The sequence below is a fragment of the Rhinoderma darwinii genome, chromosome 2 (assembly GCF_050947455.1).
Source record: "Rhinoderma darwinii isolate aRhiDar2 chromosome 2, aRhiDar2.hap1, whole genome shotgun sequence".
Classification (NCBI taxonomy): Eukaryota; Metazoa; Chordata; class Amphibia; order Anura; family Rhinodermatidae; genus Rhinoderma; species Rhinoderma darwinii.
The window spans coordinates 217328343-217472521 of NC_134688.1; the positions used below are offsets into that span (position 1 = coordinate 217328343).

Genomic DNA, 144179 nt, shown 5'->3' on the forward strand with positions numbered 1-144179 from the left:
CTTCCCCTTGCTGAATTTTCCTTGAATAACCGGGTCAGTAACTCGTCAGGGGTCTCCCCGTTTTTCTGTAATTTCGGGTTTAACCCAAGATTCTCCTCCGTCTCCCCTGGTTGTTCCAATAATCCTGAGGTAGAGGATGTTCAACGGGAACTGTGCACTGTCTGGGCCCAGGTTCAGAAGAACCTAGAGGCGTCCCAGAGCGCACAAAAGATTCAGGCGGATAGTAGACGTTCTGCTAACCCCCGGTTTGTCGTCGGGGATTTGGTCTGGTTGTCGTCCAGGAACTTGCGCCTTAAGGTCCCGTCCAGGAAGTTTGCTCCCCGATTTATTGGACCTTATAAGATCATTGAAGTCCTCAACCCTGCATCCTTCCGTCTGGAGCTCCCCCCATCATTTCGCATACATGACGTCTTCCATGCCTCCCTCCTTAAACGCTGCTCCCCGTCCTGGTCCCCCTCGAGGATACCTCCTGTTCCCGTTCTCACCCCTGAGGGGGTGGAATTCGAGGTGGCCAAGATTATGGACAGTAGGATGGTCCAGGGCTCCCTCCAGTACCTGGTCCATTGGAGAGGATACGGGCCGGAGGAGAGGACTTGGGTACCTGCCCGTGATGTTCACGCTGGGGTATTGATCAGGAGGTTCCACCTTCTCTTCCCCACTAAACCGGGTCCCCTTAGTAAGGGTCCGGTGGCCCCTCATAAAAGGGGGAGTACGGTTAGGGATCTGCCAGGTACTTCATCTAGGTATACTCCTGGGATTAATCAATCCACACCTGAGGCCAGACCTGTTCGACTGACACCATCTCCCACCAACCAGGGTGGCAGGCTCAGGAGTGGGAGAGCCTATCGCGGCCTGGTCTGTCGGAGTTAGCTCCGCCCCCTGTCCTTTATTACCTGCCCTGTTCTCTCCCTCAGTGCTTGTAATTCTTTTGGATTCCTGGCCCACTGCTGCTTGCTCCAGCCTGCTTCTGCCGTGCTTCTGCCTTGCTGCAGTTCTGCTTGACCTGCTTTGCTTTGCCCCTGGCTTGCTTCTGTCTCCTTGTCCGCTTGGGTGTACTCACTTCGTCCTGGTCCTGACTGTCCGTTCGCCGCTCCGTTTCCTCGTGGCGTTCCGTGGCTACTGCCCCTTCCCTTGCATGTTCCCTGTTTGTTTTCCTGTGCACTTAGACAGCGTAGGGACCGCCGCCCAGTTGTACCTCGTCGCCTAGGGCGGGTCGTTGCAAGTAGGCAGGGACAGGGCGGTGGGTAGATTAGGGCTCACTTCCCCTTCACCTCCTTCCGGCCATTACATTAGGGCTCACTTTCCCTTCACCTCCTTCCTGCCATTACATAATTACAAGCCCTTACCTAGTCTACCATTTCTCCTACGCTGACGCTATCATGGACCCCCTTGAGACCCTGACCCAGCAGATGCAGGGCCTCTCCCTACAGGTCCAGGCCCTGGCCCAAAGGGTCAATCAGGGTGACGCTGCTTTAGTAGTACCCCTCACCTCACCTCTAGAACCCGACCTCAAGTTATCTGACCGGTTCTCAGGGGACCGTAAGACGTTTCTCTCCTTCCGGGAGACTTGCAGACTGTATTTCCGCCTAAAGCCCCACTCCTCAGGTTCCGAGAACCAGCGGGTGGGTATCATCATATCCCGACTCCAGGAAGGGCCCCAAGAGTGGGCCTTCTCCTTGGCTCCTGACGCCCCTGAACTTTCCTCTGTTGATCGTTTTTTCTCTGCCCTCGGACTCATTTACGACGAGACTGACAGGACTGCTTTAGCCGAGAGTCAGCTGGTGACCTTACGTCAGGGTAGGAGACCGGTTGAGGAATACTGTTCTGATTTTAGGAAGTGGTGCGTAGCTTCTCAGTGGAACGATCCGGCCCTAAGGTGCCAGTTTAGGTTAGGATTATCTGACGCCCTGAAGGATCTGCTGGTTAGCTACCCCTCGTCTGACTCCCTTGACCAGGTTATGGCCCTAGCAGTACGACTTGACCGACGTCTCAGGGAACGTCAGCTAGAACGCTTCAGTGTGCTCCCCTCTGACTTTTCTGCGATCCCCCCCGAGGTCCCGTCTCCTCGCCCCTCCACGGAGGACTCGGAGGTACCTATGCAACTCGGGGCCTCCATGTCCTCTCGACAACGTAGGGAGTTTCGCAGAATGAATGGTCTCTGCTTCTACTGTGGGGACGACAAGCATCTACTGAACACCTGTCCCAGGCGCAAGAATAAGAAGCCGGAAAACTTCCGCGCCTAAGTGATCATCGGGGAGGTCACTTGGGCGCACAGGTATTTCCCGTTAATGTGAAACGCAATAAAATTTTGCTTCCCTTTCAGGTCTCGTTTGCTGGCCGGTCTGCTACCGGCAGTGCCTTCGTGGATTCTGGCTCATCTGCTAATATCATGTCTGTGGAATTTGCTATGTCTCTAAAGATGCCTTGTATTGATTTACCTTATCCTATCCCTGTAGTAGGAATCGACTCAACTCCCCTTGCTAATGGTTATTTTACTCAGCATACTCCTGTTTTTGAACTCCGTGTTGGCTCCATGCATTTGGAGCAGTGCTCTGTACTGGTGATGCAGGGATTATCCTCTGATCTGGTTTTAGGCCTTCCCTGGTTGCAGTTGCATAATCCCACGTTTGATTGGAATACTGGGGATCTCACCAAATGGGGTAATGAATGTCTTATGTCATGTCTTTCGGTTAACTCTATTTCTCCCCGGGAGGAGGTAAACACGCTTCCTGAGTTTGTTCAGGACTTCGCTGATGTGTTTTCTAAGGAGGCCTCCGAGGTGTTGCCCCCCCATAGAGATTACGATTGCGCTATCGATTTGGTGCCTGGTGCCAAGCTTCCTAAGTGTAGGATATTTAATCTTTCATGTCCTGAACGTGAAGCTATGAGGGTGTATATCCAAGAATGCCTGGCCAAGGGTTTCATTCGCCCCTCGACTTCTCCTGTAGGTGCTGGCTTCTTCTTCGTGGGGAGAAGGATGGTGGTCTTAGGCCGTGCATTGATTATCGTAACCTGAATAAGGTCACCGTAAGGAACCAGTACCCACTTCCTTTGATTCCGGATCTTTTTAATCAGGTTCAGGGAGCCCAATGGTTTTCTAAGTTCGATCTACGGGGGGCATATAACCTTATCCGCATCAAAGAGGGGGATGAGTGGAAAACTGCGTTCAACACACCCGAGGGTCATTTCGAATACCTGGTCATGCCCTTTGGGTTGTGTAATGCCCCTGCTGTCTTCCAGAATTTTATTAATGAAATCCTGAGAGAGTACCTGGGTAATTTTCTTGTTGTGTACCTTGATGACATACTGGTGTTTTCCAAGGACTAGTCCTCCCACGTGGAGCATGTCAGGAAGGTGCTCCAGGTCCTTCGGGAGAACAATCTGTTTGCTAAGACTGAAAAATGTGTCTTTGGGGTACAGGAGATACCATTTTTAGGGCAAATCCTCACTCCTCATGAATTCCGCATGGACCCTGCCAAGGTTCAGGCTGTGGCGGAATGGGTCCAACCTGCCTCCCTTAAGGCGTTACAGTGTTTTTTAGGGTTCGCCAACTATTACAGGAGATTTATTGCCAACTTCTCGGTCGTCGCTAAGCCTCTTACGGACCTTACCCGCAAGGGTGCTGATGTCCTCCATTGGCCCCCAGAGGCCGTCCAGGCCTTTGAGACCCTCAAGAAGTGCTTTATCTCGGCCCCCGTGCTGATTCAGCCCAACCAAGAGGAGCCATTTATTGTGGAGGTTGACGCTTCCGAGGTGGGAGTGGGGGCCGTCTTGTCCCAGGGTACCAGCTCCCTCACCCATCTCCGCCCCTGTGCTTACTTCTCTAGGAAGTTTTCGCCCACGGAGAGTAACTATGATATTGGCAACCGCGAACTTCTAGCCATTAAATGGGCTTTTGAGGAGTGGCGGCACTTCCTGGAGGGGGCCAGACACCAGGTAATGGTGGTCACAAGAATCTGGTTTTCCTAGAATCGGCCCGGAGGCTTAATCCTAGACAAGCTCGGTGGGCACTATTCTTTACCAGATTTAATTTCTTGGTTACCTATAGGGCTGGGTCCAAGAATATTAAGGCTGATGCTCTGTCACGTAGCGGGAACGTCCCTGGGGACAAACTGTTTGTTCCCCTGCAATACCGGATGAGGGTACTCAGGGAAAACTATGACTCCGCTCTATCTGGTCATCCTGGCATCTTGGGCACCAAACACCTCATTACCAGAAACTATTGGTGGCCTGGGTTGCCTAAAGACGTTAGGGCTTACGTCGCCGCTTGTGAGGTTTGCGCTAGGTCCAAAACCCCTAGGTCCCGACCTGCGGGCCTACTACGTTCCTTGCCCATTCCCCAGAGACCTTGGACCCATATCTCCATGGATTTTATCACCGATTTGCCTCCATCTCAGGGCAAGTCGGTGGTGTGGGTGGTAGTCGACCGCTTCAGCAAGATGTGCCACTTTGTGCCCCTTAAGAAGCTACCTAACGCCAAGACGTTAGCTTCTTTGTTTGTGAAACACATCCTGCGTCTCCATGGGGCCCCAGTCAATATCGTTTCTGACAGAGGGGTACAATTTGTTTCCTTATTTTGGAGAGCTTTTTGTAAAAAGTTGGAGATTGATCTGTCCTTCTCCTCCGCCTTCCATCCCGAAACTAATGGCCAAACGGAAAGGACCAACCAATCCCTGGAACAATATTTAAGGTGTTTCATCTCTGACTGTCAATTCGATTGGGTCTCATTCCTTCCCCTTGCTGAATTTTCCTTGAATAACCGGGTCAGTAACTCGTCAGGGGTCTCCCCGTTTTTCTGTAATTTCGGGTTTAACCCAAGATTCTCCTCCGTCTCCCCTGGTTGTTCCAATAATCCTGAGGTAGAGGATGTTCATCGGGAACTGTGCTCTGTCTGGGCCCAGGTTCAGAAGAACCTAGAGGCGTCCCAGAGCGCACAAAAGATTCAGGCGGATAGTAGACGTTCTGCTAACCCCCGGTTTGTCGTCGGGGATTTGGTCTGGTTGTCGTCCAGGAACTTGCGCCTTAAGGTCCCGTCCAGGAAGTTTGCTCCCCGATTTATTGGACCTTATAAGATCATTGAAGTCCTCAACCCTGTATCCTTCCGTCTGGAGCTCCCCCCATCATTTCGCATACATGACGTCTTCCATGCCTCCCTCCTTAAACGCTGCTCCCCGTCCTGGTCCCCCTCGAGGATACCTCCTGTTCCCGTTCTCACCCCTGAGGGGGTGGAATTCGAGGTGGCCAAGATTATGGACAGTAGGATGGTCCAGGGCTCCCTCCAGTACCTGGTCCATTGGAGAGGATACGGGCCGGAGGAGAGGACTTGGGTACCTGCCCGTGATGTTCACGCTGGGGTATTGATCAGGAGGTTCCACCTTCTCTTCCCCACTAAACCGGGTCCCCTTAGTAAGGGTCCGGTGGCCCCTCATAAAAGGGGGAGTACTGTTAGGGATCTGCCAGGTACTTCATCTAGGTATACTCCTGGGATTAATCAATCCACACCTGAGGCCAGACCTGTTCGACTGACACCATCTCCCACCAACCAGGGTGGCAGGCTCAGGAGTGGGAGAGCCTATCGCGGCCTGGTCTGTCGGAGTTAGCTCTGCCCCCTGTCCTTTATTACCCACCCTGTTCTCTCCCTCAGTGCTTGTAATTCTTTTGGATTCCTGGCCCCACTGCTGCTTGCTCCAGCCTGCTTCTGCCGTGCTTCTGCCTTGCTGCAGTTCTGCTTGACCTGCTTTGCTTTGCCCCTGGCTTGCTTCTGTCTCCTTGCCCGCTTGGGTGTACTCACTTCGTCCAGGTCCTGACTGTCCGTTCGCCGCTGCGTTTCCTCGTGGCGTTCCGTGGCTACTGCCCCTTCCCTTGCATGTTCCCTGTTTGTTTTCCTGTGCACTTAGACAGCGTAGGGACCGCCGCCCAGTTGTACCTCGTCGCCTAGGGCGGGTCGTTGCAAGTAGGCAGGGACAGGGCGGTGGGTAGATTAGGGCTCACTTTCCCTTCACCTCCTTCCTGCCATTACAGTATGATTTTTTTTGTGAAACAGCAACTCCCAGCATATCCTTACCATTGTTCGGGCCATGCTGGGAGCTGTAGTTTTACGCCGTACAAACCTATATGGCAGGGGTTGCACTAAATTGAGCTGTATTTGTGCTGAGCTTGGTTCTGGTGTTGTATACAGTATATGTACTGAGCTTGGTTCTGGGTCTGTATATATTGACTGAGCTTGGTTCTGGTGCTGTATATATGTGCAAAGCTTAGTTCTGGTGCTGTATATATATGTAATGAGCTTGGTTCTGGAGCTGTATATATGTACTGAGCTTTGTTCTGGTGCTGTGTGTATATATATATATATATATATATTATTGACTTTCACCAGCACCCCCAGTGGTGCAAAGTGAAAAATGAAATCTTCAGAGAAGCGACCGGAATCGTTTCTGACTCCGGAAATTTACCACTAAAGGTCTGACCTTGAAATTTGTACAGTTTCGTAATGGTGGTGTGCGCGGTTTACGGCCAACCATAATGCTCCAACGGCCAACTTTGACAGTCGAAAACTAAACCGTGACCCGAATTACCTTAGCTAGGTGTCCATTTGTTCGCCTTGCAAAGCCGAACAATACGACACCTGACTCGGTCGTCTTTTCTAAAAGGTGACACCTCTTTTGCCCCACAAACATGGCGGAATTCCCTTATTTAGAGCTCAATTTTGACAGTTTTACCAAACTATTTCCGTAACCGCTCAATGTGGAGTTACAAGCCCTGAAATTATTATACGTCACCATCTTCTGAGTATATACGCCAAGACTCGTGACGATACGTTGCGCGGTTAGCGAGGAAACTCCTCGTTAGCAACGCTTGTTTCTACACACGGCTTCAATTTATTTTTATTAAAAAATTTATATCTTAAAAACTAACTCTTGAATATACCTAATATTTGTTACACTGGTAGCAGTTGACACTCTGACCTACCCTAAAAAATGTCAAGGGTCTGCGTCGCATTCTTAGCCCCCAAAAGCCTCTTTAGCTGCTCCTGTTTTACGCACAGAGTGCGTAATGTACGATTTAATTCTAAGAAATAAATGATATCATAAACACTAGTAGTGAAAAAGCCCTAATTTTTTATACTCATCTAGCCTTTGACGCTCTGACTTACCATATAAAAACTCAGGCCAGCAGGACAGATGTAGCCCGCTGAGCGGGCGAAAAAAATTATACCTATTTCACTAAAATGGGTATAAATAATCATTTTTCAAAATGCTGTCCCAGAGCATTGTACAACCAGCAACGAACCGCGGGTCTGATGGAAATGACCTAGGCATCCATACGTTCGACTTACACAGATGAATAATAAGATACGTGACTCGATCATTTGCTGTAAATGGGAAACCCTCTCTTGCCCCCGAAACACGGTGCAGTTCCTTCATTTATTGCTAAATTTGAGTGTTTTTAGCAAAATATTTCCGTAACTGTTTATTGTGAAGTTCCGAGACCTGAAACATTCATACATCACCATGTCCTGAGTATGTCTACCACAACTCATGAACCTGCGTTGTGCGGTTCGCCCAGAAAAACCTCGTCACGACGGCTGTATTTTACGCTCGTTTACAATAAAGAAACAATATCTAATAAAGAAATAATGTCTGAGAAACGAATCGTCCAAAACCCATAACATTTGATATAATCGTAGCCTTTGACACTCTTAGCTACACCCTAAAAAATCAGGACACCCAAACAAACGTAACCCGTGCAGCAGGCCAAAAAAACATGCCCTTTTCATGAAAATAGTTACAAATAATCATCCCTAACGTCTGGGTTCCTTTAGGGTTCTTGCACACCACTATGACGCATCCGACATCCTATACCTGACCCCTGGTCTCCTTTACAAGCCTGTTGATTGTTTTGCATATATCTAATTGCTAATAATTCCATCCAAATTTTGCATGTTCCCCGTTAAACAAAATTTACAATAACAGCAGCAACGAGCAGAAATACAGTGAGCTTCTAGTAGATAGACTGTGTAACTTCTGAATTTTTTTTTTAATAACTCAGGCTCTGTGCTGCCCCATTTAAAAATAAAATGTCTAGCAAAAGAAAGAGTGGCAATGGACAGGTTAATGTAAAAGGAAACACCCGTGCCAAGTCATCTGCCAGTAAAGAATGGGGGTGGTCACTGGCGTAGCTATAGGGGTCGCAGCGGTCGCAATTGCGACAGGGCCCCGAAGCCAGGGGGCCCACAGCCCCCCGCACCACATCAATAAAAAGTTACTATAGTAACTCGGGCCGCGGGCCCCTGTTACTATAGTAACAGACTGTACTTACCTTCCTGGTTCCGGATCGCAGCGGAGGTTCTGACGTCAAGCGCTGTGCGCAGCGCATGACGTCACAGCGCTATGCGCCGCGCACAGCATCGAGACGACAGAACTACCGCCGCGGCTGAAGAGGAAGGTAAGATTAGCCCTGACTGGCGGGGTCCGACTCCCGGGACCTGCCAATCAGCTGTTTTGAAGGGGCCGCAGCACTCGAACGAGAGCTGCTCCCCTTAATTCCGGTCACACTGTGAATCGGTGTCGGCGATTCACAGTGTGAGCGAGTAGTGAAATGAAGGGGAAGCAGCTCTAGTACGAGTGCTGCGGCCCCTTCAAAACAGCTGATTGGCAGGTCCCGGGAGACGAACCCTGGACACATCAGCTATTGGTGGCCTATCCTGTGGATAGGCCATCAATGTTTAGGGACTGCACAACCCCTAAGCCTACGATGTAGCAGGCTTAGGGGGCCCATGAGACAGGATCACAGATTGTGTGATCCTGTCTGTTGCGCCCTGTATCTAAGCCAATCACATGGTAGGCTTAGATACATGGCCCATGTGTGATACTGTCTGTGGGACCCTGTATCTAAGTCTACCACACTGTAGGTCTAGATACAGGGCCCCAGCAGACAGTAATCTTATACTGTATAAGATTACTGTCTGCTGGACCCTATATCTAAGCCTACCTTGTGGTAGGCTTAGATACAGGGTCCCACAGACCGTATCACACATGGGCCCTGTACCTAAGCCTAACACATGTGTTACTAATCGTTTTTTGTGTGTTTTCTTACAGGTTCGGTCGTTGGACTACGTCAGATTCCAGGACTACTTCGATGACGGCTTTTTTTTATTATCAATAAAATGGTTAATGAAGGTTATGTGGGGTTCTTTTTTATTTCAATAAAATATTTTTTCTATGTCTTTGTTTTTTTTTTAACTTTATTACTACCGCCTTAGTAATAGCCGCCGGCTGATTGACAGCATCCATTGCTAAGGCGGGGCTTAGTGTTAGCCGATGCAGAGGCTAACACTAACCCCCTTTATTACCCCGGTACCCACCGCCACCAGGGGTGCTGGGAAGAGCCGGGTACGATCCAGTACCTGACCATCTGTAGTGATGGTTGGCCACTGGGGTGGCCGCAGGCTGGTAGTTTCAGGAGGGGAAAGGCCAAAAACAGTGGCCCTTCCCACCCTGGTAATGCTAGGCTGTTGCTGCTTTATTGTATCTGGCTGGTTATGAAAAATGGGGGGGACCCCACGTCATTTAAAAAATAAAAATAAAAAATAATAATTGGAAAGAACGATGTGGGGTCCCCCCCCCCAGTTTTCATAACCAGCCAGATACAACACAGCAGCAGCAGGCAGCATTACCAGGGTGGGAAGGGCCACTGTTTTTGGCCTTCCCCAGCCAGATACTACCAGCCTGCGGCCGCCCCGGTGCCTGACCGTCACTGCAGATGGTCGGGTACTGGTTCGTACTCGGCTCTTCCCAGTACCCCTGGTGGCGGTGGGTACCGGGGTAATAATGGGGGTTAGTGTTAGCCTCTGCACCTGCTAACATTAAGCCCCGCCTTAGTAATGGACTTTGTCAATCAGCCAGCGGCCATTACTAAGGCGGGGATAATAAAGTTTAAAAAGATACAAGCACATAGAAAAAATATTTTATTGAAATAAAAAAACACAACCCTCATTAACCATTTTATTGAGAATAAAAAAAACGCCGTCATTTAAGTCCTCGTATCCGAAGTCCAACAACCGAGCCTGTAAAAAAACACAAACACACAAAAATAATCAGTAACACATAAAGAAGCAAAATTATTATTCTTACCTTTCCTGGGTCCAGCGCTGGAGCCGCAATGTCAGCGAGCTGAGTCCTGTATCTAATCCAATCATGTGTGATACAGTCTGCTAAGCCCTGTATCTAATCCTATCATGTGTGATACCGTCTGCTGGGCCCTATATCTAATCCTATCATGTGTGATACTGCCTTCTGAGCCACTGTATCTAATCCTATCATGTGTGATACTGTCTGCTGAGCCACTGTATCTAATCCTATCATGTGTGATACTGTCTGCTGAGCCACTGTATCTAATCCTATCATGTGTGATACTGTCTGCTGGGCCGCTGTATCTAATCCTATCATGTGTGATACTGTCTGCTCAGCCACTGTATCTAATCCTATCATGTGTGATACTGTCTGCTGAGCCACTGTATCTAATCCTATCATGTGTGATACTGTCTGCTCAGCCACTGTATCTAATCCTATCATGTGTGATACTGTCTGCTGAGCTGTGTATCTAATCCTATCATGTGTGATACTGTCTGCTGAGCCACTATGTCTAATCCTATCATGTGTGATACTGTCTGCTCAGCCAGTGTATCTAATCCTATCATGTGTGATACTGTCTGCTGAGCCACTGTATCTAATCCTATCATGTGTGATACTGTCTGCTGAGCCACTGTATCTAATCCTATCATGTGTGATACTGCCTTCTGATCCACTGTATCTAATCCTATCATGTGTGATACTGTCTGCTGAGCCACTGTATCTAATCCTATCATGTGTGATACTGCCTTCTGATCCACTGTATCTAATCCTATCATGTGTGATACTGTCTGCTGAGTCATTGTATCTAATCCTATCATGTGTGATACTGTCTCCTGGGCCACTGCATCTAATCCTATCATGTGTGATACTGTCTGCTGAACTGCTGTATCTAATCCTATCATGTGTGATACTGTCTGCTGAGCCACTGTATCAAATCCTATCATGTGTGATACTGTCTACTGAGCCAATGTATCTAATCCTATCATGTGTGATACTGTCTGCTGAACTTCTGTATCTAATCCTATCATGTGTGATACTGTCTGCTGAGCCACTGTATCTAATCCTATCATGTCTGATACTGTCTGCTGAGCCAATGTATCTAATACTAGCCATAGCTTATAGGGTCGTAGTGCTATAGATATGCTATGCTGTCTCCTATACACACATTTTTTTTTGGGCGGACACATATGTATTGGGGCTATTTCCCCTGACTTTTTAAGCCCTGAGGGTATGTTCACACGGCAGCGTCCGTTACGACTGAAATTACGGTGCTGTTTTCAGGAGAAAACAGCACCGTAATTTCAGCCGTAAATACATGTGCAGGCGTCATTCGCTGCGTCCATTACGGACGTTATTGGAGCTGTTTTTCCATGGAGTCCATGGAAAACGGCTCCATTTACGTCTGAAGAAGTGACAGACAATTCTTTGACGCGGGCGTCTTTTTTACGCGCCGCCTTTTGACAGCGGCGTGTAAAAAAAATGACCGTCGGCACAGAACATCGTAAGACCCATTCAAATGAATGGGCAGATGTTTGCCAACTCTTTTGAGCCGCATTTTCGGACGTAAATCAATGCTAAAACGCCCGAATTACGTCCGTAAATAGGGTGTCTGAACCCAGCCTTAGTGACGCCCCAGCTGCTAGTGCTGCATTGTTGGGTCACTTAGGAGACCCAGTGATGAAGCTGAAAGCTGCGGACCGCCGGCGATGAGGAGTTTGCGGGGGGGCCCAATAAGAACTTTTGCATCGGGGCCCATGAGCCTTTAGCTACGCCCCTGGGGGTGGTCATAGCGCACGTAGCAGCAGCATTGTCGGCACCAGCCATCCAGTTAGTAGTAGCAGGCCACAGTTGTCCGTCACCTCCGGTAGATGCATTATTGCAGAGGAAGCAGATGGCATTGTGGACTGGATGGCTTACTCATCATTTCAGTCACATCAGAATGATACTACCTCTGATACCGTGACTTTAAGCCAGCATTCAGCGCATTCCTTCTCTTCCTTTCCAGTTAGTTTGCGGCTCAATGGAATAATTTCTATTTAAGCATCTCTGTCTTTACTGACCCTTAGTGTGTCTACCTTCTAAGGAAGATATTTAAGATAATGTTCCTGTTGATGAGCTCTATGAGAACAGTCAAGGTTTGGACTGCGATGAAGGGGAGGATCAGGCGGAGGTAAGGGACATGACTGAAATACATAGCTAAGTTGGAGGTGGGCTTACTGGCAATTGTAGTTATGTTGGTGGTGGTGGTAGGAGCACTATTAGCCATGGTGGTAGTGGCACTCTGGCTAAAAAGAGAAGTGGGAATCATAAGGAGGAGAAAGGAGCCCATGACATATCACAGTCTAAGAAAGTGGCGTGGATAATTATGATGATGATGGTGATGGTTGTGTGTTGGAAAGGACCAGGGAACTGGATAAGGGTGGTGAGAAGGTGATGACATCAGAGGATGAGGGTGTAGGCGGCGATAATGATTTGGCTGTACGGCCAAAAAATCAAAACCTGCCAGGGGTAGATCTGCTTCTACTGTGGTCAGCTCAGGAGCAGGTGATGCTGCTGCTGTTGGTGTAGACTCAAAAGCTGTCAAACCTAGGACAAGCTCGGGTGGTGGTAATGGCATAAATGTTGCGAGCTTTGCTGGTGCTGGCTTTTTTGTAGATATCTACCATGTGGTAATTTTTCTGGACACACCTGCTGACAATACCATCGCAGTGTGCAAGATCTGCAGGCAGATAGTAAACTGTGGCCATTCAGGCCCAAATGTGGAAACTACTGCTTTTTTTCAGAACATAAATAACATCATCTGTTCATGTGGAAGAACCGTACTGGCCAGCAAAGCCAGCCAGACCGTCCTCCTCGCCACCTTCATTCTAGTAGCACGGCCACATCCTCAGAAGGTGCATGGTTGTCGTTGTCATCATTATCGTCAACATCATAAACTCCTGCTCTGCCTGCTCCTTCTCCTTTTCCACTACTCCTACTCCACCATTCCATTGACAGTCATCAATAACTGAATGTCTGGGCAGGAAACAACAATATGTGCCCAGTAATTTGCTTGTCTGCCGACTGAACTCCCACCTGGCGAAGTTGAAGGCAGAGACAGTCGCTTCTGTACTACTGAGTGGATTCCACTGCCTTTAGGCAACTGATCGCATGCACTCAGACACGATGGAGGGTACCTAGATTCCATTTTTCCATCCTCAAAAAAAGTGACCGCTCATTGGTATTTTCGGTGTGTGGTACGGTGCATGCCACAACTGACAACACCGACACTGACATGTGGAGCAACAATTATGACCATTGAAATTATTTGGCTTTCACGGCCCACTGGATAATTATTTTCCGTGGCAGTGGCGACTATGCACCACCGCAACGAGGACAAGTGCTAGTGACATCTCCACGGTTCTGCAGGTCTTGTTCTGCCACCAAGCTTTTATACATCTCCATGTCCTCTTCAATGGACATCTTCCCGTCCTCATCAGAAACTGGGCAGAGCATTACTTTCATTCCCCCTCCCTCCTGCTTACCCCTAATGAAGCCATACAGCGGTCAGTTGCTATAGTGCCATGAGCAGCAAATGTCCTGCTGGATGTCACCCCGCTAACTACAACTGGTCAACACAGTCAGTGACAATGGCAGGAACATTGTGGTTGCACTACATTTCGGGAATATAACACATGCTCCCTTCATCTTGCACATTATAAATCTGATGGTGCAAGCTTTTTTATTTTAATTTTTACTATTATTATCTGCTAGACCTGCCCTGTTCACCTGTAAGTGCTATTATTACCTGCTAGATCTGCTCCGGTCACCTGTAAGTGTTATTATTATGTGTTAGTTCTGCCCCGGTCGCCTATAAGTGTTATTGTTATCTTCTAAATCTGCCCTGGTCACTTGTAAGTGTTATTATTATCTGTTAATTCTGCCCCGGTCACCTGTAAATGCTATTATTATCATCTCCTAGATCTGCTCCGGTCAGCTGCAAGTGTTAATATTATTTGATAGATCTGCCCCGGTCACCTATAAGTGTTATTATTATCTGCTAGTCCTGCATCTGTCACCTGTAAGTGTTATTATTATCTGGTAGTTCTACCCAAGTCACCTGTAAGTATTATTATTATCTGCTAGATCTGCCCCAATCACCTGTAAGTGCTATTATTACCTGTTAGATCTGCTGCGGTCACCTGTAAGTGTTATTATTGTCTGTTAGATCTGCCCTGGTCCTTTGTAAGTGTTGTTATTATCTGCTAGATCTGCCTCGGTCACCTGTAAATGTTAGCATCTGCTAGATCTGCCCCGATCACCTGTAAGTGTTATTATTATCTGCTAAATCTGCCCTGGTCACCTGTAAGTGTTGTTATTATCTGATAGATCTGCCCCGGTCACCTGTAAGTGTTATTATTGTCTGTTAGATCTGCCCTGGTCATCTGTAAGTGTTATTATTATCCGCTAGATCTGCCCCGGTCACCTATAAATGTTATCATCTGCTAGAACTGCCCCGATCACCTGTAAGTGTTATTATTATCTGCTAAATCTGCCCTGGTCACCTGTAAGTGCTATTATTGTGAAGTGACAGTGTCTAGGAGTAACAACAGCTTATTTACAAATAGCCTCTCCTTTGTGTCATCACTCGCCACAGAGAGTCAAAATGTCTCTGGAAGTGACATCAGCACAAGAACTGTGCGTTCAGTGCTTTATGAAACGAGTTTCTATGGTCAAGCAAAAATACACGAGCCTAAGATCACCATGCACAATGCAGAGCTTTGGCTAGAGGGATGTAAAGCATGCCACCACTGGACACTGGGGCAGTGTGTTCTCTGTAGGTATGAATCACGTCTCATTATCTGACACTCTGATTGATAAATCTGGGTTTGGAGAAAGACAGAAGAACGCTACTGAAAAGCAAAGTGCCTTCTCTAACAATTGGTGGCTAAGGGATAATGGACACTTTCAGACATTTGGCCCCTTATTTTTAGTGCAGGATAATCTTAGACAATTGTAGACATTTTATACAATTGTAGTCTTTATGGCAACAGTTCCTTTCCGGTTCCAGCATGACTGTGCCCCTGTGCCCAAAGCGTAGTCCATAAATACCTGGTATAATGAGTTTTGTGTAGAGGAACGTGAGTGTTCTACACATTGCCCTGACCATAACCCCATCCTAACCTTTGGGATGAAGTTATATGGTGATTGTGAGCCAGACCTTCTCATCCCACATCAGTGGATGACCTTACAAATGCCTTTTGGCTCATTGGTAACAAATTCCCACTGACACACTCCAAATTCTAGTGGAAAGCTTTTGTAGCCGCAAAAGTTGAGACCAACTCCATATTATTATTCATGGTTTTTCCAACAATATAGGTGAGGTGTTCCAGTGTCCATTTACCTTTGACCAAAAGGGTATATATATTTATATACTGTATATTATGACATATGTCTGGGTTTATTAAATGTTTTGTGTTTATTGTACTGCCTAGTTCTTCTTAGCAGAAATCATAGATCAAGAAACATGTCCGAGAAGCAGCAGAGCAGCAGGAGACTAAATCCTGAATGAGAAAGAAAACACTTTTGGCACAATGAAACTGAATGGCTTCTGACTCTACCCTGACCCGACGCTGACTTCGACAAACATCCAAAATCTTAAGCCTGAATAAACATTTATTTAATTTCTAATCATAGCGTTAACATATCTGATCTTACTACCATTATTTCTAGTGATTTCAATATTATATTAGGCAATGGAAAATCAACTGTTCATAGCCCTTCTATTCTTCTAGCTAATATGTTTGTTCCCTCATGTTTTCACAGAGGGTAAAGAGACTTAATAGATTCCTAATACTGTGTGTGTGTGTGTGTGTGTGTGTGTGTGTGTGTGTGTGTGTGTGTGTGTGTGTGTGTGTGTGCGTGTGTGTTGTGTGTTGTGTATTGTGTTACTATCCTTCCTTATCTAGGCCTTTAGCAGTACAATAGAACTGTGATTAAATCCTCTGCTGTGCTGCCCCAATCTACACAGTTAAACTGTATAGCTGACGGCCAAATTCCCCATTATGAAATCATATTTAGTATATATAATACAAAGGACGCTAAAATACTATAACTATAGATCCCTATTTCAGTCTCCATTGCAAAAAGTGAGGAAATTATGTCTCCTTAGTAGGAAATGTGTCATTGGGTAGATAACAGTAACAATCATTTATACCATCTCTTTTTGGGATTCTTATTTAGCTTTCTTTTTCAGAAAAATACAGAAAATGTGAATCTTCTTCATTTTGAAACTATAAAATGTTCTGAATATTTACACCACAATCAAGAGGTCACTATTTTAAAATTATTCCCCTTACCTTTCTACATTGACCATATTTATACTGTATGACTTATTATTAGATTCATATATAACATACAGAACATCAAAAAAATACCTTCCTGAAGGCTTCCTTGATGTCTTTATTTCTCAAGCAGTATATCACAGGGTTAGTTAGTGGAGTCACAATAGTGTACATGAGAGACAGAATCTTATATAAAGAAATAGATTTTCCCTTTCTTGGGGTCAGATAAACTGAAAATAGGGCCCCATAAAATATTGACACCACAGTTAAGTGGGAGCTGCAGGTAGAGAAGGCTTTTTGTCTACCGGTAATGGACTGTATCTTGAGGACTGTATGGACTATATATGCATAAGAAATGGAAATGATCAAGAATGGACAAACAATTACAAAGAATCCAATGACTAGAGCATATATCTGAAATGTCATTATATTAGAACAAGATAGAGCTAATATAGGATCAAAGTCACAAAAGAAGTGATCAATGACGTTTGACTTGCAGAAGTGAAGCTTGGAGATATTGATTGTTTCAATTATTGTTAGAGAAAAACCAATGAGCCAAGATAAAAGAACAGACATGAGGCAAACCAGAGGAGTCATCAAAGAATTATAATGTAGTGGGCGACATATGGCCAAATATCTGTCATAAGACATGACAGTCAGTAGAAGACATTCTGAGCAATCACAAGAAGAAAAGAAAAGAAACTGTGTAATACATCCAGATAGAGACATAGAAGATCCATTGTTCAGGACACCATGAAGCATGTTCGGGACAATATTTGAGGACAGGATGATATCTGACATGGTGAGTTGCGTCAGGAAGAAATACATGGGGCAGTGGAGGTTCTTGCTGTAGGACACCAGGGTGATGACCAAGAGGTTCCCGCAGATTGTAACACAGTAAATCATAAGAATTAGAAGAAAAAACAAAATTGTGAAGCTATGTAGTCCTGGAAACCCAAGGAGAAGAACTGAGGTTATGTTGCTCTCTTCCATTCCCTATAAAAATGAGACACGGATATAAATGAAGAACATTAATTCATGCAAATATTTACATATATTTATCTATATTTATTATGGGGGAATGTAGAAAAAAATCAAGAACATGTTACAGTAATAAGGTCATCAAGTTCTTAAAGGGATCCTGTCATCAACATCTTACCTGTTAAACTCGCCTGACCCCTCAATGGCCGCAGCTGTCCAGAGTTCGTTCCTGTTCTCTTCTTTCCTGAAGTCCTCCTCTGTCGGTAAATGTAGTCGTTTAAACTCTTCCCGCCTTTTATGGTAATTATTTTTCCCTCTGGGACCCAGCTTCTTAACCCCGCCCACCACCGCCACCTGTCCGGCCCTGACTGGCTAAGGAGCTGTCAATCAAAAAGAAGGAGGTGGAGTCCACTCTGAGACGCTGGAGGAATGAAAATCTGACTCTTTTCAGATGAAGATTTGACTCTTTTCTGCTCATTTGCATACGGTTTGGGACCACTGAAAAACGGAATACTAAAAGGTACAGAGCTTACTTAGAACATATTTATAGCTTAGATGACAATGATTTTTCACCCACTTTCACTAAGTATTGCTGGCTTTATAGCTAAAATGCTGGTGACAGGTTCCCTTTAAGGCACCTTTTCTTGGGCCAATGAACGGGCAAACAAGCAATCATATGAACGCTCGTTCCCGATCATTGCCCTATGTAAACAGGGCAACGATCAACTGATGAACGAAGAAATGTTCATCGGCTGCTCATATCGTCTACACAGCACAAAATATTATCGTTGTTGGCAGCACATCTCAATATGTAAATGGGGAGACATGCATGGGGACGAGTGATCAGAGTAACGGGTGCTCATCCCCATACATTACTGATCATAGCTCCTTGTGAGAGCTGTCTCGTTGATCGGAGCTCGTTTTTACGACCGATATTGACCGATGTAAATAGACCCTTACTGTAAAACCATCACTATGAATCTATTATCAGATTTTTCTAGTAGATTGACATAGACAGAATTATCACAACACAGATTAGATTTATTTGCTGCAGTAAGATCTGCTACTGATTTTTTTTATTCTAGTCCATTAGCTGCATTTGTTATTGCCTCATTGTAATAAATACCAAATACCAACACATTCACTGTTTCGGCATTAAAAAATAAAATAATTATTTTTGTGTCCTAGTTCTGGACAAATCCTTTAAAATTTTAATTAATAAGAAATGCAACACAACAAATGTTAGGAAGTCTGAAAATAATTTTGAGAATGTTTATGTGAAATAAACCAGATTACAAAACAATTATGGAATAAACTAAGAAGAAAGGACAAATTACCAAGATGAATTGTAAGAAATTGTATTTTCTAAATGACTGTATTTTTTTTGTATATGAGAGAAGATTAGGTAGACATGTGAGAGTATGTCCATAAGTAGAGTTTTTGCATCATTTTGCGTTTTTTGGGGAGTGCATTTCTATGAGTATTTCTATGTATTTGAGATCACCCACGGAACGACTGTAGACACCCACAGAACCTGAGAGATCGCCTAGTTAATGCAGCTATTGGGTCACCAGTAACAACACAACAGACATTTTTGGGGTCTCGTAAGTTGGGCTATTTCCATTGTCTGAATGATGAGAATTTGATAAAGGCTGAGTACTTTACACACCCACAATTTCCCACCCGATCTTTACCAACAATGCAATTCCTCTGGAAAGGGTAATTCTGCACAGTATCATGAAGTGTAAGAACAACTAGGACTTGGTCTCCCTCTCTCCACGGGCTCCAGAGCTGCATGGTCGGCCTCTATTGTATGTACACCCTTCATTAGATCCTATAGTTTTATTAAGAATACTTACGGCATGTGACGCGTTTCACTGGTTACACGTCTGCTCCTCTGTAAGTCTGATATTAAGTGTTAATGAAATGTATGAGGAGAATCCACTGCTTTTATATGTCAGTGAACTGGTGAATATCGAGATCAGACGAGTCCACAGAGAATCCCATGTAAGGTAAAGCACAAGAGAATGTAACGATGGTTTATTAATTAGGTGATTATTTCTTGGGCTCTGGGGTCATTTCTTTTCTGAGGTATTCTTCTACATTGTAAAAGATGTACAATGGTAAACAGACGGTACATCATATGTATTACAATCCCATGTATATGTAATGTTAAATACTTTTGTGTCAAAAAAGACAAAAGTATAGTAGGTATGATACCTTTATTGACTACCCAGAAAAGTTATATATGCAGCTACATGGACACACGTCACATCCCCATCAGACTGACTCCAGATGCCTTAACTCATCAGCCCTTTAACCTCCGTTTTATTGCCCCGGCTTATCTTAATGATGTATCACCTCATGTACTAATTATCTTTGTGTAACATCTTTAATGTTGTGCTTTTTCTATGTCATTCATTTCTAAACTTGCCTGAAGAAGGGGCCTTTGTGCTCTGAAAGATTATTTTTAAGCATATAGAACTTTTATGGTTAGACAATAAAGGTATCATACTATAACGAATCGGGGTAGGGAGACGGACAGGTGAGCCCTAATCTACCCGCAACTCAGTCCATGCCTACTTGCACGGCCCGTCCTAAGTGACGGCGTACAACTTGGCGACAGTCCCTACGCTCAATAAGTGAAAGACAGACAACACAAGACAAGGGCACATAGAAGCAAAGGGGGAAGTAGGGGCAGTTGCCCACGGAACACCGTGAGCAACAGGAGTGGTGAACGAGCCGAGTCAATCCAGGAGAGTACGTAGTGACAAAATCAGAGCAGGAGAAGAGTCAGTCAAGCCAGGGTCAAAAAGTAACAGCGGTCAATAATGTGAATAGCAGGAATCGCAGAGCCAGGAAACAAGACAATCACAGGCAAGGAACAACTGCTAGTGAGGGTATAAATAGACCAAGGGCGGGAGCAGAACCGTCAGGCCAGGATGTGATAGGTTCTCCCTCTCCTCAGCCTGCGAGCCTGAGTGGTAACAGATCGCGTCACTCTAGCAGACCTTGGAGCTAATGAAGGCTGATTAACCCCGGGCGTCGACACAGAACCTGTGTCTGGCAAATCCATTACAGTACCCCCCCTTTTATGAGGGGCCACTGGACCCCTCCTAGTTTGGCCTGGCTTGTTGGGGAACCGAAGATGGAACTTCTTGAGCAATATACCAACGTGAACATCCCGGGCAGGTACCCAAGTCCTCTCCTCAGGCCCATATCCTCTCCAAAGGACCAGGTACTGGAGGGAGCCTTGGACCATCCTGTTGTCCACAATCTTGGATACCTCGAATTCTACCCCATCAGGAGTGAGAACAGGGACCGGAGGTTTCCTCGATGTAGCCAAGGACGGGGAGCAGCTTTTCAAGAGGGAGGCATGGAACACATTGTGTATCTGAAAAGACGGGGGTAACTCCAGCCGGAAAGAGACAGGGTTGAGGACCTCAATGATCTTGTACGGCCCTATATACCGGGGAGCAAATATATTGGACGGAACTTTAAGGTGCAAATATTTAGAAGACAGCCACACCAGATCCTCGACCACAAACAGGGGGTTAGTTGAACGTCTTTTATCTGCCTGAGTCTTTTGGATGCTCTGGGACGTCTCAAGGTTCTTCTGAACCTGGGCCCAGACTGTGCACAGTTCCCGATGAACGACATCTACCTCGGGATTGTTGGAACCACCAGGTGAAACGGAGGAGAACCGTGGATTAAACCCAAAATTACAGAGGAAGGGAGAGACCCCCGACGAGTTACTGACCCGGTTATTAAGAAAATTCGGCGATGGAAATGAAGGAGACACAATCATTTTGACAGTCTGAAATAAAACACCTTAAGTATTGTTCTAGAGACTGATTAGTCCTCTCAGTTTGGCCATTAGTTTCAGGATGGAAGGCCCGAGGAAAAGGACAGATCAATCTCCAGTTTCTTACAGAAAGCTCTCCAAAACAATGAAACAAATTGTACCCCTCTGTCAGAAACAATATTGACCGGAACCCCATGGAGACGCAGGATGTGTTTGACAAACAAGGTAGCTAACGTCTTGGTATTGGGTAGTTTTTTGAGGGGTACAAAGTGGCACATCTTACTGAAGCGGTTTACTACAACCCACACCACCGACTTGCCTTGGGATGGAGGCAGATCGGTGATAAAATCCATGGAGATATGGGTCCAAGTAAGCTCGCAGGTCGGGACCTGGGAGTCTTGGACCTAGCACAAATTTCACAAGCGGCGACATAGGCCTTAATGTCTTAAAGCAACCCAGGCCACCAATAGGTTCTAGAAATGAGGTGCTTGGTACCCAGGATGCCTGGATGGCCAGATAGTGCGGAGTCATGATTCTCCCTGAGCAACCTTAGCCGGAATTGTAGGGGAACAAACAGCTTGTTCTCAGGTTCTTGATCTGCCGCAATTTCGGAGACTAAGTCTGAATCAACAGGGGATATGATTATACCTGGGGGCAAAATACAAGCGGGATCCTCCTCAGGAGGAGGGCTGGCCATGAAGCAATGCGACAGAGCATCAGCTTTAATATTTTTCGACCCAGCCCTATAGGTAACCACAAAGTTGAATCTCGTAAAAAACAACGCCCATCGAGCTTGTCTCGGGTTTAGCCTCCGGGCAGGTTCTAGGAAAACCAGATTCATGTGGTCAGTAAGTACCGTTACCTGGTGCCTAGCCCCCTCCAGGAAGTGGCGCCACTCTTCAAATGCCAATTTAATGGCTAAGAGTTCGCGGTTGCCAACGTCATAGTTTCTCTCAGTGGAGGAGAACTTCCTGGAGAAGTAGGGACCGGGACGGAGATGGGTGAGAGACCTAGTACCCTGGGACAAGACAGAACCCACTCCCACCTCGGAGGCGTCAACCTCCACGATGAATGGCTCTATTTGGTTAGGCTGAATCAGCACTGGGGCAGATACAAAGCACCTCATAAGGATCTCAAAAGCCTGGACCGCTTACGGAGGCCAGTGGAGGAGATCAGCACCTTTACGAATGAGGTCCGTAAGAGGCTTAGCGATGACCGAGAAATTAGCAATAAATCTCCTGTAATAATTAGAAAACCCCAGGAAACACTGTATGGCCTTCAGGGAGGCAGGGCGGACCCATTCTGTTACAGCCTGAACCTTGGCAGGGTCCATGTGGAATTCGTTAGGAGTGAGGATTTGACCCAAAAATGGCATCTGCTGCACCCCAAACACACATTTTTCGGTTTTTGCAAAGAGTTTGTTTTTCCGAAGGGCCTGGAGCATCTTCCTGACATGCTCAATGTGGGAGGACCAGTCCTTGGAAAACACAAGTATATCATCAAGGTGCACTACAAGAAATACCCCCAAATAGTCTCTTAAAATCTCATTTATGAAATTCTGGAAGACCGCGGGAGCATTACACAACCCACCTCTCTGATCCGGATAAGGTTATAAGCCCCCCGAAGACCGAACTTCGAGAACCATTGGGCCCCCTGAACCTGATTGAAGAGATCAGGAATCAAAGGAAGGGAATATTGGTTCCTAAGGCTGGGTTCACAGGACCATGTTACGTCCGTAATGTACGGAACGTATTTCGGCCGGAAGACCCGGACCGAACACAGTGCAGGGAGCCGGGCTCCTAGCATCATAGTGATGTACGATGCTAGGAGTCCCTGCCTCGCTGCAGGACAACTGTCCCGTACTGTAATCATGTTTTCAGTACGGGACAGTAGTTCCACGCAGAGGCAGGGACTCCTAGCATCGTACATCACTATGATGCTAGGAGCCCGGCTCCCTGCACTGTGTTCGGTCCGGGTCTTCCGGCCGAAATACGTTCCGTACATTACGGACGTAACATGGTCATGTGAACCCAGCCTTACAGTGATCTTATTTAAATTTCGGTAGTCGATGCACGGCCTAAGACCACCATCCTTCCCCACGAAGAAGAAGCCAGCACCTACCGGAGAAGTAGAGGGGCGAATGTAACCCTTGGCCAGACTTTCCTGGATATATTCTCTCATGGCTTCACGTTCAGGACAAGAGAGATTAAATATCCTACCTTTTGGGAGCTTAGCTCCTGGTACCAAATCGATTGCGCAATCGTACTCTCTATGAGGAGGTAACTAACGGAGAAGTAGAGGAGCGAATGTAACCCTTGGCCAGGCATTCCTGGATATACTCTCTCATGGCTTCACGTTCGGGACAGGAGAGATTAAATATCCTACCCTTAGGGAGCTTAGCTCCTGGTACCAAATTGATAGCGCAATCGTATTCTCTATGAGGAAGTAACACTTCGGAGGCCTTTTTAGAAAAAACATCAGCGAAGTCCTGAATAAACTCAGGTAGAGTGTTCACCTCCTCAACGAGAGAAACCAAATTAATAGAAAAACATGACGTCATGCATACATTACCCTATTTAGTAAGATCACCAGTATTCCAGTTAAAAGTGGGATTATGCGTCTGCAACCAAGGAAGGCCTAAAATGAAATCGGACGATAACCCCTGCATCACTAACACAGAACGCTGCTCCAAATGAATGGAGCCAACAATGAGTTCAAAAACAGGGGTATGCTGCATAAAATAAACATTAGCAAGTGGAGTGGAGTCTATACCCACTACCGGGACAGGTTTAGGCAAATCAATTAATGGCATAGCTAGAGAGATAGCAAATTCCACAGACATAATATTAGCAGCAGACCCTGAGTCCACGAAGGCACTGCCGGTGGCAGACCTACCATCAAAAGAGACCTGAAAGGGGAACAAGATTTTATTAGGCTTTATGTTTATGGGAAATACCTGTGCGCCCATGCGACCTCCTCGATGGTCACTTAGGCGCGGAAGTCTTTCCGGTTGCTTATTCTTGCGCTTGGGACAGGAGTTCAGTAGATGCTTTTCATCCCCACAGTAGAAGCAGAGACCATTCTTCCTGCGGAAATCTCTACGTTGTTTGGGAGACACGGAGGCCCCGAGTTGCATCTGTTCATCCGAGTTCTCCGTGGAAGAACGAAGCAACGGAACCTCGGGAGCCATCATAGGGGAGCCAGAGGTGAAGGCACCAGAACGTTCAAGTCGTCGTTCCCTGAGACATCGATCAAGACGTACCACTAAAGCCATAACTTGATCTAGAGAGTCTGAAGTGGGATAGCTAACTAACAGGTCTTTCAGGGCGTTCGACAGACCCAATCTAAACTGGCACCTCAAGGCAGGGTCATTCCACCGAGAAGCTACACACCACTTCCTAAAGTCAGAACAGTACTCCTCAACGGGTCTCTTACCCTGACGTAAGGTCACCAGCTGACTCTCGGCAAAGGCAGTTTTGTCAGTCTCGTCATAGATGAGCCCGAGAGCAGAAAAAAAAGGTCTACAGAAGAAAGTTCAGGGGTGTCAGGAGCCAAGGAGAAGGCCCATTCCTGGAGGCCGTCCTGGAGCCAGGACCTAATCATACCCACTCGCTATCTCCAGGACGGCCTCCATCTGGATCCGGACCACTTATTGGTCACGTGTGATGTTGAGTCCCTCTACACCAGCATTCAACACAGGGACGGTTTGCATGCAGTGGCAAATTTTTTATTGATGAGCAATATTGAAAAGGAGACCTCTCAGCTCATTTTGTCTCTTTTAGATTTCATCCTTAAACATAATTTTTTCACCTTTAATGGTTCCTTTTTCCTACAGCTCCAGGGGACGGCTATGGGGGCAGCTTGCGCACCCTCTTATGCCAATCTGTTCCTGGGGCTGTGGGAGAGGGACCTTTTTCTGTCAGATCGTGAGCCATTGATGAGCCGTGTCCTGTTTTGGGCACGGTTCATCGATGACATTTTCATGATCTGGCAGGGTACTCCAGATGATCTCATTTACTTTATTAATGTTCTGAACGGCAATTCTCTAAATATTAAACTTACATACAAATGGAGTTATTTCAGCATTGATTTTTTGGATATTTTGATTAAGAAAGATGTCAACGGTCTTTTACAGACAGATCTTCATCGGAAGGAGACATCTACTAATTCGCTACTGCATGCCACCTCCTCACACCCTCAACATACCATCGACGCGATTCCAGTGGGCCAATTCTTACGCGTCAAAAAGATTTGTTCTACTGAAGAAGATCTTAAACTTCGTTCTGACGAATTGGGAGATAGGTTCACTCAGAGGGGTTACAGCCAACGTAGCATACGCAAAGCTCCACATCGAGCATCAGAGGTGAATCGACAACAATTACTTCAGGTCACCCCAAAAGATTGTAAACAACCAAAGGTGAGATTTGTTACCACCTTTAACTCACGTTGGGCAGAAATGTGTGATGTCTTGAATAAATTTTGGCCTATCCTGCTGACTGACCCCATTTTGCAGAGGTTGCTTCCAAATTACCCTGCCATGGCACCGCGCAGAGCTCGCAATCTGTGCGATGCCATGGTACATAGTTATCTCTTGTCAATCAAACCCGGCAAGGTTTTTGGCACAAAGGAGCCCAAATGGGGCTGCAAACCATGTGGCGATTGTATAAGCTGTCCCAACATTGAACGCTCTAACAATTTTGTGGACTCCAGTGGAAATGGCAGTTTCAAGATTTGTTGGCCCATATCTTGCAACACTAAAGGGGTTATTTACCATGCTACCTGCCCATGTACAAAGATATACATAGGCATGACTACCCGTGAGTTGCGTTTGAGAGTAAGGGAGCATGTCAGGGATATTGAAAATGCGAAAATCGAAGATGATGTTGAACAACTTAAAACAATCCCTAGACATTTCCGACTCTACCATGCTTGCAACTCCAAAATGTTGAAGGTAAGGGGCATTGACCATATCATCCTTGATATGCATGGAGGTGATCTCAAAAAACTTTTATTACAAAGAGAGTGCAAATGGATTTGGAGGCTCCAAACTTTACACCCCAAGGGTCTCAATGAGACCGCGGGGTTTTCATCATTTCTCTGACTGCCAGCAGATTTTAGTGGTGTTGGATTCTTTTATTGTTGTAGTATTATATGTTTTTGTGATTTTAATATTTTCATATTTGTTTTCTACAGATTAGACTTCTAATATGAGTTCTTTCATTACATCTGTAATTTTTTGCTTTTCCACTTTTCTCGGGGTGCCTCCGTGAATCATTATTCGTCTTGGCCTTTCGTCGCGTTTATTTATCAACTACTATTGAGATTGTCTACATTTTGGATTTCATGGTCCCTTCTCTTCAACATATTTATTAGTGATTTGTTCTTCTTCACTATATCCTTTTATGGGCATATGTATGTTTCAATAAATATTTTATTTCATTCCACTTGTCCTTCACATATTAATATCATATTTTGCTCTGTATCACATTACATTCACTCACATGTCCTCATGTTGTATTCTACTGTATGGAGGGCTCGTTTTTTCACATATTTTTCATTCATTTTTTCACTTTTTCTTTTCATCACATCATCATTTGTCTATTCCCCCATTTTTCACTCTTTTCATTTGCAACCCTTTATTTCCTCATTATCACATCACTACTTACTTTGCTTCATGCATCATCTTTTTCACTCACATATGTACTTTGTCACTTACACATGTTTTATACTTTATTTGCTACAGTAAGCCCAGTAATTTATAATCATTGTGTTCGTTTTTTTCTGATATTCCAATTTGTTGTGAAACATCCATTTATTTTTTCCTCATGTTTCTTTATGTATATTACTACGTCTATTATTGTGCCTTTCCCAGTCTCATTTTCGACTATGGCCAAGCTATTAAATACCATTTTATTTTTGCATGAGCCAACCCATTCACACTGTTGTTGTATCCAGGGTTACCTGTTCCTCGCTGTGTCGCTCCCCTGATTGGTGGACGAGTGACCGGCCACCGTTCCGCCACTTGTGACGTGCTGGACTCCGGACTCACGTGACCGTGTCAGCTGACGCGGTGACGTGTATCCGGCTCCTGCCCCTCATGACCGGTGTTTGCGGCGGCGCGGCGATCTTGGATCACCTTGAGGCAGCGACCTGTAAGTATGCAGCGAGGTATATATATATATATTCTTTACATATAGGATACCTCCTTTTGGATACCTCATAACAATTGGCTGGCTCTTCCTTAAAAGTGGCACTTGCATTGTCCAACGCTACCCCCAGACGAAGGCATTTGCGCCGAAACGCGCGTTGGGGCAGACATCTTGCTGTGCACTCAGTCCTGGACCTATCATGGGTATGCTTTATTGCTGCAATTTGTTTTGAGATTGCTTCATTTGTCAATATTATCTACTCTCTGGTGTTATTTTCACATGCATTTTGCTATTTACCCTTCTACCTTTTCACATGGCACATGCTCATTTAACTCTGTCTAATTATTGTGGACAGGATATAATTTATAGATGCATACAGTGATAGGTTTTGCCACTAGGCATTTAATATTATCCTTTGCCTATATGGCTTGCTCATTGCAGTGAGTTGCATGACTTGTATGTCTTTTTTAACCTGTTGGTTGTGGATTCTTTTTAATTATTGTACATCTATTTGTCATTTTCAATAAAGTATTTTTCTATTTTCTTATATTTCTAGTTCATTGGCGTCTTTTTCTTTAGGTTATAACTCGTCATAGATGAGCCCGAGAGCAGGAAAAAAAGGTCAACAGAAGAAAGTTCAGGGGCGTCAGGAGCCAAGGAAAAGGCCCATTCCTGGAGGCCGTCCTGGAGCCAGGACCTAATCATATCCACTCGCTGGCTCTCAGAACCAGAGGAGTGGGGTCTTAATCGGAAATAGACTCTTCAACTCTCCCGGAAAGAGAAAAAAGTCTTCCGGTCCCCTGAGAACCGGTCAGGCAACTTGAGGTGGGGTTCAACAGGTGAGGTGAAGGGCACTACTTGGGTAGCATCACGCTGGTTGAACCTCTGAGCCAGTCTTGGACCTGTAGGGAGAGACCCTGCATTTGCTGAGCCAGGAGCTCAAGGGGGTCCATAGTAGAGTCAGGGACCAGGGTAAGAAAAGGTATATGGGCTTGTGATTATGTAACGAATCGGGGTAGGGAGACGGGCAGGTGAGCCCTAATCCACCCGCAACTCAGTCACTGCCTACATGCAAGGCCCATCCTAAGTGACGGCGTACAACTGGGCGACGGTCCCTACGCTGAATAAGTGAAAGACAGACAACACAAGACAATGGCACACAGAAGCAAAGGGGGAAGAAGGGTCAGTTGCCCACGGAACACCGTGAGCAACAGGAGTGGTGAACGAGCCGAGTCAATACAGGAGAGTACGTAGTGACAAAATCAGAGCAGGAGAAGAGTCAGTCAAGCCAGGGTCAAAAAGTAACAGCGGTCAATAATGTAAATAGCAGGAATTGCAGAGCCAGGAAACAAGACAATCACAGTCAAGGAACAACTGCAAGTCAGGGTATAAATAGACCAAGGGCGGGAGCAGAACCGTAAGGCCAGGCTGTGATAGTTTCTCCCTCTCCTCAGCCTGCGAGCCTGAGTGGTAACAGATCGCGTCACTCTAGCAGACCTTGGAGCTGATGAAGGCTGATTAACCCCGGGTGTCGACACAGAACCTGTGTCTGGCAAATCCATTACACATACCTACTATACTTTTGTTTTTTTTGACACAAAAATATTTTAACATTACATAATGTTTCTGGCTAACACGGTACTACACTATTTTTCTACTGTAATCCCATGTATAGAATCAAATCTTGAGTAAACAGCCAAATGTTCAGACCTCTAAAAGGGATTGTCCACTGTGGACAATTTCTACTTGTTAGAAAAGGCACTTGACAATACGACGATGAGAAGGTGTCCTCCTACTGGGACCCCCAACGATCAGTGGCGTAACTACCGCAGTAGCAGCTGTAGCGGCTGCTACGGGGCCCGCAGCAGGGATACATGTGGGATCTCTGGCAACGATAAGGAGAACGGGGGACCGAAAGTCCCCCGAAGTTCTCCATGACAAACCTCGGACTTCCAGGGTCTTTCTGCAGCTCCATAGAAATGACTCGCGCTTGTGTGCATGTGTGACCAGCGCACCTTTCATTTTTTTGAACTGCGCAGACTCCGGAAGTCCAAGGTTTGTCATGGAGAACATCGGGGGACTTTCGGTCCCCCGTTCTCCTTATCGCTGCCAGCGATCACACATGTATCCCCTATCCTGTGGATAAGGGATGCATGTCTTTTGTAGGACAAACTATAGGCCGTTTTTTGTTGGGGGCTGCATGGTGTTACCTACAAAGGGCGGGGGGGTTTAGGGCTGTATGGCGTTATCTACAGTGGTGGCTGTCTGGCGTTATCTACAGGGGGGCTTATGCCGTTATCTACAGGGGGGCTGTCTGGCTGTAAAGGATCTGCCAGACACAGCTTATGTGTCGACGCCCATGGTTAATCAGTCTGCACCTGCTCCTAAGTCTGATAGAGTGACTTGATCATCTACCACTCGGGTTGGGAGGCTGAGAAGTGGGAGAGCCTATCACAGCCTGGCCATATGGAGCTAGCTCCCGCCCTCTGTCTATTTATACCTTCATTTCCTGCTCCTCCTTTGCCTGTGATTCTGCCTGTTTCCTGGCTCTGCTGCTGCTTGTACTATTGACCTCTGCTTCATATTGACTCTGGCTTTACTGACTACTCTCCTGCTCTGCATTTGGTACCTCGTACACTCCTGGTTTGACTCGGCTTGTTCACTACTCTTGTTGCTCACGGTGTTGCCGTGGGCAACTGCCCCATTTCCCTTAGCTTCTGTGTACCCTTGTCTGTTGTGCACATATTGAGCGTAGGGACCGTCGCCCAGTTGTACGCCGTCGCCTAGGACGGGCCGTGCAAGTAGGCAGGGACTGAGTGGCGGGTAGATTAGGGCTCACCTGTCTGTCTCCCTACCCCGTCATTACACTGGCGTTATCTATGCGGGGGCTGTCTGGCGTTATCTACAGGGGGCTGTCTGGCGTTATCTACAGGGGGGTGTATGGCGTTATCTATACGGGGAGGGCTGTATGGCGTTATCTGCAGGGGGAGGGCTGTATGGCGTTATCTACAGGGGGAGGGCTGTATGGCGTTATCTGCAGGGGGAGGGCTGTATGGCGATATCTACAGGGCGAGGACTGTATGGCGTTATCTACAGGGGGAGGGCTGTATAGCGTTATCTACAGGGGGAGAGTGTATGATGTTATCTACAGGGGGGTGCTGTATGACGTTATCTACAGGGGGGCTGTATGATGTTATCTACAGGGGGCTGTATGGTGCTATCTATAGGGGGTGCTGTGTGGCGGAATCTATAGGAAGGCACTATCTACAAGTGGGGGTTGAGTGATACCCAGGGGAGGGGGGGCCCAGGTCAAAAGTTTGCTATGGGGCCCAGTCTTTCCTAGTTACGTCCCTGCCAGCGATCAGTTGTAATCTGGCAGTAAGTATTACATTTTCCTGTGGCACCAGCAGAGGAGAAATTAAGCGTTACACAGTGCCCAATTATATCAATGGGTTATCTGTGTGTAAGGTGCAGGATGATGGGTGACAAAATGGCTGAGATCGTGGTTACAGTTAACTAGTTCTTTACTTGGGAGAATGCTGGAAACTCGGCATGTACTGTATGTGATAAACTTCAAAATGCGTTCTTAATCAGTCTTCATATTACATGTAACTATGACAGCACCAGGTTATAACTCGGTTTACTGGTATAGTCCAACTGTATGGAAACATTTTGAGAAAGATTCCGTCATAGCTGATGTCTGTATTTCCCTCCATGTTAGTTGTTCTATACACCAGTGTCACGAAGGGTCTGTGGTCCCACTGGGCCATACCGCCTTGGCGGTAGGGCAGCTGGCCAACAGAGCGCAGGTCACAGTCTATGGTATAAAGGGTACCTGTGGCAGCACGGACAGTAGCTTGGCAGGAACTAGGCAGCAGGTGGACGACAGGTGTGGGTAGGCAGTCAAGCGTGGTATCCAGCACGTCACAACAATAGCAAGCATGGCACTAGATCGGGATATAGGAACAGGAGCAGGAACGGGAAACACTGGGAGCAGGAAACACTAGGTGACAAATTTGCATAGACGGACTAAGGAAACAACAACACTCAGGCATCGAACTAGGTGGCTGGACCCCTCTTATAGTCCAGGGTACTCACGGGTCAAAGGTTCACGCGCTGCTCCCTTAACAGCGGGGACGAGCGTGCGCGCGCACCCTACGGGATCCGGCAGAGGTGAGTGGATGCAAGCGCTGGCGTCTCTTGAGGAGGAGGCTGGGGCTAGCGCTTGCCGACTCATGGCTGCGGCTGTCAGCAGGAGGTTGGAGCTGACAGCCCACAGCCACGGACATTACAGTATCCCCCCTCTTACGCCCCCTCTTCTTGCGGCCAGAGCGAGAGAGAAACTTCTTCAGAAAAGTAGGGGCATTGAGGTTCTCCTCTGGCTCCCAGGACCTCTCTTCGGGACCAAACCCCCTCCAATCCACCAAATAAAAGGTCTTTCCTCTCACTCTCTTGGTGTCCAAGATCTCCTTGACCTCAAAGATGTCCGAGGGGCCGCTGGGGGCAACCGCGGGGCTGGGAGTGTTGGAATAGCGGTTTAGGATCACAGGCTTCAAGAGGGAGACGTGGAAGGAATTGGGAATACTGAGGTTAGGAGGCAGCCAAAGCTTGTAGGCGACAGGGTTGATCTGCTGCAGGACCTCGAATGGTCCGAGGAACCTGGGGGCAAATTTACATGATGGCACCCTCAGTCGGATATTCCTGGATGACAGCCAGACCTTAGTGCCAGGAAGAAACCGAGGAGGCTCTCTTTTCCTTGTGTCAGCCTTCCGTTTTATCCGGTCCACTGCCATTAGGATGGAGGATCGAGTCTGCTGCCAGATCTGCAAAAAGTCTCTAAACGTGGAGTCAGCTGCAGGTACCTCGGAAGCATCAGGCACCGGAAGAGGAATTTGTGGATGCTGGCCATAGATAATGCGGAACGGAGTATTCCTAGTAGACTCACTGGTGTGATTGTTATAGGAGAACTCCACCCATGGGAGCAGCTGCACCCAGTCATCATGCTGCTTGGAGATGAAGTGGCGAAGGTAGTTCTCCAAATTCTGGTTGATCCTCTCGACCTGACCATTAGACTGAGGGTGGTAGGCAGAAGAAAAGTCCAACTTCACGCCAAGAAGTCCGCAGAGGGCTCTCCAGAACCTCAAGGTAAACTGAACCCCCCGATCGGACACAATATGCTGTGCAGGCGGAAGATGTGTTGAATAAATAATTTGGCATACTGAGGAGTGGAAGGAAGGCCGGTCAGAGGAACTCAGCAGGCCATCTTCGAAAATCTGTCCACCACTACCCAGACAGTACTGCATCCAGCAGAGAGAGCCAGGTCCGTGATAAAGTCCATCGCTATATGCTGCCAGGGAGCATTGGGCACAGACAATGGCTGGAGCAGACCAGCAGGTATGGAGTGGGTCGCCTTGTTGGCTGCACATACCGCACAGGAAGAAACGAAGTCCACAATATATTTGGGCAGAGTAGGCCACCAGAAATGACGAGCAATCAAATCCCGGGTCTTACGTAACCCCGCGTGACCTGCCAGTCTAGAGAAGTGACCCCAGCGGAGGATTCTTCCATGATCAGCCAGGCGCACAAAAGTTGGAAGATGGACCGATAATATTCTGTGGATTCTCAATGGTGTCTTCTGTCTCGAAAAACCTGGACAAGGCATCGGCCCTCACATTCTTGTCGGCCGGGCGATAATGAAGCTCAAACAGAAACCTTGCAAAGAACAGTGACCACCTGGCCTGACGAGGGTTCAGCCGTTGGGCCGTCTGGAGGTAGGTCATATTCTTGTGTTCCGTAAAAATCAAGAACGGGTGAGCTGCGGCCTCTAGTAGATGTGTAAAGGATTTGCCTGACACAGCTTCTGTGTCGACGCCCGTGGTTAATCAGCCTGCATTTGTTCCTAGGTCTGCTAGAGTGACTCGATCTGCTACCACTCCGGCTGGTAGGCTGAGGAGTGGGAGAGCCTATCGCAGCCTGGCCAGATGTTTCTAGCTCCCGCCCTTGGTCTACTTATACCTTCATTTGCTGCTTGTCCTTTGCCTGTGATTCTCTTGCTTCCTGTCTCTGCTATTTCTGCTGTTACCATTGACCTCTGCTTCATATTGACCCTGGCTTGACTGACTATTCTCCTGCTCTGCATTTGTTACCACGTACACTCCGGGTTTGACTCGGCTCGTCCACTACTCTGTTGCTCACGGTGTTGCCGTGGGCAACTGACCTACTTCCCTTTGCTTCTGTGTTCCCTTGTCTTGTTTTGTCTGTCGTGCACATATTGAGCGTAGGGACCATCGCCAAGTTGTACGCCGTCGCCTAGGACGGGCTGTGCAAATAGGCAGGGACTGAGTGGTGGGTAGATTAGGGCTCACCTGTCTGTCTCCCTATCCTGACATTACAAGATGTCTCCACTCCTCCAGAGCCAATTTGATGGCAAGTAACTCCCGATCCCCAATCGAATAGTTGCGTTCTGCGGAAGAGAAGAGCTTAGAGAAGTATCCACATACCCTTGACTTGCCCTTGGGGCCTCTCTGGAACAGGAGTGCACCAGCACCGACAGAGGATGCGTCCACCTCCAACGAGAACTGTAGAGAGACATCCAGATGATGGAGGATAGAAGCTCTTCAGGCTATTGAATGCAGACTCTGCCTCGGGAGTCCACATCTTGGCATTCATACCCTTCTTAGTAAGTTTAGAGATGGGAGAAGTCAGTGAAGAGAAGTTCGGAATAAACTGCCTGTAAAAGTTAGCAAATCCCAAAAAGCGCTGTATGGCCCTCAAGCCTTGAGGGCGTGGCAACTACAGGATAGACTTTACCTTCTCAGGGTCCATCTCGAGACCTCGATTCGAGACGATGTAGCCCAGGAAGGGTAGAGCATCCTTATCAAATACGCACTTCTCTAACTTGGCGTACAGACGATTCTCCCTTAACCGTAGCAGAACCTGACGGACATGTCTCTGGTGCGTCACCGGATCAGGGTTCGCCCATGCAAGGGCCTTTCCGGTGAGGAGAGAAATGATGAACGTGACCCTGGCGCCATCAGACGAAAAAGTCCTAGCGTACAAGCTGAAGTGGATCTGGCATTGATTAAGGAAACCGCGACAGGCACTTGCTTCTCCATGGTAGCGGTCAGGAAGGGGCAAAGAAACACGTAGGTCAAGACTGCCAAGCGGTGTAGACGGAGGATCCACATTTCCAGGAGGCGTAGTATGAGGAACAACAGCTTGTGCCTCCTGCCGACGTGCAAGAATGTTCAACGCCTGGAGGAGTTGGTCCTGTCGGGACCGGAGGTCCAGCATATCCGCTCGCATCTCTTGCGTCGTTGTCATAGTTTTGAACCGGCCAGCGGGGGCCTGAGCGTACTCTCACGAAGGGTCTGTGGACCCACTGGGCCGTACCACCTTTGCGGTAGGGCAGCTGGCCAACAGGGCACAGGTCACAGTCTATAATATATAGCGTACATGTGGCAGCGCGGACAGTAGCTTGGCAGGAACTAGGCAGAAGGTGGACGACAGGCGTGGGTAGGCAGTCAAACATGGTATCCAGCATGGCACGACAATAGCAAGCACGGCACTAGATCGGGATATAGGAACAGGAGCAGGAACGGGAAACACTGGGAGCAGGAAACACTAGGGGACCAATTTGCATAGACAGACTAAGGAAACACAACAACGCTCAGGCATCGAACTAGGGGGCTGGACCCCTCTTATAGTCCAGGGTACTCACGGGTCAAAGATCGTCCATGATGTCCGGTGCGCACCCTACAGGATCTGGCAGAGGTTGGTGGATGCAAGAGCTGGCGTCTCCTGAGGAGGAGGCTGGTGCCAGCGCTTGCCGACTCGTGGCTGCGGCTGTCAGTGGGAGGTTGGAGCTGACAGCCCGCAGCCACGGACATTACAACCAGTACCCTTTCTCTTTGGTCTGGTCGACGTAGATTAACTCGGCTCCACCTCCGCTTTCCCCAGTACTCACACTGACTGTGATCTCTACTGAGGCCTACTGGATCAGGCCGTCTCTCCCTCTGGGATGCAGCTTCTGTGGCAGGCCAGTTCTCTCCTAGCAAAGCAACACCAAAGTCGGACATGCTCTACTTTTATCGGAATGGAACAACGGGACCGTCAAAAAAACTGAAGTGTGCATGGCCCCATTTAAATGAATTGGTCAGGGTGCTAGCCGTCAGAAAAACTGCTAGCACCCTGAAGAAAAAGACTGAAGTGGGCATGAAGCCTTATAATGATGGTGTTTCTCAAAGATGTTTTTGATGCAGTTTATATTGGCAGGAAATATTTGTGTGTGAAGGACTCCGGACAGGCAGTGGCATCAGTCATTATATGTTTTTGTATTCTCTTAAGGCCTTATTCACATGACAGGTTCCAAGTGTCGGCTGATAAAATCTGCCTTTTTGGGACGTTTTTCTCGGCTGGTTTGCATCTGTTTTGCATCCGTTCCATGTTGCCGTTTTTAACAGCCGATTTTGACACATTTTGCATCAGTTTTTTTCCCTGTCTGTTTTAAAATCGGATGAATTTCATTTGTAAGTTTTTGCCACACACTTCCCTCTGTAGATAGTGCCACACAGCCCCCTGTAGGTAGTGCCACACAGCTCCCTGTAGGTAATGCCACACAGCCACCTGTAGGTAGTGCCACACTGCTCCTTGTAGGTTATGCCACACAGCCTCCTGTAATGCCACATAGCCCAGTGTAATGCCACACAGCCCCCTGTAGGTAGTGCCACACAGCCCCCTCTTGGTAGTAGCACACAGCCCCCTGTAGGTAGTGGCACACAGCCCCCTGTAGGTAGTAGCACACAGCCCCGTGTAGGTAGTGGCAGGGGCATAGTTAAAGGCTCATGGGCCTGGGTGCAAGAATTCAGCTTGGGCCCCCCTACCCCTCCCCAATACCACCATCATCAGACACCTGCGCGCACCTATGCCCAGACGTCTTGCCCAACAGCCCCCATAGAATAATGCCCCCACACAGTATAATGCTCGCATAGCTGCCCCCACATAATATAATGCCTCATAACGTATAATATCCCCCCATAACAGCCCATACCGTATAATGCTCCCCATATCAGCCCCCACAGTATAATGCCCCACATAGCTGCCCCCATACATTATAGTGCCCCCCATATCAGCCCCCATACATTATAATGCCCCCCATATCAGCTCCCCATACAGTATAATGCCCCACATATCAGCTCTGCATACAGTAAAGTGCCCCATATATCAGCTCTCCATACAGTACATTGCCCCCCATATGAGCTTCCCATACAGTATAATGCCCCCATATTAGGTCCTCATAGAGTAAAATGCCCCCCATATGAGCTCCCCATACAGTATAATGCCCCCATATGAGCTTCCCGTACAGTATAATGCCCCCCATATGAGCTCCCCATACAGTATAATGCCCCCCATATGAGCTACCCATACAGTATAATTCCCCCATATCAGCCCCCATGTAGTATAATGCTCCCCCCATATCAGCCCCCATCAGCTAATTTATCAGCGTTTCTGACTTGTCTGTGTCCATTTGTAAGTATGGCCTTTTTCTGTGTTTTTGTGTTATATGTCCCCTTGTTTTTATCTGATTGTCTCCCCTCAGCTGTTACTCTAGGAAGAGGACAGGGAACATAAAGCGTGAATCCTGCAGGCGAGGCCACGTCTTGGTGCCAGACAGGTATAAACTTGTCAGATGAATGACTCCTCTGATGGTTCTACTTCTATGAGAGGTCTCGTTACATGCATGAAAGAAAGACATGGGAGATTAAAGCTGCCCAAACACTTGAGACGCTTGTCTGCCGAGCACTCGTTCAGATGACCGTTGCTTTCTCGACTGCTCCATACAAATGCAACTTGGCTCAGTCAAGTGTATATGTGTTGTCAATGAGGAGAGAGCAATAAGCCCCTGCCAACCTCCTCTAGCAGGAATAAAGGGATCTAACATGCAAATCCTTCTTACCCCCAACATCTGCTGTCAGGGGAGTGTCGGGAGACCCACATACAGTACGCATTAGCCGGTCAATAGGTGCGTTCAGCCCCTTCCCGCTCCAGGACTTACTATTATGTCATGGGAACTGCATACCTCCCAACTTTTGAATTCGGAAAAGAGGGACATTATAAGCCACGCCCCTAACCACGCCGAATATCCGGCATAAACACATCAAATCACGACCAAATCCTTCTGCAAATAACGCGTGCACATTCTCACTACGGATTTCTAGACTGTCTGGATATCACAGATATTATGGATCAGGTTATGTCGTCTTTATGTTACTTTTCCTAACTTGGGTATAACATTTGCTTATCACGGCGGCAGCAGCTGCAGGACAAACCAAAAGGCTGAGAACAATGAAAGTCAAGAGGGAGACCCTGTGGTTGATGACTTTTCAATTGACAGGTAGCAAAGTTACATGATGGGGATTTATTTTTCCAGTTGTGTAACTCTGCTACTGGTCAATGGAAAAATCATCCACCAGAGCCCCCCTGTAGATTGCTCCACACACAGTCCCCCTGTACATAGCACCACACACAGAGCCCACCTGTAGATAGCTCCACACACAGCCCCCTGTAGATAGCTCCACACACAGCCCCCTGTAGATAGCGTCAGATACAGCCCCCTGTAGATAGCGCCACACACAGCCCCCTGTAGATAGCGCCCCACACAGCCCCCCTGTACATAGCTGCACACACAGCCCCCCCCCGCACATAGCGTCAGATACAGCCCCTGTAGATAGTGCCACACACAGCCCCCCTGTAGATAGCGCCAGACACAGCCCCCTGTAGATATCTCCACACATAGCCCCCTGTAGATAGCTCCACACATAGCCCCCCTGTAGATAGCTACACACACAGCCCCCCTGTAGATAGCGTCAGATACAGCCTCCTGTAGATAGCGCCACACACAGCCCCCTGTAGATAGCGCCACACACAGCCCCCTGTACATAGCTGTACACACAGCCCCCTGTAGATGTACATAGCGTCAGATACAGCCCCCTGTAGATAGTGCCACACACAGCCCCCTGTAGATAGCGCCAGACACAGGCCCCTGTAGATAGCGCCAGACACAGCCCCCCTGTACATAGCGCCAGATACAGCCCCCCTGTACATAGCGTCAGATACAGCCCCCTGTAGATAGTGCCACACACAGCCCCCTGTAGATAGCTCCACACACAGCACCCTGTACATAGCGCCAGACACAGCCCCCCTGTAGATAGCTCCACACACAGCCCCCCTGTAGATAGCTCCACACACAGCCCCATGTACATAGCGCCACACACAGCACCCCTCTAGATAGCGCCACACACAGCACCCCTGTAGATAGAGCCACACACAGCACCCCTGTAGATAGCTCCACACACAGTCCCCCTGTAGGTGCCACATTGCCGCCGTAGCGGAGAGCTGTAGAGGTAGGCTTTATTCACACGACAGGGTCCGAGTGTCGGCCGATAAAAACGGCCGTTTTGGGTCGTTTTTCATCCATTCCAATTCTGGGCCGTGTTGCCGTTTTTAATGGCCGATTTTGACCCGTTTTGCATCCGTTTTTTCCCTGTCCGTTTTAAAATCGGATGAATTTCATTTAAATTTGTTGCCACATACAGCCCTCTGTAGATAATGCCACAGCCCCCCTGATAGGTAATGCCACACAGCCCCCCTGGTAGGTAATGCCACACAGTCCCCTGGTAGGTAATGCCACCCAGCCCCCTGTAGGTAATGCCACACAGCACCCCTGGTAGGTAATGCCACCCAGCCCCCTGTAGGTAATGCCACCCAGCCCCCTGTAGGTAATGCCACCCAGCCCCCTGTATAATGCCACCCAGCCCCCTGTAGGTAATGCCATCCAGCCCCCTGCAGGCAATGCCACCCAGCCCCCTGCAGGTAATGCCACATAGCCCCCTGTAGGTAATGCCACACAGCCCCTTGTAGGTTGCACCAACCCCCCCCCCCTTCCAGGAGAAGTCACTGACTTCAATGTCCATATATGGACAGTGTAGTCACTAACTTCTCCTGGAGAGGAATTCCCGGCCACAGGGTCGGGGATTCTGCTTCAGAAGTGAGTGACGTCACTGTTTCCATATATGGACAGTGTGGTCACTCACTTCTTCTGTAGCGGAATCCCCAGCCACAGGGTCGGGGATTCCGCTTCACAAGTGAGTGACATCACTGTGTCCATATATGGACAGTGTAGTCACTCACTTCTCCTGTAGGGGATTTGGGATTCCGACTCCTACAGGGAGCATAAAAAGACCCTCCTCCTCCTCACATGAACTCTGCACTGTGAGGAGGAGGAGAAAGAGCGCGAGCGACCGAAGACACGGCCGTCACTCGGGTCACATCCGGTGATGGCCGTGTATTACCCGGCCCCATAGACTTCTATGGGAGCCGGGCGGCCGGGTAAACGGCCGAAAATAGGGCATGTCCCATTTTTTGACGGCCAGGTTTACCGGGCTGTCAAAAAATCGGTCGTGTGAATAGCCCCATCACTTACAGTCAGAAGAAGTCAGGAGTCTTGCAGCGGCGTTCTCACTGGTGTCGATGCCGGCCCGGGAGTGAACCAGTCCAGTCACCTGACCGGTGAGGTCAGATGACAGGTCAGGTGACTGGACTGGTCCACTCACGGGCCGGCATCGATCCCAGTGAGAACACCGCCGCAAGACTCCTGCCTTCTTCTGATCGCTGCTGCAGTCAGCAGTGATCAGCTGTTCCGATACAGCGCCCAGCGGGACATTTACAGACCGCCTGGGACGGCGGGACAGCGGTGAAAAAACCGGGACTGTCCTGCCGGATCCGGGACGGCTGGGAGGTATGGGAACTGCGTAGTTCGCGCTCCATGACATAATAGTACGTCATGGATAAAGCACGGCGCCGTTCACGCGGGGCGCATTCATGAGCTGTGATAGCTGTTGTTTCCGACAGCAGGCTATCACAGCTCAGTGTGCAGGGACCGATCGCGGTGGTCCCGCAGATTAACCCCTTAGAAGCCGCGTTCAACAGCGATCGCGGCTTCTTAGGGGTTAAACCGCTATCGACGGTCCCGCTACATGATAGCGGGCAGCGATGGCTACTATGGCAACCAGAGTCCTAGCAATGGACTACTGCTACGCCATCGACGGAAGCCTAGTGGGTCCTGATAGAGTCAGGACCTACTATGCTTGCTGTCAGTGAGTAGCTGACAGCTCTAATACACTGCACTACGCATGTAGTGCAGTGTATTCGAATTGCGATCAGGGCCTCCTGCCCTCAAGTCCAATAGTGGGACAAAGAAAAAAAGTAAAAAAAAAAGTTGTGTCAAAATAAGAAATAAAAGTTTTAAAAGTGATAAAAGTAAAAATCCCCGTTTTTTCCCTTATCGGTCTTTATTATTAATAAAAATAGATAAATAAACAAATAAACGATACAAAATTGGTATCGCCGCGTCCGTAACGGCCTGAACTACAAAATTATGTTATTATTTATCCCGCATGGTGAACGCCATAAAAGAAAATAATAATAAACCATACCAGAATCACAATTTTTTGGTCACTTCACCTCCCAAAAAATGGAATAAAAAGAGATCAAAAAGTCGGATGTACCTAAAAATGGTGCTGCAGTTCGTTACGCAAAAAACAAGTCCTCATACGGCTTTTCTGATGGAAAAATGAAAATGTTCTGGCTCTTAGAATAAGGAAACACAAAAAGAAAATGATTTTTTTTAAAAAGTATTTTATTGTGCAAACGCCATAAGACATAAAAAATAAATAAACATATGGTATCGCCGTAATCGTATCGCCCCATTGAATAAAGTGAATATGTCATTTATAGCGCACGGTGAACACTGTAAAAAAAAATAGAATAAAAAACAATAGTAGAATTGCTGTTTTTTAGTCACCACGCCACTTAAAAATAGAATAAAAACTGATCAAAAAGTCGCATGCACCCCATGAAAACTACAATGAATTCCTCAAGGGGTTTAGTTTCCAAAATAGGGTCACTTTTGGGGGGTTTCCACTGTTTTGGCACCACAAGACCTCTTCAAACCAGACATGGTGCCTAATAAAAAAGAGGCCTCAAAATCCACAAGGTGCGCCTTTGCTTCGGAGGCCGGTGCTTCAGTCCATTACCACAGTAGGGCCACATGTGGGATATTTCTCAAAACTGTAGAATCCGGGCAATAAGTATTGAGTTGTGTTTCTCTGGTAAAACCTTCTGTTTTACAGGAAAAAATTGAATAAAAAAGAATTTCTGACTAAAAAAAAGAAATATGTCAATTTCACCTCTACTTTGCTCTAAATTCCTGTGAAACACCTAAAGGGTTAATCAACTTTCTATATGCTGTTGTGAATAAACAATGACATCATATTGGAAAAAAAAATTCATTTTTTTAATTTCACTGCCCAATTCAAATATGCGCTGTGAAAAACTGTGGGGTCAAAATGGTAACAACAACCATAAATGAATTCCTGAAGGGGTGCAGTTTCCAAAATGGAGTCACTTTTGGGGGATTCCTACTTTTTTGGCACCTCAACACCTCTTCAAATTTGGCATGTTGTGTTTTAGTCCACGAGCTCACTAGAGCCACATGTGGGACATTTCTAAAAACTGCAGAATGTGGACAATACATATTTAGTAGTGTTTCTCTGGTAAAACCTTCTGTGTTACAGAAAAAAATGGAATAAAATTGAAATTCACCAAGAAAAATGAAATTTGCAAATTTCACCTCCACTTGGTTTAATTCCAGAGAAATGCCTAAAGGGTTAAAAAAAACTTTCCAAATGCTGTTTTGAATACTTTGAGGGGTCTAGTTTTTAAAATGGCGTGTTTTATGGGGGTTTATAATACATAGGCCCCTCAAAGCCACTTCAGAACTGAACAGGAACCTTAAAAAAAGGCTTTTGACATTTTCTTAAAAATATGAGAAATTGCTGTTTATGTTCTAAGCCTTGTAACGTCCAAGAAAAATAAAAGAATGTTCAAAAAACTATGCCGATCTAAAGTAGACTTAGGGCATGGCCAGACGAGGCGGAATTGCTCAGGAATTCCGCTGTGGCCAGTCCTCTGCGGAAATCCGCAGTGGACATTTTCTCCATTGGTTTCCACACCTTTTTAGTTAGGTTCGTGCACACGTGGCGGAAAACTCCGCTGCGGACCATAGGCTGCGGTGCGGAATTTGGTGTCCACAGCATACACTGGCTGTTGCGGACATGTAGCGGACTTGTTGCGGACTCATTGCGGAATTTCTCCATTGACTTCAATGGAGATTCAAAATTTCGCAATGATATCCGCAGATGTTATGTGTATTGCGTTGCATATTGGTTTTAAGAAAAGGATATTTCTTCATTCTGGCCGGAGCTATGTATTTCTAGGGTCTATAGTCGGAGTGAGATGAAATGTTTTAAAAGACAGCAGGAAGTACTCTTCACCTGAATACGCAATGGCTAATCCGCATCAATTTCCTGCACATTTTAGGCAAAGCCGCAACAGAATCTGCAACGCAGATTATGTGCGGCATTGATGCGGACAGTGTCGGCAGAAATACGCCACGTCTGGCCATGCCCTTATGGGAAATGTGAACTAGTAATAATCTCAGAATCGCTTGGATAGGTTTAAGCATTCCGAAGTTATTACCATATAAAGTGAAATATGTCAGATTTGAAAAATGGGCTTTGAGCCTTAAGGCCCAAACTAGGCTGCGTTCTTAAGGAGTTAATGACCGAGCAATTTTTAAAGTTTTTCCATCGTCGCATTCAAAGATCTATCACTTTTTTATTTTTGCGTCGACATAGCTGTATAAGGACTTATTTTTTTGTGGGACAAGTTGTATTTTATAATAGTACCGATTTGGGGAACATATAATTTTATTGATTAACTTTTTAATAACTTTTTTAGTGGGGTACTGGAAAAAGAACAGAAATTTCGCCATTTTTTTGCGTCTTAATTTTACGCCATTTACCGTGTGGTATAAATAACATAATGACTTTATTCAGCAAGTTGTTACGATTGCGGCGATACCAAATTTATGTGGATTTTTTAATGTTTTTCTACTTTTACACAGTCAAAATTATTTGCTTTTGTGTCGCCATATTTTAATAGCCATACCTTTTTTGATTTTTGACCGATGCAGCTGTATGAGGGCTTTTTTTTGCGGGTCGACTTGTAGTTTTATTGGACCATTTTGGAGTAGATGCAACGGTTTGATCACTTTTTATCAAATTCTTTTGAAGGCAGGATGAACAGAAAACAGCAATTCTGGCGTTGTTTTTTATTATATTTTTTACGGCGTTCACCGTACGGGTCAAATAATGTAATCATTTTATAGTTGGGTTCGTTACGGATGCGGCGATACCAAATATGAGTCACTTTTTTTCATAATAAAGTATTTTGTCAGGGGAAAAAGTGTTTTTTTTGTTTTTTTTTACTTAGGACATTTATTTATTTCAAACTCTATTTAACTTTTTTTACTTTATTTTTAGCCCCACTTGGGAACTTTACTGTGCAAACTTTTGATCGCTATTAGGGCATGTTCAGACGTTGCGGAATTCTGCAGACACTGTCCCCATCAATGCCGCACATAACCGCGTTGCAGATTCCGTTGCGTATTTGGCTAAAATGCTAAGTAAAATGCTGCGGATTTGTCGTTGTGGATTCAGGTGCAGATCACACCCTGCTGTCTTTCAAACATTTCATCTCAGTCTGGCTATAGACCGCGACACACATAGGTCCAGCCAGAATGATGAAATATACTGTTCCTGGAAGCAATCCGCAACGCAACACACATTACATCTGCGGATTTCATTGCATAATTTTGAAACTCCATTGAAGTCAATGGAGAAATTCTGCAACAAATACGCATCAAGTCCGCAACAGACAGTGTATGCTGCGGACAGAAAATTCAGCACCGCAGCCTATGGTACGCAGCGGAGTTGTCCGCAATGTCTGCACGAAGATAACGAAAAAGGTGTAGAAACCAATGGACAGACTGTCTGCTGCGGATTTCCACTGTGGACTGTCCGCAGCGGAATTCCACAGCAATTCCGCCACGTCTGAAAGTGCCCTTATAATACACTGCAATACTTCTGTATTGCATTGTATTATTGCCAGTCAGTGTAAAACTGTTAGGCACCTGTTAGGTCATGCCTCTGGCATGGCCTAACAGGCAATTACTTAGGGCAGACCTGGGGGCATTTGTTAGGACCCCAGGCTGCCAAAGAACCCATCGGCACCCCGCGATGCACGTGGGGATTGCAGTGGGATGAGAGAGGGAGCCCCCTCCCTCTAAAATCACTCAGATGCGGTGCTCGCAATTGAGCGCCGCATCTGAGGGGTTAAATATAATCAGAGAACGCTGCTAGTGGTCTCTGATCGTTGCCCTGAAGCCCGAGGCTGTTACTAACAGCCCGGGCTTCAGCAGCACCCCGCACGATGCGGGGGAAAGTTCTTCTGAAGTGCCGACGTGAAAAGGCGGCGCTTCAGAAGAACTACCCTGAGCGGCCGACGTAAAAACACTATACGCCGGACGTTAAGGGGTTAAGGAAACTCCTGTTTGTTGCTAACTGCAAATTGTAAGAAAGTGGCTCTCAAATAATCCCTTAGAAATTAAAATATGGAAAAATAATGTTGAAAGTATAATAATATAACTTTTCATATTTCATCAAAAAAAAGTATGGGGAATCAGAATAATAACACATTGTGGGGAAAATGGGATTGAAGGAGGTGAAACTAGGCCGGTGTTAGAGGGTGGGATTAAAAAATTATTTATTTGATGCTTGTTGATTATGTATACAACAGGAAATTGTGATAAATAAAATTTAAAAAAAAGGAAAATAAAAATATATATGTATGTGTGTGTGTATATGATATATTAGTACACAAGAAAATAGTGACAGAACTCTGGGAATACCAGTGGCACCTAAACACTAAATATAAATAAATATGCATTACTGCTGAATCTACTTGCAATAGTAAGGTTTTGATCAAATTGTGTGAGGCCACCTGCCACTTGAGGGCGGGTGGCAGCGCTGAGGATAGAGAGATGTTGTTTTGTTCACCGCGGGGTGGGCGACGTTTCGCTTCGCATCCAAGCCTTTCTCAAGCTCAGAGAAAGGTTCAGATCTGCTTGGGGGGGGGTTTGGATGTGGGGCGGGGCGTTGCTTGTTCTGTTCACTTTGTGGTGGGTGGGTGGGCCGGCATCTCTCCGTCTTTGAGGTCTTGGTGCTGTTGCTTGTTCTCTGTCTTTGCCGTCTGTTTTATACAAAGGAGTTGATTCATCCTTTCACTGGTAACGTGCACATGCCTGATATTCAGCTTGCTTTCAGTGCTGTTTTTTTTTTTCTATCTATCTATCTATCTATCTATCTATCTATCTATCTATCTATCTATCTATCTATCTATCTATCTATAACGAAGAAAAACAGCAGCACTCACTTCAGGAAGGAAATGTATATGTATCTGGGTACCCAGCAAGTACTCTTGATCCTTGGACTAAGTACAGATATGAATAAAGAAAGTCTTGCAGCACTCCAATAAGAAAAATCTTCTTATTGGAGTGCTGCAAGACTTTCTTTATTCATATCTATCTATCTATCTATCTATCTATCTATCTATCTATCTATCTATCTATCTATCTATCTATCTATCTATCTATCTATCTATCTATCGACACACAGTGCAACCTTTATTTTTCCAGAGCAGTTTAAGAAATTAAAGTTGAGCACTGTTTGGTTGCTGTGGGTAATGAGTCCAGTTGCTAATAGCAACCAATGTACTGTAAGCAGGTACCAATGTATTGTATTGACCTGTGTGCCTGCCTATTCCCTCCATCCCACTTTTATACAGTGTTATTTCCTTATAAATTGCTTCTGTATTGAGACATATACCTACAGATCTATATATTTGTATATATATCTATATATATATATCTATATATATATATATATATATATATATATATATTAGTTATAAATTATTTGTGTTTTACGTCTCATCTGTAACATCACATTATATACAGACAATGATGTTGTTGCCTTTTGTATATAGCAGAGGAGAGCTTCCTGACTAGTTTCCCTACAGTGAATTGGATTGGCTGCATAGCCCTTTAAATAACTGCCGCAGCTGCTGAAGATGTTACGGAATGTTGTGAAAGTCGGCTCCGCCCTCGCACGTTGTGACATCACTCACATTATATAAGGAGCTGCAGAGGTGACACTTATTTGACGGTTTTAGTTGTCAGTGGAGATATTTAGTGTTGGCGAGATATTTGGACTTTGTGAGGATTGGTAGTGTTGGAAAGAGATTTGGACATTCTGAACAGGATGAAGAAAGGCGACGAGGAGGAGCTCCCAGATGAAATGTGGAGAAAGATGGTGGAGGAGGCTGAGCCGGCATACTGGCCATCAAAGTTTGCCAAAGTCTCTATTCGGCCAATTCTGGAGACCATTCTAGAGGAGGATGAGGAGGAAGCGGATGTAGTGGAGGAGGTTGTATATATTAAGGAGAACATCAGTAGGCCCTTCGGTTGTCAGGTGAAGGAGGCCTGGCCAAGCGCGGAGTCATTCTTGACTTTAGAAAGTCATGGGAAGGAGGCCTGGCCAAGCATGGAGTCATTCATAAGTAGAAGATGTTGGATTCCAAGATGTCTAAGGAGAAAGATCAGAAGCAACAAAAGCAGAGATGCAGAGAGCCATCGTCCATCACGGTTCCTTAGAGCCATCTTCTGCTGTAACGTCAAGACATTAGAATAAGCGACCTATAATATCATTAAGATTATGTTATCGGAGACCTTATAACATCAAAGGAAACAATTTTAACATCAACATTTCCAACATAAGATCTATTATTTCCATCAGAAATATTACCACCAGATTGAATATCCTGATGTAACATCTGTCGGGCTGGAGATTATAGTCAGAATTTTCCAGGATTAAATGATTTAATGATTAATAATTATTCAGCTTAACAAAAACATTTTAAATAAAATAAAAATATTTTTTTTTTTAAAGAAATCGTTTTTTCGCTCAATATTATAATTTATTTTTTTTAGGCAGCACTCATGGACTGTACCCACCTCCCTATCTACTTTTTTCAAATGCTGCCAGTCTGCGTGGTTAGGGAAGAAAGATATTACCAATAGAATACAAACCTGTTATAAAGAGTATAGAAAAATTAGTTTAGAACTTCTTGCTGTCTGGCATACATGTATTTTTGCTTTTAAACTTTATGGCTCTGTATACATTCTTTGCATTTCTCTGAAGTGGAAGAGCCCCCTTTATTACACTTCATAAGGCCCCATACACATGACCGTATTTTTTCCCTCCTGTAAATACTGGCCATAAATACGGGTCCTTTGTCAGGCCCCATGCACAAGACCGTGCACTCTGTGCATAAAACCGGAGCAGCTAAAGAGGCTTTTGGGGGCTAAGAATGAGACGCAGACCCTTGACATTTTTTGGGCTAGGTCAGAGTGTCAACTGCTACAGGTGTCAGAAGTTTGATGGCTTTGAGGCGATTAGCTTTTAAGACATTTTTTCATTAGAACTAAATTGTAAACGTGCGTAAAAATAGCCGTTGCTCACAAGGCTTTTGTGGGCCAAGCGCGCGTCACAGAACCTTTAAATTTTTTAGGATAGGTCAGAGTGTCAAGGGCTACATGTGTAACAAATATTAAATATATTCAACTGATAGTTTCTAAGATATTATTTTTTTAATAAAACTAAATTGAAGCCGTGTGTAGAAACAGGCGTCGCTAACGAGGAGTTTCCTCGCTAACCGCGCGACGTATCGTCACGAGTCTTGGCGTACATACTCAGGAGATGGTGACGTATAATAGTTTTGTGGCTCGTTACTCCACATTGAGTGGTTACGAAACCTCCTACACCCCCTAAGTACCGGACTTTACTGCGGCTGCAGGTGTCCAACTCCAGACAGCAGGGCTGTCCAAAATTGAGTTTTTTATCAAGCTCTTTTTTTCGGACAGCATTGTGGACAAAATTGTTGAGCATACAAATCTCTGTGCTCAATAATTTATTGCTGTCAACCCCGGTAGTTTATATGCCAGGCCATACAGGTGCGATGATCCCTTCTACCCAGGTCTCTGAATGCCCCATAGGCCCAACCAGCGTAGGAGAGGTTGGTCAGACCGGGCCAACCGATGGAGGTTGCCACCCGTTTGTAAATCTCTGTATTTTTTTGTTTCTTTTTAGTCAACTTTTGATTGGTTTTAACGGCATCTTTGTAGATGACAGGTTGATCTTTTCGCATCTACGGTGATGCCGGCTTCATCTTTTTGCATCACCAGAGATGCTAGATCCTGTTTTGTGGATCACCACAGATGCGTTGATGGCCCAGATGGCACTTTACACACACTGTGTGATTAAAAATAAAAACACTGATGCATTACTGATGTGGCACACTCACAGCAGTGTTCTGAGCCTTCACATGGAATTTTGGGGGGCATACTCACATTTTGGGGTGACCGCCCGCAAATTGTCAAAATTGCACTCTGGGTGCTATGTAAGCACTATGGCTTTACAGTGAGGGGGTAGAGAAAGTACATTGATGTTTGATGGTTACAGGATGAACTATTATTAACTACCAGCTTCACTCATGAGATGCTTGCATCGGACACAGATACTGCGAGTGATGCTGGGTCCGCTTTCGTTCTGTCCTCCTCAAGCGACGCCGAGGAACCTCCTCCTATTCTCAGGAGGGTTAGTGTTCAGGTTACACCTGCACCTGAACCGAATTGGTTGCCCCCAACCTCCTACCCCCCCCCCCCCCAAGTACCGGACTTTACTGCTGTCGGAGGGGTCCAAGTCCACACAGCAGGGCTGTCCGAAATTGAGTTTTTTTAAGCTCTTTTTTTTGGACGGCCTTGTGGACAAAGTAGTTGAACAAACAAATCTCTGTGCTCAACAGTTTAGTGCTATCAACCCCGGTAGTTTTTGTGCCAGGCCATACAGGTGGCATCCCACCGACAAAGCAGAAATGCTGCAGTACTGGGTTTGGTCCTAAAAATGTGCCTAACGAAGAAGCCATCAGTGAGGGTCTATTGGTCCACAGATATTTTGTACCACTGCCCCTTATAACGTGTGGATGTTTGTTCACATCTCATCCACACTGCTGCTTATTTTACGCAATGAAATCCGTTGTGGAAAATCCGCTATATTTTCGCTACATGTGGACATACCCAAAGTAACGGCAGATGTCACAGACAATGTCAGATTTGAAAAATGTGGCTCTGTTAGAAAGGTAAATACAATACTGGCTGCAGAGACGAGGGGTTAAGAGAAAATAACAACAGATTACACATATTTCTGAATATTTTCCTGGACGGCTTTGTTAATGTCTTTATTTCTCAGACTGTATATAATGGGATTGAACAGAGGAGTAAATTCAGTGCACAGCAGGGATCTGATTTTATTCATGTCCGATGATTGTCCACTTGTTGAAAGAGCATAAATACTGAAGAGAGTCAAGAAATAGATAAAGACCACAGTGAGGTGGGAGCTACAGGTGGAGAAGGCTTTCTACTGATATTAGACGAGATCCGTAAGATAGCACGGACAATGTTAACATAAGAAATAACAATTATTATACTGGGAATTATCACTAAAGGAACGGCCATTAAAAATAGTTGTAGATTAAGGCTGGGTTCACACGACGTATTTTCAGGCGTAAACGAGGCGTATTATGCCTCGATTTACGCCTGAAAATAGGGCTACAATACGTCGGCAAACATCTGCCCATTCATTTGAATGGGTTTGCCGACGTACTGTGCAGATGACCTGTTATTTACGCGTCGCCGTTTGACAGCTGTCAAACGACGACGCGTAAATTGACTGCCTTGGCAAAGATGTGTAGGACACTTCTTTGCTACGTAATTTGAGCCGTTCTTCATTGAAGTCAATGAAGAGCAGCTCAAGATTTACGAGCGTCACAGACGCCTCACATATTACGAGGAGGAGCTTTTACGTCTGTCTGTCTTTTCAGACGTAAAAGCCTCTCATCGTGTGCACATACCCTTAAACTAAATGTATCAGTAAAGGAAGAAGATCACAGAACAAATGGTAGATGATATTAAATCCACAGAACTTTAGCCTTGATATTGTTAGGGTTTCACTGAATGCACAGGAAAAACCAACCAACCAGGAGATGGCGGCCAATCTCACACAATACCCGCTTGTCATGATAGAGGTGTAACGGAGGGGATTACAGATGGCCATATATCTGTCATAATACATCACTGTGAGGAGAAAACATTCAAATGCTTCAGAGGAGACAAAAAATAAAAACTGAGTCATGCAGCCAATATATGTGATGGTCCCCCCATTATTCATGAGAATGTAAAACAAATTGGGGACAATATTCAATGGCAGTAAAATATCATTAATGGACAGTTGTGAGATGAAGAAATACATTGGAGTGTGGAGGTTCTTGCTGGTGGACACCAGGGTGATGATCAGAAGGTTTCCACATACCAAAATAACACAAAAAGAAGACAGAAGAGGGAAATTCTTAGTTGTGGGTCACCTTGAAAACCCAAGAGGACAAATTCTACGATATCAGTCAAATTGTTCTCCTGCATTTAGAAAAAACAAATTAGACATTAAAGTAATATTAGGTCTCAAGAAACCAAAATGAATCACTTCTAATATAAGAATTTACAGGAACTGGATTCCACACATTTCATATTTTCATTTTCATAGCTGTGTGATATTTAAGATTTCTCAACAAATTGGATTCCTCTATTTTTATTTAAAGGGGTTGTATGAAATTAGAAAAACATCTGAAACAGCGCCTCCCTTGTCTATGGACTGTGTCTGCCATTGCATTTCAATAGTCACTTGAATGGCGCTGTGCTGCAATACCAGATACAGCCCCTATACAAAAATAGCGCTGTTTTTCTAGTCTCGAACAACCCTTTTAAAGATATTTTTATGATTTGGGAATTTTTGGGGGAAAATAGATGTTTGTGCTAAAATAAATCCAGCAATGACAACAAATACTGGTGTAGATAAGATTAAGAAGTTTGGTAGATTTAGGGGATTTTGTTATGATTTAAAAAAAAATAAAAAATAATGAAGAATATTTCCTGTTGTACTTCAAACATTTCATTTAAATTGACCGGAAATTTCACAGGAAATATAAAAGACTCATTGTAGGATAAAATTTTCCAATGGGGAAAATTATACAATACTGAGTGAATTGAGAAATGACGGTCAGCATGGGTGTAAGATTATGATTGGAAATGGGACCAGCAATCCTCAATAAACAGATCACACAATGGCTGAAAGAAAAAGTTGAGGTTGGTGCGTTGGATGATTTGTAATAAAAATCCCATGGGTAATTATAGAGGGGACCGACCATTATCTCTTATAATACAATAAGATTATTCCAGAAATAATGGATTTGCCCAAAATGTAACTGGAATTAGCAAAATCGTTTCTACTGTTTTGGGGGGCACAAAAAAGTTAACAAAATATGTAACGTTTGAATTATGAGTGTATACAGTCAAGAGTAGAAGATAGGAACATGGATGTTAATCATCTAATATTGTTAATAGCCATAAAAGCGATTGTAACCCTTTCCCACGAGGCAGTGTAAAAGCATGTCACGGCTCACGAGTCGTTCTCACAAACCAATGTACCGATATGACACAGTGAGAGTGCGACAACACTTGAGGGTGTCACATGTATTGTACAGCTGACTCCAATGGACAGCTGATATCCCACTCTAACAGCCGGGTTCAAAAATAACTCTGACTGTTAAGTTAAGAAACCGGCAAATTAAAACCCTTACATGTCGTAACTATGGCACCTAAGGAATTTTAAAAACCCATCAGAGCCCCTAAGACATGATTGCGAGGTGAAAAGACCTGTAGAATAAAGATAGCATAGTATTTATACTGCAAGGCGAATGTTGCAAACAAGAATTGCAAAAAACTACAGCAGATTCACTTTTTTTTTCCATTCCCCACTTAATTAATAAATCCATGAAATAGATTCTATGCAAAGCAAAACAGTGCAAATAAAAACTAGAACTTATCCCTAAAAACAAGCCCACCAATGGAATGTGAAGATAAAAAACAAAACAAAATATGAAAGCCCAAAAAAAGGGCACGACCTTAAGGGCTTAAACAACAAACATCCCCATTAAAGAGGCAATTCTAAAATGTTCTCAAAAAACAAATTGATCTTAAACAATATCTTGAGTAAATGAGAGAACTAGAATGGTTAATAAATTATATTTTTATATATATTCTAGAATAGATTCTTCTGTGTAAAAAATGCTAAATACAAATGCCCTAATCAAGGTGTGGAAAAGGAAATGGAAAATGAAGGCCACTAGAACAGAAACAAATTATGAAACAACCGCCCAATAAAACAAATGGAATCAGATGGTGAATATTTACACGTAACATTCAAGTGTCACCATTGTGTGATGTACGGGACAATCATCATAAGAAACTGTGTCTGCCTCCTCAACCTTCTTCTCTCTTTAGACTCACCAACAACATATTTTTATCTAACTTTTGCCAAAATAATGGTCAACGACCAGCTGAATGTAAGTTTCATATTGAAATAAAAAAGTAAAAACAAGTAAAATATGTTTAGAAAATTAAATTTTTGCTTAAATATTATAGAGAATAATCTTATTCCCGGTGTCCTACCTCAAGTATTACTGCCGATACTTAAATGAGATATTTCCATGTTCTTGTTTTTCCTTAGAATTACTCCCAGTCCTGATCTTAGAAGAGGAAAATTATTACCCGGAAGAGAAAATCTTCATCAGTTTGATCAGTTCCTGTAAGATGATGAGACAGAATCAGATACACGAACATTTACTCAGAACAAAAAAAAAAAAAATATATATATATATATATATATATATATATATATACATACATACATACATATATACATACACTCTGCTGTTACCTCTATGGAGATGTTGTTGTCTTTGTTTCCGATGTCTCCTGAGTTCCAGTCCAAAGAGAACAATAAGAATAAAATGATTAATAATTACTGGCTTATTCGAGAGATGATTCACTAAGAAAAAAATATACAATAAACTGAAAGAAAAGTTTAGTATTTTAGGCCTGTACTAGTAAAGTTTCATGAGATATATTAGCTTCCTGGACCGGAATCACAGGGCCGCTTTACCCATAAGACAAACAGTACAGCGGCGGCATCAATTTCAACTATGTCCACATCCGCAGTGTCAATATTACCGTGGTCGGGGGCAAAAAAGGGAGCATTATTTTTGTAGGGAAAATACAAAGGGGGCACTATCACTGTATAGGACACTAAGAGGAGAACTATTGCAGTGTAGGGCCTAAAGGGGGCTAGTTACTGTGTAGGGCAACAAAAAGGGTCACAGGTACTGCCTGGGGGATTTTTAGTGTCTGGATAACTATCTTTTTACCACCTTAGTTTTTGAAGGCACTATCTTAGGTACAGTGTTTAGGGACACTGTATGATGCAGCAGATCCAGAAATGCGGGTACGGATGTAGACATCTTTATCTTGATTCTGATAACTTGCTGCAGCATGATATCATACAACAAAAGTCATTGAAAAAGTCAAGATAAGAGATCTAGACATTGTTTATTTAATGCGTTAAAAGTCAAGATAAAGATGGCTGCATCTGTAGCAGCAGTATGGGGAGTTTAGGTTTAAGGTAATGAAAAGGTGGGGGGGCTGGAAACCAAGGAACCAAGAAGTCTGAGCCGCAAACTGCAGAGAAGAGTCGTGGCTGGAAGGGAACCTGCCTGTACACACATGAGCATATCCTCTCCTGATGCACAGAAGATCTGACTTACAAGATAGAAGAACTTCACTCGGCTGTGACCCACCACACAAACCTTTCCCTTTACTGGCTTGATAATAAAGCACATACAATGCATTCGTAAAGTCTTCAGAACTTTTCAATTTTTTCACCAAAATATTTTTGTTATGTTGGGGACTTGTGCTAACAAAAAAAAAATCCAGTTTTTCCCCATCATTCTGCACTCAATACCCCATAATGACAAAGTGAAAACAGAATGTTAGTTCTTTGCTAATTTACTGACAAGACAAACATAAAATATTGCATTGACATTCGTATTAAGACCCTTTTACTCAGGACTTATTTGAAGCATGTTTGCCAGTGATAACAGCTTCCAATCTTCTTGGGTCTGATGCCACACGGTGCACACCTGGATTTGGGGATTTTCTGCCATTCTTCTCTGCAGATCCCCTCAAGCTCTGTCAGGTTGGATGGGGACATCGGTGGACAGCCATTTTCAAGTCTCTCCAGAGATGTTTGATTGTGTTCAAGTCAGGGCACTGGCTGGGCAACTTAAGGACATTCGAAAAAGTTATACCTAAGTCACTCCTGTGTTGTCTTGGCTGTGTGCTTAGGGTCATTGTCTTGTTGGAAGGTGAACTTTCCACCCAGTTTAAGTCCAGAGCATTCTGGATCAGGTATTTATTAAGAATATTTCTGTACTTTGCTCCATTCATCTTTTCCTCAACCCTGACCAGTCTCCCTGTCCCAGCCACTGAAAAACACCCCCACCCCCAGCATGATGCTGCCACCACCATGCTTCACTGTAGGGATGGTATTGGGCAGGTGATGAGCAGTGCCTGGTTTCCTCCAGACATGACGCTTAGAATTGAGGCCAAAAAGTTCAATCTTGGTTTCATCAGACCATAGAATCTTGTTTCTCACACCGTCTGAGAGTCCTTTAGGTGCTTTTTTGCAAACTCCAGGTGGGCCTTCATGTGTCTGTTACTGAGGAGAGGCTTCTTTCTGGCCACTCTGCCATGAAGCCCAGATTGGTGTACCGCTGCAGTGATTGTTGACCTTTGGAGCACAGCCAGAGTGAGCATTGGGTTATTCGTCACCTCTCTTACCAAGACCCTTCTCCTCCGATTACATAAGTTGGTGGGACGGCCAGCCCTAGGAAGAGTCCTGGTTGTTCTAAACTTTTTCCATTTAAGAATTATGGAGGCCACTGTGCTCTTGGGAACTTTCAGTGCAGCAGAAAAATTTTTGCACCCTTCTCCACATTTTTACCTCCACACAATCCCATCCCTACTTCTACAGACAATTCTTTCCTCCCATGGCTTCGTTTTTGCTCTGATATTCATTGTCAGCTGTAAGACCTTATCTAGACAGGGGTGTGTCTTTCCAAATCATGTCCGATCAATTAAATTTACCGCAGATGGACACCAATCAAGGTGTAAAAAAATTTTTTAAAGATGATTTAGAAAAATGGAAGACCCTTAGAGCTAAATTTCAAGTGTCATAGCAAAGTGTCTGAATTCTTCTGTCCATACGAAATTTGAGTTTTTCATTTTTGCAAAAAATAAATAAATTCTGTTTTGAGTGCAGAATGATGAGGAAAAAAATTGATTTCAGCACAAGTCCGCAACATAACATGGGTTGTTCTGAAGAGCTCAGTGACTTTACACAATTGTATCTTCCAACTATGTGGCAACAGTTTGGTAAGGCCCTTACCTGTTGCAACATGACTGTGCAATTGTGCACAAAGAGAGCTCCATAATGACATAATGTGAAGAGTTTGGTGTGGACGCACTCGAGTGGCTGCATAGAGCCCTGACCTCAACCATATCACACACCTATGAAATGAATTAGAATGGCGATTGTGAGCCAGACCTTCTCTTCCAACATCCCACAGTACCACTCCAAAATCTTGTAAAAGGCCTTCCCAAAAGTGTGGGAACTCCATATTAACTCCAGTGATTTCTGAATGTGGTGTCCAACAAGCCCATGTAGGTATAATGGTCATGTGCCCTTGTACTTTTTGCCGGAGAGTATATAGGAAGTGGGAGACACATTCCTAGTCGGAGGCTGCAGAAGTTATTCAGCCCACACAGTATGGAGATATTTAGGAGAGATAAGAGGAGAGATAATGTCCATCTTCCACATGCAAACTCGGTAGGTCAATAGCAAATCCAGCAACCTACTACTTAGAGATACATACAGTATAAGAATTGTATGAAGCTGGCACTTTGTTAGTAAGTCATAATATCGAGGAGCATGCATGGAAAAATTCTAAAGGTGGAATGAACAGAAAAAATTTAGAAAAAATGGACAATCAAAAAGAAGAGACATATGAAGCGTGTGCTGGCAGATTTCAGAAGACTAAAGGCACTTTTACATGGGTAAATGATCAGGAAAACAAGCGTTCATACGAAAGCTGGTACCCGATTATTGCCCTGTGTAAACAGGGAAACGATCAGCCCATAAATGAGCAAACGCTCGTTCATCGGCTGGTTGTATCGTTTATGCAGCATAAAATATTATCGTTGTTGGCAGCACATCTTAGTACAGTATGTAAACAGAGAGATGTGCTGACGACATGTTGAAAATGCATGGGGACGAGTGAGCGTAGTAACAATCTCTTTTCCCCATACATTACTGATCATAGCTCCTTGAGAAAAGAGCAAATGAGAGCCGATCATCGAATTGTCTCATTGATCGGTGCTCATTTTTACGAACAATATTGGCCGATGTAAAAGGACCCTTATTCCAACCTTTGGAAGGTTTTCACACCTCCACTATTAGTCACTTGATTAGTCATATGTGCAGATTAAACATTTTCTAATATAAAACCAGTTCACACCAGTTAAGTCTATTAATGTTGGATTAATGGGCTTTTTTTCTTAGAGCAAATGATAAATTGAATGGAATTTCTCATGAAATAAATTTTTGACATTCGCCAGCACCTCCGGTGGTGAAAAGTAAAAAATATATAATCTTCAGGGAAACGAGCGGCATAATTTCTGACTCCAGAAGTTTACCACTAAAGGTCTCAACTTAAAAAATGTACAGTTTCGTGGCGGTGGCATGCTCGATTTACGGCCAACCAAAACGCTCGAAACGCTTAGTTGAAAACTTTGACAGAGTCGAAAACTGAACCTTGACCCGATGGACCCGAGCTAGGTGTCCATTTGTTTGCCTTGCAAAGCCTAAGGGTATGTGCACACGATAACGTCAATTACGGCTGAAATTACGGAGCTGTTTTCAGGAGAAAAACGGCTCCAATTCCGTCCCAAGAAGTCTCCTGTACTCCTTTGACGAGGCTGTCATTTTACAAGCCGTCTTTTGACAGCAACGCGTAAAATTACAGGTCGTCGGCACAGTGCATCGGCAAACCCATTGAAATGAATGGGCAGATGTTTGCCGACGTATTGGAGCCGTGTTTTCAGGTGTAATTCGAGGCGTAAAACGCCTCGTTTACGCCTGAAAATAGGTCGTGTGAACCCAGCCTAACAGTTCGACACCTAACTCGGTCGTCTTTTCTAAAAAGGGACTCCTATTTTGCCCCATAAACATGGCGGAATTCCCTTATTTAGAGCTTAATATTGACAGTTTTACCAAACTATTTCCGTAACCGCTCAATGTGGAGTTACGAGCCCTGAAACTATTATACGTCACAATCTCCTGAGTATGTACGCCAAGACTCGTGACGATACGTCACGCGGTTAGTGGGGAAACTCCTCGTTAGCAATGCCTGTTTCTACACACGGCTTCAATTTATTTTTATTAAAAAATGTAAATCTTAAAAACTAAGCGTTGAATATACCTAATATTTGTTACACATGTAGCCCTTGACACTCTGACCAATCCTACAAAATGTCAAGGTTCTGTGACGCGCGCTTGGACCACAAAAGCCTTGTGAGCAACGGCTATTTTTACGCACGTTTACAATTTAGTTCTAATGAAAAAATAATGTCTTAAAAGCGAACCGCCATAGAACTCGCCAGATTGAAAAGCGTCACTCCACAGAACACGTCAGATAGAGAAGTGTCACTCCACAGAACACGTCAGATAGAGAAGTGTCACTCTACAGAACACGCCAGATAGAGAAACGTCACTCCACAGAACACGTCATGGAGTTCATTGACTAGGACAACCTATGACACAGTGGCCATTGTAAATTTCTTCACTGTTTCCTATCGGTACTGAAAAAAATGAAAAAGAGAAGCCTCATGATGGGAAAAATCATAAGATCAATAACGAAATTTATTCCTCACATCCAGGGAGAGGATGATGAATTGATAAGAAAATAAGAATATTGATACTACCCTTAAATAAACCTGTAGAAGATACCTTTTAGAAGATTGTCAGTCCCTGTGTTTAAGGATACCTATTAGACGAAAGTTTGCCAAACACTGCTCATTTTGACCGGCTACCCATCTAATGTGTATGGGGGTGTTCCAACTCTCCCCTGATGCCAGGTGTTAAGAAATAGAAGGATACTGGATTTCAACATGCGCAATTCTTTGTTCTTATGGAGTTAAGTCTCCACCAAAGGTCACTGGCAGCGGCTTATTCCCCTCTTCCAATTGAGTACACATCCATGCTTGGCCGAGAAGAGCATGTATGTGTATAAGGGAAGGGGGCAGTAGAAATATCTGCTGGCCGAACAAGCTATCCAAGGTACATGGCCACCTCTAGACATTATGGTGTATTGTGTCAAGTCTTATCTACCAGGACTTGTGCCATGTGTTACCATCTCCTGCATCATTGTCCTCCTGAATAAAATGATTTTGCTTTTCATTATTTTCATAAGAACTAATCTCAATCCCATTCTCACGCAGATGTCTGGTGAACAAATACATAAGAATTTCATGAACTTATTGGCTGTATTTATACTCAAAATGAACTCATGGTGTTTGTATAACGCATCTATGGAGACTTTTATGGCATCCTCTCCTTTGTCTTCAGTCAATTAAAGAACTGAATGTAATTAATGGTTTTCATTCAAGAATAGACAAATCAATTTATTGGAACAAATCAGTGGCATATTGTGCATCAACAGAAAAAGTGTCAAATAGCGGAGGAAAATTTGGATTAATTAAAAAAATTACTTTTCATTATAGGGAAGTCTCATGAAGACAACCTATGTTCTAATGTCATGTTAGGTCAGAAACCTGCTCTATGAACATAGACAGAGCTGGGCACTAGTTTTGCGGCTCAACAGTTCTCAGTGAAGCCGCTATTCTGCCGTTCCATGATTTTAAGGCACTTCAGAATAAAGCCCCTTTAACGGCCACCTTAAAAACAAGTGTATGTAACAATGCTATCAGGCCACAAGTTGGCAGAATTAGACTTCATGTATAGCAGTCCCATTTCCCGGAAACAAATAGTATCCCTCAGTACAAGGACTTGCAGTAGGACCGAATTGTGAGCCAACCAGACAGTCGAAGTGAAGGGAAATATTGAGTAAGTATCATAATTCTAGCAGGCAACAGGAATACATGAAAACAGGAAAATACAGATTAAAAATAGGTTTAGTAACAAGATGATATCATACAGATGATGGACAGTTGGATGATGTGTGATTAAAACAGTTGTATTATGGTAACAAATGGATGATGGTTGATGACAACAAGCTGACCCTAACTAACCCTGCATCTATCGCTGGATCTATTCAAGAACACTGACACTAACACCAGAGACCACTATCTCTCACTGTCCCAAACACTGTCCCTAAAGTAGTCCCTAATCTGCAGACACTGGTTTTAACACAATCTTAGATAAAATCCTAGGAACCAGAAGCAAAGTACACAAAACGAAACAGATCCAAAACCCAGTGAAACAAGGCAAGCAGAACAGAAAACAATAGACACAGGATAAGACTAAACACCTAAACAAGACCAAAAATGTAAGCAAACAATTACTGAGGAAATACAAGAAATCCCCTAATGCCAAGGCCAGGGATTCTTAAGGAGAGGAAGACCAATCAGGTCACTCTCTACAAATGAGCCTCAGTGGCTCAAACTAATGTAGTCATCTGACCTTTATAATCAGCTGTACAGCAATTGTCTCTAGCAACTGCCTGAGCTGCTGATTAATAGCTAGGAAAAGACAAGCGTGCATAAATATACACTACCGTTCAAAAGTTTGGCGTCACCCAGACAATTTTGTGTTTTCCATGAAAACTCACACTTATATTTATGAGTTGCAGAATGACTAGAAAATATAGTCAAGACATTAACAAGGTTAGAAATAATGATTTTTATTTTAAATAATAATTTTCTCCTTCAAATGTTGCTTTCGTCAAAGAATGCTCCATTTGCAGCAATTACAGCATTGCAGACCTTTGGCATTCTAGCTGTTAATTTGCTGAGGTAATCGGGAGAAATTTCACCCCATGCTTCCAGAAACCCCTCCCACAAGTTGGATTGGCTGGATGGGCACTTCTTGCGTACCATACGGTCAAGCTGCTCTCACAACAGCTCTATGGGGTTGAGATCTGGTGACTGCGCTGGCCACTCCATTACAGATAGAATACCAGCTGCCTGCTTCTTCCCTAAATAGTTCTTGCATAATTTGGAGGTGTGCTTTGGGTCATTGTCCTGTTGTAGGATGAAATTGGCTCCAATCAAGCGCTGTCCACAGGGTATGGCATGGCGTTGCAAAATGGAGTGATAGCCTTCCTTATTCAAAATCCCTTTTACCTTGTACAAATCTCCCACTCTACCAGCACCAAAGCAACCCCAGATCATCACATTACCTCCACCATGCTTGACAGATGGCGTCCAGCATCTTTTCAGTTGTTCTGCATCTCACAAATGTTCTTCTGTGTGATACAAACACCTCAAACTTCGATTCGTCTGTCCATAACACTTTTTTCCAATCTTCCTCTGTCCAATGTCTGTGTGCTTTTGCCCATATTAATCTTTTCCTTTTATTAGCCAGTCTCAGATATGGCTTTTTCTTTGCCACTCTGCCATGAAGGCCAGCATCCCGGAGTCGCCTCTTCACTGTAGACGATGACACTGGCGTTTTGCGGGTACTATTTAATGAAGCTGCCAGTTGAGGACCTGTGAGGCGTCTATTTCTCAAACTAGAGACTCTAATGTACTTGTCTTGTTGCTCAGTTGTGCAGCGGGGCCTCCCACTTCTCTTTCTACTCTGTTTAGAGCCTGTGTGTGCTGTCATCTGAAGGGAGTAGTACACACCGTTGTAGGAAATCTTCAGTTTCTTGGCAATTTCTCGCATGGAATAGCCTTCACTTCTAAGAACAAGAATAGACTGTCGAGTTTCACATGAAAGCTCTCTTTTTCTAGCCATTTTGAGAGTTTAATCAAACCCACAAATGTAATGCTCCAGATTCTCAACTAGCTCAAAGGAAGGTCAGTTTTATAGTTCCTCTAAACAGCAAAACTGTTTACAGCGGTGCTAACATAATTGCACAAGGATTTTCAAGTGTTTTCTAATCATCCATTAGCCTTCTAACACAGTTAGCATGTATAGGGTGTATTTCTGATTAATTTAATGTTATCTTCATTGAAAAAAACTGTGCTTTTCTTTCGAAAATAAGGAAATTTCTAAGTGACCCTAAACTTTTGAACGGTAGTGTACCTGCTACTCGTAAAAGTATTTATTTTGGTCATTAAGAGGTTTAGATGACAGAGGTATATGTCATAAGGTTTATTCGCATGTCTCCTTTAATTCATATCATTTGAAATACTAAAAATTATTATAATTATTATTATTATTATTGTTGTTGTTTTTTTTTTTCGTTTTTTTACAAGGAGGTGGTGGATTAAAATAACACCAGATTTTAAAAAATTATATTTTAAACAGAAGTATTGGGAGTATGTATTCACATCAAAATTCACATTGAGAGGTACGATTGTTGGAGAAAATGTTGACCATATGCAAATATTAGAATCGTTTTTTATGTTCAGGTGTTTCAGATGCATCCATTACAAATAGGTTCATAAAATCACACACACAGCCATGCAATCTCCATAGGCAATCATTGTTGCAAGTATGGGTTGTAATGAAGAGCTGAGGGACTTTAAATATGGCACTGTCGTAGAATCCAACCTTTGCCACAAGTCAGCTCAGAAAATGTTTGATCTGCTAGATTTGACAATGTCAAATTTAAGTGCTTTTATTGTGAAGTGGAACTTTCTGGAAGTGACATTAGTATAAAAACTGGGAGCCTAAAGCTTCATAAAAGCTGCAGCAGCACACAAGGCTAAGATCACCATGTACAATGCCAAGCGTCGACTGGAGTGATGTAAAGCACGCCGCCACTGGAGTTTGGAACAGCGTGTTCTCTTGAGTGATAAATCACATCTCACCATTTGGCAGACTGATGGAGAAATGTGGCTTTGGCAGGTGCAAGGGGAAAGCTACTTACTTGAATGCATAGTTTCTACTGTAACATTTGGTAGAGGAAGGGGTGATTCTCTAGGGCTGTTTTTAGGGTTTAACTCCTTACTTCCAGTGAAGGGTTATGTTTATACTTTAGCATACAAAGACATTTTTCTCAATTGTAGCGTCCAACATTGTATGACTGTGGCCATGTGCACATAGCGAGCTCCATAAAGACATGGTGTGAGGAGTTTGAAGTGGAGGAAATTGAGTGGCTGCACAAAACCCTGACCTTAACCATGATTGTGAGCCAGAACTTATAGTCTAAAATCAGGGTCTGACCTCACAAATGCTCTTTGGGCAGAATGGGCACAAGTTCTTACATACACACTCCAGAATCTTTTAGAAAGTCTTCCCAGAAAAGTAGAGTCTGTTATAGCCATTAAATCCATATTAATACCCTTGCTTTTCAAGCTCATATAGATGTGATGGTCAGGTGTCCACATATCTTTGGCCATATAGTGTATATAATATCATGAAAAATTTACCAGATCACACACTTATGTATGGTTACCTGTACGGCTTTCCTAATGTCTTTATTCCGTAGATTGTATATAATGGGGTTTATGAAAGGAGTAATCACAGTGTAGAGCAGGGATAGGATTTTACTGATGGTGACTGTTTGTCCTTTTGTTGGGAAAATATAGACACTGAACAAAGTCGAGTAAAATATGGAGATGGTAGGTGGGAGCTACAGGTGGAGAAGGCTTTCTGTCTACCAATACTGGACGGAATCCTTAATATTGCTAAAATAATGTAAGTATAAGACATTACAATGATTGTGGTTGGAATGAAAATAACTGGAATGCTCTCTAAATAAATTACCAGTTGAACAATGAAGGTATCAGAACAGGCAAGCTCTAATAAAGGAACACGATCAGAGAAGAAACGGTCAATGATATTTGGTCCACAGAAACATAGCTCTGATGTTGTAATGATGTTTATTAAACTAATGGAAAATCCGAGAAACCAAGAGATGGCGACCAATATCACACAATGTCCACCTGTCATGATAGTGGTGTAACGGAGGGGATTACAGATGGCCACATATCTGTTATAAGACATCACTGTGAGGAGAAAACATTCAAATGCTTCTGAGATACCGAAAAAATAAAACTGCGTCAAACAGTTAACAAAAGTACGACTCGGATGCGGTGAATCTCTCTCCTGTAGATTGTCAGCTCTTATGGTCAGCAGTGTCCTCTCTCCTGTAGAGTGTAAGCTCTTATGGTCAACAGGGTTATCTCTCCTGTAGAGTGTAAGCTCTTCGGGTCAGCAGGGTCTTCTCTCCTGTAGAGTGTAAGCTCTTATGGGCATGGACCTCCCTTCTATAGAGTGTAAGTTCTTATGGGTAAATTCCTCTCCTCTGTACTCTTATGTGCAGTAGTGTCCTCTCTCCTGGAGAGTGTAAGCTCTTATGGGCATGGACCTCTCTTCTATTGAGTGTAAGTTCTTATGGATAAAGTCCTCTCCTCTGTACTCTTATGGTCAGTAGTGTCCTCTCTCCTGTAGAGTGTAAGCTCTTATGGGCATGGACCTCTCTTCTATAGAGTGTAAGTTCTTATGGGTAAAGTTCTCTCCTCTGTACTCTTATGGGCAGTAGAGTCCTTTCTCCTGTAGAGTGTAAGCTCTTATGGGCATGGACCTCTCTTCTATAGTGTGTAAGTTCTTATGGGTAAAGTCCTCTCCTCTGTACTCTTATGGGCAGTAGTGTCCTCTCTCCTGGAGAGTGTAAGCTCTTATGGGCATGGACCTCTCTTCTATAGAGTGTAAGTTCTTATGGATAAAGTCCTCTCCTCTGTACTCTTATGGTCAGTAGTGTCCTCTATCCTGTAGAGTGTAAGCTCTTATGGGCATGGACCTCTCTTCTATAGAGTGTAAGTTCTTATGGGTAAAGTCCTCTCCTCTGTACTCTTATGGGCAGTAGAGTCCTTTCTCCTGTAGAGTGTAAGCTCTTATGGGCATGGACCTCTCTTCTATAGAGTGTAATTTCTTATGGGTAAAGTCCTCTCCTCTGTACTCTTATGGGCAGTAGAGTCCTTTCTCCTGTAGAGTGTAAGCTCTTATGGGCATGGACCTCCCTTCTATAGAGTCTAAGTTCTTATGGGTAAAGTCCTCTCCTCTGTACTCTTATGAACAGTAGAGTCCTCTCTCCAGTAGAGTGTAAGCTCTTATGGGCATGGACCTCTCTTTTATAGAGTGTAAGTTCATATGGGTAAATTCCTCTCTTCTGCACTCGTATGGGGCAGGATTTGACCACAGTTGATTCCTTTTTCCCTTTGATTCATATTTCCACATTACAAGTTATCACTATTATTTTTCTTTATACATTGTAATAACCATAAATAATAGATCCCAAGAGCTGCTCATTGCTCCACATAAATTCCCAATTGTCCCCGAGGTGTCTATAAATGTATAAATAAGCAGTCGCGCATTACAATGTTTCATAGAATATCAACCAGGCCGGAGATTCTTCACAATTCACAAAAATGATTAAAAAACATTCACAGAAACATTTAATTTCAAACAACCAAACTGTTCATTTCATAAAAAGGTGAGTTATCGGTTTTCCCCCTGAATCTATTTTTCATTTATTTTCATGTTATTATTCAGGAGACATTTTTAATGTCCTTTCTAAAACAGAAAGTTACGTCTTTTTATCAGGTTTTTTTTGGTCCTGAATAAATACTTAAACTTTTTTAAATTAAGTCAATTTCCAGTTTAGAATATTTTAATGGACAATGATTTTTTAAGTTGTTAAAAATAATCCATTTGGAATAACTATAAAGAGCATGGGGGGAATGAGGGAAGAAGTGAAGAATTGTTTTATTTTTTGTTTATAAATATTTTTTTCTCTTTCTTTTCCCTTTTCTTTTTGTATCACTTGACAAAGTAAATTGTGATTTTAAAGCGTATATAAGGGCAGCATGTTACAGGGACAAGGCTGCTCTTCTATTAGTCCAAACCGCACAAAAAAATTACTGTAAGGAGGTCGGGAGAGGCGGCGAGTGCTCTCCTCATCAATAAACCGGACTCCCAACTATAAGGCCTGTGTATTATTTGATTGTTCCTATGAGCCGAATGGCACAATATGTGTTTGTGCCGTCTAAACTTATAGGAGAGTGACCGGTTCCTATACTTTGCTGCCCTTACATAGGGCAGCATATTCAGATAAGAGATCCCTTTTAAGAGAAGGTTGGATGCTCCAACTTTTTCCTTATAATTGGGACTGGTAGAGAGAAGGGAAGAGGGGAAAACATAGTGTTTGAAATGAAGATTTGGATATTTCTTCACTTTGTCCATCAGTAGCCGTATTATGAAGGTATCTCCTTACCATGGTGCCATACCCTATCTTTTTTTTTATTTTTTTATTTTGTTTTTAGATAATGCAATGGAAAATCTGACCACCATTACTGTCATCCATCTCTTGGGGTTTCAGGACATCCAAAGAGTAAAACTTTTAGTCTTCTTCGTTTTCTCTATGGTTTACTGTGTGACAATAGGTGGGAATCTTCTGATCATTGTAGTGGTGTCCTACAGCAAGAACCTCCATTCTCCCATGTTCTTCTTCCTGACACAACTCTCTGTGTCCGACATCATACTGGCAACTGACATTCTTCCTAATATTCTCCATGCGGTTGTGGTTAAGGACAACATAATATCTTTTACGGACTGCATGACTCAGTTCTACTTCTTCGATGTCTCAGAGACCGCCGACTGTCTTCTTCTAACTGTGATGTGTTACGATCGATATCTGGCCATCTGCCGACCTCTACACTACATGTATATCATGAATCACCAATTCTGCCTGAGAATGGTTATGGCATCTTGGACGATGAGCGCTTCTGTGGTATTAATTCACACTCTAACAATAACCAAGCTCAACTTTTGTGGCCCAAATACAATCGATCACTTTTTTTGCGATCTTGATCCTATACTTCAGCTTTCGTGCTCGGATATTACTGTAGTTGAGATAGAAGTTACAATGCTGAGTGCTCTGTTGGTGGTCATCCCTTTCTTCATCATCATTATTTCATATGTTTATATTATATTCACCATTTTACAGATCCCTTCTATTACCGGAAGGCAGAAGGCTTTCTCTACCTGTAGCTCTCATCTGCTTGTAGTGTCTATGTACTATGGGACTCTACTTTGTGTTTATTTGGTTCCAAACAAAAAAACAGTCTCGGAATATCACCAAATTCCTGTCCTTGTTGTACACTGTGGTGACTCCTTTAATGAATCCCATTGTATATAGTCTAAGAAACAAAGATTTACAGAATGTGCTCAAAAAAGTCATTAGTGGCTTATATAATGTTCTGGGATTTATATGACATCACATTCATAGTGGAAGCCTACACCACTGTCTATGGGGTTGTGAAGGATGGTTTATTTGCTTATATTCTCTGTATGAAATTACATTGTGAATTATCAACAGGATGCCGAATTACTAAGATATGTATTATGTGAAAGTGATGATAATGTTTAAATGATTTAGTTAAAAAGTAATTGTTCCTTTAATACAAGTAATGTTGATTTCGTATGTTTTATCTTTGCCCTTGGTTCCGATGCGAAGTTTGTAGAGAATGGACAGGGAGTAAGAAGGGAGGGTGGCAAGTATGCGTGAAGGAAGGTCTCCCCCCCCATCTCCACGAGAACATTCTGTCCAAAAGAGATAAGGCCACCTGCAAACCTAATGTGTGAAGAATTATAATGATGTATCTGGGATGTATTTTATTGTATGTTTTTTACTGAATAACAAATATTGTCACATTGTCTCTAAATGGTTAACCTCAAGCCTACACCCCTTCTGAATTTCAGTTTAACAGTTTGAGTCTGGTAATAAATCCTTCAGGAGTATTTTTGAGCATATCAGCAGCGTCTGTGTGTTTTCTTCTCCTCTCTCGATATTTATCGGTGAAATATCCTAATTAGGATACTGACTAATGGGGTCTGGCCTTGAGAGTCTGTTTGGACTTGTCTAAATTTCAGTCTAATATATTTTGAGCCATTGATTTCCACGACAGTAATGGTGCCGTTAAACCTGGGAGATTGCACGTCTGATAAAATGTCACTGGAGAGGTCTGGCTTTGCATCTGTGAATTACAAAAAACCGCGGTAGGTAAGGAGCTTATTCTTACACCATTCACACATGTATTGCGTAAGCCTTTGAATCTAGCTGTCATGACGTCACATCTTCTAGACGAGGCCCCCTTAATCAGCAGTGGGTTGAAAGATGGATCCAAAAAGGTATGTTGAAGCTTTTTGTGTGATGAAGGATTGCAGGTGTGTACGTGATTTTAAACTGTTGATATGAAAGACATGAGAGAATTTTTGCCAGCAATTACATTGTTAACCAGAAAAATTGTGAGAAGTGTAAGACCTCCGCCTTTGGAATGCAGTGACGTAGCGCATGGCGGAGAGAAGTCGTAACTCACATGTGAAGTATTTGAAATGAAAAGATTGTAGTCTGGACTGTGAGGAAAAACAAAACTTGTGCTTGCTGCTCTGTTGTAGCGTAATTTGTTATTTAGTTGTGTAAAAATTGTTGAGGATTAATAGTTGTTCTGTTACCCATTTGTCTGGGATTATAGTTGGGAGGTATTGACTGTTTGTAGGTGAGAGGAAAGTTGGATAGTTGTGAGTAATATCCTGTAGTTCCACAGGGGCTTCAATGGTTAAGTCCTGATAATGGAGAATCCAGTGCAACAGGGAAAACTTTGAATACTGTATTAGAAATCATTTATATTTTCCTAATTTATTGCCAGACAGTGATATTGTGTGTAAGGGTCCATAAACCAGTTGTATGCATTGCCAGACTGGCATAAGGTGGGAATCAGTACAGACTGATTTCTAGCACATGTGATAATCCGGCATATACACTTTGATGTAAAATAACATCCAAGTAATTAAGTCTGTAGTAGTATAACATCAGACCGCTGGATTGAATACCGTTGTAATATAACATCCTGTATTCAATGAATGACCCTGACACTTATCCCAGGTGCCACCTGTGTCGTAGTAGTATAACTACCCACACTAATTACAGTGAAAGACATTGGTATTGGCCCAGACCCAGAGCCCCTAAAGAAATCATCACCAACAAACATAACAGGCCCCTAAACTACAACCCACAGAGTGAATGGCTGAGCAGGGAGGATAACATATATGTTACCAAATATAATTTGCATGTGAAACCATTGCAAAGTGCTAGAGGAAAGAGTTTGGGATATATGCTACATCACAGGCTGTATGAACCAAAAGACACCCCCAGCAGCAAGTGTTACCAACTCCTGCTTGAATCAATGGAGGTTCATGAATGTCGAATGAATGTTGTGTTGAAGAATTTGCTCTTGTAATTGTTGATTGGCAGCATTTTGTCTGTTCTTGATGTTCAATACAGTGAGGGATCAGAGGATCCTACTGCTAGAATGTCTGGAGGAACGACTTTTGATATCGTATTGGTAAGACAGTCTAGGAGATAGACTGGTCTGAGATATCTATCGGCAAATGTGGCCTGTTTGCCTGGGGTTGGGGGATTTACCGGAAATCACCCTACTGCTCTTCGACCATGGGGTCAGGAGGAAGTTGGAGAAAGATGCTTTGGGGCACTGGTCCCGGCCAACATTAGAATGAGCAAAAGGAGCTGGGGCTTTAATTGTAAAGTATGTGAAGGCAAAATAACACACTGTAAAAAAATTGTTGAAGAGGCTGGCAAGCTGTAAGAAGGATGTTTGCATGTGATAAAGAGAATGGTTTGTGGAATGTTGAGAAAGGGAGTGGAGTGGCCAGGACAAGGCAGAAGTTAAAACGACAAAGCAGGTGATTACAGGTGGTTACAAGTAAGATGATGTGAGAAAGAACAATTTAAATACAGGTGTAAATTTTCATTGGAAGAGTGAAGAAAACGGAGCAGCCGGGTACATTGCAGTTAATGTGGGTCAGAACGGGGGGAGTGTAATGTGAACGGGTGTGATCTGACATCTGTGTGATGTGTGTAATGCAACATGTGTGATGTGATGAGACATCTGTGTGATGTGTGATGTGTGTAATGTAACATGTCTGAAGTTTGAAACTAATGGCCACAATAAAAGCAGAACTATATTGTATGTTTCCAATTTTTAACAGCAGTAATGTCTAAAATTTTTAGTGTTTTGTGTATGGGGTTAAAATCAGTTCCACTTTTTTTTTTTTTTATTATGGAATGTGTCTTATCTTTGCGCACGCGCAGTCATCTGTAACTATACCAAGCGAGAAAAATATTACAGCCGGCTGGATCTGTTTGTAAAAAGATAAAAGCTATACTGCATATTAATGTGTTATAATGTGATAAGATTTAATGTTGGAATGTTTTGATGTCGATTCAAATGAATTAAAATACAGATATTGTGAGACACGGGGTCTTGAAAATGTATGTGCCCCCACTGTTCCCTATTTTTATGTATAGTTTATTGGTTTGCAGTAATTAATATTACCAGATATATTATTTTCTGTGTTATTGAATAACTAATTACATTTGTTTTGTTTTTTGTTTGCACACATGAGGCACGTGCAATGGGGCTGCCTAAATGTTATTTTTGAAAATGTGAGATGTTTTACAGGTAAATGGTTGCAGGTCATTTTAAAGATAAAATTTATTTTTGTCAGGAGAAAGTCTTTTTTTTTTTGTTCCAGGCTGTTGTGTATTACAGGGGGTTAAACTAGTGCACGCCCCCCCCCCCCCCCCGATAGAGCGCCTGTCCTTATTATGTTGACCTGTAGTTTTGAACCCTGCTACATTACTTTCGCAGAGTCCAAATAGGAGGGAATGGTGAAGTGACTGATCAGGTAGTTTTGTTTTGTGTTTTATTTTGAATTAATGAATTTGGTTCTAGGAGATCTACAAAATGTGTATGAGCTTCAATGAGTAATCCAGATTAAATGTGTATGACAGTAACCCACATTTTGAGGTTTTTTTGTGTAGATGGTTCCAGATCCTTCCAGAACGGTGAATATGACACTGGGTAAGCTGTGCTGTAGTCTCCACCCAATATGAGGTATTATGTAAAAGACCATCCCCCTCCAGCAAATTTACACAGGAGGTCGAGGTGACGTCACCCACAGATGAATCTTTACAGATTTAGATGGGGAGAAAGCAAAACCAAAAAATTTTTTGAATATTGTTTATTTTATGCCAGATTTCAGTAACATATTTTGTTTGTTTTTGTATTAATCAGATATTTACAGGACCTGGTGGGTGGGATTTACAAGTGTTCTGGATTATCAGATGATTGTGGAACAATAAAACTCCACCCTTTTGAAATGTTCTATCTATATGTGACATGGGTTTCCAATGTCAATTTGTAATGTAGAAATACTTGATCAAGTACAGTATGTGTAGAACAGGATACGAGGCACAAGGTAAATTACCAGAAACCACTCTCACCTTCTTGTTCATCTCAAGGAGCGGAGCTGGAGGTGCTCGCTGAGGCTGTAACCTGGCAGAAGGTAAGACGGCCGACATTTACACTGACTCTAGGTACGCTTTTGGCATCGCCCACAATTATGGGCCCATTGGTAGTAGGAATTTTATTGGATCATCGGGTAAGCCAATTGAGAGAGCAAGAGAAGACAGAACTGACAACAAGGGTATATGCAGCCAGGTGTCAGTAAATTGGCTTGTCCCTGGATACAATAATGCCACCACTAAGTTTGTAGCAGCCGGCATGATGTGCGCACGGCATGACATAGGTAAAACAGCAAAGGTACCTGTGAAAAGTGCAGCCCGGCCAGATTACCCGTCCCAGCGACTGCAGAACATACAACTACCCGAGGTAGAAGTGTATGACAATGTGCTCGTGTGTGTAGACCTGTTCTCAGGGGGGCCTGAAGCCCGGCCTGTATTTTCCCCACTGCAGACGTTGGGTGTAAGTGACAGGGGAACAGTGTTATCCCAAGTATTGAACTGATGTTTGTACAATAAGATATCAGCAGTTCTCCAGATGTTATTCCAAAGTTAGTTTGTTTAATAACTGTATTTAAGAAGTGTTGTGGGAATATTAAACATTGAGGTTAAGGTTTATGTAAAGTTCTGGATCAGCATTGAACTATTAGAGTCATGCGTCAGATAAAAGGTACAGAAGTGGAATATTCCCAATTGAAAACATTTTTAGTTATTTGTTTTTTTGTTGTTATTATTGTGAAAGGAAAATTCTGTGCAGCGTGTATATATATATATACATATATATATATATATATATATATATATATATATATATATAAAGAAGAAAAATGAGTATGCATGTATCACTTCTAGTTATTGCTCAATGTGAACGTTTGATGTAAAGATGTTATTTGTTAATGTTTTTCTTCAAATTAATTATTTGATTAAGATCAATTAATGTTTATACAATGAAAAAGCTTGTTCTCCACAGGAAGAGTCCAACTGGGAGCGGAAGGCGTGAGAACCAGATTCTGACAGAATGTGGACGGATAGGGGAAGGTGAACCGGTAACACCCAAGGCACTCTTGATGGTACTTGTATTGATGGTGTATGACCTCACATATGCCCCAAGACTGCAAGGATCGACGTGGTAAGATCTAATTGGTATGTCCCAGGTTTTACAGCTGTTGCTGCTAAATTCTGTTAGAGCTGTTTGATTTGCCTACAGAACAGTCCTGGCAGACCGGTGCCAACCTTATCATACCCGCCTCCCACAAAGAGAACAGACCTTGAGAGGCCTTCCCAGGCAATACAAATTAGGGTAAGACAAATTGGTTTGCGACATTTGTCAGATAAACATGTGGAATCTGTGTATATTTTTGTGAGCTGGAGATTTTCCAGGTAATCAGCTCAGATCAAGGTACAAATCCTGCTGTAAAGTGTGACACCAAGTGCAAATGAAATGTACCCAATAATTACACATCTACTAGGTGCCATGTCCATTGGAACAGAGAAGTTTTTCTTATATAAAGGTGTTTGTTTGATTTAGTTTAAGGCTTGACATTGTTATTGTATGTACTTAGAACAACTTTTATAGTACGTAGATGTTATCACCAGATTAGTATTTATTTTAACAATTGACAAGGGTTGGGGGTCCCCAGCAAGTGCCAGTAAATATGAACTAAAAGATTTTTAATATGATGAACTCCATCACTGAGATGCGGCAGGCGCAGCCGGAGCCAATACAACGCGTTTGTCATGAACTGACGGCAGTGTCACAATTCCAAGCAGCCGCCCAGACAAGTAACTTACCGGAGGAAGAAGACAGATGAGCGGAGGGTTAGTGGTAGTCACAATAAAACTCCACTAATCCGCCTACGTGGGATCTCACACCAGGCTCACAGCATGAGGTGCTATGTACAGCCTGGTGATGTAAACTAAAAGAGACGGTGTCGGACAGATGAGAAGGACCAAACCAAGTCCTGATGACATCAGCAAAGATCAAAGTAAAGACCAAAGACCTGAGTGAGTCCGTCAGCAGTATCAAGTGTTTTAATCAGAAGACAGGAGAAGAAGAGGACGATGATGTACAGGACCTGTCAATACACTGGTGGGACCCCATACCCAAACCGGATATTGGTGATGGCATCATATTAGTTGTGGCCCTATTGATATATTGTTTGAGTTTCATAATCATAATATATAATTTCTGTAATTTAATATGAGAAAAAGGGGGGTTTGTGAAGGATGGTTTATTTGCTTATAATCTCTGTATATCATTATTTCATATGTTTATATTATATTCACCATTTTACAGATCCCTTCTATTACCGGAAGGCAGAAGGCTTTCTCTACCTGAAGCTCTCATCTGCTTGTAGTGTCTATGTACTATGGGACTCTACTTTGTGTTTACTTGGTTCCAAACAAAAAACAGTCTCGGAATATAACCAAATTCCTGTCCTTGTTGTACACTGTGGTGACTCCTTTAATGAATCCCATTGTATATAGTCTAAGAAACAAAGATTTACAGAACGTGCTCAAAAAAGTAATTAGTGGCTTATATAATGTTCTGGGATTTATATGACATCACATTCATAGTGAAAGCCTACACCACTGTCTATGGGGTTGTGAAGGATGGTTTATTTGCTTATATTCTCTGTATGAAATTACATTGTGAATTATCAAGCAGGATGCCGAATTACTAAGATATGTATTATGTGAAAGTGATGATAATGTTTAAATGATTTCGTTTTGTGCAGCAGCCATCTTGTCTGGAGTTCCCATCTTGGTTTTATTGTAGTGAATAGAAAAGTAATTGTTCCTTTAATACAAGTAATGTTGATTTCGTATGTTTTATCTTTGCCCTTGGTTCCCATGCGAAGTTTGTAGAGAATGGACAGGGAGTAAGAAGGGAGGGTGGCAAGTATGCGTGAAGGAAGGTCTCCCCCCCATCTCCACGAGAACATTCTGTCCAAAAGAGATAAGGCCACCTGCAAACCTAATGTGTGAAGAATTATAATGATGTATCTGGGATGTATTTTATTGTATGTTTTTTACTGAATAACAAATATTGTCACATTGTCTCTGATTGGTTAACCTCAAGCCTACACCCCTTCTGAATTTCAGTTTAACAGTTTGAGTCTGGTAATAAATCCTTCAGAGGAGTATTTTTGAGCATATCAGCAGCATCTGTGTGTTTTCTTCTCCTCTCTCGATATATATCGGTGAAATATCCTAATTAGGATACTGACTAATGGGGTCTGGCCTTGAGAGTCTGTTTGGACTTGTCTAACTTTCAGTCTAATATATTTTGAGCCATTGATTTCCATGACAGGGTCCACAATGAGGGCCTGGCACTATACCCCTGTTTCCTAACACACAGCCATTGCATTTTCCAGCAGCCACCACTAGGGGAGCTAAGTGTATAGAGATTTTTACTGCTTCCATTGAGTTTAATACTAGCTGTATAAATCCATATGCACTAAGCCCACCCAGACAGCCAGAGTTTTATCATGTACTGTGGGAACAGTAAACTTATCAATGCTTTTGTAAAAGTTGCCTGGTGTAAATATACTGAAAGTATAGTGCTCAGACTTGGCACCCTATTTTTAAAGCAAGTGTTCCACTTTTTTTACTTTGAGTTGGGTAAAGTTTGCGAGGCTTCAGAGCCGTACTTAGCGCAACTTTTTTATTACAAAAATTGTTTCCCTTTTCTACTTTGAAAAGTATTGAGACCGGACCTGATGTTTTTAGCCTGGCACAAATTAATGAACAGGGCAGGCACTCTTTGGATAAATCTGCTGTTACACGCTTCACAGTGGAGGGATACTGGCACGCTGTTCACATGGTGCATAAGTATTAACAGAGCTCCCACTATAAAGATCTCTTATATAATTACATTAAAGGGTAACTAAATGTTCAACAAACATCTGACATGTCATAGTCACATGTCAGAAGTTTTGATTGGTGGAGGTCCGAGCACTGAGACCCCCACCAATCTCTAAAACAAAGCAGCAGAAGTGCTCGTGGGAGCGATCAGCCGCTTTGTTTCTGTTCGCCTTTTTCCGGAAGCCGATGTAGCGGTGTACGGGCTCTTAGACTTTCTATTGAGCCCGTACTCTGATACCCTGATTTCCGGAAAAAGCCGAACAGATACAAAGTGGCTAATCGCTCACACGAGGACTTCTGCCTCGTTAGTGATGGTGGTGGTCTCAGTGCTCGGACCCCTAGCAATCAAAATTTCTGACATGTCACTATGAACGTTTAGTTACCCTTTAACAAGTAACTTTTGAAATGTCATAGAGAAATATCAGAAGTTTTGATTGATGAGGGCCACGATGTTCCACGACTCAATTACACAGTGGAGTTGTGTTAGACATGCGCGGAACTTTTGAGTCCGTGCATGCGCTTTAAAGAATAAGAGACGTTGAGGACTGACATAACGTGTAAAGTTTGTGAGGCTATCCGGAATTGGTGAGTCTATTTTGTCATAAATGTAATTACGATTGTAATTTTAAACATCTGCACTTTATTTATTTTTATTATTTATTATTATTATTATTATTACTAATTATTATTTTTACTATTTATTATTATTATTATTATTATGTATTATTATTATTATTATTATTACTACTAATTATTATTGTTATTATTTATTATTATTATTATTATTATTGCTACTAACTATTATTATTATTATTATTATTATTATTATTAAATGTCTTAACAAGTGATAAAAATAATGGCAATAATAATAACAACAATAATAATAGTAATAATAATAAATAGTAAAAATAATAATTACTAGGGTACGCATTATCTAGCCCATTGAAATCCAAACAAGCATGAAGTAGAATTTATTAAATTAAAAGGATATAAATCTGCAGGGCCACTCCAATATAGCAAAATATTATTATTATTATTATTATTATTATTATTATTATTATTATTGTTATTAATATTATTATCATTATTACATTATAAATTACATGTTATAACATATTAAACAATTTACAATAAACATGACGTGTTTATATTATATTACATTACAATAATAATCATATTTATTAGTATTATTGGTGTTTTTGTCCTCACTGAAATAAAAAGACATTGGAAACATAAACTTCTCCAAATACAAAACACAGTTACTTTATCTGTACAATATTAGAACAAACCCCCAGAGAGTAAATCATCAGCGGCGGGACGGGTAATTGATTGTAGGATTTTCCATGTATAATAGAGTCGCCGTGTCTTGTTTTGCCTCATGGGGAATAATGAGATACAGGTTAGAGAAGTCAGAAATAAGAAATGTGATGCTGGAAAATCCCCAGAAGATTAATTACACAACAGAGACTGAAATAGATGGAAATAATGTCACGTATAATGTAATAAAGGGAAATATTTACACCAGATCAAAGTTTACGATTACGTTATGTCAGATAGAATTTTACTATTACATTGTATTGTTTTCTAAAATCAGTGATGATATATGATTATTATTATAATTATTATTATCATATATTTACATGATGTATCATCGTTCAGTACCAAAATAACAATTCCATCAGGCCGTCTCAGGCTGAATTTCCAGACATCTCCAATTATTTTTTTGTTTCCATTTACAGTTTATCACTAATTACAGATGAAGTTATTTATTTATTGTAACTTTTGTATGATTGTGTGTGATTAACTGTTGACTGTCCTTGGGATAACATAATAATCAAGCATTGTAACATTAACAATAATCTATAGTATCAGAACTGTAATAGTAATAATTAATAAGAATATATAGCAATGAACATACATAAAATATAATAATAATAAGACTATGTTCACATGTAGCGTAATTGAAAAATTAGCAGGCGGAAAATCTGCAGCATATTACAGTTGCAGCAATGTGGATGCAATTTAACAAATCTCGTCCACACACTGTAGAACAGACCCCCCTGTAGATAACGCCATACAGACACACCCTGTAGATAACGTCATACAGACCCCCCCTGTAGATAATGCCACACAGACCCCCCCCAGTAGATAACGCCATACAGAACCCCCCCTGTGGATAACGCCAAACAGAGTCCCCCCTGTTGATAATGCCATACAGAGTCCCCCTGTAGATAATGCCATTCAGACCCCCCTGTAGATAACGCCATACAGACATCCCCCTGTAGATAACACCATACAGACCCCCCTGTTGATAACGCCATACAGAACCCCCCCTGTAGATAACGCCATACAGACCCCCCTGTAGATAACGCCATACAGACCCCCTCTGTAGATAACGCCATACAGAGTCCCCCCTGTAGATAATGCCATACAGACCCCCTGTAGATAATGCCATACAGACACCCCCCTGTAGATAACACCATACAGACCCCCCTGTAGATAACACCATACAGAACCCCCCCCCCGTAGTTAACGCCATACAGACCACCCCCTGCAGATAACGCCATACAGACCCCCCTTGTAGATAAAGCCATATAGCCCCCCCCCCCAAAAAAAACGGCCTATAGTTTGTCCTCCAAAAGAGATGTATCCCCTATCCAAAATAACGCCCTGTCGGAACAGAACGCCGTTTTCCCAATGGGCAGATGTTTGGAGGCGTTCTGCTTCCGATTTCTCCGCTCCTGGCGCATACATTAAATGGACTAAAAAAAAATGCAGTATAATTTTTTTTACTGGACGCCTCTGCATAAAAGAGCGCAGTCCCACACAAACTGAGGCTTTTTTAACCTTCATCAGGTCTATGTTTACCATTCGTTCTGGGAGCTTTCCCGGTGCATACATTACACTGATGGGCAGGATGTAATGTGAAATTACCTTTAGGCTGAGTTCACACGTGGCGGATACGCTACGTAAAAGAACGCAGCATATCTGCCCTGTGCGCCGCAGGGAATTTGGGGCGAAAAACCGCAGCAAACTGTGGGGCAATTTCTCGCCTGGAATGTCTGCTGTGAAATGGCTATGGTTCTTGTTTTCTCAAACTGATTGGACTTCTATCTCCCTATCTTCTGCCACCAAATTCTCTATAGTTCAGTTCGAGGGGGCAACTTGAAACATGCTCTACTTGACAGGGAGGCCTTTTGGATTTATGGTCTCAAAACCAGGTATCCAACGGGCCTCAATCTTAGGGTTTGTTCACACGGCTTATTTTCGGCCGTTTTTCAAGCCGTAAATCGCCGAAAAACGACCAAAAAATCTGAATAAGAACGCCTCCAAACATCTGCCCATTGATTTCAATGGGAAAACGGTGTTCTGTTCCAACGGGGCGTTTTTTTACACGGCTGTTTTGAAAAATGGTTGCGTAAATAAACGCCCGCGAAAAAGAAGTGCATGTCACTTCTTGAGCCATTTTTGGAGCCGTTTTTCATTGACTCTATAGAAAAACAGCTAAAAAAACTGCCGTAAAAAACGCAGCGAAAAACGCAAGTTGCTAAAAAAACGGCTGAAAATCAGGAGCTGTTTTCCCTTAAAAAAAGCTCCGTATTTTCAGAAGTTTTTTGTTAAGCGTGTGAACATACTCTTAGGAAATAACTAATGTTTCATTACTGATTAAATATATGATCTTCTAAACATAATTATCAGAGGAAAGACAGCGTGAGCTCAGGGAGGTAAATGCATGGCTTAAAGGGGTTTGTCCGAGATACCATCATATTTTCAAAAAGCCCTTTAATGCATATAATTTATAAATGTAAATACATTTGTATTATACTTACATTTTCCAAAGTGGCCCCGTTTCCAGATCCTGTTGTGGGGAACTTGACTGGTGACGTCACTCTCTGCTCTGGCTCTTCCGCTTTGTTGATCTTGAATTCTTTGCCGGGTATACGACACGTCACTTGTGACATGGTGTATATCGGCTTGTTCTGTTGTAACGCGTATGCGCGGCCCCTGCTGTTATCTTCAGAACAGCAGGGACCGCGAGAACAGCAGTGACAGCGCATGCGTGTTACGGACAGTGAAGCAGAACAAGTCGATATACACCACCTGACAATGCTTAAACAAATCTAATGGCATATAGCTGGTACAAATGTTAGGCTAAGTATAGTCCCGTCCAGTAATAAGGGAAACAAGGGTAAATCACTGTTGCTCCCTGGTTGGCACCGTACTGACTGTACTGAGCTTATGCCCATTCTAATATGATCTGATCTCTTTATATTTATTCTATAGAATTAAGGGTGACAGCTGCCCCATTCAAGCTTCTCCTCACTGCGGGGGATGTACAGTTACGAAGAATGGGGGTTTCAAGACCCCCGTTCTAGTGACCAGTGGTGCCCCAGTGATCAGACATATCACCTATCCACATAATTGTCTATTCTGGGAATATTCTGTTAAATAAAGTGTTATTGGTTTATCTAGAAACATGTCTATATCTTTTGTACTACTAGTGATATGTAGTATAGTTGCTAAACATTTTGAAACAGAAGGCCGCATTTTATTTTGCTTTTAAGTTCATTGGTTTTTTAACCATAGAATTGGGCCTCCTTAGTCAAACTTCCATCTTTTACATGCAAACGTGCAAGTAGATAATTTCATAGACATTATTTTAACAAAAACACATTTTGAGACGCGAGATGTACTTATGATTTTATAAACTTTATTTATTAGTACCATAGTACTTTAACAGCTTGTGGCGCTTTAAGGCCACTTTCAGACTGGCGTAACACGTGTGCTTTTGGAGAGTATGTTACGGACGCAACACCTGGACCTCCGTGGTTCAACGGAACCGGAGTTAGGTTTGCATGGTGCTATAACTCTGGTTGCATCTATAATACAGGTAGTGACAGATTACAAGAGGGATGAATAGGGCAACCACCCGGTGCCCAAGTGCCTAAGGGGGTTAGGTGAGTATACCTCTTTTAATTTTCAGGGGCGCAAAGTGGGCACTAATATTGGGGGAGGAGACATTACTGTAAGGGAATTGAGAGAGAAAAGCACGGCGCCACATAGTGTGAGTAAGCCCAAGAAATAACAAACTTAGTTTGACAGATGGAGGCTTACCACAGGTGAAAATGTCAGGAGCGTATAGTAGGTAGATAAATAATGGATGAGTGCTGCTGCCGAGATCCCAGCCGGTCAATCTTGAAGGACCACCGCGATGTAAATGTATAATTTATTTGAAAAAACGGGACCCCATACGGCGCTGCTACTCAGGAACGGATACAGTAGTAGTTTAGAATTGAAACTTTATTGTAGGCTACGCGTTTCAATGCCGCACCGGCATCTTCCTCAGGCCACAAACATTGTAGTCTGAACAACAGCCCTTTAAATACACCACGCGGGAGAAAAAAACCGCCAATGTAGACAGGGTTAAAGTGCAAGATGACGTAATCACTGTGAACAGTTCAAACATGACAGGTACAAAAAAAGAGAAATCCAATTATGTATAATGCTAATTTAAACTAAAATCGGCAGAGTGGAAATAAAATGCGGTATGAGATCTTGTCATAAGAAAAAAGGGGGGGGGGAATTGCAGACAATCATATAAAACATTAATATCCATATCGATGAATTTAAGCAGTTGCTAAAACACAATAAAATATACAGAAGTTTAGCGATGTATCGTACTTGCAATATTTCGCGGTAATTCACCATTTAATTAGGATGAAAACGAATTGAAACAAAATAAACTGAATAAGTGAAAATCATAAAAACTGCTATTGAACCCATATTGCTGGGAACTCAACTGGACGTGGAAACCATAAAAATAATGTATATTTCAGTGAAAAACCACAATCAACCATTATTTTTATGGTTTCCACGTCCAGTTGAGTTCCCAGCAATATGGGTTCAATAGCAGTTTTTATGATTTTCACTTATTCAGTTTATTTTGTTTCAATTCGTTTTCATCCTAATTAAATGGTGAATTACCGCGAAATATTGCAAGTACGATACATCGCTAAACTTCTGTATATTTTATTGTGTTTTAGCAACTGCTTAAATTCATCGATATGGATATTAATGTTTTATATGATTGTCTGCAATTCCCCCCCCCCCTTTTTTCTTATGACAAGATCTCATACCGCATTTTATTTCCACTCTGCCGATTTTAGTTTAAATTAGCATTATACATAATTGGATTTCTCTTTTTTTGTACCTGTCATGTTTGAACTGTTCACAGTGATTACGTCATCTTGCACTTTAACCCTGTCTACATTGGCGGTTTTTTTCTCCCGCGTGGTGTATTTAAAGGGCTGTTGTTCAGACTACAATGTTTGTGGCCTGAGGATTACTGTAAGGGGGCATTAAAGGACTGGGTGCACACAAAAGGAAAAGTACGATTACTGTGTGGGGCACAAATGGTTACTATCTGGAGGACTATGTGTTATGGCAGGAAGGAGGGGATAAGTGAGCCCTAATCTACCCACCGCCCTGTCCCTGCCTACTTGCAACGACCCGCCCTAGGCGACGGGGTACAACTGGGCGGGGGTCCCTCCGCTGTCTAAGTGCAAGGGAATACAAACAGGGAACAAGCAAGGGAAGGGGCAGTAGCCCACGGAACACCGTGAGGAAACCAGAGTGGTCAACGAGCCAGTCAGAATCAGGATGTCACCAAGTATACGAACGCAGAGCAAGGAGCAGGAAGCAAGCCGGGGTCAGAGCGAAGCAGGATAAGTGGAAGCTGTAGCAAGGCTGAAGCAAGGCAGAAGCAGGCTGGAGCAAGGCTGTAGCAGGGCCAGGAAACCAGGAAGAATCACAAGCAATGAGGAAGAGAAAACGGCAGGTATAAATGGACAGGGGGCGGAGCTAACTCCGACTGACCAGGCCGCGATAGGCTCTCCCACTCCTGAGCCTGCCACCCTGATTGGTGGGAGCCGGAGTTAGTCTAAGAGGTCCGGCCTCAGGTGTCGATTGATTAATCCTGGGAGTATCCACAGACGTAGTGCCTGGCAGATCCTTTACACTATGTATGGGGATTTTGTGTAGAGAGTCGGGAATGGGTGTAAAGTGTGCTGGAAAATAAAGAAGCCAAATATGTCAGTGTGTCGAAATGCAGACAAGTCATGGCTAGGAGAAGTCATCTTGGCTAGGTGGTCCCCGCTAGGGGACTTGAATACCTGAAGATCTGATCGCTGATAGAATATATTACACTACTTAAGTAGTGTAATGTATTCTAATCGTCAGTTTGACACTGAAAGAGACGTAATAGGAAGCCTACGAGGACCAGGTGGAGGGTGTTTCTCATAGGCTTCCAGACATGGCACATTGTCTGGCCTCCGGTTGCCATGCCAACCATCGTGAGCCCCCAATATCGCATTGCAGGGGCTGCCGATGTGCTACAAACCCCTTAAATGCGGTGATCGCAATCGGTCGCCACATCTAAGGGGTTATTTGCCTCAATCAATTACGATGGGTCGCTACTCAGAAACAGGGAGAGCAGGGCAGACACCCTTCACAGGTAACCGCAGCAGCAGTGTAGCACCGCGCCTTGCAGTTAACGGTTAAACTTCAGACGTAACTGCACGTCAATGTCCGCTAACTAACTGCTCGTCTTGACATACAGTTATGTCAAAGTGCGGGAAGGGGTTGAACCTGACTATAATCCTACAAAATCAATGAACTTCTGCAAGTTTAACTAGAAGAAATGATGCTGTATTGAAGGCAAAGGGTGGTCACACCAAATACTGATTTGATTTTGATTTCTCTTCTATTCATTCACTTTGTACTGTATTTTGTTAAATGTTAAAAAATAACTTTTAACACTTTGTAGCATTTTTCCAGAACTGTTTAAAACTTTTGTACAGTACTGTATATTCTGCTCTTTACTTTGAATAAAAAGAAAATCAAGTTTCCTGGTCAGTGTCGTGATACAACTCGGATTACAGCGACTTGCTGCACTGAGCATGACCACTTCTAATACACCTGCTTCCTGGTGACCTATGACAGAGAGTGCCAGCCTCAATTACTACATTATTGGCTAATTAGATGCCTCTCAGTCACCATTGTAAGGCTAGTATTATATCTTCTTTCGACATTTTGTAATTTCTCATGTGTACGGTTATTGTAGATTCTGTTTTGCGTGTCATGATATAACAGTTTTACCTGTGTCTCTTTATATTAGTCCTTTTTTAGAGTAGATTACTGAGTAGTTCTGAATTGTACAGAACTGTAGTTCAGTAGCCAAGAAATGTATGGAGCCACACTGTACCTCTGTATGTCTCCAATTTTCTCTCAAGAAAATGTTTTCATTTACAAAGAATCCGGAAAAAAAACTGTGTCAGGCGCCATTGGGTGCTATTTTATAAAGGTATTCTCCCCTAGGAACAATGCTTCTGGAATATAATGTCATATGCTGATGCCATGCAATGGCAAATCGAGTGGCTAAGGCTCCCTTGTAGGTAACTGTAGAGACTTATTGCATGACATCATATAGGCTCTGTCATTAGGCATATGGTCTAACACCTTATAGATCTACTGTACTTTTAACCTCTCCACTAACTTAAAGAGGCTCTGTCACCAGATTCTCAAACCCCTATCTCCTATTGCATGTGATCGGCGCTGCAATGTACACTACCGTTCAAAAGTTTGGGGTCACCCAGACAATTTTGTGTTTTCCATGAAAACTCACACTTATATTTATCAACTGAGTTGCAAAATGACTAGAAAATATAGTCAAGACATTGACAAGGTTAGAATTTTCTCCTTCAAACTTTGCTTTTGTCAAAGAATGCTCCATTTGCAGCAATTACAGCATTGCAGACCTTTGGCATTCTAGCTGTTAATTTGCTGAGGTAATCAGGAGAAATTTCACCCCATGCTTCCAGAAGCCCCTCCCACAAGTTGGATTGGCTTGATGGGCACTTCTTGCGTACCATACGGTCAAGCTGCTCCCACAACAGCTCTATGGGGTTGAGATCTGGTGACTGCGCTGGCCACTCCATTACAGATAGAATACCAGCTGCCTGCTTCTTCCCTAAATAGTTCTTGCAAAATTTGGAGGTGTGCTTTGGGTCATTGTCCTGTTGTAGGATGAAATTGGCTCCAATCAAGCGCTGTCCACAGGGTATGGCATGGCGTTGCAAAATGGAGTGATAGCCTTCCTTATTCAAAATCCCTTTTACCTTGTACAAATCTCCCACTTTACCAGCACCAAAGCAACCCCAGACCATCACATTACCTCCACCATGCTTGACAGATGGCGTCAGACACTCTTCCAGCATCTTTTCAGTTGTTCTGCGTCTCACAAATGTTCTTCTGTGTGATCCAAACACCACAAACTTCGATTCGTCTGTCCATAATACTTTTTTACAATCTTCCTCTGTCCAATGTCTGTGTGCTTTTGCCCATATTAATCTTTTCCTTTTATTAGCCAGTCTCAGATATGGCTATTTCTCAAACTAGAGACTCTAATGTACTTGTCTTGTTGCTCAGTTGTGCAGCGGGACCTCCCACTTCTCTTTCTACTCTGGTTAGAGCCTGTTTGTGCTGTCCTCTGAAGGGAGTAGTACACACCGTTGTAGGAAATCTTCAGTTTCTTGGCAATTTCTCGCATGGAATAGCCTTAATTTCTAAGAACAAGAATAGACTGTCGATTTTCACATGAAAGCTCTCTTTTTCTAGCCATTTTGAGAGTTTAATCGAACCCACAAATGTAATGCTCCAGATTCTCAACTAGCTCAAAGGCAGGTCAGTTTTATAGCTCCTCTAAACAGCAAAACTGTTTACAGCGGTGCTAACATAATTGCACAAGGGTTTTCAAGTATTTTGTAATCATCCATTAGCCTTCTAACACAGTTAGCAAACACAATGTACCATTAGAACACTGGAGTGATGGTTGCTGGAAATGGGCCTCTATACACCTATGTAGATATTGCATTAAAAACCAGACGTTTGCAGCTAGAATAGTCATTTAGCACATTAACAATGTATAGAGTGTATTTCTGATTAATTTAATGTTATCTTCATTGAAAAAAACTGCTTTTCTTGCAAAAATAAGGAAATTTCTAAGTGACCCCAAACTTTTGAACGGTAGTGTAGATAACAGCAACGTGTTTTTTTTTTTAAAAAAACGTTCATTTTTGGCCAAGTTATGAGCTATTTTATATATATATGCAAATGAGCTTTGAAATGGACAACTGGGCGTTTTTTTTTCGTTATGTCCAACTGGGCGTGTATTGTGTTTTTAACTGGGTGTGTTTATGTGTATGACGCTGACCAATCAGTGACCAGTCAGCGTCATGCACTCCTCAACATCTGCACGCTCCTCTCCTGAAATATTCTGTGCTGCTGTGAACTCTGCTCTTACCATTACGTAGATCTCAGTCTGTTACCTCTCCTCCACTCCTGTCCTCAATAACACCTTCACATGATTGGCAAGTCACCACCCCGCACAAGATCCGCACGCTCATCTCCTGAAATACTCTGTGCTGCCTTAAACTCTGTGGACAGGTCAGGATCCTGTTTTTTTGAAATGCTGCTGGGGAACCCGCTCGATCCACTATATAAGGCTGCGCCTCCATCCTCTTCTGCCCCAGTCACTGCCAAGCACTGTAAACTTTCAGATTGGTTGCGCTGTGAATATTCGGAGAACGTGATTGGTTTATGTGCAGGGTAATGAACATACAGACAAGCAGTAGAAGACTGAATTCAATGAAATGCTCAGCCCATAGTCAGTCTTCTACTGCTTGTCTGTATGTTCATTACCCTGCACATAAACCAATCACGTTCTCCGAATATTCACAGCAGCAAGGTGTTATTGAGGACAGATGTAATGACAGGGATAGGGAAACAGACAAGTGAGCCCTAATCTACCCGCCACTCAGTCCCTGCCTACTTGCAACGACCCGCCCTAGGCGACGGGGTACAACTGGGCGACGGTCCCTACACTCAGTAAGTGCACGACAGACAACCAGACAAGGAAACACAGAACAAAGGGAAACGGGGCAGTTGCCCACGGCAACACCGTGAGCAACAAGAGTAGTAAACGAGCCGAGTCAAACCAGGAGAGTACGAGGTGCCAAACGCAGAGCAGGAGAGTAGTGAACAAGCCGAGTCAAACCAGGAGTGTACGAGGTACCAAACGCAGAGCAGAAGAGTAGTCAGTAAGCCAGGGTCAATACGAAGCAGGGACAAGTAGTTCAAGAAGCTGCAGCAGGGCCAGGAAACCAACAGAGAAGAATCACAAGCAAGGAGGAACAGGAAAGGCAGGTATAAATAGACAGAGGGCGGGAGCTAGCTCCGTCTGGCCAGGCTGTGATAGGCTCTCCCACTCCTAAGCCTGCCATCCTGAGTGGTGGAAGATGGAGTCAGTCTCACAGACATAGAAGCAGGTGCAGACTGATTATCTATGGGCGTGGATACAGAAGCTGTGCCTGGCAGATCCTTAACAACAGAAGTGGAAGAGAGGTAGCAGACTGAGAGCTGCGTAATGGTAAGACCAGAGTTCACAGCAGCACAGAATATTTCAGGAGAGGACCGTGCAGATGTTGAGGAGTGTATGATGCTGACTGGTCACTGATTGGTCAGCGTCATACACATAAACACGCCCAGTTAAAAACACAATACACGCCCAGTTGGACATAACGAAAAAAAAACTTCCAGTTGTCCATTTCAAAGCTCATTTGGATATATATATATAAAATAGCTCATAACTTGGCCAAAAATGAAAGTTTTTAAAAAAAACAAAACGTTGCTGTTATCTACATTGCAGCGCCGATCACATGCAATAGGAGATAGGGGTTTGAGAATCTGGTGACAGAGCCTCTTTAAAGAGGACCTTATATTTATTACACATATAGCCCTTGACATTCTGACCTATCCTAAAAAAATTCAAGGTTCTGTGACGCGCGCTTGGCCCACAGAAGCCTCGTCAGCAATGCCTGTTTTTACGCACGTTTAGACCAGATTTTGGTGAAACACCGCCGATGAATGTAAAATAAGTGCAGTATCGATTGCACTGTGTTTTTTCACAGATCCATCTGAAAACAGATTTAACACTGTATTATCAGACAAGAAAGTTATTTAAAGCTCCATGGCACATATAGCACCCAGAGTGCATTTCTTGACATGTTGCGGTAGTGACCGCAAAATCTGAGTCAGCCCCCCCCCCCCTAGTCTCTTGTGAGGATCTGAAACACTTCTTTGAGTGTATGCCATAACAGGACTTAAGAAGAGGTGTTAGGCATGCATGAAAGAGCTGTTTGGATGTGGATTTTTGAAATGACCGGTTTTTCGTGAAAATCCACCAATGAATATAAAATAAGTGCAGTATCGATTTCACTGCGTTTTTTCACAGATTCATCTGAAAACAAATTTGACATGGTATAATCACATGAGAAAGATATTTAAAGCCCCTGGGCACATATAGCACCCAGAGTGCAAGTTTCCTGCGAGGGCTCAGAACACTGCTGTGAGTACCTCACCAGTAAGTACCTTTATGTGCTATTTTACTGTGAGCTCTATGTCAATCGCCTGAGATCCATGAGTGAACCTGGTAGTTAATAATAGAACTGCTGTTTCAGTGCTTCAGAACTTTAATCCTGTAACCATAAAACATCAATGTACTTTCTCTACCCCCTCACAGTAAAGCCATAGTGCTTACATAGCACCCAGAGTGCAATTTTGACATTTTGGGGCGGTCACCCCAAAATGTGAGTATGCCCCCAAAATTCCATGTGAAGGCTCAAAACACTGCTGTGAGTGTGCCACATCAGTAATGCATCATTGTTTTTATTTTTAACCAAACAGTGTGCGTAAAGTGCCATCTGGGCTATCAACGCATATGTGGTGATCCACAAAGCAGGATCTAGCATCTCTGGTGATGCAAAAGATGAAGTCGGCATCACTGTAGATGCGAAAAGATCAACCTGTCATCTACAAAGATGCAGTTAAAAACAACTCAAAAAAACAGAAAAAAAAATACAGAGATTTACAAACAGGTGGGAAGCTCCATCGCTTGGCCCGGTCTGACCAACCTCTCCTACGCTGGTTGGGCCTATGGGGCATTCAGAGACCTGGGTGAAAGGGATCATCACACCTGGTTAGCCTGGCATATAAACTACCGGGGTTGACAGCAATAAATTATTGAGCACAGAGATTTGTTTGCTCAACAATTTTACGTTTGTTTGGATGCCCTGATTTTTTAGGGTGTAGGTAAGAGTGTCAAAGGCTACGAGTATATAAAATGTTATGGCTTTTGGACAATTAGTTTCTCAGATATTGTTTCTTTATTAGATATTGTTTCTTTATTGTAAACGAGCCTAAAATATAGCCATCGGGACAAGGTTTTTCTGGGCGAACCGCACAACGCAGGTTCATGAGTTGTGGTAGACATACTCAGGACATGGTGATGCATGAACATTCCAGGGCTCGGAACTTCACAATAAACATGTAATGGCAGGAAGGAGGTGAAGGGAAAGTGAGCCCTAATCTACCCACCGCCCTGTCCCTGCCTACTTGCAACGACCCGCCCTAGGCGACGGGGTACAACTGGGCGGCGGTCCCTACGCTGTCTAAGTGCACGGGAGAACAAACAGGGAACACGCAAGGGAAGGGGCAGTAGCCACGGAACGCCGCGAGGAAACGGAGCGGTGAATGAGTAGTCAGGACCAGGATGAAGTGGAGTATACCAAAGTGAGCACGGAGAAGGAAGGAAGCCAGGGGCAAAGCAAAGCAGGTTAAGCGGAACTGCAGCAAGGCAGAAGCACGGCAGAAGCAGGCTGGAGCAAGCAGCAGAGAGGCCAGGAATCCAGAAGGTATTACAAGCACTGAGGAAGAGAACACGGCAGGTAATAAAGGACAGGGGGCGGAGCTAACTCCGACTGACCAGGCCGCGATAGGCTCTCCCACTCCTGAGCCTGCCACCCTGGTTGGTGGGAGATGGTGTCAGTCAAACAGGTCTGGCCTCAGGTGTGGATTGATTAATCCCAGGAGTATACCTAGACGTAGTACCTGGCAGATCCCTAACAGTACTCCCCCTTTTATGAGGGGCCACCGGACCCTTACTAAGAGGACCCGGTTTAGTAGGGAAGAGAAGGTGGAACCTCCTGATCAATACCCCAGCGTGAACATCACGGGCAGGTACCCAAGTCCTCTCCTCCGGCCCGTATCCTCTCCAATGGACCAGGTACTGGAGGGAGCCCTGGACCATCCTACTGTCCATAATCTTGGCCACCTCGAATTCCACCCCCTCAGGGGTGGGAACGGGAACAGGAGGTTTCCTCGAGGGGGACCAGGACGGGGAGCAGCGTTTAAGGAGGGAGGCATGGAAGACGTCATGTATGCGAAAGGATGGGGGCAGCTCCAGACGGAAGGATACAGGGTTGAGGACTTCAATGATCTTATAAGGTCCAATAAATCGGGGAGCAAACTTCCTGGACGGGACCTTAAGGTGCAAGTTCCTGGACGACAACCAGACCAAATCCCCGACGACAAACCGAGGGTTAGCAGAACGTCTACTATCCGCCTGAATCTTTTGTGCGCTCTGGGACGCCTCTAGGTTCTTCTGAACCTGGGCCCAGACAGTGCACAGTTCCCGATGAACATCCTCTACCTCAGGATTATTGGAACAACCAGGGGAAACGGAGGAGAACCTTGGGTTAAACCCGAAATTACAGAAAACGGGGAGACCCCTGACTTGTTACTGACCCGGTTATTCAGGGAAAATTCAGCAAGGGGAAGGAATGAGACCCAATCGAATTGACAGTCAGAGATGAAACACCTTAAATATTGTTCCAGGGATTGGTTCGTCCTTTCCGTTTGGCCATTAGTTTCGGGATGGAAGGCGGAGGAGAAGGACAGATCAATCTCCAACTTTTTACAAAAAGCTCTCCAAAATAAGGAAACAAATTGTACCCCTCTGTCAGAAACGATATTGACTGGGGCCCCAAGGAGATGCAAACAAAGAAGCTAACGTCTTGGCGTTAGGTAGCTTCTTAAGGGGCACAAAGTGGCACATCTTGCTGAAGCGGTCTACTACCACCCACACCACCGACTTGCCCTGAGATGGAGGCAAATCGGTGATAAAATCCATGGAGATATGGGTCCAAGGTCTCTGGGGAATGGGCAAGGAACGTAGTAGGCCCGCAGGTCGGGACCTAGGGGTTTTGGACCTAGCGCAAACCTCACAAGCGGCGACGTAAGCCCTGACGTCTTTAGGCAACCCAGGCCACCAATAGTTTCTGGTAATGAGGTGTTTGGTGCCCAAGATGCCAGGATGACCAGATAGAGCGGAGTCATGGTTTTCCCTGAGTACCCTTAGCCGGTATTGCAGGGGAACAAACAGTTTGTCCCCAGGGACGTTCCCGGGAGCTGCACCCTGATCAGCCGCGATATCAGAAGCTAAATCAGAATCCGTGGCAGAAACGATTATACCAGGGGGTAAAATACAAGCAGGATCCTTCTCGGAAGGAGGATTGGCCATGAAACTACGTGACAGAGCATCAGCCTTAATATTCTTGTACCCAGCTCTATAGGTAACCAAGAAATTAAATCTGGTAAAGAATAGTGCCCACCGAGCTTGTCTAGGATTAAGCCTCCGGGCCGATTCTAGGAAAACCAGATTCTTGTGATCCGTAAGGACCGTTATCTGGTGTCTGGCCCCCTCCAGGAAGTGCCGCCACTCTTCAAAAGCCCATTTAATGGCTAGAAGTTCGCGGTTGCCAATATCATAGTTACTCTCCGTGGGCGAAAACTTCCTAGAGAAGTAAGTACAGGGGCGGAGATGGGTGAGGGAGCTGGTACCCTGGGACAAGACGGCCCCCACTCCCACCTCGGAGGCGTCAACCTCCACAATAAATGGCTCCTCTTGGTTGGGCTGAATCAGCACGGGGGCCGAGATAAAGCACTTCTTGAGGGTCTCAAAGGCCTGGACGGCCTCAAGGGGCCAATGGAGGACATCAGCACCCTTGCGAGTAAGGTCCATAAGAGGCTTAGCGACGACCGAGAAGTTGGCAATAAATCTCCTGTAATAGTTGGCGAACCCTAAAAAACACTGTAACGCCTTAAGGGAGGCAGGTTGGACCCATTCCGCCACAGCCTGAACCTTGGCAGGGTCCATGCGGAATTCATGAGGAGTGAGGATTTGAACTAAAAATGGTATCTCCTGTACCCCAAAGACACATTTTTCAGTCTTAGCAAACAGATTATTCTCCCGAAGGACCTGGAGCACCTTCCTGACATGCTCCACGTGGGAGGACCAGTCCTTGGAAAACACCAGTATGTCATCAAGGTACACAACAAGAAAATTACCCAGGTAATCTCTCAGGATTTCATTAATAAAATTCTGGAAGACAGCAGGGGCATTACACAAACCAAAGGGCATGACCAGGTATTCGAAATGACCCTCGGGTGTGTTGAACGCAGTTTTCCACTCATCCCCCTCTTTGATGCGGATAAGGTTAAATGCCCCCCGTAGATCGAACTTAGAAAACCATTGGGCTCCCTGAACCTGATTATAAAGATCCGGAATCAAAGGAAGTGGGTACTGGTTCCTTACGGTGACCTTATTCAGGTTACGATAATCAATGCACGGCCTAAGACCACCATCCTTCTTCCCCACGAAGAAGAAGCCAGCACCTACAGGAGAAGTCGAGGGGCGAATGAAACCCTTGGCCAGGCATTCTTGGATATACACCCTCATAGCTTCACGTTCAGGACATGAAAGATTAAATATCCTACCCTTAGGAAGCTTGGCACCAGGCACCAAATCGATGGCGCAATCGTAATCTCTATGAGGGGGCAACACCTCGGAGGCCTCCTTAGAAAACACATCGGCGAAGTCCTGAACAAACTCAGGAAGCGTGTTTACCTCCTCCCGGGGAGAAATAGAGTTAACAGAAAGACATGACATAAGACATTCACTACCCCATTTGGTGAGATCCCCAGTATTCCAATCAAACGTGGGATTATGCAACTGCAACCAGGGAAGACCTAATACCAGATCAGACGATAATCCCTGCATCACCAGTACAGAGCACTGCTCCAAATGCATGGAGCCAACCAGGAGTTCAAAAACAGGAGTATGCTGAGTAAAATAACCATTAGCAAGGGGAGTTGAGTCGATACCTACTACAGGGATAGGATAAGGTAAATCAATAAAAGGCATCTTTAGAGACATAGCAAATTCCACAGACATGATATTAGCAGATGAGCCAGAATCCACGAAAGCACTGCCCGTGGCAGACCGGCCAGCAAACGAGACCTGAAAGGGAAGCAAAATTTTATTGCGTTTCACATTAACTGGAAATACCTGTGCGCCCAAGTGACCTCCCCGATGATCACTTAGGCGCGGAAGTTTTCCGGCTTCTTATTCTTGCGCCTGGGACAGGTGTTCAGTAGATGCTTGTCGTCCCCACAGTAGAAGCAGAGACCATTCATTCTGCGAAACTCCCTACGTTGTCGAGGGGACATGGAGGCCCCGAGTTGCATAGGTACCTCCGAGTCCTCCGTGGAGGGGCGAGGAGACGGGACCTCGGGGGGGATCGCAGAAAAGTCAGAGGGGAGCACATTGAAGCGTTCAAGCTGACGTTCCCTGAGACGTGGGTCAAGTCGTACTGCTAGGGCCATAACCTGGTCAAGGGAGTCAGAAGAGGGGTAGCTAACCAGCAGATCCTTCAGGGCGTCAGATAATCCTAACCTAAACTGGCACCTTAGGGCCGGATCGTTCCACCGAGAAGCTACGCACCACTTTCTAAAATCAGAACAGTATTCCTCAACCGGTCTCCTACCCTGACGTAAGGTCACCAGCTGACTCTCGGCTAAAGCAGTCCTGTCAGTCTCGTCGTAAATGAGTCCGAGGGCAGAGAAAAAACAATCAACAGAGGAAAGTTGAGGGGCGTCAGGAGCCAAGGAGAAGGCCCACTCTTGGGGCCCTTCCTGGAGTCGGGATATGATGATACCCACCCGCTGGTTCTCGGAACCTGAGGAGTGGGGTTTTAGGCGGAAATACAGTCTGCAACTCTCCCGGAAGGAGAGAAACGTCTTACGGTCCCCTGAGAACCGGTCAGGTAACTTGAGGTCGGGTTCTAGAGGTGAGGTGAGGGGTACTACTAAGGCAGCGTCACCCTGGTTGACCCTCTGGGCCAGGGCCTGGACCTGTAGGGAGAGGCCCTGCATCTGCTGGGTCAGGGTCTCAAGGGGGTCCATGATAGCGTCAGCGTAGGAGAAATGGTAGACTAGGTAGGGGCTTGTAATTATGTAATGGCAGGAAGGAGGTGAAGGGAAAGTGAGCCCTAATCTACCCACCGCCCTGTCCCTGCCTACTTGCAACGACCCGCCCTAGGCGACGGGGTACAACTGGGCGGCGGTCCCTACGCTGTCTAAGTGCACGGGAGAACAAACAGGGAACACGCAAGGGAAGGGGCAGTAGTCACGGAACGCCGCGAGGAAACGGAGCGGTGAATGAGTAGTCAGGACCAGGATGAAGTGGAGTATACCAAAGTGAGCACGGAGAAGGAAGCAAGCCAGGGGCAAAGCAAAGCAGGTTAAGCGGAACTGCAGCAAGGCAGAAGCACGGCAGAAGCAGGCTGGAGCAAGCAGCAGAGAGGCCAGGAATCCAGAAGGTATTACAAGCACTGAGGAAGAGAACACGGCAGGTAATAAAGGACAGGGGGCGGAGCTAACTCCGACTGACCAGGCCGCGATAGGCTCTCCCACTCCTGAGCCTGCCACCCTGGTTGGTGGGAGATGGTGTCAGTCGAACAGGTCTGGCCTCAGGTGTGGATTGATTAATTCCAGGAGTATACCTAGACGTAGTACCTGGCAGATCCCTAACCAAACAGTTACGGAAATATTTTGCTAAAGCCGCTCAAATTTAGCTATAAATGAAGGAACTGCGCCATGTTTTGGGGGCAAGAGAGGGTTCCCCATTTACAGCAAATGACCGAGTCAGGTATCTTATTATTCATCTGTGTAAGTCGAACTAACGGACGCCTAGGTCGATTCCATCAGACCCGCGGTTCGTTGCTTGTTGTGAAATGCTCTGGGACAGCATTGTGGAAAATGATTATTTATACCCATTTTAGTGAAAAAGGCATCGTTTTTTTGGCCCGCTGCGTGGGCTACATCTGTCCTACTGGCCTGAGTTTTTATATGGTAGGTCAGAGCATCAAAGGCTAGATGTGCATAAAAAAATTAGGACTTTTGCACTATAATTTTAATTTTTTTTTTCTTGAAGGTGTCATGACGGGGTAGGGAGACAGACAGGTGAGCCCTAATCTACCCGCCACTCAGTCCCTGCCTACTTGCACGACCCGTCCTAGGCGACGGCGTACAACTGGGTGACGGTCCCTACGCTTAATACGTGCATGACAAACAGACAAGGGTACACAGAAGCTAAGGGAAATGGGGCAGTTGCCCACGGCAACACCGGGAGCAACAAGAGTAGTGAACGAGCCGAGTCAAACTAGGAGTGTACAAGGTACATGCAGAGCAGGAGTGTAGTCAGTAAAGCCAGGGTCAAAATGAAGCAGAGGTCAATAGTAATAGCTGGAGCAGCAGAGCCAGAAAACAAGATAGAATTACAGGCAAGATAAGAATCAAATAAAGCAAATGAAGGTATACATAGACCGAGGGCGGGAGCTAGAACGGTCTGGCCAGGCTGTGATAGGTTCTCCCACTCCTCAGCCTACCAGCCTGAGTGGTAGCAGATCAAGTCACTCTATCAGACTTAGGAGCAGATGCAGACTGATTAAACACTGGCGTCGACACAGAAACTGTGTCTGGAAGATCCTTTACACCACTCTTGCTGGCCAGCGATCCTTTGCTGCTGATTTAGGCTAATTAACACCTTAAATGCGTCTGCGATCACCGTATTTTAGGGATTTCTAGCATATTGGCAGACCCCGGTCTGAAATCGCGGGGTTTGCCAATACTTAGCATGGCAAACGGAAGCCAAACAATGGCCTCCGTGTCTGCCATGGACGGAAGCCCATCAGGACCAACCTATGGTGGTCCTGATAGGCTTCCTGTCAGAATGACAGGAAGTCACTGTGTCGTTCCTGATGCACGCTGTCGGAGACAAGGAGTGCATCGGGAACCGAGAGGTCAGCTGTCCATGACAGCTGACACTCCAGTGTTGCCGATCAGCGGCTCATCGCCGCTGATTTTGCTAATTAACACCTTAAATGCGGCAATCGATTGCGATAGTCGCATTTAGAGGGTTTGTAGCACATCAGCAGCCACCATGCAATTATGGGGGTTGTTGATGCTTGTGATGGCATCCGGAGGCAAGGCAACGGCCTCCGGGTCTGCCAAGTACGGAAGCCTATGAGGACCAGCCTCTGGCTGGTCCTCGTAGACTTACAGTCAGAGTGACTGTGACGTCACACTTACAGTTGGAATACGTTACAAAATAACGCCGCAAACAAAATAACGCCGCAAACAAAATAAACTAAAAACTATGCCAGCATCGCTATTTTTTTGGTCACCACCCCTTTCAAGATATAGAATAAAAAGTGATTAAAAAGTCGCATTTACCCCAAAATAGTACCAATAAAAACTACAACCCGTCCCGCAAAAAACAAGACCTCTCACAGTTTTTTTGACTAAAAAATAAAAAAGTTACGGCTCAGAATAGGGTGTCTCAGAAAATAAATTATTTTAACCCCTTCCGCTCCTGGACGTACTATTAGGTCATGGCAGGTGTATCGTTCGCGCTCCATGACCTAATAGTATGTCTCGGGAGTAACGGCCGTTTTGGCCGTCCTCCCGACACATACAGGAGCTCCGACAGCTGCTGTCTCGTACAGCAGCTGTCACAGCTCCTACAGCGGGGACCGATCGCTGTGTCCCCGCTGATTAACCCCTTAAAAGCCGCATTCTATAGAGATCGCGGCTTTTTAGGGGTTAAGCTGCCATCGCCGGCCTGCTACACGATAGCGGCCGGCGATGGTGACTATGGCAACCGGACACCAAACAATGGCGTCCGGCTATGCCATAGACGGAAGCCTAGTGGGTCCTGACAACGTCAGGACCCACTATGCTTGCTGTCAGTGAGTAGCTGACAGTTCTAATACACTGCACTACGCATGTAGTGCAGTGTATTAGAATTGCGATCAGGGCCTCCTGCCCTCAAGTCCCCTAGTGGGACAAAGTAATAAAGTAAAAAAAAAGTAAAAAAAAGATGTGTAAAAATAAGAAAATAAAAGTTTTAAAAGTAAAAATCCCCCCTTTTCCCAAATCAGTCCTTTATTATTAATAAAAATATACAAACAAACAAATAAACTATACATAATTGGTATCGCCGTGTTCATAACGGCCTGAACTACAAAATTATTTCGTTATTTATCCAGCACGGTGAACGCCGTGAAAAGAAAATAATAATAAACCGTACCACAATCACAATTGTTTGGTCACTTCACCTCCCAAAAAATGGAATAAAAAGAGATCAAAAAGTCGCATGTACCGAAAAATGGTACTGATCGAAACTACAGTTCGTTACGCAAAAAATAAGTCCTCGCACGGCTTTATTGATTGAAAAATAAAAAAGTTCTGGCTCTTAGAGTAAGGTAACACAAAAAGTGAATATTTTTTTACAAAACGTATTTTATTGTGCAAACGCCATAAGACAGAAAAAAAAACTATAAACATCTGGTATCGCCGTAATCGTATCACCCTGCAGAATAAAGTGAATATGTCATTTATAGCGCATGGTGAACGCTGTAAAAAAAATAGAATAAAAAAACAATAGTAGAATTGCTGTTTTTTAGTCACTACGCCACATAAAAATAGAATAAAAACTGATCAAAAAGCCGCATGCACCCCAAGAAAACTACAATGGATTCCTCAAGGGGTCTAGTTTCCAAATTGGTGTCACTTTTGGGGGGTTTCCACTGTTTTGGCACCACAAGACCTCTTCAAACCGGACATGGTGCCTAATAAAAAAGAGGCCTCAAAATCCACTAGGTGCTCCTTTGCTTCGGAGGCCGGTGCTTCAGTCCATTACCGCCCGAGGGCCACATGTGGGATATTTCTCTAAGGGCAGATACAGATAAACGTTGCGTTTTTGCGCCCGCAAACAACGCTGCGTTTTGCGCGCGCAAAAACCATTTGACAGCTGCGTGTGTCATCCGTGTCTGATGCGCGGCTGCGTGATTTTCGCACAGCCGCCATCATAGAGATGAGGCTAGTCGACGCCCGTCACTGTCCAAGGTGCTGAAAGAGCTAACTCTTTCAGCACCCTCGACAGTGAATGCCGAACACAATATCGAAAAACCTGTTGAAAAAAAGAAAAAGTTCGTACTTACCGAGAACTTCCCGGCCGTTGCCTTGGTGACGCGTCCTTGGTGACGCGTCCTTGGTGACGCGCCTCTCGAAATCGGTCCCCACCTCCCTGGATGACGCGCCAGTCCATGTGACCGCTGCAGCCTGTGCTTGGCCTGTGATTGGCTGGAGCTGTCACTTGGACTGAATTGTCATCCCGGGAGGTCAGACTGGAGTAAGACGCCGGGAGTTATCGGTAAGTCAGAACTTAGTTTTTTTTTCTACAGGTTCATGTATATTGTGATCGGAAGTCACTGTCCATGGTGCTGAAACAGTTTAACTCTTTCAGCACCATGGACAGTGACTATCTCCTGACGTAGCGTACCGATTATTTTTTTGCCGGGTTAGGCCAAAACGAGTTCGGCCGAACCCGGTGAAGTTCGGTTCGCTTGTCCGCCTTCGCTCATCGCAAAGACACTCCGTTTGGATGTTCGGAAACAGAAAAGCACGTGGTGCTTTTCTGTTTACATTCATTCTTTTGACAGCTGGTGCGCTGTTTCAGTCGGTTCGCAGGGAAGTGCTTCCGTGCAACCTGCGTGCTTTTCACGCACCCATTGACTTCAATGGGTGCGTGATGCGTGAAATACGCAGAGTTATTGAACCTCTCGCGCTTTTTGCGCAGCAGACAAACGCTGCGCAAAAAGCACGGACTGTCTGTACTGCCCCATAGACTTGTATTGGTCCATGCGTGCCGCGTGAAAACCACGCGGCCCGCACGGACCGAATACACGCTCGTGTGAAACCCCCTAAACTGCAGAATCTGGGCAATAAATATTAAGTTGCGTTTCTCTGATAAATCCTTTTGTGTTATAATGGTATAATGGTATAAAGATGATTTTCTGACAAAAAAAATATTTAAATTTCACCTCTACTTTGCTCTAAATTTCTGTGAAAAACCTAAAGGGTTCATAAACTTTCTAAATGCTGTTGTGAATACTTTGAGGGGTCTAGTTTCTAAAATGGGGTGTTTGATAAGGGTGTCTAATATATTGACCCCTCAAAGCAACTTCAGAACTGAACTGTAACCTAAAAAAATAAATAAATGAGGCAATACTTCGCTTCTTACATTATACTGATAATTAGCCGTGCCCACCCCGAAATGACCCCAGTTTTGACCGTTTGTATAAACGGAGACCCCTATTAGACCGTTTCAGTGCCGGTTTTCCCAAGCATTCACCACCGAGAAGTGTATTTCTATTGATGAGTCCCTGGTACATTTTAAAGGGAGGGTTCAATTCCGCGAGTACCTGCCGGGTAAGAGGGCAAGGTATGGCGTGAAGATGTATAAGCTGTGAGAGTGCATCAGGGTATACCTACAGGTTTAGGATATATGAAGGAAAGGCCACCCCCAACCCAGACTGCATCCTGGACTACAATAGGTACATGGGAGGGATGGACTTGTCAGATCAAGTCCTGAAGCGCTACAGCGCCATACGGTGTGGTATAAGAAGCTGGCCGGGCACATCATACAGATGGCTTTGTACAATGCGTACGTGCTACGTCGATGTGCAGGCCAGACGGGAACTTTCCTGGAATTTCAAGAGGCGATTATCAAGAACCTAATCTTTAGGGACCAAGAAGGGGGGGCACCCAGTACTTCTGGAAGCAAGGCCACACGCATCGTACCAGGGCGGCAACACTTTCCAGGAGAAGTTCCCCAAACTGGCAAGAAGGGAAAAAGTCAAAAGAGGTGCAAAGTCTGCTATAAGAGGGCGATAAGGGATGACACAATATATCAATGTGACACGTGTCCCGAATAACCAGAGCTCTGTTTTAAAATTTATCATACATCCCTTGGTTTATAATTTACCCCAATTTTACTTACCCTGATGCACTCCGCACAGCTTATCCCCCCTCGTCTTTCCCCTCTGAGCCCTGCTGTGTGCCCAGGAAGCTGATAACAGCCACATGTAGGGTATTGCCCACATTACAGTTTATGGGGTGTAGGTCTCCGGTCAAAATGCTCACTACACCTCTAGATGAATGCCTTAAGGGTGTCGTTTTTAAAACGGGGTCACTTCTTGAGGGTTTCAACTGTACTGGTACCTCAGGTGCTTCTGCATACATGACTTCGCACTAGAAAATCCCCAGTAGGCCAAATGGTGGTCCTTTCCTTCTGAGCCCTCCCATGGGCCCAAACGGCAGTTTATCACCACAAATGGGGTATTGCGGCACTCAGAACAAATTGCGCAACAGAATGGGGTATTTTGTTTCTTGTGAAAATAAGACATTTTCAGCCAAAACTACATATTATTTGAAAAAAATAATTTTGTTTTCATTCCCAGCCCAATTCAAATAAGTTCTGTGAAAAAACTATGGGGTCAAAATGGTCACAACACCCATAAATGAATTCCTTGAGGGGTGTAGTTTCCAAAATGGGGTCATTTGTGGTTGGTTTCTATTGCTTTGATACCTCTGGGGCTCTGCAAATGCGACATGGCACCCGAAAACCAATCCAGCAAAATCTGGACTCCAAAGAACAAATAGCGCTCCTTTGCTTCTGAGCCCTCCCATGGGCACAAACGGCAGTTTATCACCACAAATGGGGTATTGCCGCACTCAGGACAAATTGGGCAACAAAATGGAGTATTTTATTTCTTGTGAAAATAAGAATTTTTTAGCTAAAATGACATATTATTGGAAAAAATATATATATTTTTAATTCCCAGCCCAATTCAAATAAGTTCTGTGAAGAAACTATAGGGTCTAAATGGTCACATTACCCATAAATGAATTTCTTGAGGGGTGTAGTTTCCAAAATGGGGTCACTTCTGGTGGGTTTCCATTGCTTTGATACCTCTGGGGCTCTGCAAATGCGACACGGCACCCGAAAACCAAACCAGCAAAATCTGTACTCCAAAGAACACACAGCGCTCCTTCCCTTCTGAGGCCTCCCATGGGCCCAAACGGCAGTTTATCGCCACAAGTGGGGTATTGCTGCACTCAGGAGAAATTGGGCAACAAAATGGAGCATTTTGTTCCCTGTGAAAATAAGAAATTTTGATCACAAATGACATTTTATTGGAAAAAATGTCCTTTTTTTCATTTCACAGCCCAATTCAAATACGTGCTGTGAAAAAACTGTCGGTCAAAATGGTAACAACAACCATAAATGAATTCCTTGAGGGGTGTAGTTTCCAAAATGGGGTCACTATTGGGGGATTCCTACTGTTTTGGCACCTCAACACCTCTTCAAACCTGGCATGCTGCCTAAAATATATTCTAATAAAAAAGAGGACTCAAAATGCACTAGGTGCTTCTTTGCTTCTAGGGCTTGTGTTTTATTCCACGAGCGCAGTAGAGCCACATGTGGGACATTTCTAAAAACTGCAAAATCTGGACAATACATATTTAGTAGTATTTCTCTGGTAAAACCTTCTTTGTTACAGAAAAAAAAAATAATATTATTGAAATTCAGCAAGAGAAATGAAATTTGCACATCTCACCTCCACTTTGCTTTAATTCCTGTGAAATGCCTGAAGGGTTAAAAAAACTTTCTAAATGCTGTTTTGAATACTTTGAGGGGTCTAGTTTTTAAAATGGGGTGTTTTATCAGGGTTTCTAATACATAGGCCCCTCAAAGCCACTTCAGAACTCAAGAGGTACCTTAAAAAAAAGGCTTTTGAAATTTTCTTAAAAATATGAGAAATTGCTGTTTATGTTCTAAGCCTTGTAACGTCCAAGAAAATAAAAGAATATTCAAAAAACGATTCCAATCTAAAGTAGACATATGGGAAATGTGAACTAGTAACTATTTTGGCTGGTATAACCGTCTGTTTTACAAGCAGATGCATTTAAATTCTTAAAAATGCAATTTTTCCAAAATTTTCTTGAAATTTTGCAAATTTTCGCCAATAAACACTGAATATATCGACCAAACTTTACCACGAACATGAAGCCCAATGTGTCACAAGAAAACAATCTAAGAATCGCTTGGGTAGGTTTAAGCATTCCGACGTTATTACCACATAAAGTGAAATATGTCAGATTTGAAAAATGGGCTCTGAGCCTTAAAGGAACAGTGTCATCACAAATTATTTTTTTATATGTTAAAGATGTTAGTGCTTTATTAAAAACGTTTATATTCATTTGTGTGTTTGTGTTTTACTTTTTCTTATTTTTACACTTTTTCTTCCCTATGGGGGCTGCCATTTTGTGTTCCATTTCTGTCTGTGTCGATTAACGACACATACAGACATGGAATACGGCAGCCACAGTCCCATAGGGACTGCGAACGGCTCCCGTCCCATTGACTTCCGTGTACGGCGTCTGTGTGGGAACTGCGCATGCGCCGCTCCCACACAGTCCAATTCGAAATTGGCGCCGTCCGGCGCCATTTTCCTGTGGACCGGAAGTCGCGGCCGGACAGTAATATTACTACTTCCGGTCGCGGCTTCCGGATTTGTGCACTTGGACCAGCGGCAGCAAACGGAGCGGACGGGCCGGAGGGAGCCGCGGCGGCAGGAGCAGGTAAGAGATTTCAATGTATGTTCGTGTTTGTGTGTGTTTACTACTGTATGTAAACCTACTACGCTGTGTGTTAGCTCAAAAAATGGCGACACACAGTGTAGGAGGTTACACCTTTCAAACCCCTCGTTTATCCCGGCACTAGCCAGGATAAAGGAGGGGGGGATGCTGAGAGCTCACTAGAGCGAGGGCTTTTAACCCAATGTTGCAATGCTGCAATTTTGGGAACTAGCTCCATCTAGTGACCAAAAATGGGTAGTATTATAAATTAGAAATAAATTAGAAATAATTTATAATATTTCCTGACTCGCGAAAAAAATAAAAAAAATTTGAACAATGTTTAATCACCCACACACTAAGTTTAATTTAAAAAAAAAAAACATGTTTTTCTGGCAACACATTCCCTTTAAGGCCCAAACTAGGCTGCGTCCTTAAGGGGTTAAAGAAACGTAATTTTATTGTGCAAACGCTGCAAAACATAAAATAACTATATATATATATATATATATATATATATATATATATGGTATCGCCGTAATCGTACCGACCCGCAGAATAAAGTAAAATTTAATATATTGCGCACCGTAATTGAAGAATTGAAAGCGCCCAAATCACTGTTTTTTGGTCTCCTTAGCTCTAAAAGAAATGTAATAAAAAGTGATCAAGAAGTTGTATGTACCATAAAATGGTACCAATAAAAGCTACAGTTCGTCCCGCCAAAAGCAAGCCCCCACAGCGCTCAATTGCCCAAAATATAAAAAAGTTATACCTCTCAGAATGTGTTGATACAAAACAATTTTTTTTTTTACCAATAGTCTTTTCTTTGTAAAAGTAGTAAAATATAAAAAAAAACTATATAAATTTGGTATCACTGTAATCGTATTGAGATGCAGAATAAAACTAAAGTTGTCGTTTTTACTGCACTGTGAAAGACGTAAAAACAAAACCCCAAAAACAATGGAGGAATCACAGTTTTTTCCAATTTCAGACCGCAAATTATTTTTTTCAGTTTCCCAGTAAATTTTATGATACTTTAAATGGTGTCAATAGAAACTACAGCTCCTCCCGCAAGAAATAAGCCCTCACACCGCTCTATTAATGGAAAAATAAAAAAGTTATGGCTCTTGGAAGGCGGGGAGTGAAAAACGAAAATGAATAAGCAAAAAAGGATCAGTCCTGAAAGGGTTAATTAATTTCTAATAAAAAAAACATTTATGACCACATGTGGGGTAGTGCCGTAATCGGGAGAAATTGCTTTACAAATGTTGGGGTGGGGGGGGCGTGGCCAACGGTCGATGTCGCCGGTCGCATAATCGAGGAGCTCCGTGCCTTGCCACACAGCAATAGCAGCTTTCAGCACACACACAGGTGCCTACATATGGGGAAAAGGAGACCCCAAGGGTCCGGACTTACCCCTGCAGTGTCTCATCAGGTCGCTCCTGCTCCACCAACGTTGGACCGCTATTTTCTGAGGGGACAGGCCACACCGCTACCTCAGCTACAGCAGCGGCCATCTTTAGCCTCCTCGTGCCGGCAGACGGAGGAGATGTCCCCACAGAGGGACGAAATGGCTTTCCAGCCACAGGGTAAGCTTGACGGGTAAGCTTCACAGGGTAAGCCTGACGGCTCCAACGATTCCTCCTGGCTCCCCTATACTGGCCGGTGCTTCGTCCCACAGTCAGGGAAGAGACAGACCTCATCTGGGTGGGGCTGCAGCCGCCATGTCGTGTGGTGCACCTCTATCAGAGGGGGACCCTGCCTTCATGCCGACTGTTCCACCAATGCCACAGTCCCCAGAGCAAGCGGCCCCACAATTCTTGGCTGCACCTAAACCCCAGAGGTCCACAACCCAACAGCTGGTGATGGGGGATGATTTAGGAGGCACTCCATCTTTAACCCCATATGCTCAGATCCCTATGTATGCCTCAGATTCAGATCTGGATGATCCTGTTTCACCACCTTCAGATATGCCTCCTATGTGGAGCGAATGCTTTTCACAATTGCCCACTAAAGAGGACTTCAAGAGTATGATACAGGAGGTGAAGGAAGCTTTTCGCTTAGAATTGGCGGTGGTTTCTCAGCATATGCACCAAATTGCTTCAAGGGTGGAGTCTTTGGAGGATGATCACGATGCCACTAGACGCCATGTTTCTGTTATACAATCTTCTGTGTCCTCTCAGCTTGCGTCCATTAGAGACATGCAACTACATCTGGAGGATTTGGATAACAGGGGACGTCGTCACAATATAAGGATAAGGGGTATACTTGAGCCCTCGGGAGCAGAAGACCTTCATCTCGTGTTAGAGACTATCTTTAACGTCATTCTGGGTGCACCCCCGTCTAATAAGATACCGCTTGACAGAGTACATCGGGCACTGAAACCGAAATCCATCACATCTCAACCCAGAAATATTATTTGTTGTGTTCAAGATTTCCATACTAAAGAGGACATTATGCTCAAAGCCAGACAGTGTAAAAATTTGGAATATGGAGGTACTCCAATCCAGTTGTTTCCGGATCTCTCTTGGATTACGTTACAGAAAAGACATCTGCTTTGTCCTCTACTCGCTACCTTGCGTGACCATAATATTATCTAAAGATGGGGGTTCCCATTCTCCTTTACCGCTCGAAGAGATGGCGTCTCTGCAACCCTGCGATACCAGGGGGATTTGCCTCACTTTTGTGATACCCTTGGTATACCAACACCCAAGATGCAGAATTGGGAGACTCCTTTGCCGCCTTCTTCTCCACCTCCAGTTTGGCAATCTGTCAGAAACAAGCGGAGGCTCTCCCCACGACGATCACCAAGCCACAGTTCCTCGAGACCTGATCAGAATTGATGGACGCTACACTGTTTCAAGGCACTTGTGTGATTTATGTGAAGTAGTCTGGTCACCTATACCAGATGTTCTCTTCACCAGCTGCACTGTTTTAGGCTAATTTAAGCTTATATTTCTTGTTTTACATTGCTTCTCTTTATCCATTTAAAGTAAATTGTGGCAGGGTAGGATCGACCTGTGATAACTTAGCTCATTTACCTCCTTTTTGGCCTTTACGTAATTATACGTACTCTTGTATCAGGTTCTTTGATTGCTGAGACCCGACCTCCTCTTTTGATAGGGGTATTATTTTTGCATTTCTCCCGCTGTTTTTGGAGAGAGTTGCAAAGGGTAATATTGTATTGCCAGCTTTTAATTGCTTTAATACCACCCACCCCAGGGTATAGTATTCTCCCTGGTAGTACATTCCGTTCTTTGATTGATGTGCACTGATTTCATGCATTTTTTTTTGTTCTTAATGTTAATATTTGTTTTGTTTCCCTGGTATGTCTCTATCCCAGTGTTTCACCCTTCCCTTCTGCTTCTAACCGAGATAGCAACTGAGACGACTTTGTGTCTTCCGCGAACCTTCGTGGAGGAAAGGTATCACAGAAAACTGTTTGCCTTGAGACTTGACTGGGACCGGCTGCGACGTAACTGTGAGCTGTACACATCTGCACTTTCCACATCCTTTTTTGTTCTCCCATACATCTCTGACCATGGTAAAAATTGTCACACTTAATGTCAAGGGCCTCAACTCCAATGTGAAGAGACGCTTGCTTCTTAGAGAGCTGAAATCACTTGGAGCGGAGGTCGCTTTCCTATAGGAGACACACTTAGATTCCTCTGGTTCCTTTCACTTTGCCCGGGGGGCGTATCCTGCTGTGTATTCTGCCTCGTCTGCTCGTAAGAGGGAGGGGGTTGCCATTCTGATATCCACTGCATGTCCCATACAGGTCCATACCTCACATTTAGATCCGAGGGGTAGATATGTTATCTTGGAGGGGACTCTGTTTGCCCAGCCAGCCCATTGTTTTATGTAACGTCTACTCCCCTAATACAGCACAGATCCCAATCCTACGCAGACTCTTCTCCAAGCTACACAATCTCCCTAGGGGTGCATGGTTGGTAGGTGGAGACTTCAATATCCTGTTCTCTGCGAAAATGGACAGTGCTTCTCTTACGCACGCTACTCCGTCTCCCACCCTCACGGGACTTTCTACTCGCTTCAGGCAACTGATTAAGGAACATCATCTCTATGACCTGTGGCAAGTTGATCATCCGGGCGATAGGTCCTATACTTTCTTTTCCCATACACATAACACTCACACGCGCCTAGGCTACTTCTTTGGTAATGTCCCTGCCCTCCGTTTGCCTCAAACGGCGTCATAGACCCTATCTCCTGGGCGGATCCTGCGCCAGTCTCAGTGACTTTGCAAATAGGTAGACCCTCCACGAGAATATGTCATTGGCTTCTAAATTAAACTTTAATTAGGTCCCCTGCCCTTAGGGATGACCTGGCCGTTCACATGCGTGAATTTTACGCATTTAATGAGGGCTCGGTTCCTTCCATTTCCACTCTCTGGGAGGCGCATAAGGTGGTGATGCGGGGGCAATGCATGGCTATGGGTTCCAGACTAAAAAGGGACTCTAGGGCCAAAAGGGTTGCTCTCCTTCGGAAAATTGCTAAACTGGAGAAGGAGATGGGGACTCAGCCAACAGTGCCGAATTTGCGGCATTTGATAGAGGCCAGAGCACAACTCAAGGATTTAGCAATGAAGGGGGTAGAAAAGTCGCTTTTATACACGAAATGGAGATATTATAACAAGGGCAACAAAGCCCATTCGCTTCTAGCCCATCTATTGAGGGATCAGGCGACTGCTCGTACCCCGCAGGCAGTTTGGGATAACGCAGGCGTCCTCCAGCATCACCCAGACACGATAGCCGCACTATAAATCCCTATATCATTTACCAACTACATTACCATCTGATCCAGTCCGCCGGCGAGAAACGCTTCAAGCGTACCTCTCTTCATGTACTCTCCCTAGATTGAAAGACACAGAGCTTTCTTCTTTGAATGCCCCGATCTCTGCGGATGAACTGTCTGATATACTGAAGTACCTCCCTGGTGGAAAAGCCCCTGGGCCGGATGGCTTCACGTATGAGTATTATAAGACATTTGCAGAGATCCTAGTTCCAAAGATGGTTTCCTTATTTAACGACTTCCTTCAGGGTTCTCCTATCCCTCAAACGTTTCAGCATTCTCATATTACACTGATCCCTAAACCGGGTAAAGACCACGCAGATTGCTCAAATTATAGACCCATAGCTCTTTTGAACTCTGAACTTAAAATTTTTACTCGTCTTCTTGCAAATAGACTGTAAGGATCTTTGATCCATAAAGATCAGGTGGGCTTTGTGCCCCTTAGACAAGGGGGAGATAACACACGGAGGACCTTTGATCTAATTGATGCCCTTCATAGGCAAGAGGAATCAGCGATCCTTCTTAGCCTGGATGCGGAGAAGGCGTTTGATCGCTTGGGATGGCCATTTATGTTTGAAACTCTGAAATCATTTGGGATTTCGGGTCCTTTCCTGATGGCTCTGCGTGGTCTTTACTCCACCCCGACGGCGGCGATTAAACTTCCGCACTCCACTTCTCCCCCGTTAAAGATTTGGAATGGTACGCGTCAGGGATGCCCCCTGTCGCCTCTTTTATTTTTGCTCTGTATTGAACCCCTTGCAGCTCAAATACGGCAATCCATAGATATAGCGGGGGTCAAGATACAAGATAAAGAGTTTAAAGTTTCCTTATTTGCGGATGACGTCTTCTTGACTATCACTAAACCTCATATCTCCCTTCCTACCCTTACTGCCGTTCTCCATACGTATGGGCGGCTCTCAGGCTATAAAACTAATACCAAGCGCTCCCTCTTAATGTCCCATGCCAGGAACTATTGCTCCTCAAACACAACTACACTTACATTTGGAAGAAAGCCTACCTGACTTACTTGGGAGTCCAGCTCACTCCCTCTTATACATCGGTTTACAAGGCTAATTTCCCTCCTCTTTTTGCTGAACTGCGTAGACTTATGGCCAGGTGGGATCCTTTCCCCATATCCTTTTTTGGATGCATTGCAGCGGTCAAAATGACCCTGCTCCCTAAATAATTGTACTTTTTTGGGACCCTACCAGTGGCAGTATCTATGAGGGAACTGCGGGCTATGCAGTCTACCATCCTCAGGTTCATATGGCACTCCGGCAGACATCGAATCCCGAAATCGGTTTTATTGTCTGGTCGATCTGCAGGTGGGTTGTCTGTTCCTGACGTGGTGAAGTACTACTGGGCGGCCCATCTCTGCCGCATTCCTTGTTGGGTGTCCCTATGGGCATACAACAAGTGGACTGAAATAGAGAAATTGTGGATGGCTCCAGTTCACCCAAACTCTTTGTTATGGGGCGACCCGCTGGTTTTGCCGTCTTCGTCTCTGTTGGGTCCCATGCGCATTCAACGGGAGGTGTGGGATACCTGTAAACAATGCTTTCATTTGGCGTCGGGTTGTCTGCCCTTGACATCGATACTATATACTCCCACTATTCCGGGGGTACTGCCTCCCGGGTGGTTTGATTGTGGACGGGGGTAGAGGTATTCCACTTGGCCGATATGGTTGATCCTCACACACTAGGGCTTCACCCGTTTTCATATTTCCAACAGCATTATAACATCCCCTCTTCTACATTTTTCCACTATCTTCAGATTAGACACTACATGCAACAAACTTTCGGATACACTCGGGTCACTACTAAAGGGCTTATATCAGCTATTTACACGATACTGCTGTCTCTGGATAACTCCCCTCCACCTGGGCATAGATATATGTTAAAATGGGAGACCTTGCTGAATAAATCTATCCCTCCCTCATTGTGGCAGATTATCTGGTCACAAGCAGCTAAAACTTCCATCTGCACTGTATATAAAGAAAATCAATACAAAATTCTTATGTTTTGGTACCATACCCCTGCCTTATTGCATGGCTTCAATCCGGGTATTCCTTCGGATTATTGGCGATGCAAAGATCAGAGGGGAGACCTGTTCCATATTTTTGGAGCTGCTCCCTGGTGCAACAGTTTTGGCTGGAGGTTAGGAATTTGGCGTTGGCGGTGTTGCAGCAGGATATTCCTCTAGACCCTCTTCATTATCTCCTGAATGTCCCTCCAAGGTCCTTGGAGAAACCATTAGCTCGACTTTTTCGGCACTTTCTCACTGCCGCTAAAACCTTGATTGCTTGGAAGTGGAGACAGACTGCCCCTCCTTCTCACATCGACTTACTGACTAGAATTATGGGAATTCGCACTATGGAGTATATGACGGCCTCAATTGAAAATACGCTGGACAGGTTTAGAGTGATGTGGGATCCGTGGGATAAGTATTGGCTACCGATATCTCAGGGTTAGACTGTGGATTGATCTCTGATTGTCCTTCCCCCCCTACCCTTTTGTCTTTTCCCCGGTGTCTTGTTTTGTCTGTTTGGATTTTCTGCTATGTCAAATGGACTGCATGACTTGCCCATGCGTCCCAATGTCATGTGTGTATTTTGAAAACTTTCAATAAAAATACAGTTGAAACGAAATGTTGGGGTATTTTTTCTACTTTCTCCCTTGTGAAAAATAAAATTCAACATTTTAGTGGACAGAAATGTTGATATTCATTTTCACTGCCTAATTCCACTAAATTCTACAAAAAAAACCTGTGGGGTCAAAATGCTAACTATACCCCTAGAAAAATTCCTTGAGGGGTTTAGTTTCCAAAATGGAGTCACTTTTGGGGGGTTTCCACTGTTTTTGTCCCTCCAGGGCGTTGCAAACCCAACATGGCACTGAAAACAAATCCAGCAAAATTTGCGCTCCAAAATCCAAAAGGCGCTCCTTCCCTCCTGAGCCCTGCTGTGGGTCCAAACATCAGTTTATTACCACATACAGTGAAGGAAACCAGTATTTGATCCCTTGCTGATTTTGTAAGTTTGCCCACTGTCAAAGTCATGAACAGTCTAGAATTATTAGGCTAGGTTAATTTTACCAGTGAGAGATAGATTATATTTTAAAAAAAACTGAAAATCACATAGTCAAAATTATATATATTTATTTGCATTGTGCACAGAGAAATAAGTATTTGATCCCCTACCAACCATTAAGAGTTCAGCCTCCTCCAGACCAGTTACACGCTCCAAATCAACTTGGTGCCTGCATTATAGACAGCTCTTACATGGTCACCTGTATAAAAGACTCCTGTCCACAGACTCAATGAATCAGTAGTATACCTACATGAAGAACACCACGAAAGAATTTCCCCCGATACATTTATTGTAGTCAAAAATCTGACTTATAACATAATAAATTATGGGGAAAGACGCATGGTAATAACGGTGAACCCGCTGATTAGTAACAAAAACCTATAGTTTAGAGTCTGACACACCAAAATAATTATAAAATAGAAAATTTATTGAATACATCTAAAAAATACCACAAAAGTTAAAACAGAGATGATATCCACAGTACAGAAAGACAACCAGATTATTGTATATAAGAATTCCAGATATATGGGTAAAGGGCAACACTGTTCAAATACAGGAATACATCCACAATGGGTTACAATTGTGTAAAGTAATATACATATTCTAATACCTTAACAAGCAAGGTAGGCTATTGAACATTAACCAGCAAAATAGGCTATTCAGCAAACAGGGCAAATCTCCCACGTATTTGTCACTCTCACATCTTTAAAGTATAAATTAAATAAACATCAATGAATGGGTGTACACAAGTGTAAATACCCCTGAATAAAGCCAGATGCAAAAATCAGTAGAAAAAACTGTGAAATACTAGTGCCATGCACAAGTAAAATACATGGCTCTATTTAAACAGACACATGAAATAGGAGCAGGGCAATAGCTGTAATGTCCACCCCATTTGCAGACACTCAAACACCCATTAGGTAGAATGTGATAGAAAGAAACTTTTTGCTGGAAAACAGGCATATGCTGGAAGCGGAGTTCATACCCATAGTAACAGGTCACCGTCTCTGGTGTCAACCCCGACGCGCGTTTCAGCCCGGAAGCCTTCGTCTGGGGGTGGTGTTGTGATTAAAGATGCCGTCCCTATAAAGCTGCCCTCATCCAATCACCTTCTATATTAGAAGGATAAAGCAGCTGTGTCTCGGTGCAGGAGATTGTACTGACGTCGTTGCAAGAGATAAATACCGGTGTGTTAGATCCGAACACACTGGAGAGTGAGATCACATGACCCACGATCCGGCCACAAGCCGGGAGATGCAACCATAGCAACGATTGCCGCACATCAAGACACAGTGACAAGGCGGATACAAAAAGGTTACTACATAAAAGCCAGATATACGAGAAGGACGGAAGGAGACAGAGCGGAACATAGGAGAGAAAGAAAAACAGCTGAAAAGATAAATTGAAATATACTACGGGCCGTATCATGCACTAGTGATCTAGCACAAAAATAAAATTTAAAGATAAAATTAAAGATGGAATTCATGAACCGAATTATATATACATAAGTGAATACTTGCCAGCATAAATAAATAACAAATGTTAAATAAGTAAATAACTTATAAAGAATATGGATCAAAAAAAATTATAAATAAATAAATAGATACACAATGCCAAAACAAATACTTACTCCTAAATAAATACAGAGTGTATAAGTGAATGCATACATACACAACACACATTAGATCACAAATACAAATATATATGTATATTTCATTTATTTGTATTGTTTAAAAAATATTAATTTTTATTAAATTTAACACTTTCCCTAACCTTTCCCTATTGGTGTGTAAACAGTGGTAAATGGTATGCGTATATAAATACAAGCGCATACAAACAAATAATGTAAAGTGAGGACATACAACAAGAGGTACATAATATCAAACATATACCAATAACAAATATATACAAAATTACAAAAACAAAAGTGAAAAAGAAAGTGAAAACTTATATCTTATTTTACACCAACAAAAAAGTGATTAATCATACATTGAATACAGAATCTATCATACCCAAAATAACCAACATATATAAGAATATGCGAATAAATATAATAATAAAATAAAAAATTTATGAATATAATAATAAATGTAATATATAAGCTATAATAAAATATATCTATCTAGGCATTGGATACACAACTATAAATAAATAAATATAACATAGAAAAATCAATTATATAGTAAGTGGAAAATGTATGTATATATTTATATCACATAAAAAAATCCATGATATTACAATATATTTAAAATATAATACAAGAATTGGAAAAAACTTATTGTTGTCAGTCCATTTACATGTATGCAAAATGAGCTATAAAACATACATTTCTACACAAATCAACCATCAGATAAATATTAAATAAATATTATGTAAATATTATTGCAACAAATATATATATGCATATGTGCTGTGAAGATATATGTATATATGTGTGAATACCATTCAATATAGCAAAAACCAATGCATACAATTCAAAATATTGCCAAGATATATACATTTCTTTCAATTTAATGAATGAATGAATGATCAACACATGATTGGCACTAAACCAATACATAAGTCAATCCATATATATATTATTATTCATATTATGCTGCTATAACAAATGAATACATAGATCCATGCATAAGAGCTGTAAAGACCACATTTAAATACATAAAAATGCATAAATCGCTAAACAAATTTCTCTCTTCCAATGGCCCGTTTAGTAAACTGATTAGAAGGATGGGAAGGTGGAAAATCTCATTCAACCAAATAAGGAAGCATCAGAATTGTGGATCATATCAGGTTCTCAAAAGGTTGGAAAGTCAATCCATATAACTAAAAACAAAAGCACAAAGCATATTTATATTAAAACTTATACACAAACCACGGACATATTAAAAACAACACCATGAAAGATACTGACACTCTACAGGAAAGCTGCGAAACCCAGGCTTTCATTTAAGCCATTAGGTTGTAATGTTTTTAATTTCCAAATCCATTTGGATTCAACTCTTAACAATTTCTTCATTAGGGATCCTCCCCTCATATCCAGTTGTACGTGGTCAAATGCCCTTAATCTTCAAAGATTTGGATGCGCAATTATGGTACTGAGCAAAATGTCGTGGCAGGGTTTTCAAAAATTCAATTTTGTCCAAAGCTGTTCCCCCAGCTGCCTCAATACTATTGACATGCTCCCTCGTACGTGTTTTCAATTCTCTAGTCGTAATCCCAATATAAATCTTTGGGCAGGGGCAATAAGCATAATAAATTACACCCTTTGTATTACAATTAATGGGCCAAGTGATCTTATATTTACATTGCCCTGATGAGTCCACAAAGTCATCACTACAAACAACATTCGGGCATGCAATACATCTCCCACATGGTTTACACCCCCATCTGGGTTTGGATGCTCCGAATATGGGTTTAGCTAGCTGGGGTTGATGATAGCTATAAACCAGGGTGTCACGAAGGTTCCTAGCTCTTCTTGATGCAAATGCTGGTTTGACCGGTAGTAGCTCAGCTAAAACACCATCAGTTTGTAAAACTGACCAATGCTTGGACAGACATTTCTGCATCTCACCCCATCTATCATGATACGTAGTGACATACCTGATTTTGGTGTCAGCAGTTTTCTTTGTAGTAGTGGGATGAAGCAATTGAGTCCGTGTAGCTCTGCACGCCCTATTGTACGCTCGATTAATGCATCTCCTGGTGTAGCCCCTATCGGAGAAACGCTGTTTAAGGATGGTCGCTTGTCTTTCAAAGTCATCATCAGATGAGCATAATCTACGTATTCTCAAGAATTGTCCGATCGGGATAGATCGAATCATATGTGGAGGATGTGAAGAAGAGGCATGCAAATAGGAGTTAACCGACGTTTCCTTTCTGTGTAAATCTGTTTGAATACAGCCAGTACTATCACTTTTGATCAAAACATCCAAAAAATCGATGGCTGTTGAGCTAGTTTTCCAAGTCAGTCGTATATTAACCTCATTTACATTCAACTCACCCATGAAGGAATCGAATTCCCCCTGGGTGCCCTGCCAGATGATGAAAATGTCATCGATGAATCTGGTCCAGAGGACCACCTTGCTCATAGATGACAAACGGTCTGACAGGAAAAGGTCCCTCTCCCACAGCCCCAGGAACAAATTGGCATATGAGGGAGCACAGGCTGACCCCATCGCCGTTCCCTGGAGCTGGAGGTAGAAAGATCCGTTGAAGGTGAAAAAATTGTGTGTGAGCACAAATTCCAATAAAGTTAAAACCAACTGTGATTTGGCCGAATCATTGTCTGTCATCCTTAGAAAATATGCCACTGCCTGAAGGCCATCTTGGTGGCGGATATTCGTATACAGTGATTCAACGTCACATGTTGCCAGTAGCATATTGGGTTCAAGTTGAACACCTTCCAATTTTTTAAGGAGATCAGCCGAATCACGGAGGTAAGATGGTAAAGTCTCCACTATTGGTTTCAGAATTGTGTCAATGTATTTACTCACATTATCACAAACATTCTCTCTCCCGGAGATGATAGGTCGCCCTGGTGGTAGGTTAAGATTTTTGTGTATTTTCGGTAATAAATATAAACTTGACACTTTAGGGTCCTGAACCACCAGACAATCCATCAAGGCCGGAGAGATGGTGCCCGCGTCAAGGGCTTCTCTTAATATACGATGAAGTGATGTACTGAAAGCAGATAAAGGATTGAACGTTAGCTTTTTATAACACGTGGGGTTTCTCAATTGACGATATGCTTCCTTCTCATATAAATCTCTAGGCCAAACAACTATATTTCCTCCCTTGTCCGCTGGTTTATAAACCGTATCATCAAGAGATTTTAATTTCTTTAAACTAATTCGTTCACTAGTCGTCAAATTATCGTGTCTAATCCTACTGGACATTTTCTCCATATCCTGCGTGACTAGTTTGACAAATAAATCAATTGCTGGACATATAGTAAAAGGAGGAAATTTAGTCGATCGTTTCTTAATAGATTGTGGAATCATACCTGTCTCTTGGGATTCCTGCTCATTCAATAGTTGTTCTAAATAATGCAAAGCCTCCATTTCCTCTGGTGTGGAAAAATTGTTATCAGTCTTCATGTGGAACCACCTTTTAAATATCAGGCCTCTAGCGAAAAGGTGTAAATCCTTTATGGCTGTAAAGGCATCAAATTGATTTGAGGGTGCAAATGATAAACCCCTTGATAATACCCCAATATCAATGGAGGACAGTTGATGGGTCGATAAATTAATTACCTTCATATGCTGGTTGTCAGATATTGGAAAACGCCTCATTTCATCTCTTTGTCTACCAGGGGGATCAAACCCATACGGTTGCGTACGTCGTTCATCCGTACGGAATCTCTGTCTTTTTTGAATCTCATTTTTTTTGATCCATATTCTTTATAAGTTATTTACTTATTTAACATTTGTTATTTATTTATGCTGGCAAGTATTCACTTATGTATATATAATTCGGTTCATGAATTCCATCTTTAATTTTATCTTTAAATTTTATTTTTGTGCTAGATCACTAGTGCATGATACGGCCCGTAGTATATTTCAATTTATCTTTTCAGCTGTTTTTCTTTCTCTCCTATGTTCCGCTCTGTCTCCTTCCGTCCTTCTCGTATATCTGGCTTTTATGTAGTAACCTTTTTGTATCCGCCTTGTCACTGTGTCTTGATGTGCGGCAATCGTTGCTATGGTTGCATCTCCCGGCTTGTGGCCGGATCGTGGGTCATGTGATCTCACTCTCCAGTGTGTTCGGATCTAACACACCGGTATTTATCTCTTGCAACGACGTCAGTACAATCTCCTGCACCGAGACACAGTTACTATGGGTATGAACTCCGCTTCCAGCATATGCCTGTTTTCCAGCAAAAAGTTTCTTTCTATCACATTCTACCTAATGGGTGTTTGAGTGTCTGCAAATGGGGTGGACATTACAGCTATTGCCCTGCTCCTATTTCATGTGTCTGTTTAAATAGAGCCATGTATTTTACTTGTGCATGGCACTAGTATTTCACTGTTTTTTCTCATGATTTTTGCATCTGGCTTTATTCAGGGGTATTTACACTTGTGTACACCCATTCATTGATGTTTATTTAATTTATACTTTAAAGATGTGAGAGTGACAAATACGTGGGAGATTTGCCCTGTTTGCTGAATAGCCTATTTTGCTGGTTAATGTTCAATAGCCTACCTTGCTTGTTAAGGTATTAGAATATGTATATTACTTTACACAATTGTAACCCATTGTGGATGTATTCCTGTATTTGAACAGTGTTGCCCTTTACCCATATATCTGGAATTCTTATATACAATAATCTGGTTGTCTTTCTGTACTGTGGATATCATCTCTGTTTTAACTTTTGTGGTATTTTTTAGATGTATTCAATAAATTTTCTATTTTATAATTATTTTGGTGTGTCAGACTCTAAACTATAGGTTTTTGAGACTCAATGAATCAGTCTGACTCTAACCTCTACAACATGGGCAAGACCAAAGAGCTTTCTAAGGATGTCAGGGACAAGATCATAGACCTGCACAAGGCTGGAATGGGCCACAAAACCATTAGTAAGACGCTGGGTGAGAAGGAGACAACTGTTGGTGCAATAGTAAGAAAATGGAAAACATACAAAATGACTGTCAATCGACATCGATCTGGGGCTCCATGCAAAATCTCACCTCGTGGGGTATCCTTGATCCTGAGGTAGGTGAGCGCTCAGCCGAAAACTACACGGGGGAACTTGTTAATGATCTCAAGGCAGCTGGGACCACAGTCACCAAGAAAACCATTGGTAACACATTACGCCGTAATGGATTAAAATCCTGCAGTGCCCGCAAGGTCCCCCTGCTCAAGAAGTCACATGTACAGGCCCGTCTGAAGTTTGCAAATGAACATCTAAATGATTCTGAGAGCTCTTTGGCATTAACTCAACTCGCCGTGTTTGGAGGAAGAGAAATGCTGCCTATGACCCAAAGAACACCGTCCCCACTGTCAAGCATGGAGGTGGAAACATTATGTTTTGGGGGTGTTTCCCTGCTAAGGGCACAGGACTACTTCACCGCATCAATGGGAGAATGGATGGAGCCATGCACCGTCAAATCCTGAGTGACAACCTCCTACCCTCCACCAGGACATTAAAAATGGCTCGTGGCTGGGTCTTCCAGCACGACAATGACCCGAAACATACAGCCAAGGCAACAAAGGAGTGGCTCAAAAAGAAGCACATTAAGGTCATGGAGTGGCCTAGCCAGTCTCCAGACCTTAATCCCATCGAAAACTTATGGATGGAGCTGAAGATCCGAATTGCCAAGCGACAGCCTCGAAATCTGACTGCTGTGCTTGCCAACAAGGGTTTTGCCACCAAGTATTAAGTCTTGTTTGCCAAAGGGATCAAATACTTATTTCTCTGTGCACAATGCAAATAAATATATATAATTTTGACAATGTGATTTTCTTTTTTTTTTTTTTATATAATCTATCTCTCACTGGTAAAATTAACCTAGCCTTAAAAATTCTAGACTGTTCATGTCTTTGACAGTGGGCAAACGTACAAAATCAGCAAGGGATCAAATACTTATTTCCTTCACTGTATGGGGTATTGCCGTAATCGGGAGAAATTGCTTTGCGAATGTTGGGGTGCTTTTTCTCCTTTATTCCTTGTAAAAATGAAAAAATGCTATGTTTCTCAGAAAAAAAGGTGATTTTCATCTTTACAAACTAATTCCATTAAATACTGCAAAAAAAACTGTGGTGTCAAAATGCTAACTATACCCCTACAACAACGCCTTGAGGGGTGAAGTTTCCAAAATGGGGTCACTTTTGGGGCGTTTCGATTGTTTTGGCACCACAAGACCTCTTCAAACCTGACATGATGCCTAAAATATATTCCTAAAAAAAGGAGGCCCCAAAATCCACTAGGTGCTCCTTTGCTTCTGAGGCCAGTGCTTCAGTCTATTGGGACACTAGACAAAAATAGACGAGGAGACAGCACTTCCAATATATGTCAGCTTTATAATCACCCGTGCGACGTTTCAGTCCAACAGGACCTTTCTCAAGCATAGTGAACACAGCAATACAAGAGTCAACAGTAATAAAAATGTGATTAGTACAAAAACAGTTAAAAAATATCTGTGTACCATGTAACAGTGTAATCTGAAGTCATAATCAACCAACATAGGTGCTTATGTATAAATCTATAAAAACAGTAAGGGACTGGTACATCAATAAGCAGTCCAAATGTAAAGTAATATATTAATAAGTAAAAACTCACCAAGTGTGCGTGTGATCAAGATCGATTGCAGGATATTGTCTATAGATGCCGGATGTACCTACTCCTTGTGGGTTACGGCGTCCAGGATGTATAACATCCAAGTGTATAAGGTAAATATCGTAAGTGTACTTCCTTAATTGGGACTGTGCATGCTCAAACAGCAATGTCCCGCGAGACTACGCTAGTCACTTCCCGCGCATGCGCAGTACCTAGACTAACTGCATGGCGGCGATTTTGGAAAGTGGCAACAGCATCAAACTGAATGAAGCCAAAGAGGATCGCCATCAGAAATGTAAATATTATACTATTTGACAAAAGGGAATAATTAGTAGGACAAAAAGGAGCAAGGGATTTTCATATGTAATTGTATATGCTAAATCATAGACAATGGCACACACATTCTAATGTGTATACATCCAGACAGGGTGCAAAATAATAGCATTATTTATATATCCCACATCGTCTCACAAAAAGTTCCTACTTCCACAAGAAATGGCAATCAAATGATGTATACCATGACCTAATCAATAGGGGACAGAATAATATGTCTAACGACAAATGCTTCAGGCATGTAGTCACCACGAGAAAAAATATGTTCACAGGATTCCGAAAACCCGAAGAAGTCGTCCATTCAACAAGTCCAATCTGCAATTATAAAAAAATATCTTTTCTCATTAGGACACTAGGGCCACATGTTTGATATTTCTAAAACCTGCGGAATCTGGGCAATAAATATTGAGTTGCGTTTCTCTGGTAAAATCTACTGTGTTACAGAAAAAAATGTATTACAAAAAAAATGTAATTTGTAATTTTCCCCTCTACTTTGCCTTAATTCCGGTGAAACGCCTAAAGGGTTCAAATACTTTCTTTCTAATATATAAGGCCCTCAAAACCACTTCAGAACTGAACTGGTCCCTGAAAAAACAGCCTTTTGAAACTTTCTTGAAAATCTGAGAAATTGCTGCTAAAGTTCTAAGCCTTGTAACGTCAGAGAAAAATAAAATTTAGTGAAAAAAATGATTCAAACATAAGGTAGACATATGGGGGATGTTAACTAGTAACTATTTTGTGTGGTATTACTATCTGTTTTACAAGTAGATACATTTAAATTTAGAAAAAGGCAAATTTTTGCAAATTTTTTGCAAATATATATTGAATTTATCGACCAAATTTTTTCATTAACACAAAGTACAATATATAACGAGAAAAAAAATCTCAGAATCGCTTGGATAGGTAAAAGCATTCCAGAGTTATTACCGCATAAAGCGACATGTCAGATTTGAAAAAATCATCTGTGTCCAAAACAGGCTGTGTCCTGAAGGGGTTAAGGAATAGATTACACTATACACTTTTTATTTGTTCTGATTATTGTTGATTCATTTAGATTGACTATTTCTTCATTTTAATTACCCAGGAGATCCTCTCCAGACTCTGCAGAGGACACTTTCCTCCAGGGCCTCATTTTCTAGCTCATAAAAGGCAGAACCTCAACATATCACTGCACTTTTGACTTTTTTGAATCCATCTCGATATCTATGAGATGTTAAATTTTTTGAGGCATCGTGGTTATAAGTATTTGTTCCCTTCCTTTATCCAAATATATATTAACTTAACCCATTTTCACTACGAGATGAGAAATACATTTCCGATTTCTCCTAAACCTTAGCTTGGCCAGTCCTCGGTTTTACCTTATATGATGTTCTAGATTGTGCTAGGCACCTGGGTTTCCCACTATCTGTCATTTTCCGGACAGTCTGTAAGAATTGGGGCCTTATGTCCAGTGTCAGGAACAATAAATTGATGCATTTGTGAATATATTTTGAGCTGGAGGAGCTTGTGCCGGGTACGTGTTTATAAATCACTTATCATATTTATCATTCAGCTTTGGTTTTATTATTTGCCTGCAAAACTTTTCGCTGTTGATTAGTTGTGGGAGATCGGAAAACCTGATACTCAGGTGAACACTACTTCAATTTCATTTATGCCATTTTTTTCAAAAAGTATTACAGCTCACGGACATAACAAAATTATATGAAGGAGGCTTGTATGGTGGCACACATGTGAAGGAGGCTTGTATGGTGGCACACATGTGAAGGAGGCTTGTATGGCGGCACACATGTGAAGGAGGCTTGTATGGCGGCACACATCAGAAGGAGGCTTGTACGGAGGTACACATGTAAAGGAGGCTTGTATGGAGGTACACATGTAAAAGAGGCTTGTATAGCGGCACACATGTGAAGGAGGCTTGTATGGTGGCACACATGTGAAGGAGTCTTGTATGGAGGCACACATGTGAAGGAGGCTTGTATGGCAGCACACATGTGATGGAGGCTTATATGGAGGCAAACATGTGAAGGAGGCTTGTTTGGCGGCACACATGTCAAGGAGGCTTATATTGCAGCACACATATGAAGAAGGCTTGTATGGCGGCACACATGTGAAGGAGCCTTGAATGGCGGCACACATGTGAAGGAGGCTTATATGGCAGCACACATATGAAGGAAGCTTATATGGAGGCACACAAGTGAAGGAGGCTTGTATGGCGGCACACATGTGAAGGAGGCTTATATGGAGGCAGACATCTTAAGGAGTCTTGTAAGGCGGCACACATGTGAAGGAGGCTTATATGGAGGCAGACATCTGAAGGAGGCTTATATGGCGGCACACATGTGAAGGAGACTTATATGGAGGCAGACATCTGAAGGAGGCTTATATGGCGGCACACCAAGTGGCACAAATCTACAGGTCCTTCTACATGGCTTCATATTTCACAGGTATTCTCTTCCAGATGAGATTTGTCAAACTTCATATGACTTTGTATGTAATTGGAGGCATATATACAGTATGTACAGTATGGTCACATGGACTTCTATGGGTGCGATAATATGGCTCCATACAACTCTGGGCTTATATAGATGAATGATGACCTTGATTTTGTGAACTTTCATTACACTCCGGTATCTAAAGGTCAGAAGTCACTTGACCTTATAATCTTTGCTTCTGTTAAGCTCTAGGCAGCTCAAGTGAAGAGACGACCTCCTGGATGAGTCAGGGGTCCTTTACATGAAGTTGCCTGGAAGAACTTGTAGTGTGATCCAGATATCTCTAAAACATGACACATCTCCCTGATTTTTTTTTTATCTAATCAGTACATATTTAATTAGGAGTGTGCTCATATTCCAGTCAGGACTGTTCTCACATTCTATTCAGGACCGTGCTCATATTGCATTCGGTACTGTTCCCATATTCTGTGCAGGACTGTTCTCATATTCTATGTAGTTAGGATTGTGCTTGTGTTCTATTCATTACTTTGCTCATATTCCATTCAAAACTGTGCTTGTATTCTTTTCAGAACTGTGCTCATATTCTATTCAGGACTGTTCTCATATTCTATTCAGCACTGTTCTCATATTCTATTCAGGACTTATCTCATATTCTATACGGGACTATTCTCAAGTTCTATTCGGGACTGTTCTCATATTCTATTCAGAACTGATCTCATATTCTATTCAGGACTGTTCTCATATCCTGTTCAGGACTGTGCTCGTATTCTATTTAGGGTTGTTCTCGTATTCTAATTAGTGAAGAGAAAGAGCAAAAAAACACGGCGCCACCTAGGCTGATTGCATAAAGCGCGAGAGTAGGTCCACATATGCTGCTGCCAGATCCGAATTGGTTCCCGGAGGGGACCGCTTAGTTAGCGAAGAAGGAAGGAAAAAAGTGAATCATCTGGAGGCGCTGCTGCATGGTGAAATTGCAAAATGAAAAGGTGGTAGAGTCCAGATATAATAATATCATTTATTTAGAACAAGACGTGGCTACGCGTTTCGACGCTGAACAAGCGTCTTCCTCAGGCCATGTACACATTGCACTTCTGACACTTATATATCAGAGTGAGTTCAAATTAACAAGAGAGAAAAAACCGCCAAGTCTGCCGAGGTCAGAGTGTGACCATGACGTCACACCCGGTTCTATCGTTAAGAAACATTTAAAACATAGAAGAAACATTGTTAAAATAAATACATGGTTTGTTTAGAAACATAAACACTTAATAATAGGGATACAATAGGATAATGCATAAAATACATAAAATACATAAAATACATAAAATAATGGTCTTTAAAAAACCGGAAATGTGTTCTCATATAAAACCCATTAAAACCAACTCAGAACTGACATTTTAATATAAATGATTAATAGAACTTTCAATGTTGCTAAAGGGTTTAAAATGAATTAACTTTGTGATGAACGTAGTTGCATCGGGTTGCTAGGTTACACCGAGAACGCTGAGACGTGTCTCCGTGACCTAGACAACCAATGGCGCTACGGAGGCCGAGGAGGGTCAAAACATCAGGTGGGACGAGACGTGATGGACCAAAAGAACTGCAGGTAAGTTGCAGAGGAGCAGAGGAAGACGCTTGTTCAGCGTTGAAACGCGTAGCCACGTCTTGTTCTAAATAAATTATATTATTATATCTGGACTCTACCACCTTTTCATTTCGCAATTTCACCACGCAGCAGCGCCTCCAGATGATCCACTTTTTTCCTTCCTTCTTCGTATTCTAATTAGGACTGTTCTCTTATTCTATTCAGGACTGTTCTCATATTTTATTCAGGACTGTTCTCATATTCTATTCAGGACTGTTCTCTTATTCTATTTAGGACTGTTCCCATATTCTAATTATGACTGTTGTCTTATTCTATTCAGGACTGTTCTCATATCCTGTTCAGGACTGTGCTCATATTCTATTTAGGGTTGTTCTCGTATTCTATTTAGGACTGTTCTCTTATTTTATTCTGGATTGTTCTCTTATTCTATTCTGGATTGTTCTCTTATTCTATTCAGGACTGTTCTCTTATTCTATTCAGGACTGTTCTCATATCCTGTTCAGGACTGTGCTTGTATTCTATTTAGGGTTGTTCTCGTATTCTAATTAGGACTGTTCTCTTATTCTATTCAGGACTGTTCTCATATTCTATTCAGGACTGTTCTCGTATTCTATTTAGGACTGTTCTCATATTCTGTTCAGGACTGTGCTCATATTCTATTTAGGGTTGTTCTCATATTCTATTCAGGACTGTTCTCATATTCCATTCAGGACTGAGCTAGTTTCACTGCAGTTTTGTAATCTGGAGCTGAGAAGAAGATTGTAGATTTTTCTTTTCACAATGAGAAATATCGATATTTATAAGAAACGTTCTTTGACTGATAACAAAACAAAATAAAAATTACCATTTCTTAATTTTTGAAGGGTTTGGTACATACTGTTGTACTTGTCATTAGTTGGCATCGTGCTGAGGGACGTGTGATTTTTCTGTCACTTCTGCTGAAGGGTGTAATAACAGGTTTCATACTATAGTATATTAGTAACATTGCTCTACATTATGCTGCAGGTAGGTAACTCAATATCGTTTCATTCTAAAGCATTTCTTTTGTAATCACATTTTCTTACCAAAATCTCAATTTATAGGGAATGGAGAAGAACAATGTTACCACAATCCTTCTCCTTGGATTTCCGGGTCTCCATTGTTTCAGAATTGTGTTTTTTCTTTTTCTCCTCACGATTTACCTCACCACTATCTGTGGGAACCTCTTGGTCATCACCTTGGTATCCTACAGCAAGAACCTCCACTGTCCCATGTACTTCTTCCTGACACAACTCACCACACTGGACATCATGGTGACCTCAGATATTGTCCCGAACATGCTTCATATGGTCCTGAGTAATGGTTCCTCTATGTCTCTTTCTGATTGCCTCATCCAATTTTTTTTCTTTGCTTCTTCTGAGTCTTCAGAATGTCTTCTGCTGACAGTCATGTCTTATGACAGGTATCTGGCCATATGTCACCCTCTGCATTATCATTCTATAATGAGTCGAATGCTTTGCTTTATATTCGGCGTTATAGCGTGGCTCTTTAGTTTTGTTATTACATCAGTTCAAACCACAAACCTCTTCCATCTTGAATTCCCGGGGTCCAATGTCATCGATCACTTCTTTTGTGAACTTGATCCTATAATACAACTATCCACCTCAGACACTTCGTATATCGAGACTTTGAAAATATATCTTTGTCTTCCTGTAATTCTGTGCCCGTTCCTCATCGTTGTGGTCTCTTATGGTTATATCGTCCATGCAATCCTCAGGATGCAGACCATTACAAGACATAAAGCCTTCACCACCTGCAGCTCCCATTTAACTGTGGTGTCTATATTTTTTGGAACATTGATCTGTATTTATTTGGTTCCAATTAATGGGAAATCGATCGGTGTACGTAAACTTTTTTCTTTAACTTACACCGTGGTCACTCCTTTAATTAACCCCATTATATATTGTCTGAGAAATAAGGACATTAAGAAAGCAATTATGACTTTTGGGAGGTGAAACATGAAGAATGGTCATCAGCTAGTAAATAAAGATGACTTTGTGTTGCCCCTTCCACCAGCATACCTGCGAGATCACTCCTGGCCGCCTCGAAAAAGATTTTCATTATTTCATGTTACACATTACATACACATTAATCTCTATTACATTATACATTAGGAGATGAGAAGGAAAGGGACGAATGCTCAATATGATTCTGAACAATGGCTCCTCTGCATCTCCACCAGGATGTATCGCACAATTTTCTTTATTTGTTCTTCATATTCTGAATGTGTGGAATGTCTTCTGCTAACAGTGATGTCCTATGACCGAGCTCTGGCCATTTGTAAACCCCTGAATTACCATTCCATAATAAGTTGTTTTACCTGAAATATATTACTATATCCTGGATAAGGCTTCATTCACATCTGCGTCAGAGCTCAGTTCTGGCGTTCCATCGGAGCTTCCCGTCAGAACGAAACCCTGACTGAAAGAAACAGAAACCATAGGTTTTGAAACCATTGATTTAAATGTTAAGATATAATTGCTGTGGGAAATGTTGACCTTGCACAAAGATCATTATAGTTTATGATATGAGTGAATCTGTGGAAATTAGTTTTTTTCTGCATTTTTCCAGTTGTGGAGAAGTATTATTTCTTCTACAGGACAAGGGAGCCTGAAAAAGGGATCTGTATTATAGCATTTCAGCTTCCATAGTCCGGCGCTATTAATAGGAAAATCACCTGTAGGAAAAAATACCTGCAGAGTAACATTTCACATACCCATTCACTTCTAGTTCACAACAAAGACATGTGCCAGAGGTTTAACTTTTTATTTTAATTGTAATTTGCTTATTTTTTTTTTCACACCATCATTAATAAATACATATTATATATTTATTTTGAATATAAATCAAGTGAAAAAGCAAAACATCCTCTATTCATTTCATTCTGTGCTAAACACAATTTTTTTTACATTTTAAATAGTTATTTCTAATGAAGCCTTTCCAGATACAGCAAATGTCAACATTTAAGCTGATGCCTCCAATATCTGTAGGTCCAACCTCAGTGATATACAAAATATGGCCAAAAGTATGTGGACACCCTCGTAATTATTGAGTTCCGTTTTTTCAGCTACATCCATTGTAAACAGGTGCATAAAATCATTCACACAGCCATTCGGCTATGTTCACACGGAGTCTTTTGCCGAGTTTTTTGACGCGGAAACCGCGTCGCAAAACTCGGCAGAAACGGCCCGAGAACGCCTCCCATTGATTTCAATGGAAGGTGTCGGCGTCTTTTTCCCGCGAGCAGTAAAACTGCCTCGCGGGGAAAAGAAGCGACATGCCCTATCTTCGGGCGCTTCCGCCTCCGACCTCCCATTGACTTCAATGGGAGGCAGGAGAAAGCGTGTTTTCTGCCCGCGGCGCTCAATGGCCGCGGGCGAAAAACGGCGTGATCATTGCTATTCACACGGAGTATTTTGGGGGAGGAATATCTGCCTCAAAATTCCGTTTGGAGCTTTGAGGCAGATATTCCTCCCCCAAAATACTCCGTGTGAACATAGCCTTCAATCTCCACAGAGAAACATTGCTAAAAGTATGGGTCCTACTGAAGAGCTCAGCAACTTTACACATGCCATAGTCATAGGATGCCACCATTACCACAAGTCATTTAGTGAAATTTCTTATCTGCCTCATTCAACTGTGAGTGCTATTATAGTGGTGTGGAAGCATCAGCACAAGAGCTGTGTGTCAGGAGCTTCATGAAATGGATTTTCATGGTTAAGCAGCTGCATACAAGCCTAAGATCACCATGTACAATGCCAAGCGTTAGCTCATAAGATGTAAAGCACCCCGCCACTAAACTCTAGAGCAGCGTGCGCTCTAGTGTGATTAATTATTATCTGGCAGGTAGATAGAGAAACCTGGTTTGGTGGATGACAGGAGAACTGTGGATGCCTGTATAGTGCCTAATGTAACTTTTAGTGGGAAAGGGATAATAGTTTAAAGCTGTTTTTCATCAAGCCAATCCAACTTGTGGGAGGGGCTTCTGGAAGCATGGGGTGAAATTTCTCCCGATTACCTCAGCAAATTAACAGCTAGAATGCCAAAGGTCTGCAATGCTGTAATTGCTGCAAATGGAGCATTCTTTGACGAAAGCAAAGTTTGAAGGAGAAAATTATTATTTCAAATAAAAATCATTATTTCTAACCATGTCAATGTCTTGACTATATTTTCTAGTCATTTTGCAACTCATTTGATAAATATAAGTGTGAGTTTTCATGGAAAACACAAAATTGTCTGGGTGACCCCAAACTTTTGAACGGTAGTGTATATACACACACATATATATATACACACACATACATATATATATATATACACACACACACTTAATTTAACACTTACCTTTCTCAGGATTTCTACTCTCCTATTTCCAGAGTATATGTGCTCCTTTATACATATGACTATGTGGGGATTTCTTTATATCACGGAACAGTACCCACATACACAGATGTATGAAGGATTGTACAGGAGAGCGGCCCCTGAGCAGTGGAGCAGCCGGCCCAACGGGAAATTTCCTGGAAAAGTACATGGCCAATACGCCCCTGCACACATGGGCCCTGTATCTAAGCCTACCATGTGGTAGGCTTAGATGCAGGGCCCAGCATACAGTATCACATATGGTGTGATACTGTATGCTGAGCCCTTTGTCTAAACCTACCATGTGTGATACTGTCTGCTGGGCCCTGTATCCAGGCCCTAATTTGCCACTAGGCACTAGCGCTCTGCCTGGGGACTCCAGAACTGCTCCTGACACACAGTTCATATATGGACAGTGATGTTGGGAGCTCCCGGAGGTATACGTTTAACAATACCTGTGATGGATGCCATACAGTGGCATTCGTCACCCATAGACTCACAGGCCTAATTCACATCTGCGTTGGAGGCTCCATTAGGGGACTCCGTTGCAGATTCCACTGAAAATACCGGAAACAATAGTGCAGCAAAGGAAACATAGATACATGAGATATCCCAATGTGCATGTGCCCTTCAGCAGTACAGCATTTTATGAACTACAAAACAATGGGGATGATGCATGAACTTGTCCATATTACAAAATGGTAAACGGTAATGTAAAATGTGAAAAAATGATACTGTGACATAAACCCTAGTCAGTAAGACATAGTTCAAATCAACAAACAGATTTGGGGGACTGCAGAGTATCCATGTGCTTCCCATTTTCACACAGAGGTTAACAAAGGTTTTGTCTCATGGATTCCGGGAGAACCTGTAAGAAGAAGTTATAAACACAACAAATTAACCCCTTAGTGACCACTAATACGCCTTTTCACGTGAGTCACTAATGGGCTTTAGGCTAGGCTGACGCCTTTTCACGTCAGCCTAGTCTAAGTCCTGCACGGGTCTCCCGTGCAGGCAGGAGCCGGGGCTCTGCTGTCTGATGACAGCTGAGCTCCTGCTCCAACGCCCGCGATCGAAGTTTACTTCGATCGCGGCCGTTTAACCCATTAAATGCCGCCGTCAATAGCGACCGCGGCATTTAACTTTGTTTACAGAGGGAGTGCGCTCACTCTGTCACCCATCGGCGGCCCGCAAATGAAATCGCGAGTCTCCGATGGGGTGTCATGGCAGCCGGGGGCCTGATAAAAGCCCCCAGGTCTGCCCTGGACATATTCCTGTTAGGACGCGCCGGAGGCACGTCCTAACAGATTGCCTGTCAGATTTACACTGACAGGCAATAATGCTCTGGTATACGAAGTATACCAGAGCATTATAGCAGCGATCGGAATATCGCACAGTAAAGTCCCCTAGTGGGACTAATAAAATCAGTCATCAAAGTGAAATAAAGATTATTAATAAAAAGTACAGTAAAAAAATAAATAAAACCATTTTTTTCCATAAAAAGTGGTTTTATTTAGTAAAAGTGTAAAAAAAAAAAAAAAGTACACATATGTGGTATCGCCGCGACCGTAATGACTCCATTAATAAAGTTAATATGTAATTTAAACCGCAAAGTGAACACCGTAAAAAAAAACGCAAAAAACCATGGCGAAATTGCAATTTTTTTCCATTGCCCCCCAAAAAAGTCATAATAAAAATGAATCAATAAGTCCCATGTACCCCAAAACAGTACCAATCAAAACTACGTCTTGTCCCGCAGAAAAAAAGCCCAAAAAATCACTACGTTGATGAAAAAATAAAAAAATTACGGCTCTTGGAAAGCGACGATGCAAAAGCAAATAATTTTAGTTCAAAAGTGTTTTTATTGTGCAAAAGTCGTAAAACATAAAAAAACCTCTACACATGTGGTATCGCCGTAATCATACCGACCCATAGAATAAAGGTAACATGTTAATTACGTCGCACAGTGAACGGCGTCAATTTAAAAACGCATAGAACAATGGCGGATTTTCAGGCTTTTTTTATAATTCCCCCCAAAAAGGTTAATAAAAGTTAATATAAAAATTATATGTACCCAAAAATGGTGCCATTAAAAAGCACAACTAATCCCGCAAAAAACAAGTCCTCATACAGCTATGTAGACGAAAAAATAAGAACGTTATAGCACTTTGAATGCGACTATAGAAAAACGAATAAAATAGCTTGGTCATTAGGGCCTAAAATAGGCTGGTCACTAAGGGGTTAAACAGTAAGAATAGAGATTATTTATTGTAAACACATAAATGTTTTGCAATGAATGAGATGCTATGATGATGGTCTGAAGTTGAGGTTTTTCTGACTCCCAGTAAACATCTCCGCTTGATGATATATTTATATCTGCTGAACGAATAAAACAGAATATGTTAGTTTATGGGTAAGTAAACCAGACATTTTTCATATTGAGCACACATTACAAATACTCAAAAACAAGTGCTCTTAGGTGGGATTATTCTGTTATGTTTCTTCAGTTAGACCCATAAACATTATGGGGGGGGGGGGATTTATTAAAACTGGTGCAAAGCAAAAGTTGCCTATGGCAACCGACCAGAGTCCACCTCTCATTTTTCAAAGGCTCTTTGGAAAATGAAAGCACCATACTGATTGGTTGCTATGGGAAACGACTCTACTATTCCTGTGCACCAGTTTTGATAAATCTGAATATTTGTCATTTTCTTATTTAACTAGGCATAAAAAAACTAACTCTGACTGTTAACCTTTAGTAGAATACAATGTGTATGAATCAGGACTGACCTGTCACCAAGTTTGAAGAAGCTCTTTTAACTTTCCACTGGTGAGATCTGTCACATTGTCACGGAGCTTCAGTTCTTTTGTATAATACCTTGGTAGACAGCGGCGCAGAAATGATGAAATCTGAAGGAAGGAACTTGTGGAGTATCACTCATGGAACCTGTCATTGAGATACAGAGACAGTAAGTCGTCACAGTATACAGTATCCGCTCATCTGGTTGTTACTATCTTGTTTTACTTACCTCCAATATTATAAGTGTAAGTTCTTTGTTGGGTTTGGAGCATCTGAGGTGACTTCTCTGGAGAGTGTTCACACTAGCTGGTATTGGACTGTTGACTGGTTGTTCAGCTGAATTTCTGCTATCTTTGTGTTTATCTTCATTGTTGGTTTTGTTTTTTGAAGTCTCATGGATACTGTTTGTTGTTGTTGTTTTTATTTACAGTATAACTACATAGGTATGAATTGTTTTCTCTGTATTCCAGAGTAATGACACATAGTCTCTGTAATCTCTGGGAGATTTCTATATATTAATGGTAGGCTCTATGGGCCAATAGTCAAAAAATAACATTTGTATTAAGTTACAATGTACCACCATTGCATGTTGATATATTAGCAGATGTTGATGGCGTTATATGTAAGTCTATGAAAAAATCATCAATATTTGTGGCACATTGAAGAGTCTACCAGTGGTTGAGGTCCTGTAATGTACAGCGACAGTGCTAATTACTTTTTCGCATGCAGTAACACATCTCAGCAGAGAAATATCTGTGGTCATAGTGCAAAAACATGGAATTTATGTGCATATCATTGTATATGTTCAATTTGGCAGATATTTACCACTAGACATTAAAGAGTATGTAGTTGAAGGAGCAACTTAAAGAACGTGAGATTCAGGATTCTGGACCTGGCCTTTATCTCCTCTTGTACTACAAGCAGGAGCACTTGGTGGTGCAGTGGTTTCTTACATTAATCTTGAGTAGATAGACGCAATGTCAGGTGAGTGCAGGAGGCTTTATGCTCTTTACAATCATGTTCTTCCTCGCTTGGCACGATGTAAAGTGTTGGTGGTCGTATATAATGAATGGAGCAGCAGCTTTACACAGTCTGTAAGGAGGACACAAAAATGATGACTTTTTATTTTTCGACAGATCAGCACAAGTAGAGATGGATTTGGAACATGCCGGATAAATTGTCGCTTCTGTGCCCCAATCATCCAGGCACGGAAAATTATAAATATCACAGGGGCACACTGTGGCATCTGACCGGTTTAAATGCTGTCTATGCTCCTGTAATTTACCAGGTGATGATAATCTGGTACTGAGAAGGCAGGCATTAGGAAGATGAGAAGGCAGGCATTAGGAAAATGAGAAGGCAGGCAATCTGATGTATTAGGTTCTGCAGATCAGAAGGCAGGAGGTTTTGTGATTCAATAGTGTTTTGGACTGTATTGAAGATAAGTCCTGATACAAAGTGTCACAGTCGCTGTAATAGATGACATTAGGAAACAGGAATGTGGATCTGACTGATAGCAATAAATAGGTGAAGGCAGGCAGCAACTAGAAGGCAGGCAGCAACTAGAAGGCAGGCAGCAATTAGAAGGCAGGCAGGGGTAACTGATGGTATTGCACATGAATGAAGTGGCAGAGAACTGTAGCTGGTGGTCTTGTGTTTAGGAGTATGATGGTTATATGGATTAGTTATTATGATGGTAGGCGCGGTGCTGTACAGACGCATCGTGGTAACTATTACTCCATGTGCAGGTGTTCCGGTGAAATCTATTGCATTTATTCTTTCATAGACTTTATAAAGAGCTAGTCCAAAATCCGTTATTTTTATATGGCCATCCCCAGTCAGCAAAATGTTATCCAATTTTAAGTCCCGGTGGACAATTCCATTAGTGTGCATGAATTTTAAACCACAAATGATCTCTGCTGTTATAAATCTTATACCATCCATGGGGAGCTGGTTTTCATTTATGTATTGAAGTAAGTTACCTCCACAAGCAAGTTCGTTGACATAATATGCATAATTTTCAGTATGAAACGCAGCATAGCCACGAATTAGAAAGTTGGTTTCACAAGCACATCTCAGGATTAGGTGTTCTACAAAGCACTGGTTGAAGGCTATTAAGCATCTCTTCTTCACGATTTTAAGGGCCACATTTTCATTACGTATGGAATCAGTGGCCAATATTACTTTGCCAAAAGTTCCTTCTCCAAGTATACTATGAAAGATAAACTTATCCAGTGTAAGAGGTACAGTGATTCTCCTGTGTTTTCTACTGGGGCCACTGCATTCATCTGAGATGTCATCCTTAATGGGGGTTGGATCTTCCTGCTGTTTCCTTTTTGTGCCAGTGTCTCCCACCTTCTCTACTTTTGCACTGCCATTCTCTGTATTTATCCTGCTTTCCCCCACAGTATCCCTCTGCATCTCTCTTACAAGCATTTTGAGGATGTTGTCAGTATGGTTTTTTTATGTATCGCTTAATCTTTTCTCATTTGTTCTGTACAGCCTGTATTCTGCGCTCAGCTCATGCAGATCCGGTATATGGGTTTTAAAATATAATTATGTCATTATGGGATAAATACCTCTTATAAGGATTTGATGCCGTTTTGATGACGTTTCTAAAGCCAATGCCAGATGTGGATCATAAAATGATCTCTTGCTATTTTTTTTTTATTCACGTCTGGTATTGGTCCTCTTAACTGCATGAAAACTGGCATGTGGGAAAGCACCCTAAAAGTTTTTACTTATATATTATAGACAGTGGTGCATCCTCATATGGGCGGTTCGGGCGGCCAACCCCGGGGCCCAAGGCTCCCAGGGGGCCCATGGCCGCCCAAACCGCACACAAGTAAAAAAAAACTATCCAGGGCTGCTGCAGGCCGCATTCTAGTGGTCATCGATCCCACGTGCTGATGAAGAGGAGGAGGGGGGATGTGTAGGGGGAGTCAATTGCGGCCAGGGAACAGGGGCACAGCACATCAGCTGTATAGAGCAGACTGTCAGAGATTGTGATGGGCAGGTGCTGGAGTCTCCCTGACAGTCTGCTCCTCTGTGCAGCTGTACACTGTCCCTCCTGTCTAAACCTCCAGCAGCTGCCTGATAATGGCAAAACTGAAACTAGAGGGTGAAGGACCTGTGGTGATGTCACAGTCACATGATTAAGGTCCTGAAGGCTGCCAGAGCACAAGCACCGCAGAGGAAGAGGCTGTGGTAAGTGTGTGTGTGTGTGTGTGTGTGTGTGTGTGTGTGTGTGTGTGTGTGTGTCCTAACGTAAGTCTATATAGGGTGTGCTGTGTCTATAGTTTAAAGTGTCCATAATGTAAGTCTATATAGTGTGTGCGTGTAGTGTGAGTGTGGTTTGAATATATAGTGTGTGGTGTTAGTGTGAATTGTATATAGGGTGTTTAGTTTCATATTTTTTGTGTGTGAAATTATTTCCCACCCATAGAGCCCTCTGCAGTAAGTCAGATGCTCAGAACCCCCCCCCCCCCCCCCACCACCACCACCCCTTGCAGTATAGTCTCCCCCATAGGGCCCTCAGTAGTTATTATACTGCAAGTGGGGTCAGAGCGTTTGATTGACTGCTGAGGGTTCTATAGGGGGATAACTCCTTCCCCCCCCAGAGCCATAAGTGTCAGACGCTTATACCCTCCCATAGAACACTCAGCAGTCCGTCAGATGCACTGGGGAGGGGTGTCTGACTGCTTAAAGGGTAACTAACTAAAAAAAAAAAAAAAATGACATGTTAAATGTTCTCATCGGTGGGGGTCCGGGCACTGAGACCCCACCAATCGCTGAAACAAAGTGGCAGAAGCGCTCAGGTGAGTGCTGTGCCACTTAGTTTCTGATCGTCTTTCCTCTGATAGCCGAGCAAGCGGTGTATGGGCACAACAGAAAGTTTATGAGTCCGTACACCGCGCCGAGCAAAGACAATCAGAAATTAAGTGGAACAGCGCTCACCCGAGCACTCCTGCTGCTTTGTTTTAGTGATCGGTGGTGGTCTCAATGCTGGGACCCCCATCGATCAAAACTTCTGACATATCACTCTCACTATGACACGCCAAATGTTTTTTAAAAGTTTAGTTACCCCTTGGGGACTGAATTTATTGGTTTGAGTTAATTTATGGGCCTGGGGTCTTAATTTGCTTAGGGGTCTGGGGTATAAGACAATTTAGGGTGTTTCATTTCTGAATTTTTATGTTGCTATAGATGCTGAAAATGGCTACAGAATTAAGGGGAAAAGATTTCTCATCAGGAAACTCTGCGGTCATCAGGAAAAGTCACCATAACGGTCTATGTCAGATGGAGAAGAAAAGAGAACGTCCCATCAGTGAAGACATCACCTGTGAGTCATTGGATTTATAGATCTCTCACCTCTCCTGACATGTCTGTTATCGGAAATCCTTGTATTTCACATAAAGTCTTTTGTGTGCCCAAAACTGATAGACAAATGCGTGTTACCATTCCCCTTGACAGGAGGATGTGTCCCTATACAGTGTGATACTGTCAGCGATGGTTGGAGACTGTCAGTATGTAGGGTCACAGCCCTTTGACAAGGGGAATCGTAGCACTCATTTGTCAATGCTCAAACAGAAAGGTGGTGTTTAATATAGACACGGCGTGGCAGGGCGGTGGTGGAGAAGGGGGCCCAAGCTTGTGGAACAGCCCAGGGCCCATAGTCTACTTAATCCGCCACTGATTATAGGCAGGGGCGGGTTAAGGGTATTATGGGCCCCCTAATTACATAAGTGTGGTGCCTAGATGGAGTAACAGAGCCAAGCTCAATACGATAAGAAAACCAAGACTAATGCACAAATATAATACCAGAACCAACTTCAGTTTTTGATATAGTATCAGAACCTGTGGTGTAACGACCACTGTAAACGCCATAGCTGCTGCTATGGGGCCCGTGGCATGAGGGGACCGGTGCCGCCTGCCGGAATGCAAATACTATTGAACACTATGGAAGAGCCATTTACTAGGCTACAGGCCATTCTACCTGCAACCTATCAGGCGCAGGGACTGGATTCCTGTGCAGGCCGGCATGATGACGTCACTGGATCAAACCAGCCTACGTAAGGATCCCGTCGGCATTGAGGGGGCTGTGGAGAAGCCTTTTTCCTTGCGGGAACAGGGCCTAGGTGAGTATATATTTTTTTGTTTTATTGGATTGGAGCTATCTTCAAGGTAGAGGTGCGGAACGCTATCTACCGGGGTGCTGTATGGCACTATCTACAGGTGGGCTGTATGCAGGAACGGATTATAATGAGGGCAATCTTGGCAAGTGCCCGGGGACTAAGGCTGGAAGTCTGCAGTTTGCCCCGGTTCTCCCATACCGGCTGTTAAATTTACAGCCGGTTCAGAGAACCGGAGTGAAGCGGGACCTCTCACCCAATTATATCCGCATCCTTAAGATGCGGATACAATTGCTTACTGTAGCGTTGGTGAGTCAGGGAACTATCCGTTCCCTTCCTCCCATTCGGCGCTTTACTAATGACATAGACGGCGCAATTATGTCATCATGCCGACTGCGCCATTACGCTGGATGACGCCCTCTGGTCTCTGACCAGTCTTGCGTCGCTGGAGGAAGAAGCTGGAACGGGGACAGGTGAGAATGTTTTTTTTTGTTCTTGGCAGCGTTGGGGGTAAAAGATGTAGGGAGCATTATCTACAGAGTAGATTCTAACTGGCGCTATCTACAGGGGTCATTATCTACTTAGGGCATTGTAACTGGCACAATCTACAGGGGATGTTATCTACATAGGGCATTGTAACTAGCGCTATCTACGGGGACATTATCTAAAAAGGGCATTGTAACTGGCGCTATCTACAGGGGGCATTTTCTACAGAGGGCATTGTAACTGACACTATCTACATGGGGCATTGTGACTGTCACTATCTACACGGGGCATTGTTAGTGTGTGTGGTGTTTTACTTCACAGTGTTTGACACAATTTAATTCAGGGGCGCAGTGTATAGTACTATTATATTCAGGGGCGCAGTGTATGTTAGTATATTCAGGGGTGCAGTGTATGGTAGTATTATATTCAGGGGCGCAGTGTATGGTAGTATTATATTCAGGGGCGCAGTGTATAGTGCTATTATATTCAGGAGTACAGTGTATAATACTATTATATTCAGGAGCACAGTGTATAGTACTATTATATTTAGGGGTGCAGTGTATGGTAGTATATTCAGGGGCGCAGTGTATAATGCTATTATATTCAGGAGTACAGTGTATAGTGCTATTATATTTAGGAGTACAGTGTATAATACTATTATATTCAGGAGCGTAGTGTATAGTACTATTATATTCAGGAGCACAGTGTATAGTACTATTATATTCAGGAGCACAGTGTATAGTACTATTATATTCAGGAGTACAGTGTATAGTACTATTATATTCAGGAGCACAGTTTATGATACTATTATATGTAGAAGCATAGAATGTGGCATCATGAGAAATGTAATCTTCCTTTATAGGTGCGGAAATGTTGGAAAAGTGAGGAGCTGAAGAAATCTGACCTGAAAACTGCAGAAATGGGCCGTGCCCGGAAGAAATCTGGACCGGATGGAGAATAAAAAGATAAAAAGAACGAAAAAGAATCTGAGACATCACCTGTGAGTCATTCAATGTACAGTGAAGGAAATAAGTATTTGATCCCTTGCTGATTTTGTAAGTTTGCCCACTGTCAAAGACATGAACAGTCTAGAATTTTTAGGCTAGGTTAATTTTACCAGTGAGAGATAGATTATGTAAAAAACAAAACAGAAAATCACATAGTCAAAATTATATATATTTATTTGCATTTTGCACAGAGAAATAAGTATTTGATCCCCTACCAACCATTAAGAGTTCAGCCTCCTCCAGACCAGTTACACGCTCCAAATCAACTTGGTGCCTGCATTAAAGACAGCTGTCTTAAATGGTCAACTGTATAAAAGACTCCTGCCCACAGACTCAATTAAGCAGTCTGACTCTATCCTCTACAACATGGGCAAGACCAAAGAGCTTTCTAAGGATATCAGGGACAAGATCATAGACCTGCACAAGGCTGGAATGAGCTACAAAACCATAAGTAAGACGCTGGGTGAGAAGGAGACAACTTTTCGTGCAATAGTAAGAAAATGGAAGACATACAAAGTGACTGTCAATCGCCATCGATCTGGGGCTCCATGCAAAATCTCACCTCGTGGGGTATCCTTGATCCTGAGGAAGGTGAGAGCTCAGCCGAAAACTACACGGGGGGAACTTGTTAATGATCTCAAGGCAGCTGGGACCACAGTCACCAAGAAAACCATTGGTAACAAATTACGCGGTAATGGATTAAAATCCTGCAGCCCCCCTGCTCAAGAAGGCACATGTACAGGTCCATCTGAAGTTTGCAAATGAACATCTGGATGATTCTGAGAGTGATTGGGAGAAGGTGCTGTGGTCAGATGAGACTAAAATTTAGCTCTTTGGCATTAACTCAACTCGCCGTGTTTGGAGGAAGAGAAATGCTGCCTATGACCCAAAGAACACCGTCCCCACTGTCAAGCATGGAGGTGGAAACATTATGTTTTGGGGGTGTTTCTCTGCTAAGGGCACAGGACTACTTCACCGCATCAATGGGAGAATGGATGGAGCCATGTACCGTCAAATCCTGAGTGACACCCTCCTTCCCTCCACCAGGACATTAAAAATGGCTCGTGGCTGGGTCTTCCAGCACGACAATGACCCAAAACATACAGCCAAGGCAACAAAGGAGTGGCTCAAAAAGAAGCACATTAAGGTCATGGAGTAGCCAGTCGCCAGTCTCCAGACCTTAATATCATCGAAAACTTATGGAGGGAGCTGAAGATCCGAGTTGCCAAGCGACAGCCTCGAAATCGTAATGATTTACAGATGATCTGCAAAGAGGAGTGGGCCAAAATTCCATCTAACATGTGTGCAAACCTCATCATCAACTACAAAAAACGTCTGACTGCTGTGCTTGCCAACAAGGGTTTTGCCACCAAGTATTAAGTCTTGTTTGCCAAAGGGATCAAATACTTATTTCTCTGTGCACAATGAAAATAAATATATATAATTTTGACAATGTGATTTTCAGTTTTTTTTTTTTATATAATCTATCTCTCACTGGTAAAATTAACCTAGCCTAAAAATTCTAGACTGTTCATGTCTTTGACAGTGGGCAAACTTACAAAATCAGAAAGGGATCAAATACTTATTTCCTTCACTGTAAATGTTTATTCTCCCTGTGACTGATCAGTACTGTGGTCACTGTATGATCTGCAGCGAGATGACGGATGGTAGCATTCTTTTTTGTTAAATATTAACTCCCAGCATAACCTAACCATTGTTCAGGCTATACTGGGAGCTGTTTTTTTATGTCGTACAAATTTATTCAGCAGGGGTTAAACTGAATTTGCAAATGATCTCTGTACTGAACTGTATTTGTTCTGGTGCTGTATATATGTACTGAGCTCGGTTCTATATATTTGTACTGAGCTTGGTTCTGGGGCTGTATATATTTACATTCTCTTAAGGTAAAAGTAGATGTTAACCCCTTCCCGACATTTGACATATGGTTACGCCATGGAAAGCTAGTGCTTCCCGCAATTTGCCATATCCATACGCCAAATGCTTGGCACCGGCTCAGAAGCTGAGTCGGTGCCATCATCGCCGGATCTCAGCGGCATCTTACAGCTGACATCTGGCTGTAATGGCGGGGACCGAAATTAGCTTCGATCCCCACCAGTAACCCCTTCAATGCAGCGCTCAAACGTGATCGCTACATTTAAGGTGTTTGCAGCTCATCGGAACCCCAGCAATGAAATACTGGCCTCCCGGTCTGCCTAGCACGGAAGCCGGTCAAGATCCGCCCGGTGGTGGAGCCTGATCGGCTTACGTAGCCGCCGGCAAGATGGTGCCAGCTCAGGAGCTGATCTGGCGTCATCAGCGGTGGAAGTCAGCTGTATGTTACAGCTGACATCCACCTGTAACGGCAGGAACCGGAGCTAGCTCCGATCCCTGCCATTAACTCCTTCTATGCAGCGATCGAAAAGCGATCGCTGCATCTTAGCTGTTGCTAGCAGATCGCCAGCCCTGACAGGCAATCAGGACTGGCGACTGCTGCTATTTCAACAGGAGACACAATAGCCTCCTGCTATGCCATTACAGAAGCCAATTAGGCCCCGTCGGGAGGCGAAGCCTAATCGGCTTGCTGTCAGTGAATAACTAACAGATCTAATACATCGCACTACGTAGGTAGTGCAATGTATTAGAAAAAAAAATCAGACAGTTGGACCTTCAAGTCCCATAGTGGGACTTGAAAAAAAGTGTAAAAAAAGTATAAAAAGTGTAAAAAAAAAAGTGAAAAAAATAAAAGTTTGAAAACATAATAAAAGTTTCAAGTAATAAAATAAAACACAATCGCCCTGTTCCCTTATCAAGTCCTTTATTTTTGAAAAATAATAATAAACCATACGTATTTGGTATCGCCGCGACCGTAACGACCTGAGGTATAAAAATATTCTATTATTTATTGCACATGGTGAACAGCGTAAAAAAAACAAACTTCAAAAACTATACTGAGTTTCTGTTTTTTGGTCACTTTGCCCTACAAATATTGGAATAAAAAGTGATCAAAAAGTCGCACGTATCCAAATATGGTACCTATAAAAACTATAGCTAGTCTCGCAAAAAACAAACCCTCATACACTCCGTCGACAAAAAAGTTAAAAAGTTATGGTTCCCACAACTTGGCGACAGAAAAAATACATTCTTTTTACAAAAGTAATTTTATTGTGCAATAAGTTGTAAAACATAAAAAAGTGCTACAAAATATGTATCGCCGGAATCGTACTGAGCCGCAGAATAAAGTTAACATGTAATTTATAACCCGTGGTGAACGCTGTATAAAAAAACAATGACAGAATTGCGTTTTTTTGTTTACCTGGCCTCCCAAAAAATAGGATAAAAGGTGATCAAAAAGTCGCATGTACCCCAAAATGATACCAATAAGAACTACAGCTCGTCCCGCAAAATAAAAGCCGTCATACCACTAGATCTATGAAAAAATAAAATTAGTTATGGCTCCAATAAGTCAGGAAATAAAAAATATGCAGTTTTGCCGGCCCGAAGGGAACATTTCTTCTGTTTCAAGAGGCGATTTATCAATGATCTAAAATTAGGGAACCAGGAAGGGGAGGGCCCAAACATATATGCTGGAAGCGAGGGCGCCTGTATTATACCAGGACAACACTTTCCCAGTAAAATTCCCCAAACTGCAAAGGTGCGGAGTGTGGACCAAAAGAGGCATAAGAAAGGACGCCATATATCAGTGTGACACCGGCCTGTGCAGAAAGGATTGCTTCACAGCGTAACACACATCTATGGATCATTTTATTGTTTTTTTACCCCATTATTATACCACCTGACTATGCCTCTGATGTACTCTGCCCAGCTTACATGTACCCCCACATTATAAATGGAAGCACCAGCAATACTCAAACAAATCTACTACCAAGCAAAATCCACTCTCCAAAAGCCAAATGGCGCTCCCTCCACTCTGAACCCTACAGTGTGCCCAAACAGCAGTTTCCTTCCACATATATCGCCATACCCGGGAGAACCCTTTTAAGAATTTTTGGGGTGTGTGTCTCCAGTGGCTGGGCATGACATATTTGTCACTGAAATTGCATATCTAGGGATATACATTTTTAATTTGCACCATCCGCAGCGCATTCATTTATGGAAAAGACCTGTGGGGTCAAAATGCTCACTACACCCCTTAATAAATGCCTTGAGGGGTTTAGTTTCCAAATGGGGTCACTTCTCAGGGGTTTATTTTTATTATTTCACATCTGAGACTCTGCAATTGTGAACCAATACTTTGTAAATCGGCAAATTAGGCCTCAATTTTACATGGTACTCTTTCACCCCTGAGCCCTGTCAAATGTCCAGGCAAAAGATTAGGGTCACATGTAGGGTGTTTCTAAAACCGGAAAACAATAATAATTAGAGAGCTGTCTTGTTATGGTGGCACAAGCTGGGCCCCACATATTGGCATATCTATGGAAAAAATCCCATTTTCACTCTGCAACGTTGAGTGCACACTAATTTCTACAAAACACCTGCAGGGTTAACATGCTCACTACACCCCTAGGTAAATGCATTGAGGGTGTAGTTTCCAAAATGGGTTCACTTCTGGGGGGTTTCCACTGTTTTGGTTCAACAGGCGCCCAGAAACCAATCCAGCAAAATCTTCACTCCAAATGGCGCTCCTTCCTTTCTGAGCCCTGCTGTGTGCCCAAACAGCAGTTTATGACCCCATATGGGGTATTGCCGTACTCGGGAGAAATTGCTTTACAAATGCTGGGTTCTTTTTTTCCTTTATTCGTTGAGAAAATGAAAAATTTGGCGCTAAAGCTACATCTTATAGAAGAAAAAGGATTGTTTTTATTTTCATTGCCCAATTCTAATAAATTCTATGAAACATCTGTGGGGTCAAAATGCTTACTACACCCCTAGATGAATTGCTCAAGGGGTGTAGTTTCCTAAATGGAGTCTTTTTTGGGCGTTTTCATTGTTTTGTCCCCTCAAGGGCTTTGCAAATGCGACCTGGCCTCCGCAAACCATTCCTGCTAAATGTGATCTCCAAAAGCCAAATAGCGCTCTTTCCATTCTAAGCCCTTCCAATAATTTTTGCAAAAAACCTGAGGGGTCAAAACGCTCACTATACCCCTATATAATTTCCACAATGGGTGTAGTTTCCAAAATGGGGTCACTTGTGGGGAGTTTCCACTGTTTTGTCCCCTCAGGGGCTTTGTAAATGTGACATGGCCTCCGCAAACCATTCCGGCTAAATGTGAACTCCAAAAGTCAAATGGCGCTCCATCCCTTTTGAGCCCTGCCATGTGTCCAAACAGCCCTTTATGACCACATGTGGGGTATTGTTTTACTTGGGAGAAATTGCTTTACAAATTTTGCAGTGCTTTTTCTCCTTTAGTCCTTGTGGAAATGAGAAAAAAAAATCACTAAACCTACATTTTCTTTGAAAAAAAATGTAGATTTTAATTTTCACGGCCTACTTCCAATAATTTCTGTAAAAAAACGTTGCAGTAAAAATGCTCACTATACCCCTAGATAATTTCCTTGCGGTGTGTCGTTTGCCAAATGGGGTCACTTTTGGGGGATTTCCACTTTTTTGGCACAACAAGAGCCCTTCAAACCTGACATGGTGCCTAAAATATATTCTAACAAAAGGAAGGTCCCAATATCCACTAGGTGCTCCTTTGCTTCTGAGGCTGGTGCTTCAGTCCAGTAGCACGTTACGGCCACATGTGGGATATTTCCTAAAACTACAGAACCTGGGCAATAAATATTGAGTTGCATTTCCCTGGTAAAACTTTCTGTGTTATAAAAAAAATTGGATTAAATATTAATTTCTGCAACAAAAAAAAAAATGAAATTTGTAAATTTCACCTCTACTTTGCTTTAATTCCTGTGAAACGTCTAAAGGGTTAAGAAATTTTCTAAATGCTGTTTTAAATACTTTGAGGGGTGAAGTTTTTAAAATGGGGTGACTTTTTGGGGATTTCTAATATATAAGGCCCTCAAAGTCACTTCCCAACTGAACTGGCTCCTGTAAAAATAGCCTTTTGAAATTTTATTGAAAATGTGAGAAATTGCTGCTAAAGTTCAAAGCCTTGTAACGTCCTAGAAAAATAAAAGGATGTTCAAAAAATGATGCCAATCTAAAGTAGACATATGGGGGATGTTAGTTAGCAACAATTTTGTGTGTTATAACTGCCTGTCTTACAAGCAGATACATTTAAATTGAGAAAAATGCACATTTTTGCAATTTTTCGCTAAATTTTGGTTTTTTTCACAATTAAATACTGAACATATCAAGCAAATTTTTCCAGTAACATAAAGTCCAATGTGTCATGAGAAAACAATCTCAGAATCGCTTGGATAGGTAAAAGCTTTCTGAAATTATTACCACATAAAGTGAAACATGTCAGATTTGAAAAATGAGGCTCTGTCAGGAAGGTCAAAAGTGGCCAAAGAGGGAAGGGGTTCAAAACAATTTTTGAAAGTGGGCTTATATAATATTCTAATTTTCTGAAACACTAAATTTGGGGTTTTCATTAACTGTTAGCGATACTCATAAACATTTAACTCTTAATGACTAGGCCATTTTGCGTGTTAATGACCAAGGATTATTTTTTGTTTTCTCACGGTCGCATTCCAAGAGTCGTAACTTTTTTTTTATTATATCGACATAGCCATATAAGGGCTTGTTTTTTACTGGACAAAATTTATTTTTCAATTGCATATTATATATCGATTAACTTTTATTAACTTTATGATAGAAAAGTTTTAAATTTATGATTACTTTATCAAATGAAGACTAAAACTGTATCTGTAAAACCTTGACTAGCAAAATGTCTAGTAAGTTTTATTATTAAGATAACTGATATTATATATGAGGAGGGGGTAGCTGAATTCCTAAAAAGGGAGATTAGAATTTCCAGACAAAGGTTTAGCTTCTAATTAGTTGTCAATTGTGATATATGAAGCAAGAACTAGTCCAGAAATGTTATTCTCAGAATATGTATAAAAACTGTGTCATTCAGGATGGAGGCAGACATTTTGCCATAATGTCTCCTTATCGATAAGAATAAAGACGCGCATCATCTCTATTCAGGTGACTTCTTGACTCTTCCTTGATAAGAATATAAAATTCCTCTAACACTTTATTTTAGGAGAGAATTGAAAATAAGCAGGTCTTCCAGCATTGACTTTCATGTTATAAATTTACGCAGTTTACGATACAGTGTAAATAACATGTTACCTTATTCCAGGGGTCGGCACGATTACGGGAATACCAAATATGTAAAGGTTTTATATGTTTTCCTACGTTTGCACAATAAAAACCCTTTTAGAAAAAAATTACTTGGTTTTTGCATAACCGCATTCCAAGAGCCGACACTTTTTTATTTTTCTGTCAATGTGGCCATATGTGGACTTGATTTTTGCGGGTCGAGGTGTAGATTTCATTAGTACTATTTTGGAGTACATGGAACTTATTGATTAACTTTTATTTTATTTTTTATGGGGGGGGGAATGGGAGAAAAGAAAGAATTTAGCCTTATTTTTTTGGACATCGTTCATCCGCCGGATTAATTAATGTTTTAATTTTATTGTTCGAGTCGTTACGATCACGGGGATACCTTACATGTGTATGTGTTTTTTGTTTCACATAAATGTCAGATAGATGCGGGTCCCACCTCTGGGTCCCAGATCTATCTCTAGAACAGGGCCCCTAAACCCTGTTCTACCTCTCTGTGTTCCGGCTGATTTCCGACCATGAAGAAGGAAAGAGCGTAGCTCGCTGAGCTCTTTCCGTAACTCCAATAGTAGTGAATGGCAGTTACGGAAGCAGCGTATCATGCGAATCATGCTGTTTCCGTAGCTACTATTTAATTCTATGGGACTTACGGAAACAGCGCAGCTCAGCGAGCTTAGGGGGCCCCGTTCTAGAGATAGATCTGGGACCCAGAGGTGGGACTCGTATATATCTGACATTTATGACATATCCTGTGGATAGATCATAAATGTCCTTGATGAAAAAAACTAACTTTAGTCACCTGGCTTCACTTCATGCTTTTAGGATAGGTCCTATGTCTACACTACAGCTACATTTCTACATTTAGGCCTCAGCTAAGTTTCAAAATTTTAGAGAAGGAGGGCAGATGAAGCCAGGTACTGAGTATGCGGCGGTCTGAGTGAGGTGGT

The 144179-nt window shown here is 43.1% G+C and overlaps 3 protein-coding genes, 1 long non-coding RNA gene and 1 pseudogene across 4 annotated transcripts; 2 read left to right on the plus strand and 3 right to left on the minus strand.

Annotated features, from left to right (window-relative positions):
* Positions 1–7856: 7856 nt before the first annotated feature.
* On the minus strand, positions 7857–17449 carry LOC142740970 (olfactory receptor 6B2-like). Its single transcript, XM_075850373.1, has 2 exons — positions 16548–17449; positions 7857–7896 (listed from the first exon to the last, which is right to left on the minus strand). The coding sequence occupies exons 1-2, from the start codon at positions 17447–17449 to the stop codon at positions 7857–7859; spliced, it is 942 nt and encodes a 313-aa protein (XP_075706488.1).
* A 32242-nt stretch (positions 17450–49691) lies between these two features.
* On the minus strand, positions 49692–110743 carry LOC142740972 (uncharacterized). Its single transcript, XR_012880943.1, has 4 exons — positions 110512–110743; positions 53296–53333; positions 53028–53161; positions 49692–50936 (listed from the first exon to the last, which is right to left on the minus strand). It is a non-coding gene; the product is annotated as an uncharacterized LOC142740972 (long non-coding RNA).
* On the minus strand, positions 63029–65881 carry LOC142743730 (olfactory receptor 11H6-like; annotated as a pseudogene).
* On the plus strand, positions 65936–73550 carry LOC142743731 (olfactory receptor 11L1-like). The gene is made up of 2 exons (XM_075854756.1): positions 65936–66727; positions 73401–73550. Exons 1-2 carry the CDS (start codon positions 65936–65938, stop codon positions 73548–73550), a joined length of 942 nt encoding a protein of 313 aa, XP_075710871.1.
* A 12535-nt stretch (positions 110744–123278) lies between the features above and the next one.
* Positions 123279–124187, plus strand: LOC142741792 (olfactory receptor 13A1-like). Its single transcript, XM_075851125.1, has one exon. The coding sequence runs from the start codon at positions 123279–123281 to the stop codon at positions 124185–124187; it is 909 nt and encodes a 302-aa protein (XP_075707240.1).
* The last annotated feature ends 19992 nt before the right edge of the window (positions 124188–144179 follow it).

Coding starts and splice junctions, on each gene's coding strand:
- LOC142740970 (XM_075850373.1), bottom strand. CDS start 17,449: ATGGAAGAGAGCAACATAACCTCAGTTCTTCTCCTTGGGTTTCCAGGA. Junction 7,897..16,547: donor AAGGAAGCCTTCAGGAAGGT/ATTTTTTTGATG, acceptor TATATGCAAAAC/AATCAACAGGCTTGTAAAGG.
- LOC142743731 (XM_075854756.1), top strand. CDS start 65,936: ATGGAAAATCTGACCACCATTACTGTCATCCATCTCTTGGGGTTTCAG. Junction 66,728..73,400: donor TGGTTCCAAACAAAAAAACA/GTCTCGGAATAT, acceptor AACAAAAAACAG/TCTCGGAATATAACCAAATT.
- LOC142741792 (XM_075851125.1), top strand. CDS start 123,279: ATGGAGAAGAACAATGTTACCACAATCCTTCTCCTTGGATTTCCGGGT.